The sequence below is a fragment of the Metopolophium dirhodum genome, chromosome 1 (genome assembly GCF_019925205.1).
Source record: "Metopolophium dirhodum isolate CAU chromosome 1, ASM1992520v1, whole genome shotgun sequence".
NCBI lineage: Eukaryota > Metazoa > Arthropoda > Insecta > Hemiptera > Aphididae > Metopolophium > Metopolophium dirhodum.
In genome coordinates this window covers 134,309,022-134,453,200 of record NC_083560.1, presented here as the reverse complement: position 1 = coordinate 134,453,200, position 144,179 = coordinate 134,309,022, and the positions used below count along the sequence as shown (strand labels likewise).

Sequence of the window (144,179 nt, the reverse complement as noted above, 5' to 3'; positions counted from 1 at the left end):
AATAAGTTTCGAACAAAAACTGTAGAGGACCAAATTACCTACAAGATGGTTATATATATATATTATATATATCCAATCGCACTTGCGGTATACGAATTTTAGCGTTTACCATACAAAATTACAATCTTTACAATCTTATAGTATTTACAATCTTATAAAACGAAGACCCGTGTGGCGCGGCCTGTGGCGAATTTCCGAACTGACTTAGTGAATTTTGGTGGGAAAACGGGTTCCCGGCGTTATCACTCCTTCTTATCACTTTTCGCGATTTTTTTCAACATTTTTGCAGATTTTCGAGTTTTACCCCCCCGGGACTTCCCGGGCGGCCCCGTTCGGACCTTATTCGCGTTCCCCGCTAAATTTACATACCACGCGCGGCCGTACTTTTTTCCCGGCGGGCCCGCCGCGGTGGCGATTACGTGCAAACCGTCCGCCGCCGTCGCGCGCGTTTTTTTTCCTTTGTTTTCAAGAATTCGAGTTTTAGCCCTTTTCGAGGCGTCCGCCTTTCCCGTTTGCCCCTTATTCGCGTTCCCCGTTACATTTATAGGTCGCGCGCGGCCGTACTTGAATATTTTAGAGCGCCGCGGCGTAGAGAACGATAGCGGAAAGCGCGGCGTCGTCGCCGTCTTACCGATTTTTCCGACTTTTTCGACTAAAGTCGCGTCTCACCGCTCTCTCGAAAGTCTCACCTCCCCGTCGACGCGATATTCGCGTTCCCCGCTAAATTTACAGGTTGCACGCGGCCGTACTTCGTCCGGTACGATTCCCGGGGCCGCGGTACGGCGCCGAGAGTCGAGTGCCGATATCGCCGCCGTCGAGTAGGTATTACTATATACAGGCATAAATACATGCGTCGGAGGGTTATATTTTTTTCGCGAATATCGCGTTTTCGACGTCCGAGGGTGGCGGAGCCGGTCGTCCGCTGCCCAAAGCGGTGGGATCGCTGGCTCAAAAGCCCTCTGCGGACGCTGGGACCGCGTTCGTAATTCGCCGGGACGTTGAAACGGCTTAAGAGTCATAGATTCGACGCCAGTTATCAACTCAGTAGGTAGGTAGGTAGGTAAGGCGTCGGTACGGAAGACCTGGGGTCGTGGTTTCGATGCCGGCCGCCGGGAGTTTATTTGCGGCGGCCGTGTTAAATCGGAATTTTTTTTTTCCACATTTTTTTTTTTTGTCATTTTCCTTTCGCTATCATTTTTGCCTTATCATATTATATATTCGTATTGAACGAAAATTTTACCTTTTTTTTCAAAATTCGAGTTTTACCCCTTTCGAAGACGTCGGACCTCCCCCTTGATGACTTAATCGCGTTCTCCGCTAAATGTATTGACCGCCTGCGGCTGTACTTCGTTCGCGAACAGCGAGATCGGACGGCGTCGTTATTATTATGTACAGGCATATATTATATATATATGCGTCGAAGCGTTCGATTTTATATTTTACAGACTTTTGCCTACTCGGTCTCGGTGACGCCGTCCGGAAGATAAAAATGTGATATTTAAGAACCTAACAAATGTACTTACTACATTGACTGAGCAATCATCAAAACCATAATATTAAGAAAGTGAAGACTGAAAATCATTTGAAATTACCACAAAGGATTAGGTAAAATAGGGTTTTAATTTTATTTGTTATTAATATTTAAGTATTCATCTACCAAAGATTATTATTTTATTTTATTTGTTATTAATATTTAAGTATTCATCTACCAAAGATTATTATTTTATTTTATTTTATTTGTTATTATTATTTATAATGTATTAATTTACTAAATGTTAAAAACTGAATTTAACTAGTCAGCAGATAATAAACAAGTATCACACAGTTATTTTGAATAAGAAGTATAATATATGTTATTAATAAAATTTATACATGTCTTTGAAATAAGTATGTTACAATTTTTTCCCTATGTTGTCTACCAAGAGCCAAGTCTAAATTACGATTATTGTCCGCTAATATCTCTCGGTCTTCCATCATACCCAAATTATCATACTCTGGAATGTCATGTTCATCCAAAGGAATATTATTAGTAATACACATATTATGTAGAACTATACATGCATTTATTATTGATGATGATTTTTCTGGTTTATAATGTAAAGTTCTATCTTTTAATAGGCATCTATAAAAAAAATAAATATATTTGGTGTTAAAATTATATATAATCTAGACATTAGAAACAGATTTAGGTACCTAAATCGCATTTTCAACACCCCGTTGCAACGTTCAATTAGACTTCTGGTTGACATTTGTTTTTGGTTGTAATATTTTTCAGGGTTTGTTGTAGGATTTGTAATTGGTGTCAATAGCCATTGACGTAAGGGATATCCGGAATCACCTAATAATATTTTTAAATAAATATATTATTAACTAGAAACAATTTATCATTTATATTTCAAATACAATGTTAAGAGTGTATTTTACCTAATAAATAAAAGTTATGATGATTGCGTCTGTGTAATTCCTGCATTACTGGTAAAACAGAACTATTGTTCCATATATGGGTGTCGTGGGTACTGCCAGGAAATAGTTCGTTCACATTTAAAACTCTTAATTTTGAATCACAAATCTAAAGTTGAGTTTAAATATTTATTTATTTAATTATACAATATGCATACACTTACAGTGTAACCTTAAAATATTTAATACATACTAAAAAAAATAAGGCTTAAAAGATTACTTACCAATTGGACATTTATGGAATGATATCCCTTACGGTTCACATAAATGTATTCGGGATTTTCATTTTCATTCAAATTTAAATTATTTGAAGGAGGTACAATCGCTACGTGAGTACAATCAATACATCCTATTACTCCAGGAAATCCAGTTTCTCTATAAAAACTGTAATAATATTGGACATCTTATTAAACATTTTTTAGAAATATTCGAAAGAAAATTTAAAAGTTACCCATTACGGATTTCAGTCAGCTCATTCAGGTTACTAGGAAACTTAACCCATTTGTCAAATATTTCTGGCCGGTTTAGTGCCTCTACAACTTCACTTATACACCGAGATACAGACGGTTGTGATAAGACTATAAACTTACTATTACCAGTTGGAGACTAGTATGATCCAGTAGCCAAAAAGTTCAACGTTACTAGAATCTAATATATTTACACAATAATATAATGCGAAAACTATGAAAAATAACTAGTGTCGGTCTGGCTAATGAATGGGCCCCTTTACAAAAAATTGATTATTAATTATTTCAAAAGTAATTTTTTTTGGAAAAAATTAATTTAACTTACTGTTTTACTAATGTCTAATAGTAAAATAAATTACTTTAATCACAATAGCATCAAAAATACTTATTAACAAAATAGGCTGACTTAAAAAATGAGGAAGAATCGCAAGTAAAATAACATTTTTTTTTTTTATTTCTTTCCCATTTAATTAAGGCCCCAATAAATAAAAATACATAAGGGCCCCCGGACGATCACTGAAAGAAACATCAAATAGAGTATAATTTATTCACTAACTTTTGTATTTAAATCAATAGCAGACAGGCGGCTTTTTGAAACAATATATGGCCGTAAAAGTTCAATTAAATACTTTACAAGGTCTTTAGTAAGTCTAAAATTTTTTATGAACAGTCTATCTGATGTATCAAATGGATCCGAAATTATTTCATTTTTCCGTGTTTGTCGTACATTCATTGCGCGTTCATGCTCTTCAATATTATCAATTGCAAATAACATTGCCATTTCATCAAAATTTGCCATTATAATAGAAGAAAGGAAATTAATTACGGATTAATACAAAGTAATTTACAAAACACAAATTGATGATCGATGAGAATCGGTTATAATATTTCTGTTGAAATAGTTGTATAATCAATAATGTGAAAATTGTTATCACATTTCATACATTATCATGCGACTAAAGTTTGTCACTGACTTATACCCAGTAGACAAACAGTCGAATGTTTTTCGTTCGACTAAAGTCATATATCTTTTCAAGAATACCAAATATTTATTTTCATGCGAGAAAAATTTTATCGCATGCGACAAAGTTTGTCACGATTTCAAGAATTGGCCCCCTGATCTGTAACTGAACGTTGAATTACACGTCATGATGCATGAAAAATATACGCCTGCACGTTTTTTCTTATTTCTAGTGAGACTGTCTCTTCGCTTAAAATACGCTGTACGAGTTTCACAATTAAACATTTATTACAATTTACAATATTTAAAAAACGGCCTCTCGGAAGTAGTGTATACTAATATATTGAGCTGTAAGCGCATTTTTTTGTATAATTTAAACTCAATAATCATTGGTTCGATTTTGACTGGATTTTTTCCTATGTATTCCATATGATAAATGGATATATTGTTCGAAAATAATTAGAGATCAGACATGGCGCTATGCTTCAGAGAAATGAGAACTCTTGCCGGACCCTCCGGCGTTTCTATTTGTTTATTCCGGACGAGACCGCCGAACACTATAGGGGTGTCGAATCAGCGTCGGGTTCCGTAATACGGACCGGATTCCCTCCCCGCGCCACGGGTGTTTCGAAAACGGCTTTTCCCGTAGTACGAGGTCCTCAACCCGGGCTTAGGATCGAATGACTCTTGGCCAACAGCTGTTTACGAGTTTTTTAAGCCGTGGCTGGCGCAGTTTTGAGCCGGTTTTAATGAAAGGTCTGAAAATCTAAATTCAAACTCTTACACCATTTATTCAGACATTTGAAGATTACATACCGGCGAAAAACCATACCGTTGTAATTTTTTATTTTTTTCTTTTGTTGTTCATCTTTTTAAGCCCCGCGACTAAGGTTGATATTACACACCGGTTATAAGACTGTTTCAAAATGAAATCTGCCAAATAACCTTTAAAATTAAGCACCATCTGGCTAGGCACAAAATGATTCACACGGGTGACGTTGTTTGACGACTGAGTCACGTCCAAGCCCGCCGACCCGCGGTTTCTGAACGTCGGTGTACCCGACTGGTTGTGGACTCTTAGATTTCTCTGGCTTATAAAGTCTACCTAAATTTCACCTTGACTGTCTGACCTGTTGTTATGCCATACCGTCGACCTGGCGTTCGCGTCAGCACCCACGAGTACGTCGCTGCTCAGTCCATCCAAAATGGAGTCCAGGGCGTCGACGCACCCCTGGGTGGGTTCTGAGAACTGAAAGTAGGAAGAGATCAGCGTAAGCTGAACGTCGTTCCTGGAAATCGTGGCCACGGCATTATGCGAGGTACTCAACTGTCTATGACCCAGGACGCTTATGGCTCTGTTTACTTTAACGACAGCGGACCTGGGTTCGCTGCCGCTCGCTATCACCTTGAAGGTGCGCCTGTCCAGCAGGTAGACTGATTTACCATCGGTTGCGGGTTCTTGTATCAAACAGATATCAATGGTCTTGCTGACCAATAGTTGTTCAATTTCATACATTACGGCCTTAGACCTTGCCGCGTTTATCCGAACTACTTTCATTAGCATCTCGTCTTTCTCTTGGGCTGCAAGTCTGCTAATGTCCGTGTTAATTATGCAGTCGACCGACATGGCCGTTCCTTGGGCTTCATCGCTCTCAGTTCGAGCCCCGTTATCACTTTCGAAAACCAAGTGACCTATATACCAGGGTCGAACCTCCGCCCTTTTCTCCACCACCTGTTCTTCGAACGAGATGGTGAGGTCGACACGGCGGCACCGACCGAAGTGATACCAGCGTCTCGGCCAGAAAGTGGGTTGTCTGTCGACGGACCGCTCAGCTCCGCCACTAAAGAACTAAGTCTTATACACGCTGGTGGGGGACCCCGCAATCCGAATTCCCACCTTCCGGGCCGCAACCCGGCGGCGCGTCTTTACTCTGTGCCATCGTGTCCATAAGCTTAGTGGTCTTTTTCAAACAGCACGCGACCAGTGCACCGAGTTCCCACCATATCACCTGGTTAGTCGGTTCGCAGATGCGCTGGCTTTGAGAATTGGGACGGGGGGATACCTCGTGATTCGGGATACCGGCGAACGTATCAAAATGGACTGGACGCCTTCCTTTACTTTTCCTGTAATAATAAAATTACATATTCTACTTATAAATATTTTTTAACATAATTGTGTGGTCGGAGGTCCGCGGATAAGGTGATTAGAGGTGCCCTTCCGTGGTTGCTTTGGCCCGACCCTTGAGTTATATCCATCGCTTGATATCCCATGCCGGTTTGTCGCTGTACTTTTTCACGTCGCTGATGTCTCACTAGGATGAGTTGTTCCCGTGCGGATTAGAAGGGTATCCCTCTTCCCCTTGACGCCTGGCTTTCACTGTTTACCAGGGCCCCGTGTCGGCATCTTACGTTAACGCCGAGTCATGTCTACCGGGCTCATCCTTCATCGGTGCGGTTCAGTGTTGCGCGTGCAAACTGTTTGACCGCCCGGAACAAGACATCGGATCTGGTCATGAATTCGGAACCATACAGCCAGTCCGCTCTGGCCGCTCACACCACGGTCTCAAGATTTTCTCCTTCCCTGTCGGCGACAGTCCATTCAAACAGCAGATGCTCGACGGTCTGGTTAGGTGACCCGCAGCGTCAAGCTGCATCGCCTCTTAGGTTGAAACAGTGGAGTTTGCTGTTAAAGTTCCCGTGGCCTGACATCAGTTGCGACGTGTAGTAGTCCGTGACACACCACAAGCGCTCCAGCCGAAGGCGGACGCTCGGGAACCAGGCGACAGTCCACCTTCCCTTGTCAATAGCGACCCATCGTTGCTGCCAAAGGTCAATGGTTTCATTTGTACGTTGCGTCAGATTATTGCAGGCCTCTACAGCCGTCAAAGCACCATTCCTCAACGAGACCCTGTCCCTTTCGACCATAGCCAACTCCTTAAATTTCAGGTCTACGGGGGGTACTCCAGCCAGCACTTGCAGCGCCACAGTGGACGTGGTGATGTATGCTCCTGTTATGGCTCGCAACGGTAGTCTTTGGGCCGAGTCCGCTCTGCCTCGATGATGTGCCAAGGACATACAGTCCTGGGCCCACAACGAGGCCCCATTACACATTGGCGGTATAAATACTGATTTGTAGATCTGGAGCGGTGCTCCCTGCCTTGGTCCCCAGCTAGTTTTTGCGACACCGTGCAGTCGGCCAAACAGGGCCCTTGTGCTGTTCGCTTTATCCGTCAGGTGGTCGCTGAATTTCGAGCCTTCGTCGAACGTAACACCTAGGTATTTCGCGGACTCGGTCGGTTTTATTCTAGCGGCTCCGAGACGGAGGACAAGTGGTTTAGAGAGAGACCCTTTGAACCACAACGTTTGCGACTTGGCTGCGGAAAAGGTTAGTTTACGCTGGCTCGCCCATAGCGACGCTCTCTCGAGAAGTGTGATTGCCCTCATAGTCAGTTCGGCTCTATTTTTGCCCGAGATTAGCAGCGCCAGATCATCTGCGTACGCGACGAGTTCAGTACCTATAGGCAGCACATCTGACAGGACTGGATTTTCAGCGTATTTCCAAAGGTCAGGGCCTCGCGGGCACCCCTTGGTAAGGGTTTTTCGTATGACTCGGTCGCCAATTTTCATTTCCTACTGGCGACCGTCGAGGTAACTTTTTGTGAGCTCAATGAGACCGCTGCCGCAGCCGGCGTCTTACATGTCTTTTACCAGTTGTGGCCACCAAAGGCAGTCGAACGCGCCCGAGATATCCAGGAAGACTGCATGGACGTATTTTTCCGATCTCGCCTTAGACCAGTTGAGCAGGTGTTGGATTGCGTCAATCGTCGAGAGGTTCTTTGTGAATCCGAACCGTCTTTTTGACATGTGCGCATCAGTGTCGCGTCTGATTCTCTCTACTATCACGTGTTCTAGCGCTTTGGATAGCATGAGTAGAAGGCTTATTGGACGGTATGATTTGGCCCCGGATGCGTCTTTATCCGGTGATTTCTTAGTCACGACAAGTCTGGCCGTCTTCCATGTGCCATTTGGAACTATTTCACCCGAAGGCAGTCATGTGTTAAACGCATGTGTTATGTTTTCCGCGAGCACCGGCCAACACTGCCTTAGGACTTTGGTCGTTATACCGTTCACACTTGGGGACTTTTTAGGTGCCATCCGCCATATGGCCCTTTTGACCTCCATGATGTCACAGGGTTCGATGTGTCGGGGGTCATCTGACCATTTACTGAAGGAGCCGACCATCACTCCCGTCTCTGTCCTGGCCGGAACTTGCTCGGGACTCTCGTTTTCATAACTGTCGCTGGAAACCACGGTATCCATCAGTCTTTTCCCTGTTTCCCTAAGAACGGCCGTCGGAAGGCTCTCAAAGGGTCTACTACCACCAGTTTTTAGCCATTTGAAGACTGAGTTCGCTATTCCCTGTTTCCGTTACGAAGTCTAGCCTTAAACAGTGTCTCTTATGGGCCGCTTTCAGTCTTATAAACTTGGCGCGTATAGCCTGTCGTGCGGACGTGTTGTTGGCGTTCCCGAGTTTAGCCTTCCGACGGCCGAGGGTGCTCAAGTCTCGGCCCAGCGTCTCGTTCCTCCATGGAGGAGGTCTGTGCCTACTTTCCTGCTTCTTAGGTATATTCTATATATTAATTACTCCTATAATTTTAATAACTAAATAATTAATACCGGTTTGTTTCTACATTTTAGAGTATCTGAGTGACAGCCTAGAAGCTGTGGCCCCATTTCAGGGCGGTGTGGAACGATTGCAAAAAACTTGGAATTAGCAACAGCCTGAAAATTATTTATGAAATAACAATAAGATTTGTAATGATAATATTATTTCAGTACTTTTGTTTAGTTTTTGAATGTATTCAATGACTAAGGAACACTTCAACAACCAAATTTTGTTTTTCATCATTTCATTAAATAATACACTAGAAAATAAAAAAAAATATATAAATTACAATTTGTAAATAACCAATTAATCTTTTTACTCACTTTTCATCTGAATACTTTAAATTATAATTAATAATATTAAGTAATTCGAGATCCAATTCCTCCGGTGATGATATTTTTAAGGGATGTGGCCATTGATGGATTGAGGGGGGTTTGGGTTCGAAGAAATCGAAAAATTCATCATCCAAAAATGGTGTGTCTCCCATTATTTGGTTTTTTCTTGCAAATGTTTTTTTACTGAGGAGGAAATGTGCATAATTTTGTACTGTCTTGCCATAGCATAATTTTGTGGTTGTTTTGATTTTGTCCGAAATTTTTTTTTTCCCTAATTTTGATCCAAAGGTTTTTGACACGAATTTTGTAATAATAGATTTAATGACCTTTTGATCCCCTTTAACTAATAACCCCTCCTCTTCCTCCTCTTCCATAAATTGTATTATATTATTAACGTCTTTGAATCTTTTAAGAATCTGTAAATATTATTATTATTGTATTATTATAATTAGTGTATGATTATTATTATTTTTTGTTATAATCGTTATGTACTTGTGTATTATTGTTAATTTTGTGTTGAATTGCGCCAATGTTCGATGTTATAATATTATTTAGATGGTCTATGTTTTTAAAGCGACAGTCATAGCTTAGAAGTAGGTTATATAATGCTTCCGTATTGATTACTTTGAATTGTGTTATCACGGACGCAATTTTCAAAACTATGTCCTGATATATATAAATAAAATTAATATTAAAACACCAATGCTATTAAAAAAATAAAACATTTATACTCAGTGCCGGCGCTAGGGGAGGACAAATGGGACATATGACCAGGGCCCCGCGATTTTTAATTATCATCTTGATACCGCGAAACACATTGATATTTTATATCAACAAATTATAAATCTATACATTTATTGACTTATTGTTATATACTACACATGTATAATATTAATATTATTTCTATCATTAGTTATTTGGAAAATTATATCTAAATTTAGCCATAGTACAAAGTAAATCGTTATTGATACGACGAAGGAGTAATATTTTGAGGATACTCGAGTATTGTAGGAGTAGGTATACTATAATTAATAATATAAATATTTATTATCTCTAGAGTTATTGTTTTTTTTGTTCTTTGTTTGGAAAAGCTCTCCGAAAACTTTAAATTCAGTTTTTATTTAAGAAATTATTATTACAATTTAGTTTAGGTATAGTAGGTATAGCTGTATTAAATAAAATGTACCTACTGCGTGCGTATCTAGTGTATCAGGATTAGTTTTAATGTAGTTTATTAGTAGGATAAAAAAGAGATTTCTGGAACCTCAACCTGCTGGCTCAACCCTATACCTGATGGCTCAACCCGCGAAACCCGTTTGCTCAACCCGTATACATCTATACACCTCTGCTAAACCCATATCACATACGTACACGGCATCCGTGGGTATCGGCCGTGCTATGCCCAGGTTGTGGATGGCTGGCGGCCTCTCTCTCCGAACCAAATAATATTATTTTAAGATGACTTTAGTCGGTCATTAATTGTTGCCTCCGTCTTACAAGTGGTAAGCCTATCATATCAAAATATAAACATAGGTATGAAGGTTTCTGTTTTTCATGTTGAATTTTCAAATAGAAATTAAAAGAAAACTATCTCATTGTATCTATATTTACAATATTATAATCGTAAAATTCATGTAAGTCATTGATAACACCTGAATGCTAATGAAACGTGATTACAATTATATTGTATATTTTTAATTTTAATATGAATACTGTATTTTATTGGAGAGCCCCATTCTATACTTGTAAAAAATGTATATACAATATTCAGTAGTTGGTTATTTTAAATTATCGTATATTACGCGCTTGAGTCAACAGGTAGCGCTGCGATACCGGCGACTGTTAGATGCGCCACCAGGTGAATTATTATGTTGGTGGTCATCGGCGGCGATGGCTGCGTTTTGTCGTTCATTGATACCAGAGCATAGATGTCCTATAAAATGTCAATAACATACGCATTTTCAATTATTGTTGACACATCACGTTGTTGCACACGGAGTCAGCATTAAAAATCTTTATGTCTGTCATTCGTTAAGTACGCGTTGACGGTCCGCCGAAAATGAGGAAATTATATCGAAGAAGGCGATGTAACGGTCGACGGCATTGTTTTATTGCGCACAGCGTCGGCACGTTTTTGTCGTCACTGCATAACACGATAACAGGCCGCCGATCGTTTATCGACGGCGGCGTGGGCAGTGTTAATTCAATATTTAAATAATACATAAATTACAATGATATTGTCTTGGCTGATAAATGATAATGTGTAATATGATATCGAAATGGTAGACTGTTTATAATTGTGATTTTTTGAATAGTGAAGTTAAGAAAATGTAAGAGTTGAAAAAAAAAACTAATCTCCTGTAGAATCCGGATGACTTTCAATTGCCTCCATCGCGGTCTTACTGATATAAGATACCGCATTCGAAGGTTTAACATATTGGATTGAAAGTCTGGCCTGGTCATCATTAGGTGGTGTACAATTGAGGTGCTATTTCAATAATACCATATGCACGAACGATTCCTTTCTAAAATAATTAAATATTATTTATACATACCATGTAGATACCTACGTTTTTCATATTATGACAAGTACGATCAGATCTGTAACTGAACGTTGAATTACACGTCATGATGCATGAAAAATATACGCCTGCACGTTTTTTCTTATTTCTAGTGAGACTGTCTCTTCGCTTAAAATACGCTGTACGAGTTTCACAATTAAACATTTATTACAATTTACAATATTTAAAAAACGGCCTCTCGGAAGTAGTGTATACTAATATATTGAGCTGTAAGCGCATTTTTTTGTATAATTTAAACTCAATAATCATTGGTTCGATTTTGACTGGATTTTTTCCTATGTATTCCATATGATAAATGGATATATTGTTCGAAAATAATTAGAGATCAGACATGGCGCTATGCTTCAGAGAAATGAGAACTCTTGCCGGACCCTCCGGCGTTTCTATTTGTTTATTCCGGACGAGACCGCCGAACACTATAGGGGTGTCGAATCAGCGTCGGGTTCCGTAATACGGACCGGATTCCCTCCCCGCGCCACGGGTGTTTCGAAAACGGCTTTTCCCGTAGTACGAGGTCCTCAACCCGGGCTTAGGATCGAATGACTCTTGGCCAACAGCTGTTTACGAGTTTTTTAAGCCGTGGCTGGCGCAGTTTTGAGCCGGTTTTAATGAAAGGTCTGAAAATCTAAATTCAAACTCTTACACCATTTATTCAGACATTTGAAGATTACATACCGGCGAAAAACCATACCGTTGTAATTTTTTATTTTTTTCTTTTGTTGTTCATCTTTTTAAGCCCCGCGACTAAGGTTGATATTACACACCGGTTATAAGACTGTTTCAAAATGAAATCTGCCAAATAACCTTTAAAATTAAGCACCATCTGGCTAGGCACAAAATGATTCACACGGGTGACGTTGTTTGACGACTGAGTCACGTCCAAGCCCGCCGACCCGCGGTTTCTGAACGTCGGTGTACCCGACTGGTTGTGGACTCTTAGATTTCTCTGGCTTATAAAGTCTACCTAAATTTCACCTTGACTGTCTGACCTGTTGTTATGCCATACCGTCGACCTGGCGTTCGCGTCAGCACCCACGAGTACGTCGCTGCTCAGTCCATCCAAAATGGAGTCCAGGGCGTCGACGCACCCCTGGGTGGGTTCTGAGAACTGAAAGTAGGAAGAGATCAGCGTAAGCTGAACGTCGTTCCTGGAAATCGTGGCCACGGCATTATGCGAGGTACTCAACTGTCTATGACCCAGGACGCTTATGGCTCTGTTTACTTTAACGACAGCGGACCTGGGTTCGCTGCCGCTCGCTATCACCTTGAAGGGGCGCCTGTCCAGCAGGTAGACTCATTTACCATCGGTTGCGGGTTCTTGTATCAAACAGATATCAATGGTCTTGCTGACCAATAGTTGTTAAATTTCATACATTACGGCCTTAGACCTTGCCGCGTTTATCCGAACTACTTTCATTAGCATCTCGTCTTTCTCTTGGGCTGCAAGTCTGCTAATGTCCGTGTTAATTATGCAGTCGACCGACATGGCCGTTCCTTGGGCTTCATCGCTCTCAGTTCGAGCCCCGTTATCACTTTCGAAAACCAAGTGACCTATATACCAGGGTCGAACCTCCGCCCTTTTCTCCACCACCTGTTCTTCGAACGAGATGGTGAGGTCGACACGGCGGCACCGACCGAAGTGATACCAGCGTCTCGGCCAGAAAGTGGGTTGTCTGTCGACGGACCGCTCAGCTCCGCCACTAAAGAACTAAGTCTTATACACGCTGGTGGGGGACCCCGCAATCCGAATTCCCACCTTCCGGGCCGCAACCCGGCGGCGCGTCTTTACTCTGTGCCATCGTGTCCATAAGCTTAGTGGTCTTTTTCAAACAGCACGCGACCAGTGCACCGAGTTCCCACCATATCACCTGGTTAGTCGGTTCGCAGATGCGCTGGCTTTGAGAATTGGGACGGGGGGATACCTCGTGATTCGGGATACCGGCGAACGTATCAAAATGGACTGGACGCCTTCCTTTACTTTTCCTGTAATAATAAAATTACATATTCTACTTATAAATATTTTTTAACATAATTGTGTGGTCGGAGGTCCGCGGATAAGGTGATTAGAGGTGCCCTTCCGTGGTTGCTTTGGCCCGACCCTTGAGTTATATCCATCGCTTGATATCCCATGCCGGTTTGTCGCTGTACTTTTTCACGTCGCTGATGTCTCACTAGGATGAGTTGTTCCCGTGCGGATTAGAAGGGTATCCCTCTTCCCCTTGACGCCTGGCTTTCACTGTTTACCAGGGCCCCGTGTCGGCATCTTACGTTAACGCCGAGTCATGTCTACCGGGCTCATCCTTCATCGGTGCGGTTCAGTGTTGCGCGTGCAAACTGTTTGACCGCCCGGAACAAGACATCGGATCTGGTCATGAATTCGGAACCATACAGCCAGTCCGCTCTGGCCGCTCACACCACGGTCTCAAGATTTTCTCCTTCCCTGTCGGCGACAGTCCATTCAAACAGCAGATGCTCGACGGTCTGGTTAGGTGACCCGCAGCGTCAAGCTGCATCGCCTCTTAGGTTGAAACAGTGGAGTTTGCTGTTAAAGTTCCCGTGGCCTGACATCAGTTGCGACGTGTAGTAGTCCGTGACACACCACAAGCGCTCCAGCCGAAGGCGGACGCTCGGGAACCAGGCGACAGTCCACCTTCCCTTGTCAATAGCGACCCATCGTTGCTGCCAAAGGTCAATGGTTTCATTTGTACGTTGCGTCAGATTATTGCAGGCCTCTACAGCCGTCAAAGCACCATTCCTCAACGAGACCCTGTCCCTTTCGACCATAGCCAACTCCTTAAATTTCAGGTCTACGGGGGGTACTCCAGCCAGCACTTGCAGCGCCACAGTGGACGTGGTGATGTATGCTCCTGTTATGGCTCGCAACGGTAGTCTTTGGGCCGAGTCCGCTCTGCCTCGATGATGTGCCAAGGACATACAGTCCTGGGCCCACAACGAGGCCCCATTACACATTGGCGGTATAAATACTGATTTGTAGATCTGGAGCGGTGCTCCCTGCCTTGGTCCCCAGCTAGTTTTTGCGACACCGTGCAGTCGGCCAAACAGGGCCCTTGTGCTGTTCGCTTTATCCGTCAGGTGGTCGCTGAATTTCGAGCCTTCGTCGAACGTAACACCTAGGTATTTCGCGGACTCGGTCGGTTTTATTCTAGCGGCTCCGAGACGGAGGACAAGTGGTTTAGAGAGAGACCCTTTGAACCACAACGTTTGCGACTTGGCTGCGGAAAAGGTTAGTTTACGCTGGCTCGCCCATAGCGACGCTCTCTCGAGAAGTGTGATTGCCCTCATAGTCAGTTCGGCTCTATTTTTGCCCGAGATTAGCAGCGCCAGATCATCTGCGTACGCGACGAGTTCAGTACCTATAGGCAGCACATCTGACAGGACTGGATTTTCAGCGTATTTCCAAAGGTCAGGGCCTCGCGGGCACCCCTTGGTAAGGGTTTTTCGTATGACTCGGTCGCCAATTTTCATTTCCTACTGGCGACCGTCGAGGTAACTTTTTGTGAGCTCAATGAGACCGCTGCCGCAGCCGGCGTCTTACATGTCTTTTACCAGTTGTGGCCACCAAAGGCAGTCGAACGCGCCCGAGATATCCAGGAAGACTGCATGGACGTATTTTTCCGATCTCGCCTTAGACCAGTTGAGCAGGTGTTGGATTGCGTCAATCGTCGAGAGGTTCTTTGTGAATCCGAACCGTCTTTTTGACATGTGCGCATCAGTGTCGCGTCTGATTCTCTCTACTATCACGTGTTCTAGCGCTTTGGATAGCATGAGTAGAAGGCTTATTGGACGGTATGATTTGGCCCCGGATGCGTCTTTATCCGGTGATTTCTTAGTCACGACAAGTCTGGCCGTCTTCCATGTGCCATTTGGAACTATTTCACCCGAAGGCAGTCATGTGTTAAACGCATGTGTTATGTTTTCCGCGAGCACCGGCCAACACTGCCTTAGGACTTTGGTCGTTATACCGTTCACACTTGGGGACTTTTTAGGTGCCATCCGCCATATGGCCCTTTTGACCTCCATGATGTCACAGGGTTCGATGTGTCGGGGGTCATCTGACCATTTACTGAAGGAGCCGACCATCACTCCCGTCTCTGTCCTGGCCGGAACTTGCTCGGGACTCTCGTTTTCATAACTGTCGCTGGAAACCACGGTATCCATCAGTCTTTTCCCTGTTTCCCTAAGAACGGCCGTCGGAAGGCTCTCAAAGGGTCTACTACCACCAGTTTTTAGCCATTTGAAGACTGAGTTCGCTATTCCCTGTTTCCGTTACGAAGTCTAGCCTTAAACAGTGTCTCTTATGGGCCGCTTTCAGTCTTATAAACTTGGCGCGTATAGCCTGTCGTGCGGACGTGTTGTTGGCGTTCCCGAGTTTAGCCTTCCGACGGCCGAGGGTGCTCAAGTCTCGGCCCAGCGTCTCGTTCCTCCATGGAGGAGGTCTGTGCCTACTTTCCTGCTTCTTAGGTATATTCTATATATTAATTACTCCTATAATTTTAATAACTAAATAATTAATACCGGTTTGTTTCTACATTTTAGAGTATCTGAGTGACAGCCTAGAAGCTGTGGCCCCATTTCAGGGCGGTGTGGAACGATTGCAAAAAACTTGGAATTAGCAACAGCCTGAAAATTATTTATGAAATAACAATAAGATTTGTAATGATAATATTATTTCAGTACTTTTGTTTAGTTTTTGAATGTATTCAATGACTAAGGAACACTTCAACAACCAAATTTTGTTTTTCATCATTTCATTAAATAATACACTAGAAAATAAAAAAAAATATATAAATTACAATTTGTAAATAACCAATTAATCTTTTTACTCACTTTTCATCTGAATACTTTAAATTATAATTAATAATATTAAGTAATTCGAGATCCAATTCCTCCGGTGATGATATTTTTAAGGGATGTGGCCATTGATGGATTGAGGGGGGTTTGGGTTCGAAGAAATCGAAAAATTCATCATCCAAAAATGGTGTGTCTCCCATTATTTGGTTTTTTCTTGCAAATGTTTTTTTACTGAGGAGGAAATGTGCATAATTTTGTACTGTCTTGCCATAGCATAATTTTGTGGTTGTTTTGATTTTGTCCGAAATTTTTTTTTTCCCTAATTTTGATCCAAAGGTTTTTGACACGAATTTTGTAATAATAGATTTAATGACCTTTTGATCCCCTTTAACTAATAACCCCTCCTCTTCCTCCTCTTCCATAAATTGTATTATATTATTAACGTCTTTGAATCTTTTAAGAATCTGTAAATATTATTATTATTGTATTATTATAATTAGTGTATGATTATTATTATTTTTTGTTATAATCGTTATGTACTTGTGTATTATTGTTAATTTTGTGTTGAATTGCGCCAATGTTCGATGTTATAATATTATTTAGATGGTCTATGTTTTTAAAGCGACAGTCATAGCTTAGAAGTAGGTTATATAATGCTTCCGTATTGATTACTTTGAATTGTGTTATCACGGACGCAATTTTCAAAACTATGTCCTGATATATATAAATAAAATTAATATTAAAACACCAATGCTATTAAAAAAATAAAACATTTATACTCAGTGCCGGCGCTAGGGGAGGACAAATGGGACATATGACCAGGGCCCCGCGATTTTTAATTATCATCTTGATACCGCGAAACACATTGATATTTTATATCAACAAATTATAAATCTATACATTTATTGACTTATTGTTATATACTACACATGTATAATATTAATATTATTTCTATCATTAGTTATTTGGAAAATTATATCTAAATTTAGCCATAGTACAAAGTAAATCGTTATTGATACGACGAAGGAGTAATATTTTGAGGATACTCGAGTATTGTAGGAGTAGGTATACTATAATTAATAATATAAATATTTATTATCTCTAGAGTTATTGTTTTTTTTGTTCTTTGTTTGGAAAAGCTCTCCGAAAACTTTAAATTCAGTTTTTATTTAAGAAATTATTATTACAATTTAGTTTAGGTATAGTAGGTATAGCTGTATTAAATAAAATGTACCTACTGCGTGCGTATCTAGTGTATCAGGATTAGTTTTAATGTAGTTTATTAGTAGGATAAAAAAGAGATTTCTGGAACCTCAACCTGCTGGCTCAACCCTATACCTGATGGCTCAACCCGCGAAACCCGTTTGCTCAACCCGTATACATCTATACACCTCTGCTAAACCCATATCACATACGTACACGGCATCCGTGGGTATCGGCCGTGCTATGCCCAGGTTGTGGATGGCTGGCGGCCTCTCTCTCCGAACCAAATAATATTATTTTAAGATGACTTTAGTCGGTCATTAATTGTTGCCTCCGTCTTACAAGTGGTAAGCCTATCATATCAAAATATAAACATAGGTATGAAGGTTTCTGTTTTTCATGTTGAATTTTCAAATAGAAATTAAAAGAAAACTATCTCATTGTATCTATATTTACAATATTATAATCGTAAAATTCATGTAAGTCATTGATAACACCTGAATGCTAATGAAACGTGATTACAATTATATTGTATATTTTTAATTTTAATATGAATACTGTATTTTATTGGAGAGCCCCATTCTATACTTGTAAAAAATGTATATACAATATTCAGTAGTTGGTTATTTTAAATTATCGTATATTACGCGCTTGAGTCAACAGGTAGCGCTGCGGTACCGGCGACTGTTAGATGCGCCACCAGGTGAATTATTATGTTGGTGGTCATCGGCGGCGATGGCTGCGTTTTGTCGTTCATTGATACCAGAGCATAGATGTCCTATAAAATGTCAATAACATACGCATTTTCAATTATTGTTGACACATCACGTTGTTGCACACGGAGTCAGCATTAAAAATCTTTATGTCTGTCATTCGTTAAGTACGCGTTGACGGTCCGCCGAAAATGAGGAAATTATATCGAAGAAGGCGATGTAACGGTCGACGGCATTGTTTTATTGCGCACAGCGTCGGCACGTTTTTGTCGTCACTGCATAACACGATAACAGGCCGCCGATCGTTTATCGACGGCGGCGTGGGCAGTGTTAATTCAATATTTAAATAATACATAAATTACAATGATATTGTCTTGGCTGATAAATGATAATGTGTAATATGATATCGAAATGGTAGACTGTTTATAATTGTGATTTTTTGAATAGTGAAGTTAAGAAAATGTAAGAGTTGAAAAAAAAAACTAATCTCCTGTAGAATCCGGATGACTTTCAATTGCCTCCATCGCGGTCTTACTGATATAAGATACCGCATTCGAAGGTTTAACATATTGGATTGAAGGTCTGGCCTGGTCATCATTAGGTGGTGTACAATTGAGGTGCTATTTCAATAATACCATATGCACGAACGATTCCTTTCTAAAATAATTAAATATTATTTATACATACCATGTAGATACCTACGTTTTTCATATTATGACAAGTACGATCAGATCTGTAACTGAACGTTGAATTACACGTCATGATGCATGAAAAATATACGCCTGCACGTTTTTTCTTATTTCTAGTGAGACTGTCTCTTCGCTTAAAATACGCTGTACGAGTTTCACAATTAAACATTTATTACAATTTACAATATTTAAAAAACGGCCTCTCGGAAGTAGTGTATACTAATATATTGAGCTGTAAGCGCATTTTTTTGTATAATTTAAACTCAATAATCATTGGTTCGATTTTGACTGGATTTTTTCCTATGTATTCCATATGATAAATGGATATATTGTTCGAAAATAATTAGAGATCAGACATGGCGCTATGCTTCAGAGAAATGAGAACTCTTGCCGGACCCTCCGGCGTTTCTATTTGTTTATTCCGGACGAGACCGCCGAACACTATAGGGGTGTCGAATCAGCGTCGGGTTCCGTAATACGGACCGGATTCCCTCCCCGCGCCACGGGTGTTTCGAAAACGGCTTTTCCCGTAGTACGAGGTCCTCAACCCGGGCTTAGGATCGAATGACTCTTGGCCAACAGCTGTTTACGAGTTTTTTAAGCCGTGGCTGGCGCAGTTTTGAGCCGGTTTTAATGAAAGGTCTGAAAATCTAAATTCAAACTCTTACACCATTTATTCAGACATTTGAAGATTACATACCGGCGAAAAACCATACCGTTGTAATTTTTTATTTTTTTCTTTTGTTGTTCATCTTTTTAAGCCCCGCGACTAAGGTTGATATTACACACCGGTTATAAGACTGTTTCAAAATGAAATCTGCCAAATAACCTTTAAAATTAAGCACCATCTGGCTAGGCACAAAATGATTCACACGGGTGACGTTGTTTGACGACTGAGTCACGTCCAAGCCCGCCGACCCGCGGTTTCTGAACGTCGGTGTACCCGACTGGTTGTGGACTCTTAGATTTCTCTGGCTTATAAAGTCTACCTAAATTTCACCTTGACTGTCTGACCTGTTGTTATGCCATACCGTCGACCTGGCGTTCGCGTCAGCACCCACGAGTACGTCGCTGCTCAGTCCATCCAAAATGGAGTCCAGGGCGTCGACGCACCCCTGGGTGGGTTCTGAGAACTGAAAGTAGGAAGAGATCAGCGTAAGCTGAACGTCGTTCCTGGAAATCGTGGCCACGGCATTATGCGAGGTACTCAACTGTCTATGACCCAGGACGCTTATGGCTCTGTTTACTTTAACGACAGCGGACCTGGGTTCGCTGCCGCTCGCTATCACCTTGAAGGTGCGCCTGTCCAGCAGGTAGACTGATTTACCATCGGTTGCGGGTTCTTGTATCAAACAGATATCAATGGTCTTGCTGACCAATAGTTGTTCAATTTCATACATTACGGCCTTAGACCTTGCCGCGTTTATCCGAACTATTTCATTAGCATCTCGTCTTTCTCTTGGGCTGCAAGTCTGCTAATGTCCGTGTTAATTATGCAGTCGACCGACATGGCCGTTCCTTGGGCTTCATCGCTCTCAGTTCGAGCCCCGTTATCACTTTCGAAAACCAAGTGACCTATATACCAGGGTCGAACCTCCGCCCTTTTCTCCACCACCTGTTCTTCGAACGAGATGGTGAGGTCGACACGGCGGCACCGACCGAAGTGATACCAGCGTCTCGGCCAGAAAGTGGGTTGTCTGTCGACGGACCGCTCAGCTCCGCCACTAAAGAACTAAGTCTTATACACGCTGGTGGGGGACCCCGCAATCCGAATTCCCACCTTCCGGGCCGCAACCCGGCGGCGCGTCTTTACTCTGTGCCATCGTGTACATAAGCTTAGTGGTCTTTTTCAAACAGCACGCGACCAGTGCACCGAGTTCCCACCATATCACCTGGTTAGTCAGTTCGCAGATGCGCTGGCTTTGAGAATTGGGACGGGGGGATACCTCGTGATTCGGGATACCGGCGAACGTATCAAAATGGACTGGACGCCTTCCTTTACTTTTCCTGTAATAATAAAATTACATATTCTACTTATAAATATTTTTTAACATAATTGTGTGGTCGGAGGTCCGCGGATAAGGTGATTAGAGGTGCCCTTCCGTGGTTGCTTTGGCCCGACCCTTGAGTTATATCCATCGCTTGATATCCCATGCCGGTTTGTCGCTGTACTTTTTCACGTCGCTGATGTCTCACTAGGATGAGTTGTTCCCGTGCGGATTAGAAGGGTATCCCTCTTCCCCTTGACGCCTGGCTTTCACTGTTTACCAGGGCCCCGTGTCGGCATCTTACGTTAACGCTGAGTCATGTCTACCGGGCTCATCCTTCATCGGTGCGGTTCAGTGTTGCGCGTGCAAACTGTTTGACCGCCCGGAACAAGACATCGGATCTGGTCATGAATTCGGAACCATACAGCCAGTCCGCTCTGGCCGCTCACACCACGGTCTCAAGATTTTCTCCTTCCCTGTCGGCGACAGTCCATTCAAACAGCAGATGCTCGACGGTCTGGTTAGGTGACCCGCAGCGTCAAGCTGCATCGCCTCTTAGGTTGAAACAGTGGAGTTTGCTGTTAAAGTTCCCGTGGCCTGACATCAGTTGCGACGTGTAGTAGTCCGTGACACACCACAAGCGCTCCAGCCGAAGGCGGACGCTCGGGAACCAGGCGACAGTCCACCTTCCCTTGTCAATAGCGACCCATCGTTGCTGCCAAAGGTCAATGGTTTCATTTGTACGTTGCGTCAGATTATTGCAGGCCTCTACAGCCGTCAAAGCACCATTCCTCAACGAGACCCTGTCCCTTTCGACCATAGCCAACTCCTTAAATTTCAGGTCTACGGGGGGTACTCCAGCCAGCACTTGCAGCGCCACAGTGGACGTGGTGATGTATGCTCCTGTTATGGCTCGCAACGGTAGTCTTTGGGCCGAGTCCGCTCTGCCTCGATGATGTGCCAAGGACATACAGTCCTGGGCCCACAACGAGGCCCCATTACACATTGGCGGTATAAATACTGATTTGTAGATCTGGAGCGGTGCTCCCTGCCTTGGTCCCCAGCTAGTTTTTGCGACACCGTGCAGTCGGCCAAACAGGGCCCTTGTGCTGTTCGCTTTATCCGTCAGGTGGTCGCTGAATTTCGAGCCTTCGTCGAACGTAACACCTAGGTATTTCGCGGACACGGTCGGTTTTATTCTAGCGGCTCCGAGACGGAGGACAAGTGGTTTAGAGAGAGACCCTTTGAACCACAACGTTTGCGACTTGGCTGCGGAAAAGGTTAGTTTACGCTGGCTCGCCCATAGCGACGCTCTCTCGAGAAGTGTGATTGCCCTCATAGTCAGTTCGGCTCTATTTTTGCCCGAGATTAGCAGCGCCAGATCATCTGCGTACGCGACGAGTTCAGTACCTATAGGCAGCACATCTGACAGGACTGGATTTTCAGCGTATTTCCAAAGGTCAGGGCCTCGCGGGCACCCCTTGGTAAGGGTTTTTCGTATGACTCGGTCGCCAATTTTCATTTCCTACTGGCGACCGTCGAGGTAACTTTTTGTGAGCTCAATGAGACCGCTGCCGCAGCCGGCGTCTTACATGTCTTTTACCAGTTGTGGCCACCAAAGGCAGTCGAACGCGCCCGAGATATCCAGGAAGACTGCATGGACGTATTTTTCCGATCTCGCCTTAGACCAGTTGAGCAGGTGTTGGATTGCGTCAATCGTCGAGAGGTTCTTTGTGAATCCGAACCGTCTTTTTGACATGTGCGCATCAGTGTCGCGTCTGATTCTCTCTACTATCACGTGTTCTAGCGCTTTGGATAGCATGAGTAGAAGGCTTATTGGACGGTATGATTTGGCCCCGGATGCGTCTTTATCCGGTGATTTCTTAGTCACGACAAGTCTGGCCGTCTTCCATGTGCCATTTGGAACTATTTCACCCGAAGGCAGTCATGTGTTAAACGCATGTGTTATGTTTTCCGCGAGCACCGGCCAACACTGCCTTAGGACTTTGGTCGTTAAACCGTTCACACTTGGGGACTTTTTAGGTGCCATCCGCCATATGGCCCTTTTGACCTCCATGATGTCACAGGGTTCGATGTGTCGGGGGTCATCTGACCATTTACTGAAGGAGCCGACCATCACTCCCGTCTCTGTCCTGGCCGGAACTTGCTCGGGACTCTCGTTTTCATAACTGTCGCTGGAAACCACGGTATCCATCAGTCTTTTCCCTGTTTCCCTAAGAACGGCCGTCGGAAGGCTCTCAAAGGGTCTACTACCACCAGTTTTTAGCCATTTGAAGACTGAGTTCGCTATTCCCTGTTTCCGTTACGAAGTCTAGCCTTAAACAGTGTCTCTTATGGGCCGCTTTCAGTCTTATAAACTTGGCGCGTATAGCCTGTCGTGCGGACGTGTTGTTGGCGTTCCCGAGTTTAGCCTTCCGACGGCCGAGGGTGCTCAAGTCTCGGCCCAGCGTCTCGTTCCTCCATGGAGGAGGTCTGTGCCTACTTTCCTGCTTCTTAGGTATATTCTATATATTAATTACTCCTATAATTTTAATAACTAAATAATTAATACCGGTTTGTTTCTACATTTTAGAGTATCTGAGTGACAGCCTAGAAGCTGTGGCCCCATTTCAGGGCGGTGTGGAACGATTGCAAAAAACTTGGAATTAGCAACAGCCTGAAAATTATTTATGAAATAACAATAAGATTTGTAATGATAATATTATTTCAGTACTTTTGTTTAGTTTTTGAATGTATTCAATGACTAAGGAACACTTCAACAACCAAATTTTGTTTTTCATCATTTCATTAAATAATACACTAGAAAATAAAAAAAAATATATAAATTACAATTTGTAAATAACCAATTAATCTTTTTACTCACTTTTCATCTGAATACTTTAAATTATAATTAATAATATTAAGTAATTCGAGATCCAATTCCTCCGGTGATGATATTTTTAAGGGATGTGGCCATTGATGGATTGAGGGGGGTTTGGGTTCGAAGAAATCGAAAAATTCATCATCCAAAAATGGTGTGTCTCCCATTATTTGGTTTTTTCTTGCAAATGTTTTTTTACTGAGGAGGAAATGTGCATAATTTTGTACTGTCTTGCCATAGCATAATTTTGTGGTTGTTTTGATTTTGTCCGAAATTTTTTTTTTCCCTAATTTTGATACAAAGGTTTTTGACACGAATTTTGTAATAATTTATTTAATGACCTTTTGATCCCCTTTAACTAATAACCCCTCCTCTTCCTCCTCTTCCATAAATTGTATTATATTATTAACGTCTTTGAATCTTTTAAGAATCTGTAAATATTATTATTATTGTATTATTATAATTAGTGTATGATTATTATTATTTTTTGTTATAATCGTTATGTACTTGTGTATTATTGTTAATTTTGTGTTGAATTGCGCCAATGTTCGATGTTATAATATTATTTAGATGCTCTATGTTTTTAAAGCGACAGTCATAGCTTAGAAGTAGGTTATATAATGCTTCCGTATTGATTACTTTGAATTGTGTTATCACGGACGCAATTTTCAAAACTATGTCCTGATATATATAAATAAAATTAATATTAAAACACCAATGCTATTAAAAAAATAAAACATTTATACTCAGTGCCGGCGCTAGGGGAGGACAAATGGGACATATGACCAGGGCCCCGCGATTTTTAATTATCATCTTGATACCGCGAAACACATTGATATTTTATATCAACAAATTATAAATCTATACATTTATTGACTTATTGTTATATACTACACATGTATAATATTAATATTATTTCTATCATTAGTTATTTGGAAAATTATATCTAAATTTAGCCATAGTACAAAGTAAATCGTTATTGATACGACGAAGGAGTAATATTTTGAGGATACTCGAGTATTGTAGGAGTATGTATACTATAATTAATAATATAAATATTTATTATCTCTAGAGTTATTGTTTTTTTTGTTCTTTGTTTGGAAAAGCTCTCCGAAAACTTTAAATTCAGTTTTTATTTAAGAAATTATTATTACAATTTAGTTTAGGTATAGTAGGTATAGCTGTATTAAATAAAATGTACCTACTGCGTGCGTATCTAGTGTATCAGGATTAGTTTTAATGTAGTTTATTAGTAGGATAAAAAAGAGATTTCTGGAACCTCAACCTGCTGGCTCAACCCTATACCTGATGGCTCAACCCGCGAAACCCGTTTGCTCAACCCGTATACATCTATACACCTCTGCTAAACCCATATCACATACGTACACGGCATCCGTGGGTATCGGCCGTGCTATGCCCAGGTTGTGGATGGCGGCCTCTCTCTCCGAACCAAATAATATTATTTTAAGATGACTTTAGTCGGTCATTAATTGTTGCCTCCGTCTTACAAGTGGTAAGCCTATCATATCAAAATATAAACATAGGTATGAAGGTTTCTGTTTTTCATGTTGAATTTTCAAATAGAAATTAAAAGAAAACTATCTCATTGTATCTATATTTACAATATTATAATCGTAAAATTCATGTAAGTCATTGATAACACCTGAATGCTAATGAAACGTGATTACAATTATATTGTATATTTTTAATTTTAATATGAATACTGTATTTTATTGGAGAGCCCCATTCTATACTTGTAAAAAATGTATATACAATATTCAGTAGTTGGTTATTTTAAATTATCGTATATTACGCGCTTGAGTCAACAGGTAGCGCTGCGGTACCGGCGACTGTTAGATGCGCCACCAGGTGAATTATTATGTTGGTGGTCATCGGCGGCGATGGCTGCGTTTTGTCGTTCATTGATACCAGAGCATAGATGTCCTATAAAATGTCAATAACATACGCATTTTCAATTATTGTTGACACATCACGTTGTTGCACACGGAGTCAGCATTAAAAATCTTTATGTCTGTCATTCGTTAAGTACGCGTTGACGGTCCGCCGAAAATGAGGAAATTATATCGAAGAAGGCGATGTAACGGTCGACGGCATTGTTTTATTGCGCACAGCGTCGGCACGTTTTTGTCGTCACTGCATAACACGATAACAGGCCGCCGATCGTTTATCGACGGCGGCGTGGGCAGTGTTAATTCAATATTTAAATAATACATAAATTACAATGATATTGTCTTGGCTGATAAATGATAATGTGTAATATGATATCGAAATGGTAGACTGTTTATAATTGTGATTTTTTGAATAGTGAAGTTAAGAAAATGTAAGAGTTGAAAAAAAAAACTAATCTCCTGTAGAATCCGGATGACTTTCAATTGCCTCCATCGCGGTCTTACTGATATAAGATACCGCATTCGAAGGTTTAACATATTGGATTGAAGGTCTGGCCTGGTCATCATTAGGTGGTGTACAATTGAGGTGCTATTTCAATAATACCATATGCACGAACGATTCCTTTCTAAAATAATTAAATATTATTTATACATACCATGTAGATACCTACGTTTTTCATATTATGACAAGTACGATCAGATCTGTAACTGAACGTTGAATTACACGTCATGATGCATGAAAAATATACGCCTGCACGTTTTTTCTTATTTCTAGTGAGACTGTCTCTTCGCTTAAAATACGCTGTACGAGTTTCACAATTAAACATTTATTACAATTTACAATATTTAAAAAACGGCCTCTCGGAAGTAGTGTATACTAATATATTGAGCTGTAAGCGCATTTTTTTGTATAATTTAAACTCAATAATCATTGGTTCGATTTTGACTGGATTTTTTCCTATGTATTCCATATGATAAATGGATATATTGTTCGAAAATAATTAGAGATCAGACATGGCGCTATGCTTCAGAGAAATGAGAACTCTTGCCGGACCCTCCGGCGTTTCTATTTGTTTATTCCGGACGAGACCGCCGAACACTATAGGGGTGTCGAATCAGCGTCGGGTTCCGTAATACGGACCGGATTCCCTCCCCGCGCCACGGGTGTTTCGAAAACGGCTTTTCCCGTAGTACGAGGTCCTCAACCCGGGCTTAGGATCGAATGACTCTTGGCCAACAGCTGTTTACGAGTTTTTTAAGCCGTGGCTGGCGCAGTTTTGAGCCGGTTTTAATGAAAGGTCTGAAAATCTAAATTCAAACTCTTACACCATTTATTCAGACATTTGAAGATTACATACCGGCGAAAAACCATACCGTTGTAATTTTTTATTTTTTTCTTTTGTTGTTCATCTTTTTAAGCCCCGCGACTAAGGTTGATATTACACACCGGTTATAAGACTGTTTCAAAATGAAATCTGCCAAATAACCTTTAAAATTAAGCACCATCTGGCTAGGCACAAAATGATTCACACGGGTGACGTTGTTTGACGACTGAGTCACGTCCAAGCCCGCCGACCCGCGGTTTCTGAACGTCGGTGTACCCGACTGGTTGTGGACTCTTAGATTTCTCTGGCTTATAAAGTCTACCTAAATTTCACCTTGACTGTCTGACCTGTTGTTATGCCATACCGTCGACCTGGCGTTCGCGTCAGCACCCACGAGTACGTCGCTGCTCAGTCCATCCAAAATGGAGTCCAGGGCGTCGACGCACCCCTGGGTGGGTTCTGAGAACTGAAAGTAGGAAGAGATCAGCGTAAGCTGAACGTCGTTCCTGGAAATCGTGGCCACGGCATTATGCGAGGTACTCAACTGTCTATGACCCAGGACGCTTATGGCTCTGTTTACTTTAACGACAGCGGACCTGGGTTCGCTGCCGCTCGCTATCACCTTGAAGGTGCGCCTGTCCAGCAGGTAGACTGATTTACCATCGGTTGCGGGTTCTTGTATCAAACAGATATCAATGGTCTTGCTGACCAATAGTTGTTCAATTTCATACATTACGGCCTTAGACCTTGCCGCGTTTATCCGAACTACTTTCATTAGCATCTCGTCTTTCTCTTGGGCTGCAAGTCTGCTAATGTCCGTGTTAATTATGCAGTCGACCGACATGGCCGTTCCTTGGGCTTCATCGCTCTCAGTTCGAGCCCCGTTATCACTTTCGAAAACCAAGTGACCTATATACCAGGGTCGAACCTCCGCCCTTTTCTCCACCACCTGTTCTTCGAACGAGATGGTGAGGTCGACACGGCGGCACCGACCGAAGTGATACCAGCGTCTCGGCCAGAAAGTGGGTTGTCTGTCGACGGACCGCTCAGCTCCGCCACTAAAGAACTAAGTCTTATACACGCTGGTGGGGGACCCCGCAATCCGAATTCCCACCTTCCGGGCCGCAACCCGGCGGCGCGTCTTTACTCTGTGCCATCGTGTACATAAGCTTAGTGGTCTTTTTCAAACAGCACGCGACCAGTGCACTGAGTTCCCACCATATCACCTGGTTAGTCGGTTCGCAGATGCGCTGGCTTTGAGAATTGGGACGGGGGGATACCTCGTGATTCGGGATACCGGCGAACGTATCAAAATGGACTGGACGCCTTCCTTTACTTTTCCTGTAATAATAAAATTACATATTCTACTTATAAATATTTTTTAACATAATTGTGTGGTCGGAGGTCCGCGGATAAGGTGATTAGAGGTGCCCTTCCGTGGTTGCTTTGGCCCGACCCTTGAGTTATATCCATCGCTTGATATCCCATGCCGGTTTGTCGCTGTACTTTTTCACGTCGCTGATGTCTCACTAGGATGAGTTGTTCCCGTGCGGATTAGAAGGGTATCCCTCTTCCCCTTGACGCCTGGCTTTCACTGTTTACCAGGGCCCCGTGTCGGCATCTTACGTTAACGCCGAGTCATGTCTACCGGGCTCATCCTTCATCGGTGCGGTTCAGTGTTGCGCGTGCAAACTGTTTGACCGCCCGGAACAAGACATCGGATCTGGTCATGAATTCGGAACCATACAGCCAGTCCGCTCTGGCCGCTCACACCACGGTCTCAAGATTTTCTCCTTCCCTGTCGGCGACAGTCCATTCAAACAGCAGATGCTCGACGGTCTGGTTAGGTGACCCGCAGCGTCAAGCTGCATCGCCTCTTAGGTTGAAACAGTGGAGTTTGCTGTTAAAGTTCCCGTGGCCTGACATCAGTTGCGACGTGTAGTAGTCCGTGACACACCACAAGCACTCCAGCCGAAGGCGGACGCTCGGGAACCAGGCGACAGTCCACCTTCCCTTGTCAATAGCGACCCATCGTTGCTGCCAAAGGTCAATGGTTTCATTTGTACGTTGCGTCAGATTATTGCAGGCCTCTACAGCCGTCAAAGCACCATTCCTCAACGAGACCCTGTCCCTTTCGACCATAGCCAACTCCTTAAATTTCAGGTCTACGGGGGGTACTCCAGCCAGCACTTGCAGCGCCACAGTGGACGTGGTGATGTATGCTCCTGTTATGGCTCGCAACGGTAGTCTTTGGGCCGAGTCCGCTCTGCCTCGATGATGTGCCAAGGACATACAGTCCAGGGCCCACAACGAGGCCCCATTACACATTGGCGGTATAAATACTGATTTGTAGATCTGGAGCGGTGCTCCCTGCCTTGGTCCCCAGCTAGTTTTTGCGACACCGTGCAGTCGGCCAAACAGGGCCCTTGTGCTGTTCGCTTTATCCGTCAGGTGGTCGCTGAATTTCGAGCCTTCGTCGAACGTAACACCTAGGTATTTCGCGGACTCGGTCGGTTTTATTCTAGCGGCTCCGAGACGGAGGACAAGTGGTTTAGAGAGAGACCCTTTGAACCACAACGTTTGCGACTTGGCTGCGGAAAAGGTTAGTTTACGCTGGCTCGCCCATAGCGACGCTCTCTCGAGAAGTGTGATTGCCCTCATAGTCAGTTCGGCTCTATTTTTGCCCGAGATTAGCAGCGCCAGATCATCTGCGTACGCGACGAGTTCAGTACCTATAGGCAGCACATCTGACAGGACTGGATTTTCAGCGTATTTCCAAAGGTCAGGGCCTCGCGGGCACCCCTTGGTAAGGGTTTTTCGTATGACTCGGTCGCCAATTTTCATTTCCTACTGGCGACCGTCGAGGTAACTTTTTGTGAGCTCAATGAGACCGCTGCCGCAGCCGGCGTCTTACATGTCTTTTACCAGTTGTGGCCACCAAAGGCAGTCGAACGCGCCCGAGATATCCAGGAAGACTGCATGGACGTATTTTTCCGATCTCGCCTTAGACCAGTTGAGCAGGTGTTGGATTGCGTCAATCGTCGAGAGGTTCTTTGTGAATCCGAACCGTCTTTTTGACATGTGCGCATCAGTGTCGCGTCTGATTCTCTCTACTATCACGTGTTCTAGCGCTTTGGATAGCATGAGTAGAAGGCTTATTGGACGGTATGATTTGGCCCCGGATGCGTCTTTATCCGGTGATTTCTTAGTCACGACAAGTCTGGCCGTCTTCCATGTGCCATTTGGAACTATTTCACCCGAAGGCAGTCATGTGTTAAACGCATGTGTTATGTTTTCTCCGCGAGCACCGGCCAACACTGCCTTAGGACTTTGGTCGTTATACCGTTCACACTTGGGGACTTTTTAGGTGCCATCCGCCATATGGCCCTTTTGACCTCCATGATGTCACAGGGTTCGATGTGTCGGGGGTCATCTGACCATTTACTGAAGGAGCCGACCATCACTCCCGTCTCTGTCCTGGCCGGAACTTGCTCGGGACTCTCGTTTTCATAACTGTCGCTGGAAACCACGGTATCCATCAGTCTTTTCCCTGTTTCCCTAAGAACGGCCGTCGGAAGGCTCTCAAAGGGTCTACTACCACCAGTTTTTAGCCATTTGAAGACTGAGTTCGCTATTCCCTGTTTCCGTTACGAAGTCTAGCCTTAAACAGTGTCTCTTATGGGCCGCTTTCAGTCTTATAAACTTGGCGCGTATAGCCTGTCGTGCGGACGTGTTGTTGGCGTTCCCGAGTTTAGCCTTCCGACGGCCGAGGGTGCTCAAGTCTCGGCCCAGCGTCTCGTTCCTCCATGGAGGAGGTCTGTGCCTACTTTCCTGCTTCTTAGGTATATTCTATATATTAATTACTCCTATAATTTCAATAACTAAATAATTAATACCGGTTTGTTTCTACATTTTAGAGTATCTGAGTGACAGCCTAGAAGCTGTGGCCCCATTTCAGGGCGGTGTGGAACGATTGCAAAAAACTTGGAATTAGCAACAGCCTGAAAATTATTTATGAAATAACAATAAGATTTGTAATGATAATATTATTTCAGTACTTTTGTTTAGTTTTTGAATGTATTCAATGACTAAGGAACACTTCAACAACCAAATTTTGTTTTTCATCATTTCATTAAATAATACACTAGAAAATAAAAAAAAATATATAAATTACAATTTGTAAATAACCAATTAATCTTTTTACTCACTTTTCATCTGAATACTTTAAATTATAATTAATAATATTAAGTAATTCGAGATCCAATTCCTCCGGTGATGATATTTTTAAGGGATGTGGCCATTGATGGATTGAGGGGGGTTTGGGTTCGAAGAAATCGAAAAATTCATCATCCAAAAATGGTGTGTCTCCCATTATTTGGTTTTTTCTTGCAAATGTTTTTTTACTGAGGAGGAAATGTGCATAATTTTGTACTGTCTTGCCATAGCATAATTTTGTGGTTGTTTTGATTTTGTCCGAAATTTTTTTTTTCCCTAATTTTGATCCAAAGGTTTTTGACACGAATTTTGTAATAATTTATTTAATGACCTTTTGATCCCCTTTAACTAATAACCCCTCCTCTTCCTCCTCTTCCATAAATTGTATTATATTATTAACGTCTTTGAATCTTTTAAGAATCTGTAAATATTATTATTATTGTATTATTATAATTAGTGTATGATTATTATTATTTTTTGTTATAATCGTTATGTACTTGTGTATTATTGTTAATTTTGTGTTGAATTGCGCCAATGTTCGATGTTATAATATTATTTAGATGGTCTATGTTTTTAAAGCGACAGTCATAGCTTAGAAGTAGGTTATATAATGCTTCCGTATTGATTACTTTGAATTGTGTTATCACGGACGCAATTTTCAAAACTATGTCCTGATATATATAAATAAAATTAATATTAAAACACCAATGCTATTAAAAAAATAAAACATTTATACTCAGTGCCGGCGCTAGGGGAGGACAAATGGGACATATGACCAGGGCCCCGCGATTTTTAATTATCATCTTGATACCGCGAAACACATTGATATTTTATATCAACAAATTATAAATCTATACATTTATTGACTTATTGTTATATACTACACATGTATAATATTAATATTATTTCTATCATTAGTTATTTGGAAAATTATATCTAAATTTAGCCATAGTACAAAGTAAATCGTTATTGATACGACGAAGGAGTAATATTTTGAGGATACTCGAGTATTGTAGGAGTAGGTATACTATAATTAATAATATAAATATTTATTATCTCTAGAGTTATTGTTTTTTTTGTTCTTTGTTTGGAAAAGCTCTCCGAAAACTTTAAATTCAGTTTTTATTTAAGAAATTATTATTACAATTTAGTTTAGGTATAGTAGGTATAGCTGTATTAAATAAAATGTACCTACTGCGTGCGTATCTAGTGTATCAGGATTAGTTTTAATGTAGTTTATTAGTAGGATAAAAAAGAGATTTCTGGAACCTCAACCTGCTGGCTCAACCCTATACCTGATGGCTCAACCCGCGAAACCCGTTTGCTCAACCCGTATACATCTATACACCTCTGCTAAACCCATATCACATACGTACACGGCATCCGTGGGTATCGGCCGTGCTATGCCCAGGTTGTGGATGGCTGGCGGCCTCTCTCTCCGAACCAAATAATATTATTTTAAGATGACTTTAGTCGGTCATTAATTGTTGCCTCCGTCTTACAAGTGGTAAGCCTATCATATCAAAATATAAACATAGGTATGAAGGTTTCTGTTTTTCATGTTGAATTTTCAAATAGAAATTAAAAGAAAACTATCTCATTGTATCTATATTTACAATATTATAATCGTAAAATTCATGTAAGTCATTGATAACACCTGAATGCTAATGAAACGTGATTACAATTATATTGTATATTTTTAATTTTAATATGAATACTGTATTTTATTGGAGAGCCCCATTCTATACTTGTAAAAAATGTATATACAATATTCAGTAGTTGGTTATTTTAAATTATCGTATATTACGCGCTTGAGTCAACAGGTAGCGCTGCGGTACCGGCGACTGTTAGATGCGCCACCAGGTGAATTATTATGTTGGTGGTCATCGGCGGCGATGGCTGCGTTTTGTCGTTCATTGATACCAGAGCATAGATGTCCTATAAAATGTCAATAACATACGCATTTTCAATTATTGTTGACACATCACGTTGTTGCACACGGAGTCAGCATTAAAAATCTTTATGTCTGTCATTCGTTAAGTACGCGTTGACGGTCCGCCGAAAATGAGGAAATTATATCGAAGAAGGCGATGTAACGGTCGACGGCATTGTTTTATTGCGCACAGCGTCGGCACGTTTTTGTCGTCACTGCATAACACGATAACAGGCCGCCGATCGTTTATCGACGGCGGCGTGGGCAGTGTTAATTCAATATTTAAATAATACATAAATTACAATGATATTGTCTTGGCTGATAAATGATAATGTGTAATATGATATCGAAATGGTAGACTGTTTATAATTGTGATTTTTTGAATAGTGAAGTTAAGAAAATGTAAGAGTTGAAAAAAAAAACTAATCTCCTGTAGAATCCGGATGACTTTCAATTGCCTCCATCGCGGTCTTACTGATATAAGATACCGCATTCGAAGGTTTAACATATTGGATTGAAGGTCTGGCCTGGTCATCATTAGGTGGTGTACAATTGAGGTGCTATTTCAATAATACCATATGCACGAACGATTCCTTTCTAAAATAATTAAATATTATTTATACATACCATGTAGATACCTACGTTTTTCATATTATGACAAGTACGATCAGATCTGTAACTGAACGTTGAATTACACGTCATGATGCATGAAAAATATACGCCTGCACGTTTTTTCTTATTTCTAGTGAGACTGTCTCTTCGCTTAAAATACGCTGTACGAGTTTCACAATTAAACATTTATTACAATTTACAATATTTAAAAAACGGCCTCTCGGAAGTAGTGTATACTAATATATTGAGCTGTAAGCGCATTTTTTTGTATAATTTAAACTCAATAATCATTGGTTCGATTTTGACTGGATTTTTTCCTATGTATTCCATATGATAAATGGATATATTGTTCGAAAATAATTAGAGATCAGACATGGCGCTATGCTTCAGAGAAATGAGAACTCTTGCCGGACCCTCCGGCGTTTCTATTTGTTTATTCCGGACGAGACCGCCGAACACTATAGGGGTGTCGAATCAGCGTCGGGTTCCGTAATACGGACCGGATTCCCTCCCCGCGCCACGGGTGTTTCGAAAACGGCTTTTCCCGTAGTACGAGGTCCTCAACCCGGGCTTAGGATCGAATGACTCTTGGCCAACAGCTGTTTACGAGTTTTTTAAGCCGTGGCTGGCGCAGTTTTGAGCCGGTTTTAATGAAAGGTCTGAAAATCTAAATTCAAACTCTTACACCATTTATTCAGACATTTGAAGATTACATACCGGCGAAAAACCATACCGTTGTAATTTTTTATTTTTTTCTTTTGTTGTTCATCTTTTTTAAGCCCCGCGACTAAGGTTGATATTACACACCGGTTATAAGACTGTTTCAAAATGAAATCTGCCAAATAACCTTTAAAATTAAGCACCATCTGGCTAGGCACAAAATGATTCACACGGGTGACGTTGTTTGACGACTGAGTCACGTCCAAGCCCGCCGACCCGCGGTTTCTGAACGTCGGTGTACCCGACTGGTTGTGGACTCTTAGATTTCTCTGGCTTATAAAGTCTACCTAAATTTCACCTTGACTGTCTGACCTGTTGTTATGCCATACCGTCGACCTGGCGTTCGCGTCAGCACCCACGAGTACGTCGCTGCTCAGTCCATCCAAAATGGAGTCCAGGGCGTCGACGCACCCCTGGGTGGGTTCTGAGAACTGAAAGTAGGAAGAGATCAGCGTAAGCTGAACGTCGTTCCTGGAAATCGTGGCCACGGCATTATGCGAGGTACTCAACTGTCTATGACCCAGGACGCTTATGGCTCTGTTTACTTTAACGACAGCGGACCTGGGTTCGCTGCCGCTCGCTATCACCTTGAAGGTGCGCCTGTCCAGCAGGTAGACTGATTTACCATCGGTTGCGGGTTCTTGTATCAAACAGATATCAATGGTCTTGCTGACCAATAGTTGTTCAATTTCATACATTACGGCCTTAGACCTTGCCGCGTTTATCCGAACTATTTCATTAGCATCTCGTCTTTCTCTTGGGCTGCAAGTCTGCTAATGTCCGTGTTAATTATGCAGTCGACCGACATGGCCGTTCCTTGGGCTTCATCGCTCTCAGTTCGAGCCCCGTTATCACTTTCGAAAACCAAGTGACCTATATACCAGGGTCGAACCTCCGCCCTTTTCTCCACCACCTGTTCTTCGAACGAGATGGTGAGGTCGACACGGCGGCACCGACCGAAGTGATACCAGCGTCTCGGCCAGAAAGTGGGTTGTCTGTCGACGGACCGCTCAGCTCCGCCACTAAAGAACTAAGTCTTATACACGCTGGTGGGGGACCCCGCAATCCGAATTCCCACCTTCCGGGCCGCAACCCGGCGGCGCGTCTTTACTCTGTGCCATCGTGTCCATAAGCTTAGTGGTCTTTTTCAAACAGCACGCGACCAGTGCACCGAGTTCCCACCATATCACCTGGTTAGTCGGTTCGCAGATGCGCTGGCTTTGAGAATTGGGACGGGGGGATACCTCGTGATTCGGGATACCGGCGAACGTATCAAAATGGACTGGACGCCTTCCTTTACTTTTCCTGTAATAATAAAATTACATATTCTACTTATAAATATTTTTTAACATAATTGTGTGGTCGGAGGTCCGCGGATAAGGTGATTAGAGGTGCCCTTCCGTGGTTGCTTTGGCCCGACCCTTGAGTTATATCCATCGCTTGATATCCCATGCCGGTTTGTCGCTGTACTTTTTCACGTCGCTGATGTCTCACTAGGATGAGTTGTTCCCGTGCGGATTAGAAGGGTATCCCTCTTCCCCTTGACGCCTGGCTTTCACTGTTTACCAGGGCCCCGTGTCGGCATCTTACGTTAACGCCGAGTCATGTCTACCGGGCTCATCCTTCATCGGTGCGGTTCAGTGTTGCGCGTGCAAACTGTTTGACCGCCCGGAACAAGACATCGGATCTGGTCATGAATTCGGAACCATACAGCCAGTCCGCTCTGGCCGCTCACACCACGGTCTCAAGATTTTCTCCTTCCCTGTCGGCGACAGTCCATTCAAACAGCAGATGCTCGACGGTCTGGTTAGGTGACCCGCAGCGTCAAGCTGCATCGCCTCTTAGGTTGAAACAGTGGAGTTTGCTGTTAAAGTTCCCGTGGCCTGACATCAGTTGCGACGTGCAGTACGTGACACACCACAAGCGCTCCAGCCGAAGGCGGACGCTCGGGAACCAGGCGACAGTCCACCTTCCCTTGTCAATAGCGACCCATCGTTGCTGCCAAAGGTCAATGGTTTCATTTGTACGTTGCGTCAGATTATTGCAGGCCTCTACAGCCGTCAAAGCACCATTCCTCAACGAGACCCTGTCCCTTTCGACCATAGCCAACTCCTTAAATTTCAGGTCTACGGGGGGTACTCCAGCCAGCACTTGCAGCGCCACAGTGGACGTGGTGATGTATGCTCCTGTTATGGCTCGCAACGGTAGTCTTTGGGCCGAGTCCGCTCTGCCTCGATGATGTGCCAAGGACATACAGTCCTGGGCCCACAACGAGGCCCCATTACACATTGGCGGTATAAATACTGATTTGTAGATCTGGAGCGGTGCTCCCTGCCTTGGTCCCCAGCTAGTTTTTGCGACACCGTGCAGTCGGCCAAACAGGGCCCTTGTGCTGTTCGCTTTATCCGTCAGGTGGTCGCTGAATTTCGAGCCTTCGTCGAACGTAACACCTAGGTATTTCGCGGACTCGGTCGGTTTTATTCTAGCGGCTCCGAGACGGAGGACAAGTGGTTTAGAGAGAGACCCTTTGAACCACAACGTTTGCGACTTGGCTGCGGAAAAGGTTAGTTTACGCTGGCTCGCCCATAGCGACGCTCTCTCGAGAAGTGTGATTGCCCTCATAGTCAGTTCGGCTCTATTTTTGCCCGAGATTAGCAGCGCCAGATCATCTGCGTACGCGACGAGTTCAGTACCTATAGGCAGCACATCTGACAGGACTGGATTTTCAGCGTATTTCCAAAGGTCAGGGCCTCGCGGGCACCCCTTGGTAAGGGTTTTTCGTATGACTCGGTCGCCAATTTTCATTTCCTACTGGCGACCGTCGAGGTAACTTTTTGTGAGCTCAATGAGACCGCTGCCGCAGCCGGCGTCTTACATGTCTTTTACCAGTTGTGGCCACCAAAGGCAGTCGAACGCGCCCGAGATATCCAGGAAGACTGCATGGACGTATTTTTCCGATCTCGCCTTAGACCAGTTGAGCAGGTGTTGGATTGCGTCAATCGTCGAGAGGTTCTTTGTGAATCCGAACCGTCTTTTTGACATGTGCGCATCAGTGTCGCGTCTGATTCTCTCTACTATCACGTGTTCTAGCGCTTTGGATAGCATGAGTAGAAGGCTTATTGGACGGTATGATTTGGCCCCGGATGCGTCTTTATCCGGTGATTTCTTAGTCACGACAAGTCTGGCCGTCTTCCATGTGCCATTTGGAACTATTTCACCCGAAGGCAGTCATGTGTTAAACGCATGTGTTATGTTTTCTCCGCGAGCACCGGCCAACACTGCCTTAGGACTTTGGTCGTTATACCGTTCACACTTGGGGACTTTTTAGGTGCCATCCGCCATATGGCCCTTTTGACCTCCATGATGTCACAGGGTTCGATGTGTCGGGGGTCATCTGACCATTTACTGAAGGAGCCGACCATCACTCCCGTCTCTGTCCTGGCCGGAACTTGCTCGGGACTCTCGTTTTCATAACTGTCGCTGGAAACCACGGTATCCATCAGTCTTTTCCCTGTTTCCCTAAGAACGGCCGTCGGAAGGCTCTCAAAGGGTCTACTACCACCAGTTTTTAGCCATTTGAAGACTGAGTTCGCTATTCCCTGTTTCCGTTACGAAGTCTAGCCTTAAACAGTGTCTCTTATGGGCCGCTTTCAGTCTTATAAACTTGGCGCGTATAGCCTGTCGTGCGGACGTGTTGTTGGCGTTCCCGAGTTTAGCCTTCCGACGGCCGAGGGTGCTCAAGTCTCGGCCCAGCGTCTCGTTCCTCCATGGAGGAGGTCTGTGCCTACTTTCCTGCTTCTTAGGTATATTCTATATATTAATTACTCCTATAATTTCAATAACTAAATAATTAATACCGGTTTGTTTCTACATTTTAGAGTATCTGAGTGACAGCCTAGAAGCTGTGGCCCCATTTCAGGGCGGTGTGGAACGATTGCAAAAAACTTGGAATTAGCAACAGCCTGAAAATTATTTATGAAATAACAATAAGATTTGTAATGATAATATTATTTCAGTACTTTTGTTTAGTTTTTGAATGTATTCAATGACTAAGGAACACTTCAACAACCAAATTTTGTTTTTCATCATTTCATTAAATAATACACTAGAAAATAAAAAAAAATATATAAATTACAATTTGTAAATAACCAATTAATCTTTTTACTCACTTTTCATCTGAATACTTTAAATTATAATTAATAATATTAAGTAATTCGAGATCCAATTCCTCCGGTGATGATATTTTTAAGGGATGTGGCCATTGATGGATTGAGGGGGGTTTGGGTTCGAAGAAATCGAAAAATTCATCATCCAAAAATGGTGTGTCTCCCATTATTTGGTTTTTTCTTGCAAATGTTTTTTTACTGAGGAGGAAATGTGCATAATTTTGTACTGTCTTGCCATAGCATAATTTTGTGGTTGTTTTGATTTTGTCCGAAATTTTTTTTTTCCCTAATTTTGATCCAAAGGTTTTTGACACGAATTTTGTAATAATTTATTTAATGACCTTTTGATCCCCTTTAACTAATAACCCCTCCTCTTCCTCCTCTTCCATAAATTGTATTATATTATTAACGTCTTTGAATCTTTTAAGAATCTGTAAATATTATTATTATTGTATTATTATAATTAGTGTATGATTATTATTATTTTTTGTTATAATCGTTATGTACTTGTGTATTATTGTTAATTTTGTGTTGAATTGCGCCAATGTTCGATGTTATAATATTATTTAGATGGTCTATGTTTTTAAAGCGACAGTCATAGCTTAGAAGTAGGTTATATAATGCTTCCGTATTGATTACTTTGAATTGTGTTATCACGGACGCAATTTTCAAAACTATGTCCTGATATATATAAATAAAATTAATATTAAAACACCAATGCTATTAAAAAAATAAAACATTTATACTCAGTGCCGGCGCTAGGGGAGGACAAATGGGACATATGACCAGGGCCCCGCGATTTTTAATTATCATCTTGATACCGCGAAACACATTGATATTTTATATCAACAAATTATAAATCTATACATTTATTGACTTATTGTTATATACTACACATGTATAATATTAATATTATTTCTATCATTAGTTATTTGGAAAATTATATCTAAATTTAGCCATAGTACAAAGTAAATCGTTATTGATACGACGAAGGAGTAATATTTTGAGGATACTCGAGTATTGTAGGAGTAGGTATACTATAATTAATAATATAAATATTTATTATCTCTAGAGTTATTGTTTTTTTTGTTCTTTGTTTGGAAAAGCTCTCCGAAAACTTTAAATTCAGTTTTTATTTAAGAAATTATTATTACAATTTAGTTTAGGTATAGTAGGTATAGCTGTATTAAATAAAATGTACCTACTGCGTGCGTATCTAGTGTATCAGGATTAGTTTTAATGTAGTTTATTAGTAGGATAAAAAAGAGATTTCTGGAACCTCAACCTGCTGGCTCAACCCTATACCTGATGGCTCAACCCGCGAAACCCGTTTGCTCAACCCGTATACATCTATACACCTCTGCTAAACCCATATCACATACGTACACGGCATCCGTGGGTATCGGCCGTGCTATGCCCAGGTTGTGGATGGCTGGCGGCCTCTCTCTCCGAACCAAATAATATTATTTTAAGATGACTTTAGTCGGTCATTAATTGTTGCCTCCGTCTTACAAGTGGTAAGCCTATCATATCAAAATATAAACATAGGTATGAAGGTTTCTGTTTTTCATGTTGAATTTTCAAATAGAAATTAAAAGAAAACTATCTCATTGTATCTATATTTACAATATTATAATCGTAAAATTCATGTAAGTCATTGATAACACCTGAATGCTAATGAAACGTGATTACAATTATATTGTATATTTTTAATTTTAATATGAATACTGTATTTTATTGGAGAGCCCCATTCTATACTTGTAAAAAATGTATATACAATATTCAGTAGTTGGTTATTTTAAATTATCGTATATTACGCGCTTGAGTCAACAGGTAGCGCTGCGGTACCGGCGACTGTTAGATGCGCCACCAGGTGAATTATTATGTTGGTGGTCATCGGCGGCGATGGCTGCGTTTTGTCGTTCATTGATACCAGAGCATAGATGTCCTATAAAATGTCAATAACATACGCATTTTCAATTATTGTTGACACATCACGTTGTTGCACACGGAGTCAGCATTAAAAATCTTTATGTCTGTCATTCGTTAAGTACGCGTTGACGGTCCGCCGAAAATGAGGAAATTATATCGAAGAAGGCGATGTAACGGTCGACGGCATTGTTTTATTGCGCACAGCGTCGGCACGTTTTTGTCGTCACTGCATAACACGATAACAGGCCGGGCGCATTCTACAAATGGCTCAATTATTATATAAGGTCTAAGGTCGATGATTCGTGGTTTGCTCCCGGCATTGGTGGGTGCTTTGACTCTCAAATCGCTGTATTTGAACACTGCAATTGTATAGAACTCAATCCCCCGAATACTTTTCAGTTTTCAAATTTTTGAGGAAATGAATACCGTTAGAGTCATTGGGCGGAGAAGTTTGGTTTACGGGGGGTCACAAATATTACCGCTGCCCGATGCCTAACTTACAGCCGTCCACTCGGTGCCTCCAGGGTTTTTAGTATTTTTACTAATAGCAGGTATAGTAGTCTGAAACGTCTGTAATCTAATGGTACAGGTTTCAAGTCGATCGCACAACTATTCGGTATTTAATTAATTAATTCATAATATATTTGCATCGGTGATTGCTAGGTGATTGCAAACAACCAGGTGATTGCTAGGTGATTGCTAGGCTATTGCGAGACACAGGTGATTGCTAGGTGATTGCGAGATATAGGTGATTGCTCGGTGATTGCTAGGTGATTGCAAACAACCAGGTGATTGCTAGGTGATTGCACAGGACACAGGTGATTGATCGGTGATTGCAAACAACCAGGTGATTGCGGGACACAGGTGATTGCTAGGCGATTGCTAGGTGATTGCAAACAACCAGGTGATTGCTAGGTGATTGCAATGATTGAAATTTGAACTTTCTGGGACATCGGTCACATTGGTATGCATTAACTGGAAATGAAAAAAATCCAAATGATGCTTCCATAAAAATAAAATATACAGTGAGCATTGTTATTACCTGTATTGGTATTCAAATTTCTGGAATCACTTTCATCATCATCATCATCATCATCATTACTCTCACCATCACTATTGTCACTTTTGTTTATATCCTGTAAGTCTTTACTAGTTGGCTGTGTGACTTTATCCTGCTCGATATCTATACTTACTGCTGTAATGAAAATGTAATGTATTCAAAATAATTCTACAGGTTTAGATATTGAAATGAACTTGTGCGTCATATATGTACCGGATATAATATAGTGTAGGATTAAACAATGATGTTTGTAAAACAATTAGTATTAAGAAATAAAGATGTTATTATAGTTTAGCATAAATAAGGTACAATCCCAAATCTGCAAGGAAGCACTAATTACATAGGAGGGATTGTCCTACTTAAATTTAAATATAAGGTACGATAAGATGATATGTAAGGGAGTTGGAAATGGACAGCACCAAGTGTCTATGCCTATTCGATTAATAGAACTCCGCCCTTTGGAAAACCGCAAACATTAATTATTATTTAGTATAAGTAATCAAAATATATAATAGTATACAATATCATAATAGTATAATAATAGTATAATATAATATTATTTTATATTTATTATTTATATTAATAAAAATAATTATAATAATTTTAATAAAAAGTTAATTGTATTGTTCTCCTCTCCCTCTACCACTATGAATTGGATTAAATTATGTATATCTGTGAATCTTGTAAGTATCTGTAAATATTATTATTATTATTGTCTTATTATATTATTATTACTATAATCATATACAAATACAAATAATTAATTTTATAATACATATAGTACAATAGCTGCTACGATCGCTGGGGAACAGACAACAGTAGCCACATTCACATACCGTACAAAAGGAAATTGATATCACAGATATAAAATAGTAGATAGCATGGAGGGTGGACGCTATCGAATTTGCCAGCAACTCAAATACATTAACTTAGTGCAGCACTGTGTATGACCGTAAGAGTAGTTGTAATTAATATAATATACATATTATTGTGATTTACTTAATATCAATAACATTTAATTTTTTTAAACAGCTGTTTCAAAAGAATCAAGAGTGAAATTTGAAGTGTTGCCCGGCCAATGTTTTCAAATGTTCTTGTGGTAGAATTTTTTTGGCACATACCACTTTCGCACCATACGCATTTTCGTTAGGAAATCTTGAACATGGTTCATATGTGAAATCATACTAAATCAGTATATTGTTGCATCTATTCTGACTAATGTACATGTAGAAGACCACCTACGGTGTTGTAATATTATTAACACATAGTACTAATCAATACTTTATATTCAATGAACAGATATCAGGGTTATGCAAATGGTTGTGCAATTTTGCAAAACATTATAGTCATAAGTAGAGACCGGATTTATATGCACTTAAAACCTTAGAAATAAGATGTTTCTATGCTCTATAATTTCATCAAAATATTCTTTAATATGCAAAAATATTCTTTTATGAAAAAATATTCTTTTTTGTAAAAATGTATTAAATACTGTAAAAAACAAATAAAAGTAATAGTTTATAAAATGTAAATTTATCCTAATCGTTAAAAAAATATTTAAACAGTCACATTTAACCTATAGAGTATAGACTATAGGTAATACGATGATATACTAGTGTACCTATATTGTTTAATTGTATTTTAGATGCATGAGTGTAACACATAATTACATACCTAAACTTCAGATTTATGAACTCAAAAATCAATAATTATAACATGTTTTAAATAATAAAAACAAAAACGTATTGTATATTGTTGAATAACATAATAATATTATGTATTAAAACAATGTAAACTTAAATAATTCAGCCTTATGAATTCAAATAATAAAATAATTTTGCATAAAATAGTTAAATACTTCAGTTAATGGCAAAGATTTATTTTATTAAGACCTAATTTAATTATTTTTTTTTTCATTTCAGATCAATAAGAACCGATGTACTGAATAATTTAAATTTTTTTTCCACTTTCAATTAATTAAAAATCATCACAATCAAAATTTACAAAATTATATTCAAACATCAACTTCAAAATCTCCTTCATCAACAGTAACATTTTCTGGTTCAACATTACAATTTTAAAATGAAATTTCAGCTATACAAAAATACATACAGGAACATTATCCATAAAATACTACTTTTTTTTATTTACCTATCTGTTAGCATATATTTTCCAAAATGGCAGCCTCCGTACACGTATGAATCATTCTTGCAGATGGATGTGATTGAGTCTTCATATATTGAGTACAACATATAAGTGTAATTCCACACTACCCAAGGGGTCTTACAAATAAGCGCGTTTTTTTTATTAAGGTGGTTTCGCCTGTAGCCATAATCCATCGAACTGTTTTCACAGTTCATTGATTTTTATGCTGTAAAATAAAAAATAGAAATTATAATATTTCAAGTACATCAAATTATCTAAGTTTTAATTTATTACCTTCTCTTTTTTGTGCCTTGATTAGCTCCATGGATTGCAGAATTCCGCAGGACAATGTTCACACTTAAATGCCATGACCTTTGCATGTGAATTTAAATGGTATCGTAGGGTTTATATTGCACTTGCTTACCACCATCACTTGCTTGTATAGTTTGTGATTACAACTGCCATGCAGCATAGTGTAAGAAAAACTTTTTATAGTTCACAAATTCAAATAATTTATATAATTGTTTTTTGTCTTCTGTTTCAGTTACCAACAACACTGTGGAAAAACACCACGATATTGCATTACAATCCAGCGGTTATCAGATTAATTTGATAATAAGAAATACGGGGCCACTCGTTGCAGTGTGACCGTAGAGAGGGAATATTGTGTTGATGGCTTGCCATACGTTAACGCAATTGCCTATCGTTTATACCGGAGTAATGCAAATTGCGTTCGCCCGGCACTTATAATACGAAATAAAATTACTAAAAATCCAAATTTGGTACTACCGCTTTCAAAAAGATATCCCTCGACTCTACATAACTTACTCTATACCCCCAAATAGTTTTAAGTCCCCTGGGAAGCCTATTAGACTTGTAGTGGGGTCAAAATCAGTATTTTACCCATGTAATCCCGCACCGATATACCGTTTGTACCCCCCCCCCCCCGTTGAAAACTTTTGACTTACTCCAAATCATGCGGCAACCGTATGCTAAACTATAGCTTTGCAAAGTTATTTTAAAATAACCATCCACCCTACAGCTATAAAAAATACGTCCTTTGAAAGAGGAGGTAGTCTTCTATTCTGTGAAAACGTTTTTTGGGATAACATTTGAATTGGTTGGCGATGAGGAGATGATTACCGCAGCAGGTCCGAATTCGTCACATCATGCGGCAACCGTATGCTAAACTATAGCTCTGCAAAATTATTAAAAAATAACCATCCACCCTACAGTTATAAAAAATACGTCCCTAGAAAGAGGAGGTAGTCTGCTATCCTGTGAATACGTTTTTAGGGATAACATTTGAGCTGGTTAGCGTTGAGGAGATGATTACCGCAGAGAGTCTGGATTTATGGCATCATGCGGCAACCGTACGCTAAACCATTACTTTGAAAAATTATTAAAAAATAACCATCCACCCTACAGTTATAAAAAATACGTCCCTAGAAAGAGGAGGTAGTCTGCTATCCTGTGAATACGTTTTTAGGGATAACATTTGAGCTGGTTAGCGTTGAGGAGATGATTACCGCAGAGAGTCTGGATTTATGGCATCATGCGGCAACCGTACGCTAAACCATTACTTTGAAAAATTATTAAAAAATAACCATCCACCCTACAGTTATAAAAAATACGTCCCTAGAAAGAGGAGGTAGTCTGCTATCCTGTGAATACGTTTTTAGGGATAACATTTGAGCTGGTTGGCGATGAGGAGATGATTACCGCAGTGAGTACGAATACACGTCAAATCGGTGTATAACTATACGCGGATACCTCTACACTACGATATAATGTTAACAACGTTTTATAACTTTGGCAATACACTTGCTTAAGGTGCCCGAACAACGTCGTAAGTGCTGGTCTCGATCGGGGTAGTTGTTGTTTTTTCGTCAAAAAAGTTGAGAACTTTTGACTTTTGTCGGGCGTCATGCGGCAACCGTACGCTAAACCATTACTTTGAAAAATTATTAAAAAATAACCATCCACCCTACAGCTATAAAAAATACGTCCCTAGAAAGAGGAGGTAGTCTGCTATCCTGTGAATACGTTTTTAGGGATAACATTTGAACTGGTTAGCGTTGAGGAGATGATTACCGCAGCGAGTCTGGATTTATGGCATCATGCGGCAACCATTTGCTAAACTATAGCTTTGCAAAATTATTAAAAAATAACCATCCACCCTACAGCTATAAAAAATACGTCCCTAGAAAGAGGAGGTAGTCTGCTATCCTGTGAATACGTTTTTAGGGATAACATTTAAACTGGTGAGCGATGGGGAGACGATTACCGCAGCAAGTTCGAATATTTGGCATCATGCGGCAACCGGATGATATATCGTAAGTTTGGAAACTTTGTAAACAAAAAACCGTCGTTCCTACAGCCATGAAAGATACATCCCTGGAAAGGGTAGGTAGTCTGCTATCCTGTGAATAAGTTTTTAGGGATAACATTTGAACTGGTTAGCGATGAGGAGCTGATTACCGCAGCAAGTCCGAATACATGGCATCATGCGGCAACGGTAGTATGCTAAACTGTCAGGTTAAAAAATTATAAAAAACAAATTTTTTACAGCTCTAGGGTCTAAGGTTGATTTTTAATAATTTTTTAACGTCATAGTTTAGCATACCGTTGCAGACGTATACCGTAAGCAAACGACTGGTTATATAAAAGTAATATAAAGTTATAACAAAATATACAAATTTACAAATTTAGTTTATTAGGTATAACTCGCTTAGGTCTTATATATCGTCGGCGGCAGTCGATAATCTGGCGGGCCTGATAAAAGCTTGGCAAAGCAACCCCACCGTATTCATTGTCTAAAATATTGTCTGTGAGGGGTGCCACATTTTCTTGTTCATCATCAATTAACATATTTTTCGTCAAATGTTCCGCATCATATTGTACCTCCGCTTGAGCCGGTTCATTGTATTTCCGCCTAACTCTTCTAGGCGGTTGTAATTCCTGATAATTATTAATTTCTGGTCGTATGCGACTGGTAATTTCATACAACCGTGAACTCGGAAAAACCGGATTTCCATACTCATCAAGTACTTGCTCTATGTCATTGATTGTGGCTTTATCTGGATTATAGAAATTGTCGTGCAGTAGACAATTCCAGTCTTTCTGTTTGATGTTATATTTATCAAAATCACAGTCTTCGAATTTAAAGCGTCTGTTAATAACTTTGTGTGTGCCAGGGAATATAGGCTAAAAGTGAATCAAGAATAACAAATAACAAACATAGCAAGTTAAAGAAAAGCATGTAAAATTGTAGGTTCTTTGCCAGCCCGCCCTTAAAATATATTTTAACACTTACTCCAATCAAAGTAGCTGGATTTCTAGTCCAGCATTCAACGAATTCTCTAATTTGTTTATGCCTCGGAAGGTTTTTGAATAAGATCAAAAACACGTTATTAACAATTTGAGCTCGACATGACAATGTGTTTAAATAAAGTTCAAGCTCCAATGGTGTGACATCATGAACTAATTTTGATAGCTTGTGTGCAGCGAAATCCCTAAAATCATAAGCTACCAGTTTTCGAAAATGCATTAGTTAAAATTTCTTAAGTGTAAAATCTGGTATGTTATTTTGTGTATATACTGATCGTTAACCATAGTAATAAAAGAGAGTATTCATGCCGACCACACCAGCTAGCGCCGTAATAGCCAGCACTTAAATAAACCTTACAGTCAAATTTCTACAGTGGACATAAAATTGTTTTTAAGCAGTTTGACTCAAAGAAGGCAAATTCTGCACATATTATTTGGAAAGACAGTGAAAGAGACATGAAAAAACCACTTGTTTACTCAACAAACTCAACTTGTTTTTCGTCAAAAAAGCGAGAGGTACCCCCCCGTTGAGAACTTTTGACTTTTGTCGGGCATCATGCGGCAACGTTATGATATACCATGAATTTGGAAAATACGTAAAAAAATAAAAACCATCGACCCTACAGTTATAAAAAATACATCCCTGGAAAGGGTAAGTAGTGTGCTATCCTGTGAATAAGTTTTTAGGGATAACATTTGAACTGGTGAGCGATGAGGAGACGATTACCGCAGCGAGTCTGGATTTATGGCATCATGCGGCAACCGTTTGCTAAACTATAGCTTTGCAAAATTATTAAAAAATAACCATCCACCCTACAGCTATAAAAAATACGTCCTTGGAAAGAGGAGGTAGTCTTATATTCTGTGAATAAGTCGATGAGTAAGTCGCAAAGTAGGTTAGTCCACACTTGGTGCATGGATACTTTTTTTTTGTTTTTTTTTCATCATCATCACCATCTTCATCGTCATCATCTTCATCGTCATCATCTTTCTTACAGTCATTATCGAATTCATCGCTTGATTCATCTCCAATGATTTCAGACGAATCTGAATCACTTTCGGCCTCTTTTCTGTTGAATACTAATTTCAATGGTTCTTCTGTGGAACGAACTACAGTGCAGACAATTTTTTTTTTTTTTCCTGGACAAAACATCCATAGTACTGTCAGGTTCTGAAAATAATAAAAATACAACTTAATTTAATATAATTATTCCATGCATAAAACATGCATTACTCACCCTGAGCATTGACAACCTTATTATGATTACAGTTCTCTGACGGTTGGTCCTGTAGGTTATGATCTGTTGGCGGCGGCGATTGCTCGTCTAAGCCTGTATCGCACAACATACTATCTGGTGCTACTATGACAAATAAAAAAATCAACTTAATTTAATATAATTATTCCATGTATTAAACATGCATTACTCACTCTGAGCATTGACAACCATATTGTGATTACAGTTCTCTGACGTTTGGTCCTGTAGGTTATGATCTGTTGGCAGCGGTGATTGCTCGTCTAAGCTTGTATCGCACAACATACTATCTGGTGCTTCTATGACAAATAAAAAAACAACTTAATTTAATATAATTATTCCATGTATAAAACACGCATTACTCACTCTGAGCATTGACAACATCATTGTGATAACAGTTCTCTGACGGTTGGTCCTGTAGTTTATGATCTGGTGGCAGCGGTGATTGCTCGTCTAAGCCTGTATCGCACAACATACTATCTGGTGCTTCTATGACAAATAAAAAACAACTTAATTTAATATAATTATTCCATGTATTAAACATGCATTACTCACTCTGAGCATTGACAACCATATTGTGATTACAGTTCTCTGACGGTTGGTCCTGTAGGTTATGATCTGTTGGCGGGGCGATTGCTCGTCTAAGCCTGTATCGCACAACATACTATCTGGTGCTTCTATGACAAATAAAAAAATCAACTTAATTTAATATAATTATTCCATGTATTAAACATGCATTACTCACTCTGAGCATTGACAACCATATTGTGATTACAGTTCTCTGACGGTTGCCCGAAAAACGTATTGTCTAAAACCAAAAAAAAGTTAATATTTACTGCACATTGGTCATTTTAACAAATAAATTACCAATTTCACTTTCTGGTGTTGCATACGTTATATCGGTATCAGACGCGTGAGTGCTTGATGCAACTGAAATTAAAAAAAAAAAGTAGGTATTAGAATAATTTATGTGCCTAATGCATTATACAAATATAGAATACTGACATTTAATGCCAGTACAGGCCACACAATTACACAGCTCATTATTGTTTTCGAAATAATTTTGTCCGTAGAATACCGTGATTTCTTCATTAGCTTTAATGTTTTTTACTGCTAATACACCAGTTTCTTTTTTAACAATACATTTCAAGGTACAGTTTGGATTACATGAGTGATTGCAAAATGCCGCTGGTCCAAGAAATAGCATATCACTGTTGACTCTACTACTGTAAATGAGTGAATAATCATTTTCACCTTCAATGATGTATTCAGGTTCTATTCGGTACGTTGCTCCAACCAACCCACTAATGAGTGTACCTGTTATCAAAAATTACATGGTTGTAGGTAAAAATCAATTTATCATGGGGTCTGTCTATACGCAGTCGATTAGACCACCACCTATATTATCATTTTGTTGTTATCAAAAAATTTAAAATGTTATCATAAATATAATATCTAGTATAATATTTATAATTTAAATCCAACAATCCAAGTCATTTGCTGGAAGTCATGTTACAATGATACAAATGATTTAAATAAACAATACAAAACAGTAAACAGTAATAATTAAAAAAATGTATAGGTTGTTAATTTATGGATTATAAGGTACAACAATTTAGTTATCATTTGTTTACAATATATTATAAATTAGAATAATACTTTATCATTTAATTACTTAAAAGAGGAAAATTTAATATTTATTACAAGACTGGCATTACGAATAATGTTTAAAATAAACTAGTTTTTTTAAAAATAAATCTCATCTTAATTCTATGGTAGTCTATGAATTATAAACATAAAATGTAATATATTTCAGTAATTTTTTTTCTTCATATTAAAAGTATTAATCATTATCAATAGAAAAATAAATTTAATAAAGTGAAAAAAGAAATTCATAAAATCTGATTATTTCAAGATAAAAAATTTAGGAAATAAAACAACAAACCTTTTTTTATATTTTTTTTTGCTACAACTGATAACTGATGATACTTCTGATTGTATAACCGGCGGCTTACAACAAATTTAAAGGTTGATTTTTCACTTAAAGCATACTTATAATATTTTGCCTGGGTTTCCCATATGTGAAAATCTGCCTTTGTAGATGGTTCAATCACAGTCATGCCGGTAAAATGTGGAGTTACACCTAATACTGGACCTAAAGTGTTAATTGTTTGGTCATCATCTGCGGCTGCTAACATGAACGCGTTCCAACTCTTTGATGACCGGCTTATCGCCATTATTCAGGTCAATAAGTCTACAATAAAAAATTATTAATTTAATAAAGTTTTATTTTATATTCCAAACCATGAAAATTTGGTATAAAACACACATTATGGGGGGAAAAAAATCGAAAAAAAAGCGTGGGAATCACACTGCATTTGTTCCAAAATTATTCTAAGTATTTTGATACATAAGATTTGAACTTGGGTAGTACGTAAGTAGACGTATTTTAAAATGATGTTCCTATAGTTTCGAAATTAAAATAAGGATAAACTTGCATGTTGTTTATTATTATTATTACAATAATCATTAACGTTTATCCGTATTTTAATTTCGAAACTATACGAACGTCATTTTAAAATACGTTTACCTACATCGTATAGTCCGTTTAGATTAGTAGAATGTAATACAAACCTTTTAACGAAGTATTGTGGTAAATGTATAATATTATACGCAGCTACGGTTGCTCTCTGTGACAGTTCAAAAACTAAAATGATTCAAATTGTATGGAGTAGGAACGCGCTAGTACGTAATCGATGAATGTGGTAGATCGCAAGAGGGGAACGGGGAGCGGCAGCCACACAGATAAGACGTCATTGCGGGAAAACCAAGAAAAATATTATTTATGATCACTAACCACTTGCACAACTACCCCCCGCACACATACCTTGCCCGCCCGCAAACTTCCAAGACATTCATTTCCGCGAAAATTCAAAAGCTGAATCGTAATCACACGAAACTAGCAGGGATGGTAGCTGGGTACTTGGGTAATCTAATGGTGTACGATTCGAGTCGGTCGTACTTATATTCGATTTTTAATTAATCAATTATTGTTAAAATTTGCATGACGTCCGGGTGATTGCCAGGCGATCGTCAACCACTTGCACAACTACCCCCCGCACACATACCTTGCCCGCCCGAAAACTTCCAAGACATTCATTTCCGCGAAAATTCAAAAGCTGAATCGTAATCAGCGGCGCGTGCTCTACAGAACTACGGTATAACATTGTTAAATATCGCAATATAACGTACTGTAACATTCCCAAACAATTTGCAAAAGTGCCGGGAAAGCTGAATCGTAATCAGCGGCATGAGCTCTACAGAATTACATTGTTACAGTACGTTTCGATACTAAACGATTCAAATTACGATTCAGCTTGCCCGGCACTTTTGCAAATTGATTGGGAATGTTACAGTACGTTATATTGCGATACTTAACAATGTTATAACGTAGTTCTGTAGAGCACGCGCCGCTGATTACGATTTGGCTTTTGAATTTTCGCGGAAATGAATGTCTTGGAAGTTTTCGGGCGGGAAAGTTATGTGTGCGGGGGGTCGTAAATATTACGTAAATTCGCGAGACGTCTACAATTTAGCCTCCAATGACCTATCGGTTTTGTCGACAAATCCTATGGAACGGCGACCGGGGAGTATTTTCGGTCCTTTGCATAAAGACCATTACTCAAGTGATCGCACTTAAACTTGCAAAGTCTTGGTTAACTTTGTTAATTTGGTTACCGCCATCAGCTCAGTGCATACGGGGTTTTTGATATTTTTGCACGAAACTAGCAGGGATGGTAGCTGGGTACTTGGGTAATCTAATGGTGTACGATTCGAGTCGGTCGTACTTATATTCGATTTTTAATTAATCAATTAGAGTTAAAATTTGCATGACGTCCGGGTGATTTCGGGGGCCATCGGCCAGACTCCAGCCGTCAGCTCGGTGCATACGGGGTTTTTAGTATTTTTACATGAAACTAGCAGGGATGGTAGCCAGGTACATTTGCAATGAAACAGTGAAGGTTTCAAGTCGATCGCATGAATATTCATTAATTAAAAATGAAAAGTAAACCGTTGAAATTCAAAACATCGAGGTTGTATACACACCGCGGTCTGTATCATGGAATTATCTACGTATCGTTATTCAACTCTTTTACAATACGATAACTCGATAAATACTAGTCATACGGACTTTTATGCGAGATTCAATTATGATTCTTTGAGCAATTACAATCTGATTTACAAGTCTAGGACCAATCGGTTCAATATCATGCGAATTGACTTTGGCAATTGCGAGTACGCGTGTACAATTATTATTGTGTTCATTTATTATAGTACAATTTGTTAGTCTATTATAATATTCGTGTTTATTGATTTAAATATCGGAGGAGTCTTGTTTCATATTCCAGAATAGTTTTTCGCTGAGTTGCCATTGGTTTTGTGCCTTTTTTAATGATATTCAATTTTCCGTTGACGAATTGTGAGGTAAAAGGTAGTATTTGACTTTTGTCGTATTTGTATTCATAGTTGTGGTATCTACCATAAGGGAATTTCACGTATATATCTTCGCCTTCAATTTTTGTAATTACACCAGCTAGATATGGTTCACCACCAGTTTTCGCATTAACCCCTTCTCCGACAACAAATAATTGTTTGTTGTTATCTTGACATTGCTCATAATTTGTGAGTCCTCCAGCGTCATTTTCGCAAAATTTGGACTGACGTCTTGGATTCAAATCAGTCGAACAGTTATCATGCTCTGGTTCCCTTCGTTTTTGACATACTGTTTCACATTGCTCATCATCTGTGGGCCCAACATTTTGTGTACTATAATTCTGCATAGTAGCGTACCTTCTCTAGGGTCAATCCGGCAAGGCGTACATCCTGCATAGTCAATTTGGCAAACTCTTTTTTTACGTGTAGCGGGTGGTAACATGCAAGGGATAATCGGTTTCCTTATTCTTGGAATTGCACTTGTCACAGGATAAATGGGGTCGTTATATTCTTTTAATATATTATGCATTTCTTCAATCGTTGTGACTTGGGGCTGAAACAGTGAACCATGACTTCTTGTTTTCCAATCAGCACACTTTATATTATATTTATCAAAATCTTCTTCGGTAAACTGATGTTTCTTATTTTGGCATGCACTACCATCATACAATACATTAATCAATGGGGCTCCACGTCTTATCCAACCACCAACCAAGTCTAGTACTTTTTCAGATTTAGGTTTGTTTCTAAATAATATTTGAAATATACATATCACTGTGTCTTTCAAACCTCCACGTTCATGTTCTTTTTGTATCCTATGAGTGTACCACAATATATCTTCAGCCATGATTTCATTGATATTCCTGTCAAGTGTGTATGCAACAAACTCTTTTAAAACGGTTGCAGTTAGTTTCCTAAAATGCATTTAAAATTGTGTTGATGTGAATTTTTGTAACACTTTTTTTTAAAATGTTCGTATATGATTGTTTATGTTTAATAAAATGAATTTACAGCCTTGGTAACCAACTAACAATCCAAATTTCGTTTTAAAGTTTTGAATGTCAACGGTTTACTTTTCATTTTTAAATAATGAATATTCTTGCGATCGACTCAAAACCTTCACTGATAGTTTGCAAATATTCCTGGCTATCATCCCTGCTAGTTTCGTGTAAAAATATCAAAAACCCTGGAGTCCAGGAATGGATGGCTGGATATTGCCGGAGATTGTACACGCGTACTAGCAATTAGCAACCTAACCGAGATATCGACCAATGAACAATGCACAATGAGCTAAATTTTTCAAAAAAGTCCAATCACCCTGCAGTTGTTTGGTTGTTTGCAATTACCCTGCAAATTATTAAAAATCAACCTTAGAAGCTATAAAAAATACGTCCCTGGAAAGGGTAGGTAGTGTGCTACCTTGTGAATACGTTATCAGGGATAACTTTTTAATAAGTAAATGACGAGGGCGTGATTTCCACAGGAATATATAGACTCACCCGGCACATTATTTAGACTCACCCGGCACACTATAGACTCATACGGTTAAAAATATAGACTCATACGGTTAAAATATATAGACTCACCCGGCACATTATTTAGACTCACCCGGCACACTATAGACTCATACGGTTAAATATATAGACTCACCCGGCACACTATAGACTCATCCGGCACATTATATAGACTCATCCGGCTAAAATAAATAGACTCACCCGGCACACTATAGACTCATACGGTTAAATATATAGACTCATCCGGTTAAAATATATAGACTCACCCGGCACATTATTTAGACTCATCCGGCACACTATAGACTCACCCGGCACACTACAAGTTTAATGTCTTTTGCAGATCTTATGTAGGTCTCCTGTAAATGTTTTTAATTTTCCTTTTATATACATAATATTTAATTAATATATTTATATTATATTTTAGTTGGTTTAGTTCCCGTGGAATTTAATTATGGCGACCTTGGCGATCCGCCAGTATATAAAATTAAAAATATTAAAATTATTAATGTAAAAAACCAGGCAGAAAAGGTTTATCATAATGAAGTAAGTTTATTTCTTTTACAAATTGGAATAAAAACTAAATAATTAATAAATTATTATAATATCTTTAGAAAATAATACAATATATATGCCGAGCATAACAGATTTGTTTGAGGGCGGGCATCAATATGTTGATGTGGAACTGATTGATTTGTCTGATTTGATTGATCAAAATATATGAATAAAAGTTTGTCATACATGCAAGATGTATTATGTACTGAGACTAAAATATTATTACCTGTAAATTGCAAAATTCAAGATGAAATTTTTAATATTATAAAGCAAAATAATTTTTTTAATGATTATATTACTAAAAAAGAAATTATTATTTCGAAAATGTTGTATAACAACAAACATTTAAAGAAAGCTAACAAAAAAAAAATTAATAATTTTAAAAAACAATGTCTAGATGCTATAGAAAGCAAGCGATTGTTATATTCAATTTCATTTGAAAATAAGTAAGTTTATTATACATTGATAGATACATTTTTTTCATATTTTAAAAATCTATTATTTACAGGAAGCAAATACCAAATATTATATCTGAAGATGCACAAATTATACATTTTAATGTGCAAATTTTTATTGTCTTGTTAATAGAGATCAAACATAGTTAAAATTATACAAATTAATATAATATGTAAATATTTTTTTATACGGAATTACAAGATAAAATATTACATTAATATAATACATATAATTGAAGTAGTACAATCAGCGATTGTCATTTTGTGTTTTTTAAAGATGGGTGAATTTTTTTGAAGTGTTTTGATAAGTATGGAGGGCTACTAAAAGCCAATTCACATAATCTACACTTATATGGTGTAATGCCGTTATGCATATTCATGTGATACCTTAGGTTTCTTGAACAACCAAATGCTTGTCCACATCTATCGCACTTATATTCTGGAGGCTCTGGGTTGTGTTTTAAATTAATGTGTTTCAACAAATTTGATTTGTCATTGTAACTTGCAACACATTCAATGCATTTAAATTTTTTTGGTCCACTATGATTTTGGGTGTGGTGTTGTAGTAAAAATTTTTTTTTAAAAGTCTTTGGACAATAGCTGCATAAAAAAATAGTTTTTTTGTGAAACGCCATATGTCTGTTGAACCAGCTTTTGTATTTGAAAGTTTTGGGACATTGATTACAAGCATACATTTGAATTCCATTTGGGTTAATTTTGTCATCTTCATCATCATCATCATCATCATCATCATCATCATCATCATCATCATCATTATTATTGTCGTTACCATCTACTGCATCATTGTTGGGATCTTCATCAAACTCGTCACTTGATTCATCACCGATGCTGCTATCTGTGGGCCACTCATCTTCACTTTCTTGCTGACGAAGTATTGATTCTGGTTTTGATGGTTGTGTAGTACGAGCATTGGTTATACCCAATTTTATTTTTTTTTTCCTTTGCCCAGAAGTAGATGCACTGTTGGTTGCTTTACGGTTTGTAGTGACTAAACAAATTAAAAATTGACTTTAATATTTTAACTATTATATAGAAAATCAAAGTTACTTACTCTGTTCGGTAGTTTTCTCACTAGCAGTTGCATCATTAGAACCATCCCACTCATTGTGTGAACTCATGACTGCATGTGTCGTCAATGAATGTTCGACCGCTGAAATTATTTCAAAATTTAACTTAATAAAATTAATCATATTGCACAGAGAAATTATAAACTCCTTACGTTGGTCATCAAAAACCTCATTGCTTTCTCCACGGGGGGGACTGGTATTAGACGATGATGGTGACTTATCAACAACAGTTACTAAAACAAATTAAAAATTGACTTTAATATTTTAATTATTATATAGAAAATCAAAGTTACTTACTCTGTTCGGTAGTTTTCTCACTAGCAGTTGCATCATTAGAACCATCCCACTCATTGTGTGAACTCATGACTGCATGTGTCGTCAATGAATGTTCGACCGCTGAAATTATTTCAAAATTTAACTCAATAAAATTAATCATATTGCACAGAGAAATTATAAACTCCTTACGTTGGTCATCAAAAACCTCATTGCTTTCTCCACGGGGGGGACTGGTATTAGACGATGATGGTGACTTATCAACAACAGTTACTAAAACAAATTAAAAATTGACTTTAATATTTTAATTATTATATAGAAAATCAAAGTTACTTGCTCTGTTTGGTAGTTTTCTCACTAGCAGTTGCATCATTAGAACCATCCCACTCATTGTGTGAACTCATGACTGCATGTGTCGTCAATGAATGTTCGACCGCTGAAATTATTTCAAAATTTAACTTAATAAAATTAATCATATTGCACAGAGAAATTATAAACTCCTTACGTTGGTCATCAAAAACCTCATTGCTTTCTCCACGGGGGGGGGCCGGTATTAGACGATGATGGTGACTTATCAACAACAGTTACTAAAACAAATTAAAAATTGACTTTAATATTTTAATTATTATATAATTGTTAATCATTGTAAACGGCTGCAATTCAGAATCTACTCTGACCGATGAATGTTCAAACACACACCAACGCTACCAGTGCAGTACATGCAAAAAGAAGTTCTCGTTCGACTCATTGTATCAGCGGCACATGTCCACTCATATGCCAGGAAAGTATTTATGCAATTATTGTTCAAAAGTATTTAAAAGAAATGACAACTTGGTAAGACACACAAAATATATTCATTTAGGCAATCTAACAGTGAACAAATGCAATACATGTTTCTTTGTTTCACACAATTTCTAATGATCCATACTTGTAAATATTAATGTTTATAATTATTACTATACGGTACTGGTAACCTAACCTGGTCCCTGTTACATCTTATAAATTTCAATCGTATAAAAAACGTACAAGTTTTTTGCAATCGTTCCACACCGCCCTAGGTGGGGCCATTGCACACGGTGCGTTTTTTTTATAGTGGTATCGCCATGAGCCCTAATCCACTGTTTTACCCTACCTAGATAAAGTTTTTTAGTTTAAACCAATAAATTTTTTTTCGTTTGGTTATACTACTTAAAAATGTAATACAACGTTCTTCATAAGTGATTTTAATAACAGTTAAATAATACTAAAGTTACATACACATGATTGTTTTTATAATCAATTATATTTATATGAAGAAAAAATTAGTCAAATTTTTCAGAGATTGTCTAGAAATTAAGTACGAATTTATGGTGGAGTTGTTGTTAGACACCACATGCCTCAATTTAGTAAGTTGTAAGGAACCTATGTGCAGAGGTTATATTATTTTAATGTGCGAAAAGTGCCACAAACATGGTATAGTACCTTATATATTAACCTAACCTATTGCCAATACACAATTATTAAAAACAACTGTAAATTTAGTTTTTGAAAACGAACCCTGGTCGACTCTGCCGCAGACAGTATTCATACTAAACTCAGCGTTTCATGACATTGCCAATAGATAATATGGAACTATTAAAAACAACTGCCGCCGGGTACCGGTTATATTCCATGAAAAAAAGGTTAAGGTACTTTACTCCTTTATACTTATTTATTGCCTGGTACCCTGACTGAACACCACCTCTAGCATATTATATTCTATTTTTTTTTTTTTTAGGTCTGGTATTTTGTTTCCCTGTGACTTCATTAAACTCAGTGTTTCAAGACATTATATACATAATTAGAAACCGTTTTAGAAACCAGGAAAAAGCGATAATAGTATCACAATGGCCAACTAGACTAAGTCGTGATCGTCTAGTGGAGAAACCACACAACATTAATGCACTGATGCAGATCAAAATAAACCATAAGACAGTAGTCATAGTTGTAAAATGTGCTAAAAATTGTGGAGAAAATCAAATAAATGTCCCATATATAAAACAAATACATACCTGTATAATTTGTCATGCATCACAGTACTTATAATTCATCATTACATTAAATAAAATATTAAACAAAAAAACGCAATCAGAATTCAGCACAAAGCCGAAAACACGTCAGTCATAGAAAAAAATTAAGGTTAGCAAATAATACGAGCGTCTCTAACCAACCGATTAGTTTTTGGAAATGTCACACTAAAATAGCCCGTATTGTCACTATTATTATTAACGTAATATTATATGCTCACGGCCATATCCTCGATGGAGCGTACCGTCTACTGAGATAGTCGTTATCAGTTATATGTCTTATACCGTGTTTATCTCGTTTTTGATGATAAGGTGGTGCATGTGCGTAACATGAACATACGTCGCCGAACTACAACAGGAGAACATATTATTTCACATTTAAGTTGAATTTCGTGAGACGATCGTGGTAGTATTTATTATAAATGTCAATCAAAAGGAAATTTGGTGAAATTACTTGTAATGGTATGTAAATATTGGGTACTGGTTTGTTATAGCCCCGCCACGGCGAGTGAAAACTTTATAGGCCCGCCACTCAGGTTTGTTATCCCCCCGCCATTCATATATAATAATAATATCTTTAAAAATGGTGAATTGAAATTATGGAAAATGGGAATTATCCCCCGACTTGCTGTGCAACACCTCCCCAAGTGGGTCACAAGGTTAAGAAAATTGCATTTTTGTTGCAGTTATGTTGTATAGTATGGGCAGTGATATAGTGGAATTTATATTATTATTATTATTATATATGAATGGCGGGGGTTAACAAACCTGAGTGGCGGGGCTATAAAGTTTTCACTCGCCGTGGCGGGGCTATAACAAACCAGTACCAAATATTGTTTTAATTATTGGGTTGTATAACTGTGACTTTTTTTTTATGATTCTGAGAATAGATTTGGAAGACGAAAAAGATGTGTCTTGGGGAGGCAAACGAACTAGGTACATTTACAACTATACTTTTGAGTCTTCTGATTCAGATGCCACCGAGAGTGTACATAGTGATCAATCAAAAACTACAAGTAGTTATTACTTTTCATTTTACATTTTTTAGGGAGCTGGGTGGTTAATTATGACATACAAAACAAATAAATATTGCGCAATTTAATTTTGTAATTATTATATAAAACTAATTCTTTAATTCTTTTTTAGAAAATATTTAGTTTCATATATATGTACATATTTTAATAACATTTCCTTGTTGATTCCTCAAAAACGATTATTCAATATTACTCATTTCTTAGTGGAAGCAGCTAGTGAAGCAGATCTTTCATCAGACAGAAGTTTTGGAAGCAACTGTGACAGTAATGGCCAAACAAATCATACCGAATTCGATGTGGTCAGCACATCATCGTCTTGCCATGATATTCAATCTAGTTCTTCAGATTCCTCAACATTAATAGATTTTAAGGTAAAATGGGCGGCCAGGTACCGGTTATATTCCATAAAAAAAGGTTAAGGTACTTCACTCCTTTATACTTATTTATTGCCTAGTACCCTGACTGAACACCTCTAGCATATTATATTCTATTTTTTTTTTTTAGGTTACCAATAATATTATTAAATATGATGATACGTCTTCACTAGATAACGGATACATTCCTGATGAGACTGACGTAATATTAACAACTACAAAAACAGATTTGCCACCACCAGCTCATTTTATAATATGTCTTCAGTGCAGAAAGAAAAATCCAAATCCACACTTTCAATACTGTTATGTTTGTTTTCGAGTAAGTATTTGCAAACCGATATGATTTTGTCATTACTTGTTATTTATAGGTAATACTACATACCATGATTTTTTTTCTAAAATTTTAATACAAGTAATGGGTTTTGGTACACGAAAAAAATATAATTAGTTTGATGAATGGAGACTATCATCAGGGACGGTCTGGGAGAAAAATTCAGGTCGAGAAAACGTATTACCCAGGCGACATTTATATGTCTACGTCATAGGCCCTATCACCTCCCGAAAACCCCATTTCAATACAATGTCACCCATCTGAGATATTCAGTGGTACCTCTTAGCGTGAACACACTGTATAGTTAACATATATGTTTATGTGTAATACTAATGATAAGGATATATTATTTAATTATTAATATATTTTTTTTCTATTTTATTTCAGTATAGGATGGAATATTTTGGGAGTTTGACTAATTCCAATAGAAAAAATGTCAAACATTTAAACTTGTCCATGCCAAAAAAAGAATTCAACATACTTGAAGATTCTCAGAAAGCCTCTAAACAGGGTGTTACAACACAAATAACAATTAAAGAAGACACCATCACTAAAATGAATGAAGATATAAAACATATTTATAACAGTATCTCTCTAATAAAAGAATATAACACTAACATGTGTAACATATGTTTAAATATGCCTAAAAATGGGGTTTTTAATCACCAAAAAATAAGCCATGTGTATAGTTGTTATGGATGCGCTAAAAAAATATGGAGAAATTCAAATAGATGTCCTGTCTGCAATGTTAAAATTAAAAGTGTAACGAAAATTATTGTTGCCGAGTAATTAAAAAAAGTTATCAAATAAATTGTAAAATATTAAAAAACTAAGTTGATCTTTATTTTTTTCTATGTTATTATTTAACAGTTTTAAACACAATATTTAAGTGAGTTATGGGTATGTAAAGTATTCATATAACGTCGTATTGACGATCAATAAAATTTTATTTGTTGGGTAAAAAAGCGTGAAAATGTAATATAAGGCTCCTGATATATCGTTCTAATAGCAGTTGAAAAATATTAAAAATACATAGGCACAATTTTTTTTTATAAGCATTTTAAGTTCAAATTTTGACAAAATTTATCAAATTTAAAATTTAATAATTATTTTGTAGTTAAAAATTTATAAAATTTGTGAGTCGCTTCAATATTCTGATAACTACTGGTCGTCATTATTTTATTATGATCATTATGGTCGTTAGTATATCCGTTTTTTTAAGAATTTCCTGCCCTTTTGGGCCCCGTTTCCAGTTTTAAATAGTCTTTTGGGTGTTTACACAGGTTCATCTGCTGCGATCGCACGTGAGATAATATATTTCGCGTCGGCTAAATGCGCATTGTTTGAGAGTACGTAATATTACCGCCCCCCGCACCGCAGATCACTTCCCCGCCCTAAAACACCTTAAATAATGGTTTGCAATGAACAGACAAAACGCTAAAATGATCACAGCAACTAGCTCTATACGATGATAAGTTTGAAATGTATGAAAGCTTTGGAGAAATTAGGTGCCAAAATAATTGTTTGGCCACCGGTGCCGGGGTAACTCACAGGGAACTATCCCGAAGAATTTTTTCTGCTCATTGCAAACCATTATTTAAGGTGGTTTAGGGCGGGGACGGTGCGGGGGGACGGAATATTACGTAATCGGTACGACTCGCGCTAACGATATAATACGTATAATACGTAAATGCGCAACACCGAACACGTCAAAAAATATCTGTGAACCAACGAACGTTATTTGAATTTTTTCGCGTTCAATCTGTTTAAGATCGTTGTGAGTGTAAAAAAACAAAACTTAGAGGATATTTCGAAAGAAAAACGTAAGACCGTTACGCCGGGCATTCGGATTTCGGACAGCAACGCGAAATATATTGCACGTGCGATCGCAGCAGAGGAATCTTTGTAAACACCTGAAGTACGATTTAAAACTTGAAAGGGGACCCGAAAAGGCTGGAAAACTGTAAAAAACGGATGAAATAATGAAAATAATAATGACAATATAATCATAATAAATTATTGATGGTCGTTGGCCGTGATAAGGAGGTTCTCGTGTTATCATATTATAATCATAATGTAATCATATTACAATATGATAACCGACCCGACTCGACTCGACCGGACCCGACCCGACGGACATAACTTACGAACTGGTAATTAACTGTGCAAATAATTACCTGCACAATCAACGTTACCATACAAGGGTTAAGTTGTTTTAGGATTTGCTTGGAAGCTATAATAAGATTGGAGCTGAAACTGGTAATGCAAATATCTATATAACTAATAAAGTTTATTTGTTTAGTATTAAATATTATAACTATTTTATTTTGGATAGTATAAATCCTTAAATTTTTTTAGGTTTGAACATTCAGAATAATATTTTAGTTTGGACTCAGAGAATTTTGTTATTACTATTGGCGTCTGTGGAGGCCTGTAATGTATCGATTCTATTATTTGGTTGTTTTTGATTAATTCTAGGATTTCTTCTGTCGTATGAGATGTTGTATTTTTTTTTTTCGGCAAAACCTGCAGCAGATTTTTTAAATTGTTTTTATAATGTTTTACTTCCTTGACATAATTCTCTTCTACATTGTTTTTTGTGATTTGTGTGAAATGTGTGGTTAATATGCTGTCGATGAATTGTTGTATGAATATAATTTTTTTTTGAAAGCTGTTAAATATATTATTTTTATTAATTTGATTTTGGATATTTATTTTTGGTTTGGGATTGAAAGTGGATGGCAGCTGCAACAAATACACAATGAAGAAGATAATTTGAAGTTATGAATTATTGCTGGTATAAGAATAAAAGAAATAAAGTTACATTGTAGAATACGGCTGTTGTGTAGTATGTATCTCGTCGTATTGCCAATATTTCATTGACATATTTATTTGTGTGTATATTTTTATTAATTGCATTCCAGATATGTTCATTATTCAAATTGTAAATTTTGTGTGTATTATCAAATAAAATTGTAAGATAATTTTTTATGACCAGTTCTTTTAGTTTTTTTTTCAATGACTTTTTGTCAATAAAATTAAATTTCAGTACACACATTAATATAGTGATGTGATCAAAAATATTTGACAACTGTAAAAAAAAATTAAATGCTATTAATAAATTTTAAATAATTATATGTAATGAATTTTCAAAAACATTAATCCATTTCAAGATAATGACTGTTGTACGCTTAGTGAATCACCCTGTATATAATTTAAGTGTTTAACATTAAAAAAAAAAAACGCTGTATCGGACGGATGGATTACTATTTTAAACGTCCCCCCGCCATCGATCCCATTGTTATACGACCACATAACCATCATCACTATTACCCACTCCATTCTCTAACATGACAAAATTATTTTTTAATTATTTTCTCTCATTCAATCTTGTTGTTTGTCGTTCGTCGTCATGTTGAGCAAACGCACAAATTTGATGTGTAGCTTGGCTCACGGCCAAAATGTACTCGAATATCGTAAAGGCGTCAAAATTATAAATGGCAAGACTCCAGTCAGAAGTGGTTCCAGAAGTTCTTGTCCGAAATTTGATGGTTGTAAGTATTTAACCCATTGATTTTTTCTAATAATCCTATGGAACAGGGGGAAAAAGACAATAAGACGGTAACTCTCGAGATAATTCCCTGTGAGTTACCCCGGCACCGGTGGCCAAACAATTATTTTGGCACCTATGGAACAGCAGTTAGGGGAGAGCGGAGTTAGCTGTTACAATTTCACAGATATAATTTAAATATTTTTCTTTAATTAGTAGTTAGGTGTTGGGGTGGGTTGTAAAAATTATATTTTTAAATATTTTTTATCCTTATAATTTTTTAAGTTTTTTATCCTTATAAGTTTTTAAGTTTTTTATAAACATAAAAAAAAATATTATGTTTTAATAAAAATTAATCAATTATAGTTAAAATTTGCATGCCGTCCGGGTGATTGCCGGGCGATCGTCAACACTCCAGCCGTCCGCTACTGGACAACGAGATTTTGAAGTGTTATACACGAAACTAGCAGGGATGATAGCCAGGAATATTTGCAAACTATCAGTGAAGGTTTCAAGTCGATCGCACAATTATTCGATTTTTAATTAATCAATTATAGTTAAAATTTGCATGCCGTCCGGGTGATTGCCGGGCGATCGTCAACACTCCAGCCGTCCGCTACTGGACAACGAGATTTTGAAGTGTTATACACGAAACTAGCAGGGATGATAGCCAGGAATATTTGCAAACTATCAGTGAAGGTTTTAAGTCGATCGCACAATTATTCGATTTTTAATTAATCAATTATAGTTAAAATTTGCATGCCGTCCGGGTGATTCCTGGGCGATCGTCAACACTCCAGCCGTCCGCTACTGGACAACGAGATTTTGAAGTGTTATACACGAAACTAGCAGGGATGATAGCCAGGAATATTTGCAATGAAACAGTGAAGGTTTCAAGTCGGTTGTCCTATTATTCGATTTTTAATTAATTTTTTTCATATAAATTTGCACAGTTTCCGGGTGATTCCACGGTGCACGGCCAACTTACAGCCGTCAGCTCACTGTGTATAGAGTTTTTATTTTTTTTTACATGCAAATGACGGGGAGGGTAGCTGGAGACGTGTGTTATGTAATGCAGAAGGTGTGGAATCGGTCGTTATATTTTTCGATTTTTAATTAAGGTTTTAACGTACTATTTGCATGTGTACTGGGTGATTGCAGCTAGATCGGCCAGACTTCAGCCGTCAGCTCACTGTGTACAGGGTTTTTAGTATTTTTACACGAAACTAGCAGGGATGGTAGCCAGGAACATTTGCAATAAAACAGTGAAGGTTTCAAGTCGGTAGTCCTATTATTCGGTATTTAATTAATTTCTGAATTCGAAATTTGCATTACTGCCGGGTGATTGCACGTTAAACTGTCAAACTACAGCCGTCAGCTCAGTGTACACAGGGGGACTGCAGCTAGATCGGCAAGACTTCAGCCGTCAGCTCACTGTGTACAGAGTTTTTAGTATTTTTACACAAAACTAGCAGGGATGGTAGCCAGGAACATTTGCAATGAAACAGTGAAGGTTTCAAATCGGTAGTCCTATTATTCGGTATTAAATTAATTTCTGAATTCGAAATTTGCATAACTGCCGGGTGATTCCGTGCGATCGGCCAAACTTCAGCCGTCAGCTCACTGTGTACAGGGTTTTTATTTTTTTTTACATGCAAATGACGGGGAGGGTAGCTGGAGACGTGTGTTATCTAATGCAGAAGGTGTGGAATCGGTCATTATATTATTCGATTCTCAATTAGTTAATTCAGAATATATTTGCACGGCGTACGTGTGATTGCACGGCGATCGGCCACACACCAGCCGTCTGGTACTGGACAACGAGATTTCAGAGTGTTGTACATGAAAATAGAAGGTATGGTATTCTCAGTGTGAACTATAAATAACCCGGAGTAACTGCGGGATTTTCGCATACCGATAACAACTATGTGACCGCCGCCCACCATCACCACCCGACGTACACACATCGTGCATTTTAAATATTGTCCAGACCTCAAGAGTATGGCTTATCTATTAATGTAATTATTCTATGGTTGTTTTGCTGAATAACAACCGGATTACCTTATACCCATAATATCTATGACACCACCACCGCCGCCGCCGCAGATGCCGCCGCGCCACAACCCCCGCAACCACCGCGACCGCAGGCAACCGACCCCACCAAGCGAGTCGTTTATTAGCAGTACATTACCCATTAGTCATAACATGAATATCCATCATTTCATTTTTCTCTACCTCGTCGGACACAACTTACTGCTGTTACTCCAATATTGTTCCATTGCAGATTACAGGTATTATATTTATGTTATTACTTATTAGTTATTATAAGGGCCCAGGTTTATATGCAAATGCATATGCTTCTATAATTCACCTAGAATAATTTTGATTATAAATGTGTATGTTTCGTAATGTGTACTTAAATTTAAAAATCCGCTTATTCAATTCACGTGTAATTATTTAGTAAATCATGGATATTTATTTCACGTGTGCTTAAAACATAATATTTACTGAATTCGTTAATTTATTTTAATTAATTCGCCCAGGTTTATATGCAAATGCATATTCTTATATAATTCACCTAGAATACAACAGGCGCGGATCCAGCCTACCTTAACGGGGGGGGGCGGATTATAAATAAGTATACATATTTAGATACCTACTGCTAAATACGAGTATATTATATTATTATTATATATATATATATAAATAGTTATAAATGCAATAGTACAGAATGCAATTCCTGATTATTTATAAATTTATAATGAATACATAAACTGCATTAAATTTCTTTATTTCTTTATTTAATTATTTAAATTACATTTTTAAATCTATCTTTTTCTTTTAAAATACCTTTTAAAATTCATAATAAAATATAATATAACAATTTTGAAGTTAAAACATTTTAATTATGAATCAAATTACAAAGTCCAATCTTCTGTTAGATTGAGCAAATATATCTATAACTTCATCGTGGTTTATAATGACATCTCGATGAGCGTGTAATAATGCCAGTCCATTTAATCGTTCCTCTGATATTCTCGACCTCATCCATGTTTTGACTCGTCGTAGTGATGAAAAATTACGTTCAGCTGTTGCACCTGTAGCCGGTAACGTGATAAGTATTTTTAACAATACATTTATTCCAGAAAAAAGGTCCGGGTCACATTGTTTGATAGCTTCTAAAGGTGACGAAGGTAATTGTTCCTCTTGCAACCAATAATTGTGCCAAAGTTCAAATTCACCAATTATTGAAGATTCAAAAATATCTCTAGGTATATTTATTTCATGAGCTACTAAGTCACCAAATTGATTAATCACGTTTTTTATTTTATTTTCTAATTTAAATTTGTCATCAAAAATGGATTTTGTTTTAACTATGTTGGGCAACACTACGTCTAGATCAAAAACTGACATTAAATCTTCATCGAATCTAGATTCTAAATCATATAGTAAATTATCGAGAAAGGGAATAAAAAGAGTTATTCTAAAATATTCTTCAACAGATTGAGTTTGAGGATTTTCTCTGTTTTTCATTACTTCAGATAATCTTGGCTTGTTAATTCCGATTGAAATCCCCAAGTTGGCCATCTGATTTTCAGCGGTTTTAAATATTTTGTTAAAACAGTTGGAACTATTTTCTCGTTTTTTTTTCAAAATAGAAATTACATTTTTAATTATAGTAGTAGCTGAAAATTTGTCCTGGCTTTTGGACTGCAATAATTTACTTACTGGAGATGTTAAAGTAAAAATTTCTGAAACAGTTGTTAATGTCAAAATAAATTCTCCAGTCGATGCTGATTTAGATAAGTAAGATGCTTTACTTGCGGTATTTATATCATCCCAATCTGATATTTTGTCTAATGCCTCGATTATGGAACTTAGGCCAGTGAAAAATTGTAAAATACAGTCATGTTTTTCCACCCATCTTGTCTCACATAATGAATGTAATGATGATTTTAAAGTATTTTTCAAAATATAGTTTTTTTTTGCTGATGAATTAAAAAAATTAATTATTTCTTTCATTATTCCGAAAGCATTTCTTACAAATTTAATTTTGCACCCTTTCATAATAGACAAATTTAAGGCATGACTAAAACAAGTGCATTTGATTGCATTTTTCATTTTTTCTTTAAGTGTTTTAACTGCTCCACATTTTTCGGATAGCATAACACTACATCCATCTGTTGTAATTCCGACGCAATTTTCAAATGGTAAATCAAGTTTTTTTAAAATGCTCAAAACTGAATTTCCTATAATTTCACCAGTCATTTTAGGTTCTACTTCCCCTCCAGTATTTTTATAATTGTCTTTATGACAGTCTAAGAATCCGATAAAATCTTCATACACTTCATTTTTATGGACATATCGAATAACAGTGACTAACTGGGAAATATTTGATACATCGGTGGTTTCATCAAAAATAACACTATAAAATTTTGATTGTTTTACTCTTTCCAACACATTTTTTAGTATCAAATTTCCTATAATACAAATAAGTTCGTTCTGTGTCGTTTTACTAATGTAAGTGGCTCTAGACTCGGAACTTAATAAATGATTTTTTTAAATCTCATCACCAGATGAAATTCTGAAATTTAATAATTCCCTGAAATTTCCATTATTTTCTGTAGGCTTTTGAGAATCGTCAAATATACTGCCATCATCGCGATGTCCTCGAATAGCAATATTTTGTTTACCAAGAAATATTAACGAGTCAATTATTGGTTTCAACCGAGATCTGTTTTCTTTAACTTGTTCATAATGAGCTGTATTTAGTTTATTGGTAATTTTATTTTGTGGATTATTATAAATATGTAAAAATGATTTTCCATCCTGAACGGCGTTTTTATGGTAAATATTTCTACTATGAGTTTCTAGGTAACCATCCTTTCCAAGAAGTTTAGCAAATTTGGTTAAAGGTTCGGTTACTAGACACTTAAGAGGCATTGTATTTTTTGATCCTGTGCCAGTATTAGAGTGATTAAAAACTGAACAATAAACACAGAATAAACCATTCATAGATTTTGATATCACTAGCCAAAAATATTTTTCCAAATGCTCTAATTTTACGTATCTTTTTTCTATACTACCACATTTTTTGTGAGTAGAAAAGGGAAAATTATTTTTATTTAGGGGTCTCCAATGATCTTCAAGAAGTTGTTTTTTAAAAATATTATTAATGTGTAAATTTGAATTTAAAAAATCTCCAATATCTAGTTTTTTATTTAAATTAATTTCAGTGTTTAGTGGTTGACAAATATTTAATTCAATTTTTTCTTTGGATGATAAAGACGACTCACTTGAATCCACTGCAATTCGATTTTTATTTTCCTCAGTTGTTCGATCATCATTTTCCACAGTACTTGCACTAGTTGCACTTTTCTTTTTAAAAAAATGTGTAATATCGACATTTTTCCTCTTAGACATTATGTTTTTGTTCAATAAACGAATAAAATGAAATAATTACAGTATAACAACTTACAACTATAATACAAACGTCACCAATTAAATTAAAAGAATAAATCGCGGTCACTTTTAACGGCGTATTACGAGAAATATAATTTCGATTATTAAGGAAATTATACGTAATACGAGTACGCGTGTATATCTGCGGTTGTCAAACTAAAGACTAAAGAGTGTCTAATCTAATGTCAACAGTCAACACAACAATTATTACTATTATAGGTACTGCTAGAAATAAATTGATATCTGTATTATAAATATGTATATTTCAGGCAGTCGAGAATAAGGAAGATTTAATATCTGTAAACAAAATAAACATGTAATCTCATACTATTTTTAGGACAAAACTCTACGATTCGGCTGGGCTGGCCGGCTGGTGGTTGTCGTCGCTCATACGGTCGCAATAATATTGTTGTCATATGTTTATGTTATAAAAATAAAAGACAAACATTTGTGACAATAACAATTAACAATACGTTAGAATGGTATAACACAAAATAATGTAATTTAATAGTACAACAAATTCGATACAACACATTTTGATACGGCTGACGGGGGGGGGGGGCGGCCGCCCCTACCGCCCCCCACTGGATCCGCGCCTGGAATACAAACACCTTAAACACAAAATAATATATAATAATTAAGGCTCGGGACTTCTAGGAGTTTGCATGTTTTTAAATAATCATTAACAACATAGCTAAGTTATATAGAAATTTGTTTCATAGCAATACGAGCTTAAATTTAAAATTTATAGTTGCATATTTTGCATATTTGACCATTTTTCATTTATAAGTGCATATTTGACCATTTTTCGTTTTATAAGTCCATATTTGACAATTTTTCATTTTAGAAGTGCATATTTGACAATTATTTATATGATTTTATAATACATAGATTTCCTGGACCTGAGATATAATAAATATTTTAAAATATTAGTATTTGTGTTTTTTCTTGTCGATCACTATTGCTACTTATCGGTACACCGACCGCGTGATTCCCGATAAGGCTGATAGCATTTTTTAAGTTTGCACCAATAAGTTCCGTAGACGTGGAACGTTCCTTTTCTAAATATAAAAATATTTTGGCTGACAACAGGAGGTCGTTCAAAATACCCAACTTAAGGAAATATATAATAGTTCAATGTAATGCTCAAGGTAATAAGAAAACAAAATCAATCATCAAAATAATCAAATTAATCTATATAATAAAATGTATCTATTTATATGTCATATCTACATATTATATTATTATTACCTATTTATTAATTATTATTAGTTATTAGTTTATTACAAATATATATATTTTTTAAATGTATATTTTAATAGCATATTTAGTGACTCTTTAGGGCATTTATGCATGCATATTATAAGGTTTTATAGGGCATGAAGTCCCTAGCCCTAATAATAATTAATATATTCTGTGGACTGTGGTGTACTGGTGTAACCAAGTTTATATTAATATACTATATAAAAAAAGATTCAGATTTAAGTGATTAACAAATTTTCAATGAGTTGGACTAACCCACCTGCAATAGCATACCTAAATATTTTTCAACATTTGAGTGGCATAACCCTCATTAAAACTTAACCAACATTAATTGGGTTAATGTTTTATAGCTTATATGACCATAATTTATACATACAAAATGAGCTTATTACTTAACTGCTGCAGTTCTTAAAAATACAATATACCATATAGAAATGTTGTATAAAATATAAACATCATGATCTATCTAATTCAGTTAACTTCATAAAGATTTATAATTATATATATTTTTTAGATTTTTGTTGCATATAAATCTGTGCCCTAGTTATTATTATTAACGTGTTATTAAAATGTCAATATTATGTTTTGGAATTTCAAATTAACACTATTAAAGTAATATGTTATATTGTAGCCTTCAATGGCACTTGCCAATACATCCAAGAGCTGGAATGCCCATGTGCTGGCCGCAGCTGATGACTACTGTACATCAAGAATGTTGGGTTCTGCGTTAGGCGTCCGACCACATAACACTGGTATGACCGCATTAGTTCCGATCACAAAATCAGATTATGCCATCTGGAATGATCAAAGAGAGCTGTATCAATTTGCATTAAGTCAACTATCAACATTTAAATTTGTAAAGAATACCAGGTTCAAAAATAAGACTCGTGATGAACTGTCAGTGGTAGCTGCGGTTCAAATAAAAAAAGGTATGTTGTTTTATTTCTATGCTAGGATAAGGGCTAATATTTTAAAATTAATAAAGTCATACATAAGTAATCTACTAATTTAAGAAATAATATTTGAAAGAAGTTATAACGCTCCACATTTATATATGCAAAAAAATATTGATATTTTAAGAAATTCTAAAAAATAAACTAATTTCTTTAGATGAATATTTTTTTTAATATTGTACATGTAGCACAAGGGTCTCTTAGTAATAAACAAAAAAATATAAATTGGACCAATAGCTATTTTAAAAGTCAGTTCTGTTAAAACCTGTAACCATGTATAATGTGATCTTGGAAAAATAAACTTATTAAAATTATTATCACATTGACAACAGTGCAAACATCCATTAATTTCCACCATCTTGTAATTTTTGATTATAGGCACTATCATACAGGGACTGGAAGGTGCAACATACCTTATAGAAAAAGAATTCATCTATCCAGGAGAAAATGACTTTTCACTAATATACAGCGGTAGGTTAAAAAAGGATATGCTTTTCCTCGGGCCAGCTGCATTTTGTAACCATGCATGCCATTCAAATGCCGTGTTAAAATGCATAAACAAAAAGAGGACAGGAGTTGTTACTACAAGACAGATCAATGTGGGAGAAGAAATAACAGTATTTTATGGTCGAAACTACTTTGAAAACCACAACACTCTATGTAATTGTAAAACTTGTGTTGACGAAAGTAGTGAGTTTTTTGAATTTTGTATATTATAGAGTCATGGGCACTTGATTTTTTTTAATTTTCTTTTTTTATATTTTAATTTCAGAGGCAAATTGCACATACTCAGACAACACACAAATTATTGCAGCATCACCTGAAAGTGAACCTGGTAACTTATTAGTTACCATGACTAATAAATGCAGTATATAAAAATGTTTATTTTTTTTTTTTTAGATTGCAGCTTCTTAGGCAACCCCGCTTGTGGTATGTTGCCCGAGAGTACTGCTGAAGTAGTGCAGGATGCGTCAGACAACCACCAACCACCTGTACAACCAATTGTTGAAAGTACTAATGATGTGGGAGATGTCAATGGTCAGTGTAAGTAATGCATGTTTTATAAATGGAATAATTTAATTATTTAAATCTCATTTTATTTTTTAGTGTCACATGTCTGTTTGTCGGCCGAAAGTACTGCTGAAGTGTAGTGCAGGATGCGTCAGACAACCACCAACCACCTGTACAACCAATTGTTGAAAGTACTAATGATGTGGGAGATGTCAATGGTCAGTGTAAGTAATGCATGTTTTATAAATGGAATAATTAAATTATTTAAATCTCATTTTATTTTTTAGTGTCACATGTCTGTTTGTCGGCCGAAAGTACTGCTGAAGTAGTGCAGGATGCGTCAGACAACCACCAACCACCTGTACAACCAATTGTTGAAAGTACTAATGATGTGGGAGATGTCAATGGTCAGTGTAAGTAATGCATGTTTTATAAATGGAATAATTAAATTATTTAAACCTCATTTTATTTTTTAGTGTCACATGTCTTTTTGTCGGCTGAGAGTACTGCTGAAATATTGCAAGAAGCGTCAGACGACCACCAACCACCTGTACAACCGATTGTTGAAAGTACTAATGATGTGGGAGATGTCAATGGTCAGTGTAAGTAATGCATGTTTTATAAATGGAATAATTAAATTATTTAAACCTCATTTTATTTTTTAGTGACACATGTCTGTTTGTCGGCCGAGAGTACTGCTGAAATATTGCAAGACGCGTCAGACGACCACCAACCACCTCTACATCCGATCGTCAATGTTTGCACATCAACAACCAATCATTCAAATGAACCGGACACCACAAATGTTTCACCTAAAAGAAAAAAACCGAAATACCATGATACCGTAAATATGTGTGATGAATTTGAGAATAATCCCATTAATGCAGAAGAAGGAGATGATGATGATGACGGTGAAGAGAATGATGCTGACAATTTGTTTCAGTGCCCTGAGTGTCCCAAAAATTTCAAGTTCAAAAGTTGGCTAAGTAGACATGCAATCATGCATGAACGATATTACCCATGCACATATTGCACTAAAACATACAAAAAAAAGTCCGAGTTGCAGTTTCACATACTGGCACATACAGGCCAGAAACGATTTAAATGCCCCGACTGCTACGCTTCATACAATGACTTGTCAAATCAAATAAAACACTGGAACCTTAAACACAACCCAGAGACTAAACAATATGAATGCGATAGATGTGGAGAAACATTTACTTGTGCGAGATACCTTAGGTATCATAATTATGCACACGATGGTGTCCATCCATATAAGTGTGACATTTGTGGAATGGAATTTAGTAGCCCGTCATTCTTGTCGAAGCACAGAAAAAAAAAAGCACATAACGTGACTATGGCAAACTTTGAAGTAAGAAATGCATTATTTATACTATATTATTTTTATTTAAATTATTTAAATTATTATTTATATTTTATAGCAATACCTGTTAGTATGGTCCTCGGAGACAAACGTTTTGAGAGAAAAAAAACACCAAAAGTGGTCGGTACGTGTTCTATTCCAAATCTCAAGTTTCATCAAACTATGCAAGGCATTTGACAATGTAATTAAAATAATATTTTCTTTATAAACTATGTTATAATAATAAAATTAATATATAATATGTTATAATAATTAAATAAATAAATAATTTATATTAAATATTAATACTAAATGAATATTGTTCCAGATTTGTCGATGAAGCGATGTTCTTTTGGATTTTCAGTTTGAATGGGCTGTTTTCAGATTTGTATACTTTGATGCTATTTATTTATACTGGGTTCTTTATTTATACTTAATTATAAAAACTATTTATGCTTCACCTCTTGTACACATTTTATAATGTTTCCCACATTCTTGTATTTTGAAATAACCTGTTTCTTGTTTGATTGTAGATAAATTCTAATAACTGTTACATACATTAAGTTGTTTATTGAATAAATGCTGAATTTTATTACAATTTTTTATCAATAAAACATTTTTTAATGAATAAGCGCATTCCATTCTACAACCAAAAGTTCTAATATAATAATATAATCTTGTTGATGTAATAACGTCGTTGGGGAATTGCAGTATTGACGAACAAATCATCTTTAATGCATTCTATTAAAAATAAATAAATACCATTTTGCAATGACAATGTTACAAAAAAATTTGTAAGGTAAAATTAAAGTCTTTAATTATCTAAAAAAGTATAGTATATTATATTTGCATGACATCCGGCCTATGTTACTGGACAACGAGATTTTAGAGTGTTATGTTTCCTGCTAGTTTCGTGTAAAAATACTGAATACCATGGAGGCACCGAGTGGACGGCTGTAAGTTAGGCTACGGGCAGCGGTAAAATTTGAAAACTGAAAAGTATACGTGGGATTGAGTTCTATACAATTGTAGTGTTCAAATACAGCGATTCGAAAGTCAAAGCACCCACTCATGTACAACTAATATATTTTTCATATAGCAGGATAGTAAGGTAAAAAAAAAATAACTAAAAACATTTAAACTGTATATTTTAATTTTTTTATTTGTTGATCACCATTCCTTCTAAAATTCAAATAATTATACAAAAATTACAAAATATTTTTTTTTTAAGTATTATATTTACCTTTTGTAAAATTGATGTGTTGACAAGAAATTTTTTCTTTTTCTATATTTTTCAGATTTTGCAGGTGTCAACATTATTGTAGAACAGCAGTTGTGGTTGGGGATTTTACTAAATTTGTGAAACTTAACATAATTTGTCAACGAATACAGGCTTTTTCGATATTTAGCTAATTCGGTATTAAAATTTAGATGGAACTTATTTGGGTCAATATTTAAATTTTTAACAATCAAGGAGTATGTGTAGTTTTTAATTTTTTGCATTTTTAATGTAATTTGTTCGGTATCCAAACTGTTATTGTATTTACACGATGTATTAAAATACGGTGATTTATTGCCTAAAAGAGTAGTTTCTAAATTAAAAATGCTCGAATAATTTGTTATTTCTATGTTAGTTATATTAAGTACCATTGTTATTAATTGGCTGCTGGACAGTAATTTATTTATATTAGGATTTTGGTAATTTATATAATATTCATAACCTTTTTTTTTGTTATCACGTTCCCTAAAAATAATATCTTTTGTAATCAATTTCATTAAAGTTTTTTTAAAATTTAATTTATTAATATCTGTATTTAATTGGAAATGGAGTATGGATGTTATTAAAATGAAGGCATTGAAATGGTGATAGACCTAAAATTATATGAATCAATACATTAGTTTAATAACTTAAAATAAGTAGGTAAAACATGTATATTATTATGCATACCGTTGAACGTTTAGGGTTTGATGTGTTTTGCCTAAGTACACATGCCACAGTTAAGACTTCATTGAATTCCAAGTATTCATTCTCAAACCCAGTATACACCATTAAGTACTTATGATTCATATCAATCAATAATTCGTTTTCATTGATAAATGGTCTCCTGTGTATAAAAGGTATTATTATTGGCATGCATGTATAATTTGTTTCACAATACTTACGGAATCTTGTATAGATCAAACATTAAATTGTCGCTAAATTCATCCATTTCTTTCATCATCTGCTGAAATTTAATTAGCACATAGCACTCGTAAATATAAATTCCAGCACGTGTGAGCACTGCATATTCATATTGGGAATAAATATTTAAGAATTTGTTGATGATGTTATATTTACTGCACAATACAAGATTCTTAAATATTTCGTGTAAAATTGCACCTACTTCTGGATTCTGGTTCCTATAAGAAAGAAATTTCAAAACAAAACAGATTTATTTATGGATGATTTTTTAAAATATACACACTATTAAACAAATACTTACAGTGATTCGTAATCAGTTTTGTACAATGTAGTTTTCATACCAAACGTTAAATAGGTATGTATAGCTTTAGATTTTTGGTTTATAAAAAGATAATCCTCTGATATTTTGGCAAATAATTCCCATAAACAATTAGTAATTATATTCATTGACAATAAATTACTAATTGGATTTAAATCTTTCTCATTGAAATATAATGTAAAATTAATATCCAAATAATCTTTGTCGTTGATCGGTACTGTAGATAAGCTGTAAAAAATTGTATACATGGATTTATTAATTGATTTATTAATTTTATGTCATGTTATTTGTTATTATAATTTCTTTTACTTACAGAGACTGTTCAAATTTTACTAGACAGTTGAATGTGTCACCATTAATAATTTTCATAATTTTATTTTTTTCTATGTTAATTGTTTTTTTATTTTTTTTCTTTAGGTTCCCATTTAAATTTATAACCTTATCAACTAAACTGGTTTTGTTAATGTCAATTTCATCTTTGACAATGTTAAAGATTGTTGATATTTTGGTGTCCACTTTTAATTTGTTTTTAAAACAACATGTGTTTACTAGACACAAAGATTGATTTAACACATCTTCAACCTTCATGTTGAAATTACCAGTTGATTGAATAAATAATTTTAATGACTCAACGTTCATTATTTTATCTTTAAACATCCCGATGACAGTTGATAGGCCAGCAGCAACAATTCTCACTGTATTCTGGAAGTAGTAAAATACACGTGTTATCAATTTAAATTATTTGAGTATTTGGGTGTATGAAACAGATACAAGTAATGCATTATTTGTTTCATTATACTTACATTACTAAAATAGTACTTATTTTTCATAACTTTAGTTTTTCTTTTTTTTACAATAATCGTACTCTGCACATTTCTTATTATTTCCTCTGTATAAATATAATCTCTAACTAGTGGTATGTTAGGTAAGACTAAAATATAAAACATACCTAATGTTATCCTTATAAAAGTACATGGAGAAAATTAACACTTACATGTATCAAAGGTTACTAGGTTAAATACTTACAGTCCGAAAAAAACAATTTGTCGAACACATTCTTATAGTTTCGGTACTCATTAAAGATGTGTTTTGGTAAATGGGATCTCAGGAAAATTTTTTTTGACCGTGTTGAAATGCATTTCAAAGCTAAAATCAGCAAAAAACATCTAATAATGTTCAAAACAACTACAATATATAAAATTAAATTTACATTTTAAAGTACGTTTGGCGTAATTATCTTTAACTATTGGTGGGTCATCATGAATGGTTGTTGATGTGCAAACATTGACGATCGGTTGTACGGGAGATTGGTGGTCGTCTGACGCGTCTTGCAATATTTCAGCAGTACTCTCGGCCGACAAACAGATATGTGACACTAAAAAATAAAATGAGGTTTACAATGTACTTTAATAACTTAATTAAAATCGAATAATATAATGACTGATTCCACACCTTATGCATTAGAAAACACACGTCTCCAGCTACCCCCTCCCCGTCATTTGCATGTAAAAAAAAATAAAAACCCTGTACACAGTGAGCTGACGGCTGAAGTCTGGCCGTTCTAGGTGCAATCACCCGGTAGACATGCAAATAGTACTTTAATAACTTAATTAAAAATCGAATAATATAATGAACGATTCCACACCTTATGCATTTGAATACACACGTCTCCAGCTACCCTCCCCTTCATTTTCATGTACAAAAAAATAAAAACCCTGTACACAGTGAGCTGACGGCTGAAGTCTGGCCGATCTAGCTGCAATCACCCGGTGGCCATGCAAATAGTACTTTAATAATTTAATTAAAAATCGAATAATATAATGACCGATACCATACCTTATGCATTAGATAACACACGTCTCCAGGTATCATCCCTGCTATTAACATGTAAAAATTTCAAAAACCCCGTATGCACTGAGCTGACGGCTGGAGTCTGGCCGATATCCCTGCAATCACCCGGTGGCCATGCAAATAGTACTTTAATAACTTAATTAAAAATCGATACCTTATGCATTAGAAAACACACGTCTCCAGCTACCCCCTCCCCGTCATTTGCATGTAAAAAAAAATAAAAACCCTGTACACAGTGAGCTGACGGCTGAAGTCTGGCCGTTCTAGCTGCAACCACCCGGTAGACATGCAAATAAAACATGCAATTTCTTACACTGACCATTGACATCTCCCACATCATGAGTACTTTCGACTGACGGTTGTACAGGTGGTTGGTGGTCGTCTGACGCGTCTTGCAACATTTCAGCAGTACTCTCGGCCGACATACTGGCATATATCACAGAAACAGTACTTTAATAAGGAGCGGATGGTTGCCGGCGGCGGCGGCGGCGTTCACATAGATGTTATCGGTATGCGGGAATCCCGCTGTTATTATAGAATAATTATATTTAGAGATAAGTCATAAACTTGAGGTGTGGGCAATCGCGGCAATCACCCGGACGTCATGCAAATATATTATGAATTAATTAATTAAATACCGAATAGTTGTGCGATCGACTTGAAACCTGTACCATTAGATTACAGACGTTTCAGACTACTATACCTGCTATTGGTAAAAATACTAAAAACCCTGGAGGCACCGAGTGGACGGCTGTAAGTTAGGCAATCGGCGATCGACCATACTCCAGGCGTCCGATACTGGACAACGAGATTTTAGCAATCACCGTGCAATCACCTGTGTCTCGCAATCACCTAGCAATCACCTGTGTCCTGTGCAATCACCTAGCAATCACCTAGCAATCACCTGTGTCCTGTGCAATCACTAAAATATAAAACATAATGTTATCCTTATAAAAGTACATGGAGAAAATTAACACTTACATGTATCAAAGGTTACTAGGTTAAATACTTACAGTCCGAAAAAAACAATTTGTCGAACACATTCTTATAGTTTCGGTACTCATTAAAGATGTGTTTTGGTAAATGGGATCTCAGGAAAATTTTTTTTGACCGTGTTGAAATGCATTTCAAAGCTAAAATCAGCAAAAAACATCTAATAATGTTCAAAACAACTACAATATATAAAATTAAATTTACATTTTAAAATACGTTTGGCGTAATTATCTTTAACTATTGGTGGGTCATCATGAATGGTTGTTGATGTGCAAACATTGACGATCGGTTGTACGGGAGATTGGTGGTCGTCTGACGCGTCTTGCAATATTTCAGCAGTACTCTCGGCCGACAAACAGATATGTGACACTAAAAAATAAAATGAGGTTTAAATAATTTAATTATTCCATTTATAAAACATGCATTACTTACACTGACTACATAGAGTGTTGTGGTTTTCAAAGTAGTTTCGACCATAAAATACTGTTATTTCTTCTCCCACATTGATCTGTCTTGTAGTAACAACTCCTGTCCTCTTTTTGTTTATGCATTTTAACACGGCATTTGAACGGCATGCATGGTTACAAAATGCAGCTGGCACATATTTACATAACAACCAGGTGATTGCTAGGTGATTGCACAGGACACAGGTGATTGCTAGGCGATTGCTAGGTGATTGCACAGGACACAGGTGATTGATCGGTGATTGCAAACAACCAGGTGATTGCGGGACACAGGTGATTGCTAGGTGATTGCTAGGTGATTGCAAACAACCAGGTGATTGCTAGGTGATTGCATACAACCAGGTGATTGCTAGGTGATTGCACAGGACACAGGTGATTGCTAGGCGATTGCGAGACACAGGTGATTGATCGGTGATTGCTAGGTGATTGCACAGGACACAGGTGATTGATCGGTGATTGCTAGGTGATTGCAAACAACCAGGTGATTGCAAACAACCAGGTGATTGCTAGGTGATTGCACAGGACACAGGTGATTGATCGGTGATTGCGGGACACAGCAGAAATTAATTAAAAATCTAATAATATGACTACCGACTTGAAACCTTCACTGTTTTATTGCAAATGTTCCTGGCTACCATCCCTGCTAGTTTCGTGTAAAAATACTAAAAACTCTGTACACAGTGAGCTGACGGCTGTAAGTTGGCCGTGCACCGTGGAATCACCCGGCAACTGTGCAAATTTCTATGATAAAAATTAATTAAATACCGAATAATAGGACTACCGACTTGAAACCTTCACTGTTTTATTGCAAATGTTCCTGGCTACCATCCCTGCTAGTTTCGTGTAAAAATACTGAATACCATGGAGGCACCGAGTGGACGGCTGTAAGTTAGGCATCGGGCAGCGGTAATATTTGTGACCCCCCGTACACCAAACTTCTCCGCCCAATGACTCTAACAGTATTCATTTCCGCAAAAATTTGAAAACTGAAAAGTATTCGGGGGATTGAGTTCTATACAATTGTAGTGTTCAAATACAGCAATTCGAAAGTCAAAGCACCCACTCATGCCGGGCGCATTCTACAAATGGCTCAATTATTATATAAGGTCTAAGGTCGATGATTCGTGGTTTGCTCCCGGCATTGGTGGGTGCTTTGACTCTCAAATCGCTGTATTTGAACACTGCAATTGTATAGAACTCAATCCCCCGAATACTTTTCAGTTTTCAAATTTTTGCGGAAATGAATACCGTTAGAGTCATTGGGCGGAGAAGTTTGGTTTACGGGGGGTCACAAATATTACCGCTGCCCGATGCCTAACTTACAGCCGTCCACTTGGTGCCTCCAGGGTTTTTAGTATTTTTACTAATAGCAGGTATAGTAGTCTGAAACGTCTGTAATCTAATGGTACAGGTTTCAAGTCGATCGCACAACTATTCGGTATTTAATTAATTAATTCATAATATATTTGCATCGGTGATTGCTAGGTGATTGCAAACAACCAGGTGATTGCTAGGTGATTGCTAGGCTATTGCGAGACACAGGTGATTGCTAGGTGATTGCGAGATATAGGTGATTGCTCGGTGATTGCTAGGTGATTGCAAACAACCAGGTGATTGCTAGGTGATTGCACAGGACACAGGTGATTGATCGGTGATTGCGGGACACAGGTGATTGCTAGGCGATTGCTAGGTGATTGCAAACAACCAGGTGATTGCTAGGTGATTGCAAACAACCAGGTGATTGCTAGGTGATTGCAATGATTGAAATTTGAACTTTCTGGGACATCGGTCACATTGGTATGCATTAACTGGAAATGAAAAAAATCCAAATGATGCTTCCATAAAAATAAAATATACAGTGAGCATTGTTATTACCTGTATTGGTATTCAAATTTCTGGAATCACTTTCATCATCATCATCATCATCATCAATACTCTCACCATCACTATTGTCACTTTTGTTTATATCCTGTAAGTCTTTACTAGTTGGCTGTGTGACTTTATCCTGCTCGATATCCATACTTACTGCTGTAATGAAAATGTAATGTATTCAAAATAATTCTACAGGTTTAGATATTGAAATGAACTTGTGCGTCATATATGTACCGGATATAATATAGTGTAGGATTAAACAATGATGTTTGTAAAACAATTAGTATTAAGAAATAAAGATGTTATTATAGTTTAGCATAAATAAGGTACAATCCCAAATCTGCAAGGAAGCACTAATTACATAGGAGGGATTGTCCTACTTAAATTTAAATATAAGGTACGATAAGATGATATGTAAGGGAGTTGGAAATGGACAGCACCAAGTGTCTATGCCTATTCGATTAATAGAACTCCGCCCTTTGGAAAACCGCAAACATTAATTATTATTTAGTATAAGTAATCAAAATATATAATAGTATACAATATCATAATAGTATAATAATAGTATAATATAATATTATTTTATATTTATTATTTATATTAATAAAAATAATTATAATAATTTTAATAAAAAGTTAATTGTATTGTTCTCCTCTCCCTCTACCACTATGAATTGGATTAAATTATGTATATCTGTGAATCTTGTAAGTATCTGTAAATATTATTATTATTATTGTCTTATTATATTATTATTACTATAATCATATACAAATACAAATAATTAATTTTATAATACATATAGTACAATAGCTGCTACGATCGCTGGGGAACAGACAACAGTAGCCACATTCACATACCGTACAAAAGGAAATTGATATCACAGATATAAAATAGTAGATAGCATGGAGGGTGGACGCTATCGAATTTGCCAGCAACTCAAATACATTAACTTAGTGCAGCACTGTGTATGACCGTAAGAGTAGTTGTAATTAATATAATATACATATTATTGTGATTTACTTAATATCAATAACATTTAATTTTTTTAAACAGCTGTTTCAAAAGAATCAAGAGTGAAATTTGAAGTGTTGCCCGGCCAATGTTTTCAAATGTTCTTGTGGTAGAATTTTTTTGGCACATACCACTTTCGCACCATACGCATTTTCGTTAGGAAATCTTGAACATGGTTCATATGTGAAATCATACTAAATCAGTATATTGTTGCATCTATTCTGACTAATGTACATGTAGAAGACCACCTACGGTGTTGTAATATTATTAACACATAGTACTAATCAATACTTTATATTCAATGAACAGATATCAGGGTTATGCAAATGGTTGTGCAATTTTGCAAAACATTATAGTCATAAGTAGAGACCGGATTTATATGCACTTAAAACCTTAGAAATAAGATGTTTCTATGCTCTATAATTTCATCAAAATATTCTTTAATATGCAAAAATATTCTTTTATGAAAAAATATTCTTTTTTGTAAAAATGTATTAAATACTGTAAAAAACAAATAAAAGTAATAGTTTATAAAATGTAAATTTATCCTAATCGTTAAAAAAATATTTAAACAGTCACATTTAACCTATAGAGTATAGACTATAGGTAATACGATGATATACTAGTGTACCTATATTGTTTAATTGTATTTTAGATGCATGAGTGTAACACATAATTACATACCTAAACTTCAGATTTATGAACTCAAAAATCAATAATTATAACATGTTTTAAATAATAAAAACAAAAACGTATTGTATATTGTTGAATAACATAATAATATTATGTATTAAAACAATGTAAACTTAAATAATTCAGCCTTATGAATTCAAATAATAAAATAATTTTGCATAAAATAGTTAAATACTTCAGTTAATGGCAAAGATTTATTTTATTAAGACCTAATTTAATTATTTTTTTTTTCATTTCAGATCAATAAGAACCGATGTACTGAATAATTTAAATTTTTTTTCCACTTTCAATTAATTAAAAATCATCACAATCAAAATTTACAAAATTATATTCAAACATCAACTTCAAAATCTCCTTCATCAACAGTAACATTTTCTGGTTCAACATTACAATTTTAAAATGAAATTTCAGCTATAAAAAAATACATACAGGAACATTATCCATAAAATACTACTTTTTTTTATTTACCTATCTGTTAGCATATATTTTCCAAAATGGCAGCCTCCGTACACGTATGAATCATTCTTGCAGATGGATGTGATTGAGTCTTCATATATTGAGTACAACATATAAGTGTAATTCCACACTACCCAAGGGGTCTTACAAATAAGCGCGTTTTTTTTATTAAGGTGGTTTCGCCTGTAGCCATAATCCATCGAACTGTTTTCACAGTTCATTGATTTTTATGCTGTAAAATAAAAAATAGAAATTATAATATTTCAAGTACATCAAATTATCTAAGTTTTAATTTATTACCTTCTCTTTTTTGTGCCTTGATTAGCTCCATGGATTGCAGAATTCCGCAGGACAATGTTCACACTTAAATGCCATGACCTTTGCATGTGAATTTAAATGGTATCGTAGGGTTTATATTGCACTTGCTTACCACCATCACTTGCTTGTATAGTTTGTGATTACAACTGCCATGCAGCATAGTGTAAGAAAAACTTTTTATAGTTCACAAATTCAAATAATTTATATAATTGTTTTTTGTCTTCTGTTTCAGTTACCAACAACACTGTGGAAAAACACCACGATATTGCATTACAATCCAGCGGTTATCAGATTAATTTGATAATAAGAAATACGGGGCCACTCGTTGCAGTGTGACCGTAGAGAGGGAATATTGTGTTGATGGCTTGCCATACGTTAACGCAATTGCCTATCGTTTATACCGGAGTAATGCAAATTGCGTTCGCCCGGCACTTATAATACGAAATAAAATTACTAAAAATCCAAATTTGGTACTACCGCTTTCAAAAAGATATCCCTCGACTCTACATAACTTACTCTATACCCCCAAATAGTTTTAAGTCCCCTGGGAAGCCTATTAGACTTGTAGTGGGGTCAAAATCAGTATTTTACCCATGTAATCCCGCACCGATATACCGTTTGTACCCCCCCCCTCCCCCCCCCCCGTTGAAAACTTTTGACTTACTCCAAATCATGCGGCAACCATATGCTAAACTATAGCTTTGCAAAGTTATTTTAAAATAACCATCCACCCTACAGCTATAAAAAATACGTCCTTTGAAAGAGGAGGTAGTCTTCTATTCTGTGAAAACGTTTTGTGGGATAACATTTGAATTGGTTGGCGATGAGGAGATGATTACCGCAGCAGGTCCGAATTCGTCACATCATGCGGCAACCGTATGCTAAACTATAGCTTTGCAAAATTATTTAAAAATAACCATCCACCCTACAGCTATAAAAATTACGTCCTTGGAAAGAGGAGGTAGTCTTCTATTCTGTGAATGTACTTAGGAGGTTAACAATCGTGATGGATGGCGATGAGGAGATGATTACCGCAGAAAGTCCGAATTCATGACATCATGCGGTTACCGTATGCTAAACTATAGCTTTGCAAAATTATTTAAAAATAACCATCCACCCTACAGCTATAAAAAATACGTCCTTGGAAAGAGGAGGTTGTCTTCTATTCTGTGAATGTTCTTAGGAGGTTAACAATCATGATGGATGGCGACATTAATGTACTTACTAACAAATTATACCTAAATGTTTTTTTTTTGCTATTTTGTAGAGTCCATCGCTACATTTCCATCATTGTAAAAAGGTGTGATGCAGGTATATACTTACAGGATATAAACAAAAGTGACATCGAGCAGCATAAAGTCACACAGCTAACTGGGATAGACTCAATTAATATAAACAAAAGTGATGATCAGAATAGTGACGTCGACGATGATGATGATGATAGCAGTGATTGTACAAATGATAATGGTAATAACAATGCTTACTGTATATTTTATTTTTATGGAAGCATCATTTGGATTTTTTTCATTTTGTCATGATTGTAAAAAATCAAATATAATATTCGTTAATATATGTACGTAGCGGGCTGATTTTAGTTGGTGTGTGTGTGTTATGTGTGTTATGTGTTGGTATTTCGTGTTGATCGTTTGTTGTTATTTTAAGTAGTTCCTCAAAGGTTAATGTTGTGTCTTGTAGTGGATGTGTTGTTAGAAGTATGTCTAAATGTTGTTTGTAAGTTTTTAAATTTTGTTTGTATGCTGTGTGTATGTCTGTTGTCGTGTTGTTCAGTGTCAATGTCAATGAGTTTAAAAAAGATGAGATAAATTTAGTTTTTCTGAGTAATTTGTTGAACGTGTATTCTTTGTTGATATATGATGGTTTATGAGGTGTGTTTTTCCACAGTGTTGTTGGTAACTGAAACAGAAGACAAAAAACAATTATATAAATTATTTGAATTTGTGAACTATAAAAAGTTTTTCTTACACTATGCTGCATGGCAGTTGTTATATACTCTTCTTGTGTTATGTTGATGATTCTATTGATGGTAGTGTCATAGTGTTTCGAAAAAAGTGATTTAATTTTTGGTAGATTTTCAATATGATATGTGGTTTTTTTATGAATTTGATGGGTGGATATATATTTTTGATTTATTAAACTATTGATGGTGAATTTGAAATTTGTCTTAGTGGTGAATGGATGATTGCACATGGTCATGACAATTTTTACATGGTTGAAAAGTGTATTAAGCTGAAATTAATAGTTAGATATGTGAATAATGTATTTAAATGTGTAAAATAAAAACAAAAAAAAATGTTTTAATAGGAATATAAATACTTACAGTGTGATTGGAAGGGCTTTTAGAATATGAAAAGTACAAGTAGGTGCATGCTAATATTAATGTTTCATTATAATTATCGACAGGAGGTAGGCGAAACATAGCCATACACTCCTTGTCGATAATTATATTGTGTGCCGAATGATTTTCTCCTGGACATCTATAATGTTAAAATATTATGTTAAAAGTATACGAGGTGTGTCAGATATAACTGGCTTTTGGAATACATTTTCTTGTAATAATTCATAATTTTTATTTTTGATTCTAAGAGTGAATTACAAATGTCTTAGATTTAATCGGAATACTGGTCTCAACACTTACCCCATTTGCAAATTCACATCATCCACAGTATGGTAAAATTTCCACCAGGTGTCCAGGCTAGAAATAAAGCATTGGAAGTCCAAATCCAACATACACAACATACGGTGGTGAATGGTCTCCGTCGCATTCACCACCATATGAGACCATTTCACTATGCCTTCAATTGATGACTGAAATCTGGCGATGTACCTCACCACCAGTTCAGTCTTCACCAGCCAGATCTTTTGATCGAGAAGCGTACAAATTGCATCACTGAAAAATAAAAAAAATAGTAAATAAGAAGTTTGTAAATAACCTATGAACCATTTCACTCACTTTTTTGGATGTACATTCAAATTGTACATTAAATGTTGATTGAGGCTGTGGTTTAATGCCAGAGCCGTACTCATATCCAATTTAGACGAGTGATTACATAGGGGAGGAGGCTGAGGTTGAAAAAAGTCTTTAAAAAATGGGTCTAAATATGAGGTTTCCGGATTAATTGGTAACGATTTTTGTAAAGAAATAAATTTTGAGTGACATTGTACCGAACCATTTTGGAATAATTTAACTGTAGATTTAATTTGATTTGAAATAAATTTTTTCCCCAATTTTTTGCTGAAAGTTTTATTGACGAATTTTGAAGCTAAAGATTTTAATTTTATGTATTCCCCCCCTAAAATTGTTTCTTCCTCATTCTCCTCCCCTATGTAATCGATTGCCTTTCTAATATTTGTATACCTTGATGGCGCCTGTAAAAAATGTATTATTGTATATAATATATTGTATATATAAATTTTTTTTTACCTACTTCAGTGTTAGCGTATACGTGGAATTGAATGTCACCAAGGTTGTTCTTGATAAAAGAATTAAGATTTTCAACACTATCGACCCTGCAGTCAAAACTTTTCACGAACCACAATAGTGATTCGCTACTCTGTGTTACCCCGCCATTCGGTATTGCCGCTGCGAGCAGCTTAACCATGTTCTATAAGATTTATTTACTGGTAAGATTTACGTCAAAAAAATAACAAAACACCAATGCTGTTAAAAAAATAAAACATTTATACCTCATTTGTCAAATGTTTTCTTTTATTTAATGACACTGTTGATGTTTGGCAATGCGTTTTCATATGCAATATAAGCGATGACTCGTAAATAAACGACTTTTTGCAAAATGGGCAGTCTATCATTAGGAAATTGTATTTTTTTTCCGTAACCGCATAGTTCCTTTCTATCGGAGTGTTTTTAAAAACTATAAAAAAAAAATTAAAAAAAAATAGTTATTCTTGGTTTAAATATGTAATTTTGCCAAATTTGAATTTAAAATGACGTTCGTATTAAGTCGACTCTTAGACTTAGAGGTCTGCAAGTGGTATGGTTGCAGTTTGGGGTATTGAGCACATTTATGCCGGTACAGTATTCAGTGGCATAGCTAGACACTTTTTTCTGGGTAGGCCCGATATTTTGATGTAAGGATAACTAATGAATAGTTTTATAAAATAAAAAAGTATCATGGTTATTAAACCATAACACTCAAAATAAAAGACGTGTCATTATTTAACTGATTTTAAGAACCGATTAAAAACTATCAGGATTTAATTTCGTTAATTAAAACCGTATTTACGATATATTAATTCTATTATTTTAATTTTTAAATACATATTATAGTCATATATACTACATATTTAATAGGATAAAAATTTTTTTTTTGGAAAAAAGTGGGTAGGCCCGGGCCTACCAGGCCTACCCGCTGGCTACGCCACTGACAGTATTTCCACTTTGAACAGTCACCAAAAATACAATTCTTGTACCAACTTTTATAAGTAGCATATCTATCGATTGGTATACACGTCGGCTACTCGGTGTAACAGTCACATAATTAACAACTAAGAATTACGATGTCCATGAAATATTACTTTCCACCACTAGCCTACCTATGCTAAACTATAACTTTGAAAAATTATTAAAAAAAAACCGACGTAGGTAAAGAAACCCTTTGTATATTACAAAACTCCACCGATAATAGCATAATATTGATACAAAAAAAAAAAAAAAAACAAGTGGCACTCAAGGACTGCCGCTATAAAGCTATTGCATATTAAATAAATAAGAAGTTAATATAATTTGTAATTTTTTTATTTTAATTATTCTAAGTTATGCTTGGTCAAAAATACGGTTCACCGCGCGGAGCAGAGAAAAAAAAAAAAAAAAAATAAAAAAAAAACATACACCATTGTAAAACCAATATACTAATAAAATAATAAACTAATTAAATACTTACAGTTGTTGACTTGCATGTCGTCCTGACGGTAAGGTGGCAGAGATGAGAAAAATGCCGACGTCGTGACAGTAATCTCGTAGAGAAGCGAATGAATTGCGTGGAGTTCTTGTTATTGCACCGTCTCTCTGTCTATTTCCACGGATGCGTGTCTCCATATATTACCACGAATATATTAGATGTCAGACGATTTAACACATAGATTAGTGAGAATTATTACGTCGGATTATTAGTCCCGTGCGTTCCCCTTAAAAATAAAAGGAGAGGTACGCTAAAGTTTCTGAAAAATTAGTTGGTGTACTCCGTCCCCCTGCGTCCCCCCCAAGTCGAGCACTGGTTTCGCTCACCTATTAAAATACACGTGTGAGCATACAAATTAATATACCGAGGTACTGCTAAAGCATAATACACTATTATACACTCACATTATTATATTAATATAAATAAAATGCCGGGCGAACGTAATTTGCACTATGCCGGTAGATATCTATAGGTTTATAAGTCATTAAAAATCTAAATATTGTACTACGCCTTACCAAAGCACATCACTGGCTTCGTTAAGATGTCCCCTTTTTGGGAAATGCATTTTGGATACTTACAATTTGCATAAAGTGGTGGTGAGGTCGAGTTGTTAACCTCCTAAGTACATTCACAGAATAGAAGACAACCTCCTCTTTCCAAGGACGTATTTTTTATAGCTGTAGGGTGGATGGTTATTTTTAAATAATTTTGCAAAGCTATAGTTTAGCATACGGTTACCGCATGATGTTATAAATTCGGACTTTCTGCGGTAATCATCTCCTCATCGCCATCCATCACGATTGTTAACCTCCTAAGTACATTCACAGAATAGAAGACTACCTCCTCTTTCCAAGGACGTATTTTTTATAGCTGTAGGGTGGATGGTTATTTTTAAATAATTTTGCAAAGCTATAGTTTAGCATATGGTTGCCGCATGATGTGACGAATTCGGACCTGCTGCGGTAATCATCTCCTCATCGCCAACCAATTCAATTGTTATCCCTAAAAACGTTTTCACAGAATAGAAGACAACCTCCTCTTTCCAAGGACGTATTTTTTATAGCTGTAGGGTGGATGGTTATTTTTAAATAATTTTGCAAAGCTATAGTTTAGCATATGGTTGCCGCATGATGTCATAAATTCGGACTTGCTGCGGTAATCATCTCCTCATCGCCAACCTGTGCAACATTGGCCTCACGGTCACTACTCTATAGAGTGAGTTAGAAATAATTGTATATTTTAATTTATTGTACTTTAAATATTTCTGAATTGTATAGGGACACCAGAACATTAGAGCAAGCAGAAGCCGAATTAATACAACTTCCGGAAGCCGAGCTAGACAGATAGTTTTTTTTTTTTTTTATTTATTATAGATGATTTGTTTTTATATTGTAAAATATCACTGTAGATATTATTATTATTTTTTTTTTTTATTTTGTAAAATATCTCTGTAGATATTATGTGGATATTATATTTATTATTATTATCGAATTGATTCTAGTTAGGATAGGATAGGATAGGATAGGATAGTATAAAGAAATAACTCATTGATATAAAAAAATAAATAAATATGATATTTATTTTTACAAATTATTTACAAACCATTTTCTTAGGCTAAATACTTTATAAAATGAACATTGTTTAGGATTGAAATCCATATGAAAAATACAGCATGGTAAAGTTTCTTCATCACATATTTGGTCTAGTGGAGGGCACCCCATGTCGTCAATATTGATGATCCCGATGTGAGGAATATACTCTAAAATAAGTTGTTTTTTCTGATCGCCTTTAACGTATATGAAACTGAACTTTAGCGAATTCAGTACTCTACCTAGTTCTTCATACTCAACATCCCCATATTCCAAAGATAGTTTGTGATAATTACGCTCCAACCACTTGTTAGTTTTCCGACTCTTGTTATCTTGTATTGATTTTGAATTTTTAAAAATCCAATGTTGAGTGGCCCATGTTTCTACATCTACTATAGAAATTTCTTTTATCATGTATTTATTATCCCTCCCGAGAATGCAATGGAAATCAATGATGGCAGTAGACATAATTATTATTTGGATGACAGTACTTCAGGAATTTGTTTCAACTTGTCTGTATATTCTTTGATATTTTGTAACAATGCTTTGATTTTTATAAGGTGCTCTTGTATATCATCACACGTTAATTGAAGTGTTTCAACTTGTTCTTCTTGTATTTGAATAGACTTATGATTTTCCTCGAGTAAATTTCCAAATTTATCTAGTCTTATACAATATGATTTGATGGTTTGTTCGAGATTTGTTACAAATTTTCTCGTTTCACCAGCCTGTGAACATCCGAACACGTTCATACCTAGAGCTCGACTGATGCTATTTTCTAATGTCACTCGTATTTATCCAACTATTGTGCGTATTATCAAACCCTAGCCATTTTACGAACATCTGTTTTCCCTTCCTACGGATAATTTTCTCGACTAAATAATCGTTTGGGAGATTGGTCTTTTGAATTTCTTCAGAGTAGAAGCAACCTAAAATCGGGTTTCCTGTATAATCTTGTAGTTGATAAGTAGTGGGGGATGTCTTGTTTATTTTGGTTATTTTAAATATTTCTGTGGACCAGCTCGGCAGATAACCTTTTGTAAATACCCCTTTATATATACTGATACGGACGTTATCACCAATGTTAAATTTAATTTTTCCATTAAGAATCGGACGTTGCTTTAATTTTACCGAAGAAGGATTGTTATCAGCCTGTCTGGGTGTCATAGATATTGTTCTGTGTTTTGAATTATTATATTCATTAATCATAGATTGTAAAATAGAAACCCATTCATGTGTTCCTCGTGCAGTGAACTCCCTATACATTTTTTCTTTAATTGATCTGTTAAGGCGTTCAACGATACAGGCCTTCGTTGTACTATACGTAGAATATTTATGTATATTGTGTTTCTTCATCAACGCATCGAATGTCGCATTGTAAAATTCTTTACCGTTATCGACCTGTAATAGTTTTGGCGAGCGCTTGAGTAGTATTTTTGACATTGCATTTGAAACTTCTTTAGCCGTTTTCGACTTTAAAGGTATAGGTAGCGAAAGAGTATTACGTGTAACAATCTATGATAGTTAGAAAATATTTATAGCTTTTATTCTTTTTAGAATAAGGTATCATTTCCACCAAGTCTGCCTGCCATAGATCGTTTTTACCATAGACATTAACTCTTCGCCTTGTATAATTTTTTCTTGCTGGTTTGTGTAGTTCGTTTGCTATATCGCGTTTAGACATTTGGAATTCGTTTTATTAAACCCGTTTCATACAATTCTTCGTAAATTGAAAGTATTTCGTTGGAAAGCCCTGTATTACCGGCAGCTTGTGAGGCTAAAAGAAGTCGTAACCTATCAACCAACTCGTTTGGATCATTCCAATATACTAAATTATGCGCTTGTAATTTCACACCCGAACCCGAGGTGAATAGCTTGCTAATAATTTGCTCATACTTTGTACCACCCTTCCTAATTTTTGTCCCGTCCTGTGTTAAATGTGCTGAAGTATGAATCAGTATTTCTTTATACGTATTTAAGTCATTAGCGGAGTATTGCATTGGATATCTGGAACACAATAACTCGCTAAGCCCCTGTGTCAGTGGATAAGAGTTTTCTCTCACAACTATTGCACCGTTTTTAAATTGTATTACTTCTGTACCTAATTTGATAATGCCATTAGAATATTTTTTTGGGCCATATACTTTATCTTTTTCTTGGTCTTCTAATTTACGAAAGTTTGTAAACCGGTTGTCGGATGCGTTGGAAACCATATCATTATCGACTTTGGAAGTCTGTAATTTGTTCAGAGGTTCGATTATTGGCTGAAGTGTTTGTGATACAAAAGATTGAATATCGGCTTTTCCATGTTTTAATGCAATATACTTGCGTTTAATATTTTCTTTAGCTTTAATCAATTCTCCGAGTACCTCGCCTTTAGACGACATATTTGTGAATGAAGTGTCTTATAAAAAAACAATAGTTTATATAACAACGAACGTATCGAATCCGTGACGATAGCGACCATTGTCACGTTCACTGTCTTTGTTTATGACAATAAATTCAAATCCTCCTTTACACCAACATAAAGTACAAAAGTTTTTAAACTCGGGATATGACACATCACCAGAGCAATGTTCGTTGTAAACATGCTTTAGGTTTGTCTCGTCTTGTTTAAATAAAACAATAAAATTTGCGTTATCACGTAAAAGTTGTTTAGGTACTTTTGAATAACTCTGAGCTAAATAGAAAACATCTACTAAATTATGGCGGACTCTGGAAAAGTAAGTCCTTGCAATCTTCTGGTTTTCAGTAATAATATCATCGAAAATAAACACAGAGTTTGGTAAAGCTTTTTCAGGTTCGATAACTTGTTCGTTTTCGTAGAACGTGAATAATTGTATTCCATTAATACCTGATAAAATATCACTCAATAATTTATACTTTGATTGATCCAATGTTTTTGAATATATGTATACGTTGTGAAATCGTATACCATTTATATGTGTTAATAATGTGAATATTAAATTAGTTTTCCCACAGCCTGAAGGACCCATGATAAGCGCTCTAATCGTATTAGGTAGATATACACCATGTCTTTGTTTTTTATACGAAGTAGGTGGGTCCACGTTTTCAACTGTGAGTTGTATATCTTGTTTAATGAATTTCATTTTTTAAATAAATATCCCTGTAACACTAAGAGCGTAATCAGTACACGATGTCACTCGCTCGAAGAAAGACCAAGAATAAAGGTGCTGGTCTTATAAACACGCTTATAAATAAATTACCATTAGAGCTTCACGTACCTGGTGAGAGTAAATACACGTATACTAACGTGGTAATAGTAATAAAAAAATAATATTTCATTATAGGTTATCAATATTGTGGACCTGGCACAAATTTGAAAAAACGATTAGCTCGCGGAGATAAAGGGGTAAATCCATTAGACACTGCGTGTAGAGAACACGATATTGCATACGATCTTAGTAACTCTATCGCAGATCGCAACGAGGCCGATTATATATTAGAACAACGAGCCTGGGATAGGTTCAAGTCTAAAGATTCGAGTTTAAAAGAAAAAGCTGTAGCTTGGGGCGTGACTACCGCCATGAAAGTGAAACGTAAAATCGGGGCTGGATGTGGGTTTAAAGCAGCCATCAAAGCAGCTAAAAACGTAATAAAGAAAAATATCGGTGAAAAAAACCTGATGAAATTAAGTAAAAAGTGTATAACCGTCGCACGAAAAACATTTAAAAATAAAAAGACTAAAGTTCCAAGGGTTATATCAATACCAAAAAAGGGTGGAGTGTTGCCGTTAATCCCGATTTTCGCCGGTTTATCAGCACTAGGAGCACTGAGTGGCGGTGTTGCCAACGTTGTCAAGGTTGCGAATGAATTTAAAAGAAATACGCAATCTCATTTGGGCGGCGGATTATACATCGCGCCGTATAAAGGTAACTCGTATAAAATCGGATCAAGTCTATATCTTGCACCATATAAAAGTGGAGGGGATTTGAAAACGAAAAAAACTAGAAAAACTAAAAAAAATAAAAAAAACTAGTAACTACGTTACCCAGAAGAGCGCTGTACGATTTCGAACTTATAAAATTTGCACGTTTGAATAAAATACCTCATTTCATCGGTGTGTTTACTCGAGATAGGTTACCCGTACGTCGTAAACGAGTAGAATCAGCGATTGTTAACTTGGATACGGAAAACGGTACAGGTACTCACTGGGTAGCGTATAGAAAAATCGGAAATCAAGTTGAATATTATGACAGTTTTGGAAATTTACCACCTCCATTAGAAGTACAACGATATTTTCACGGATGTGACATAAATTTCAATTACAGCAGAGAGCAGAAATATAATACTACAAACTGTGGACACTTGTGTTTAAAATTTTTATCATGTATACGATAACGTTAAACGGGAACTCGAGTGAATTGTCATGCGACATTTTTCCACCGCTAGAAGTAGAAAGCACAGCACAAATATGTCTTTTGAGTCTACAGACAAATAATTCGATACCGAACATTGAACCCGGTTGCAATACTATCGGTTTCCGTAATATGATTAGACAAAGAGAGGAAGTTATTATACCCACAGGCTCGTATGAGTTTGAAAATTTAGAGACTGTTATAAAAAAAAATATGCCCGATTATATCGACTGGTTTGAATTAAAAGCAAACAATACCACATTAAAGTGTATAGTCTCGTGTAGTCATGACGTAGACTTATCAGTTGAGAATAGTATAGCGAAGTTATTGGGTTTTAGAAATTATTTATACACTTCTGGTATTAATCATGAATCTGAAAGTACAGTTAAGATAATGAAAATCAATAGTATAAAAGTAGAGTGCAACTTGATTACTGGTTCATTCTGTGATGGAGCACCGAGCCAGATCATACATGAACTTTATCCAACTGTCCCACCAGGTTATAAAATCATCGAAGTACCTAGACATCTAGTTTTTTATGCTCTCAATACGACTTCAATATCTAGAGTATACATCGTGTTAAAAGATCAGAACGATTGTCTAATAAATCTGCGCGGTGAACCAATTACGATTCGATTACAAATAACGAGTGGAAATGGCATTAAAGTTTAATATAAAAAGATCTACAATCAAAAAACCAGTTAGTTTACCGACTGTCGTGAAGAAGTCAACATCTAGACCGAAAAAAGGCGAGATCAAGCTCACGAAAAATAATTTAAATTTTCTACGTTCGTTGCAAGTATAAAAAATAATTATGGACGACTCGTATTTAGACGTTGGGGTCGATTATGTCGATGAGTGTAAAATAACACAAAAGCATTATCATTCGTTCACTCCATACTCAAACATGTCTTTATCGAATAACGATGAAATTAGGATAAGTGTTTTAAATATGGATGCATACACTCTACCATGTGAAAGCTATATTTATATAGAGGGGAGAGTAAATAAACCGCCCGATGCAGTGGGAGATGTACGTTTTTCAAATAATGGATTGGCATTTTTATTCTCTGAAATGCGTTATGAAATAAACGGAATAGAAATTCAAAAATTAAAAACACCTGGAGTTGCATCTTGCTTGAATTGTTCGTATACTCCAAACGATTTGAATACGTTGGAGAACGCTGCTTGGGACTCGGCGATGGATGGTGAAGATAATAAAAACTTTATGAGCAACAATGTATTTACCGGGTGTATCCCTCTAAAACATTTATTCGGATTTTGTGAAGACTATAAAAAAATTTTACTTAATTGTAATCAACAGCTGATTTTAAATCGCGCATCTACCGACCTGGATGCGATACACGTTGTTGGCGCGGGCGCAACCGAAGCAGTCTCAAAAAATAGAAAAATTACAATTGAACTTACTAGGGTGGTGTGGAAAATGCCTATTATCAGAGTTAGTGATAAAGAAAAATTAAGGTTGATAAAAGTGGTAGATTCATGTAAAACACTATCATGTGCGTTCAGAACCTGGGATCTCTGCGAATATCCTATTCTCCCTAGAAATACCTCACATTCGTGGACGGTAAAGTCCAGCAACTTGTTAGAAAAACCGAGGTTTGTGTTATTCGGATTACAAACAGATCGAAAAAAAAATATTGAAATAGACGCTGGACGCTTTGATCACTGTCAACTAAAAAATCTTAAGGTTCACTTAAATTCTGAAGTGTATCCATATGAAGACTTTCGTGCTGATTTTAAAAATAATATAACTAGTATACTGTATAAGGCCTATGCAGACTTTCAAAAATCATATTATGAGAAAGAGTATAGTGAACCTTTATTGTCAAAACATATTTTTCAAAACTATTCACCAATCATCGTTGTTGATTTATCGTGTCATAACGACAATGTGAAGTCGTCAACCGTAGACCTACGTATTGAATTTGAAACTGATACAGTTATTCCGGAAAAAACTACAGCGTATTGCTTAATATTACATGACCAGATTATAAATTATAGCCCGTTTAGTGGCGAAGTTAGAAAATTGTAAAAATGTATATAATTTTTTTTTTTCCTTTTATGTAAAATATTGTAACCTTATGCTAAATATATATATATATATATATATATATATATTGTAACCTTATTATTATTAATAAATAAAAAAAACTTGTTTTTAAATATCACGCTTGTTTTTATTTTACACAATAAGAAAAATAATAATACAGAAAAATTAATTATATTGTGGTCCAAATGGCCCATCGTTTTCCGAACGTCCTTCCTGAATGTTTTCGAGGTGGCTCTCTTGTGCTGGATTTCCCTGTAATTTTTTTTAAAATTAAAATATGTTATGTCGGATTTAAAAAAATGATTATTACCTGCGGATATGAACTGAAGTACGATTGTGGTGAAAAAGCTATGGAACACTCGTCATTGTATCCCTGTAAATAAAAAATATTTTATTAACATAACATAATATAAGCTAAAAGGAAAATTGCTAGTACCTCATATTTTTTTACTTTCTCCATCCATTTTTGAACGATAGAATCAGTTGCATATAATTTTAGTTGATTTGTGAAAATGTAGTCGTTCTCGCCAATAACATGTATTGAAAGATAATTATTATCGATGTTCCTCACATGAGTTCTCATATCGGTCTTAGAATTTTCTAACGCTACGTTTGATTTTAAGAATGAAGCGATTAGATCAATTTGGTGTATTACAATCGGTTTAATTATAATAGATTTTCTATTGATAATCTCAAAAATGGTGTATTCTAAATCTTGTAAGGTCAAAAGATCCGTGCGATTTAACAGAACTCGACATCCGTCTTGAATTTTTGATTCTAAAACAAGTGTGTTCTCCGAGTGATATGTCATACTAGACATTGAAATTACGTCGTTATCCAAAAATAAATTTCGTTTGTATTTTTCTGGACGATCGAGTATGAATGATAGAATGTTCCCCATAAGTCTGAATATACTTTGTAGAAAATCGATAGGAATATTTACATACCGCGAAGATGTTATAATATGAATCACGGTTTTGAATTCATCGGTAGGAACTATCCCAATGTTTAAAAATTTACGAGCTGTGAAGTCGATGGTTAGATTACTGCAATCGATGAGGTTGGGTGGTGGTGACGGTGGAGTATATTTAAAAGTTTTCTTGTAAATATCAGCCATATTTTCGATTGGACCAGCCATTTTAATTTTAAACACTGAAAAATAATTATGATTTAAACGTTGAATACGAGACGAGCACACGGGCGGAGTAGACACTCGGAGCGATGTAGACACTTGGAATGATGAAGAGCGACTGATTTTATGAAGTGTAACTGTGTTCTTAGACGATTATATTAAATATTAATTGGTGGGGGGACATCGAATAGTCCCTACAGAGTTATCGTGGTAATGCATGCAGCTACAAGTCTGTTAACGCTGATGATGTTTACAAAGGAATGTGCGTTTATGTGTGTGTGTGTGTGTATTATATTTCTGTATGCTATGCAGGAAGCTACATGTTCGTTAAAGTTGTTTACGTTTACAAACGGAAAACATTTTTGTAATAATTCTCGAATGCCATGCGTGCGAAAACATTTAAAGATTATGCTAACGTCAATGTGATAACTGATAACATAGATATGATAACGCGGTGGCGGGCTCGCGCGCGTTCGCGGTGACCCTTTGTAAGGTGTAGCGTTGGTGGTGGTGGTGGGGGGAAATTATAGAATGTTTATTGTTAGAAATATCAGTGGAATATTATATGTAGACTATATTATAATATATGTATGTATGTGTGTTTGTACGTAAGTGCGTATGTAGGTATTTATAGATGTGATAACTGATAACATAGATATGATAACGCGGTGGCGGGCTCGCGCGCGTTCGCGGCGGCCCTTTGTAAGGTATAGTGGTTGTGGTGGTGGTGGGGGAAATTATACATCTCGTACGTATGTGAACGATTGTCGTAAACACCAGTTAAATGAGATAGAATATACCTTGTAATCATAAGCGACCAAGTTGCGCAGCGGTGTGGTTGTCGTTTGGGAAGCGACCGGTTCGAGATCAAATCCCGGTTTGGCAAAAAAAATTTTTAAATTATTTTCCGCGGCTAATCGATAAGGAAGAGTGGCGGGGGGAATATTGTACAAGTGCGTGATTGATGGTTGGGGGTATATGAAGAGCGGGGTAGCGGGAGGAATGTCGTGTACGTATGTGATATGGGTTGAGCAGAGGTGTATAGATGTATGTGGGATGTGCAACGGGCTTCGCGGGATGTGCCATCAGGTATAGGGATGTGCTAGCAGGATGCGGTTCCAGAACTCTCTTTTTTATCCTACTTATATGCATAGACAATTAAACATGTTAATGCACATAAAATAAAAAGTAAATATATAATGTAAATACTTATACATTAATATTATGGTTGATTTAGGCATTGGTCACACTACGCCCGATATTGGCCGATTCGAGACCGTCAAATTCGTCCGATTTTTCGGGTTCATTTATCGGCCGAATTTTCTGGTCTCACTACACCCGTCATCGGTCGAATATACACATCCGTTTGAATATATTGTAATATGCCTCATTCGTTGTTCAGTAGTTGTATGAAATGGAAGTAATCAACCAACTTTATTTTTTGGAAACCAGTCCTGTTCTAAAGTATTTACTGTTCAGTGAAAAAGTACAAAGGCAATGGTGGGTCAACAGAATATTTGAAGAAAGGGAAAAATATGGTGAATTTCACACGCTTTTCCCACAACTTTTAAAACAGCCAATCAAATTTTTTGAATATATGAGGGTATCACCTGAAACCTTTTTTTATATTTTGGAAAAAATTCGTCCATACATAGAAAAGTATTGCAGTTTCAGAAAATGCATAATTCCAGAAGAAAGACTTGTAGTAACTTTAAGGTAAATATTATTATTTATATTAGTATTAGTATTATTGTTAATAGGTAATCATTACTTAATATTTTTCAATTAATATATAAAATAACTAATATGAAATGAGATAATTATAATTTTCCGAGGCTATAATTACGTTTTTTTTTTTTACACAAATTTAATATAACATGAATAAAGTTATTGAACAAATAGATCAGTATAAAATAGTAAAAAAGTTTTATTGAACAAATTGATAAGAATAAAATAATGAAAACAACTTTTATTGAACAACTTAATAAAAAAACAACGTTTCGTACTTTCAGTTTAAAAAAAAATAATACATACCTTTTTAATATTATAGTAAAAAATTAACTTGCTTATAAAATATACATTTTTTTTTATTCGTTATTAATGTTTTGCCAAGAAGATAAACATGTATTATTTACAGCTGTAGGATTTAAGTTTGTTTGACCACAAGGAATAGTGTTCTTAATATTAGACTGGCAATTTGATGAAGAATATTCGGGCTGATTCATATAGTATGAGGGAATCGATGAATTGACAAAGAATGTTGAAGGAGTAAAAGTATTACTTGATCCAGTGGTATTTTCAGTTTGTTCTGCCATTACAACATTTTGAAGTTTAAGCCTTACAGCTAACTTTCTGTGTTTTGGTATTTCTCTTAAACGAGGCAACAAACTCATAAGGAAATAAAAATCTTCATCTTCATCATTTTTTTTTTTTTGTGAATTTGCCTGTATCGTATTGAACTGTAGAAGTTTTTGTTTTTCGATTGCTAGTAAATCTTGCATCACATCATTTCTTCCCTTCTTTTTTTTTTGATGATGGTCCTTCTTCAAAAGATAAAATACTAGACGATGGATTTTCAGTATGTTTTTCAGAAAAACTTGTTTCATCAAAATCATTCACGACATCAATGGACGAATTACATGGTGAATTTGGAAAGCTCTCTTGTTCATCAATATGAGTTTTTGATTGTTCTACTATGTTTCCCACCATTTTTCTAGGAGTTATATTATCCTTTAAAAAATATAACGACTCAAAATATTTCCACTGAGATTCAACAGCTTCTTCTTCTAATCCTGATCCTGTGGGACGTTTTAATTTTTTAAATTCTTTCCTAAATGTATCTCTCAAACTTGCCCATTTAGTCTTTAAAATGTCACCTATGTAAAAAAAAAAAAAATTAGCCTACTAAATGTTTATACATATTATAATTATATTATATTATATTTGTATTTTTATTACTTCTTAGTTGTTTTTATTTACGGCATCCGTGCGGTAAGTTGAATTAATATTATAAAATTTTAGAAAATAAGTAAAATCATTATTCTTGGTTATTTAATACATAATTTCGTTCAAAATTAAACTTCAAATAACTAAAAAAAAAACTGTGTTCGTGTATATTTTTAGATTTTTTGATTATGGAAATAACTACTTATACCTACGGAGAACTTTGTTTTAAATGTTCAATCCTTAACTACAAAATTTGAACATCTTATAAATTTTTAATTACAAAATAATTATTAAATTTTAAATTTGATAAATATTGTCAATATTTTGAACTTCAAATTCTTATAAAAAAAATAATGTCTATGTATTTTTAATATTTTCAACTATACTATTGTAGCAATATATCAGGAGTCTTGAAGGCTTTTTGGCCCAACACATAAAATTGTATTGATATTTATAAAAAAAAACTAATAAAATTGGAAACTGAAAATGTCCCTAAACAGTTCAAAACAAATGATAATATTTTGATCGAATTTTATCATGTATAGATAATGCCAATTAAACAACCAGTAAAAATTTCTTTTATTTGAAACATTTACCTCCACACCACCAATCAAAAAAAAAATAAATAATTTGGTTTATATCATAAAAACTTTTCAGTCTAACCATTGTGATCTGCAATTAGTATAATGTAAGTATATTACATGTATAAATGCATGCACACATGAAAATAAATAATTACGTAATATTTAATAAAGATTTAATCATTTAAATGTACTTTTTTGAGTAGATTCGTGGAATAATCTGCATAGACATAAAATACTCAAAATTGCAATTTTTAAAAGGTCCCATCGAACAAGATACTGAAGTTGAAACCGAAACATTATTTCGACTATACTTATCGTATACACACACAAAAATTTTTTTAAAAAAATTAAATAAATAACACACATCATCATTGTTAAATCAATAAATTCATTGCTCCGCTCAGAATCTAAAACTACAAAAAAAATTTATTAAAAATGTAATACAAGGTTTCTCACACAAATTTTTAAGTACAATAGCAGTTTAAACATTAAAAATACATAATATTATATATGCATGTACATGCATAATGTATATCATTATTTTTTATTTTTTCAAGTTCAAATTTAGTATTGCCATAAACATATTATTCCTGGGTACTTGAAACTTTTAGAAGTTCTTTAATTTGTTTTGCCAATAATTGCTTATTTTTTTTCAAGGAAATGTATGTTTATTTATTTGTATTTTTTAGGTATCTATCTACAGGCACATCTTATCGAGCGTTGTCATTTTCATTCCGTATGGCCCATAATACAATTGGTAAAATTATCTACGAGACTTGTAATGCTATTTGGGAGGTTTTTTCTAGCATTCATATGCCGTTCCCAAGCACTGAATTATTTGAACAAATTGCCTATGATTTTGAGAAACTATGGAAATTCCCGAACTGTATTGGATGTATTGACTCAAAACATATTCGTATAAAATGCCCAAATAACTCTGGTTCGATGTTTTATAATTACAAAGGTTACTTTTCTGTCCACTTACAAGGAGTCTGTGATGCCAAATATAAATTTATATCGGTTGATATAGGAGCATACGGACGACAGAGCGATAGTGGAATATTTACCGAATCAAATATTTTTAAAAATTTGGAAGCTAAATCCTTTAATGTACCTAATTACAGACCATTACCGAACACAACTACTCCAATGCCATTTGTTCTATTGGGTGATCAAGGATATCCACTGAAAGAGTATCTATTAAGACCCTATCCATTCGATAAAAATTTGGATTCGGCAAAAGAAACATTTAATTACCGTTTGAGCAAAGCTCGGCGTATGATTGAATGCACTTTTGGAATTTTGGTATCGAAATGGAGATGTTTAAAAACCGAACTTCAAATGAACCCGGAACATGTTGATATAGTTATTAAGACTATATGTTTGTTGCATAATATTATCATCGATAAAGAAGGTATAGATGAAACACTACTGGAGCAGGTTCGTCGTGACCCAACTATAAACTCAGAAACACATTCAGTATCTAGACGCAATAACAGATCAAGAACGGAAGCATACATAATACGTGATACTTTTAAAGATTATTTCACAACTGTTGGAGCTATAAAATAAAAGTAACAATTGTTAAATTGTACCTATAATAATATTATATAATTATTCATAACCTAAATTTGTATTTTATTTATTATCTATTTATCAAATTTAATTCAGATTTACCACCATCACAATATTAATAATAATAATAATAAACAATAATCTCAATTACAATATTTTATTAATTTTCAAATTAAATTTATGTATTTACATTTTTATATTTACTTACCTTTGACCTGCATTTCTTTTTCAATTTCCTGCCACAATTTCCTGGTTATATCTCTATTATGGTGTTTTTTGCTTGTAGAATCCCATATAGGTTCTCTTTCAAAAACTAAACTAATTAGTCGTTCGCAATCAACCATTATTTCAAAATTCAAAGATACGTATTTTAAATAAAACACAGGCAATGAAACACAAAACTATCGACGTACGACGTACCGTCTTCTTACTAGTGTTTGATGTAAATGAATAATAATACTAATAATAATAATTGTTCAACTATATTGGTATTATTTCGGATTGGTAGACGATGCGCAGGAAATATCCATTTTCGGATTCAAACGGCCGATAAAAACAAATAATATTGTTTTTGCCCGTTAACGGTCGTATACGGCCGAATTATTCTGAACTAGTGTGACCATTATAAATAGATTCAATTGAATTAATATATTCGGCCGAACGTTTTTCGGCCGATATCGGGTGTAGTGTGACCAATACCTTAGATACATGTAATAGGAAAAATATGTAGGATTATAACAATATAATATAAAAATTGTTGTTTTATTTATTTATTATTTAAAAAAAATACAAAAATACAAAAAATACAAAACACTATGTAATATAATATAATAAACCATTCGGGTGAATATGATAACTAGTTGGTTTTTTATATGGTAACTCGGTTATTTTAATTTTTACAATTTCTTTGGTATTATTTACAACATATGACTGATAATGGTCGTCAAAACCATTTGTACAAAATAAAGAGCAAATAGCTACAGGAATCATATCTGGTAAAATATAAATATGCTTTATTAATCCATACACTGGTAAACTAGTTACTTTATTTATAGATATAACAACACACATATTGTTAGCGGAATAATGAGTACCATTTACATTAACCCATGAAATAAATGTATAACCACTAACATCATTCAAGACACTAGAAATATTTTTTAGTTCCTCCTCAGAAATAAAAATTGTTTTACCAATCTTAAATAGGGCAGATAGATTAAAATTAATACTGTTGGCTACTCGATGAGCTACTTTGAGTTGGTTTTTCAAAAATAAAGTGTAGCAGATATTTTTTCTGCTGGTTATAGCTTGTGCAGCCACTTTTGACTCCTTGTGTTTAGCCTCAAAACGCATTGACCAAATATTTATCAATGGACCTACTCTTTCCATTATAGAGGGATAGTGCAATAGATGATGGTGCTTAGGCTTTAAATTGGTTGTGAACAATTTTGTATATAATTGATGATGTTCATCAATTAAGTTTTTTAATATAAATGGACACTCAGGTCCAACACTGTGTGATGTTGCTATATCTTATATTTTATTTAATACAATATATAATTGCCAGATTTCTGAATTTCTAGGAACCATATCTCCTATTAACAGACCTAGATATCTAGTTAAGCACCACATTTCACTAACAGTAGTCTTTAACATTAAAGGCTTGTTATTTTTTAAATTATTTTCTGAAATTGCTTGAGGTCTATTTCTAATGTCGGTAGGACCATATCCAAAATACTGTATCCTTTGATTTAGTGTCTCTAAACTAAAATATTTAAAATCAATTATAAAGAGCCTTAAAATACCTGTTAAATCATAATTACAAACACCCTCTAGTAAGTCATGCATGAGGTCGACAGAATAATTATGAACAACATGAAAAGAGGTAACATCATTCCAAATACAAGATTCGACAACACCAGTTGTGGATAAGTTTTTAATGTTAACATCAATTGAATAATTTTCCACTGTTCTAAGTTTAGAAGTATCTTGGAGTGTTAAAGAATTACATTCAGCTTTGGAACATTTGCAAAATCTACAAGGATAGTTTGCATTAAAACTTTCCGAAAACCCTAAAATGCTGTGTAAGCCTAAATTATCACCTAATATTAGAGCTAATGATAAATATATTTGAATATTTTGATTGTCAACACATATCTGAATACCCCTGGACTCCAAATCATTAATTTCTAAAATTATGTGTTTGAAGAGTTCCCGATTCCCTACCAGTTTCTTGTCAGTAGTGTTAAACAATAAAACCATAAAAATGTTTTCTAACTTAGAAGCAAATTCAGGAGGGCAACCAGGCAAACTTACATAAATTGCTCCTAACTTCTGTATTCCAGCATGACTTCCAAGGGAGTTATTTGTTTCAAAATCATCAAAATACAGAAAAAAAGGAATTAATATTTTATCAGAGAGTAAAATTTTATCTCTCCACATTTGACTTTGTATAAAATTATGGATCAAATTATCATTGGCTTCTATTATAGTTTCTGAATATTTCAAAAAGGTATTATATACATTTGGTACTTCAAAAAATTGTCTAAATAATTTCTCTAGTTGTACGCTATAGATTTTGACAGGAATTGATTTAATAATCACATCTCCTCTTTGGAGAGAATCATTTGGTCTATAACCTACAATAGATCCAAGTGGTTTTATCAATGTACCCAAGCTGTGAAATGCTTTAAATCTTTTATGTTCAGTATTTAAATTTTTGAAAGGATCACACAAAATATTAAACTTAACATTTAGGCGTATTATGGAATCACTAGCAAAATTTGATTCTACTTCAGTTTTCAAAGGAGGAACTATATCATTTAAAAATGTTGTTATATCATTCATAATACTTTGAACTTTATTTCTTGGTAACCCTGACTCGTTATACCATTTTGACAATAATTCTACTGCTTTATTATTAACAAATGATTCATAGTTGTCACCATTGTCAGTTACAATGGTGATGGACTCATCCAATACATTATTATTTATAATATTAATACTAGATGCATCAGGTAAGTCAAAATGATCATTATTAGAAATGTTATTCAAATCATGTGAAATTGGAGAACTGTTAATATGACATTTTACATGTTTTTTAAATGAATTTAGGCTACTAAAAGACCTTAAACAGTTATCTTCAAGGCACTTATAAAATGTTATATTGTTTGCATGATAAACTTTGAAATGTAAAAATAATAAATTAAAATTTGCAAGATTTGATAAACATTTAAAACATTTAGGCATTTTTAATGTAAGAATGATACAAACATATAACATATAATTAGATATAAACAGTACAATGTAATTTATATAAGCAACAGTTTAAATGTAGGTAGGTAGATACCTAATACAGAATAGGTAATTTTATTATAACAATTAAAAAATGAACATATTTTGTTATAGAAAAATTAAAGTTCAATAGTATAGCACTAGATATTAATAATTTATAATTTAAATGTTATAGATAATATAACAGTATATAAGATTATCAAAAGAGTATAGTAAGTTACTTTGAAAAATATGATAATATGTAATAAATAGTATTTTATATAGACAAAAAAAAATAATATGACTATCAAAATTGTTTTAGATCATTTAAGATTATATTTGTGGATGTGAATCGTTTGTCGTGATCGGTGGTAATATTATAAAAATATTTTTGGATAAATTCCCATAAATGTTCAGATTCTTTCGGATAATTGAGGTTTAACGAAAAAAAACTTTTAAACGCCAGATCAACTGCTTTCATAGGTGTTTCTACTTTAAATTGGTACTTATTAATTATCACATAAGATGCAGTTACCTTAAGAGGATTTTCGATGTCTAGACATAAAAATGTAATATATGGTTGTACTGTAGTGTTTGATCTTTTAGCCTTGTTTTCTTTTTGGCAATATATGTCATTCATTTGTGTTGCAGACTGTAAACATAATAGTAAAATTATTTTTGTTAAGTAGGTATTTAGTTATGTATAGTATATTGTAGCTACATAGATATTGAGGGTATATATTTAGGTATATGTAAATTAGAAAACAATTACTTTAGCAAAACAAACAAATCCATCAGCAATTTCTTCAGTTGAAGGTCTCCACTTTTCAACTTTTCTTTTCTTTGAACCATTTGACGTAGATGAGCAAATTGTTTTCGATTGAAATATTCTTGGAAGAATATATAATGCAGCTATATTAATGTCTACAATTAGAAACATAAAAATATTAATTATCAAATAAAGAAATCTATATAGGTACATAGTATATCTGAAGGTTAAGTTAGGTTAGGTTAGGATAGATGTATCCTCAGTTCTCGATTTGTAGGCTTAGCCATCAAACCAAAAAAAAAATGTTAGATTTAGGTACCCTGCATAAAAAAATATTATATCTTTGTAGATATAATTACCTGGATTTTCTGGTTTGCTAAGCACTTCTAAATAGCTAAAATATTGTACTTCCTTTACAATTTTAGTTTGACACTTTTCTAAATACTTATAAAAAATGTTGGAAACTGTTATAAAATGCAACTTCTTTATTTGGAAAAAGTAGATCAAAATCCAAATCAATCTAAAATAATATTACGAACATTATAATTAAATTAAATTATTAAAATAGTAGCCAGTAGGTATATTAATACTTTAAACAGTTATAACTGCAGTCTGCAACTGCTACATATTATACAATATAGGTTTCAGGTATACTATAAAAAATTATCATTTTACTTTTCCCCTCTAACTGATCTTTCATCATATTATAAAAGGTAAATATAATAATACATAAGTATATGTTTGTACATATACCTACTTAGGTATGCTTTTACATTTTTACGTATATACTAGGTATTGTTTTTAAGAGGATAACAAAAATAATTTTTAATTATAATTTTTATTAGTTTATTATAAAAGAGTGTAAATTAAATTAAAGATTGTACCTAATGAAAAATGATGACAATTAAAAGTACCTGTCATAGAAAGTCTTTAATTTAGTCTATTATTCAAATCATATTGTTTTAATTTACCTATTGGCTATTTTAAATAAAAATCTATCCACATTATGTAAGTAGTAGGTACAAAACTTTAAAAACTTCAGAATTTGTTTAATTTACCTATTGTAATTTATACTAACCAACTGACACGCATTAACACCTCTCATGGCTGGATAACTAATAAAATATTCTAGCTCTAGGTCACTCTCTAATAATTTCTTGTACCTATAATCACTTGTTTTGGCCCATTTGTCTAGTACAACAGTCATCGGCTCATCATTACTTCTTAGCCAAATTATCATATCATCCAAAACTATTTTTAAAACAATTCTAAAATGTTAATATTTAAATAAAAAGAAACAATGTGTTTTAATAAAATAATGCAAAGGAAAAATTAGAACCTTCATTTGCTTCGATGGTTTCGTATAATGTATTTGGTTTTACTTTAGAGCTGTTTTGTAACTTCCGAATGTCTTTTCGTACATTGCAGTAACGGTCCCATAATTTACCTCGTGCTAATTTAATATTTTTATTTATTTTTTGAAATGGTGTATAATAAATGAATTCCGATTCTGTTTCAAAACATTCAACAATCTCCTTTGCTAACTGTTGAATTTGGACTGAAGATAATGTCTCATTTAAACTTTTTTTTAGTTCATGATCAATAATTAACTTCACCATTTTACTTCTCATACTCATATTGCATATATTATTTTGTTCATAAAGTCTTATTATCATATTTCCCTCTTGGGACTTTTGTAGTATATTTTTTATATTACCATTATTACTTCCAGTAGTTCTAGGATGTATATACACCTATATGATATATATATATATATATTAAAAATCTAATTATTTAAGTATATATATTACCTACAGTAACATTAAAGAATTACAATAATTTATTACTTTGGGAGATTGTGATGTTGGGAGAACAGGATCTTGGTTAATTGTGGAATCATTTCTTATACCCTCAAGAGGTTCAAATTCAATAACATTCATATCAGCAATGTTTATTTCATTTTGACTGGATAGTTCTAACACCTTTAATACAAGATAGGGTTGATATAGATAGGTTTATACAGAAAAATGTGTACATACAATTTGGATGTTTAAAGAAAAATGGAGTAAAAAGCATAACTTATTTACTTACTGGAACAGTAATACTATTTTTAAACAAGTTAAATTTGTTTAAAAATGTTGATAGGTAACCGACTTTTGGGATCAATGTTTTGATCATATCTTCATCCAGATTTATCAATGCTTCTCTGTCTACCCCTTCATCTATACAACTTTGAATGGAGTATTGCTGCGAGTATACGGTTAAAAGATATTTTCATCAAACCCAAAATTATAAAACAAATGAACGAATATTCCGAGAATTTGATCGGGAAAATTCTTCAAGTGGATTCACCGCCTAATAATGTACGAGAAATGCAAATTTTCATTAACAACCAAGAAGTTAAGCAAACCAGTGAAAACCAATTCCTCAACCAAATCAAAATGTTTGCACCTACACAATTAACTGAACTTTGTATGAATCGTCTGGTGACACCAAACACCCCAGAGGTAATTCAGAAATGTATTATCACATTATATAAAATATTTAATACTTTTTATATTATTTTAGCCATATGACAAGAATTTTAGAAGCCCGTCATTAATGATACCAAGCTATTCACCTGTCAACGCTGGTAACTACAAATCGTACGAAGACTCCATTAGAAGTAATGGATTTAATCTGACGGATGAGGATTATGATTTATCTAAGGTAATTTATTAAATAATTTTTAGTAAAAACAATTTAATGATTTTTATATTTATTTTTCCAGCTGATAGATCATTTTGATGGTCCAACGTCACCCGATGATAACTGTAGCCAACAACTGTCGTTCGACGAAAATGATGGGCCTGATTTTTTCAATCTAAACCAATGCATCGTCTCAATTCAAGACACCACGGACATCTCGATCAACTAGTGGTGAACCCCAAACACCGTTGCGTAAAGTAAAACGTAGACTTTTCTAATAATTTATGTAAAATAAATAATTTATGTAAAATAAAAAAAAAAAAAAGACGTGATACATAAGAAAAAAGTTTTTTTATTTAATAATATTAAGGTTTACAATAAATATTAAGATTTACAATAAAATATTAAGGTTTACAAAAAGTATTTACAATAAATATTTACAAGGTTCTTACTTCTCCGTTAAATGGATTATAAGTAATAATTTGGTCATGTAATATTAAACAATATGCGGAAGTGGAAGCTGGAAACGCCTCATCAGCTTCTAGTTCAATTCTGAGGTCAACAGTTGACATTTTCACGTTGTCGTTCTGTCGGCTCATGTCAACAACTATGATTGGAGAGTGATTTTTGAATTCTGATCGGTTCAATAGAGGTGTTACATCGTCGTGACCGTAGTAAGATTTTTGGAACTCTGCATACGCGCGGTATAATTTCGCCATCTTATTCTTGTTAAAGTCACTTTGAAAATCTTCATATAGAAATAATTCGGAGTTTAAATAGACTTTCAAGTTTTTAATTTTACAATGATCGAAGTATGACATTGCTTTACTTGTGCTATTTTTCCTATCAGTTTGAAATCCGATTATAACATATCGAGGTTTTTCCAACTTGTTGGATGTCTTTACTTTCCACGAATGTGAAGTGTTTTGAGGTAAAAATGGGTACTCACACAGTTCCCACGATCTGAACGTACATGTCAGGGGTTTTTGACTGTTGACTACTTTCAACAGTCGAATTTTTTCTCTATCGCTAACTCTCACTATAGGCATCCGCCACAATATTTTTGTTATATTTATTTTAGCGTCTTTTAGTTTAGGAGCGTCTACGACAGCTTCATTATTTTTATACTTTTTGATGGCATTCATATCAATCGAAGCTCTATTTAATATGAGTTGCTGGCTACAGTTTATTAAAATGCGTTTATAATCTTCACAAAAACCAAACAAATGTTTAAGATTAATACATCCGTTAAAATTACCACTATCAATAAAATCTTTATTAACATTTTTAAAATCACTATCCCAGGCAGCGTTTTGGTGTGAGGAAATATTTGTTTTATTGTACGAACAATATCCTTTTAATGTGGTCGATATACCCGGATTGACGAGTTTCTGAATTTGATTTCCGTTTATTTCATATTTCATTTCGGAGAAAAAAAATGCCAGTCCGTTGTTTATAAATCTAATCTCGTCAGTTATTTCTGCAGGTTTGGTTATTGTTCCCTCGATGTAAATATAACTCTCGCACGGTAAAGTATAAGACTCTGTGTTATGTAAAGCAATACGCACCTCATCATTATTAGAAAGAGCCGATGTTGAATACGGTAAAAAAGAATGATAATCAATTTGTGTTATTTTACAATCGTCGATGTAACCAGCCGTCACGTCTAAATATGTGTCGTCCATATTAAATGACGTTAATCGAGCGTAGAAAAGCCAAATTATCAGGTGTTAGACTATGTTTAGTCTGTTTTCGTCTCGAATATTTTTTCTTCTTCGGAGTTGTTACCTTGTTAGTGTTTTTAACACGACTAACGGGTTTTTCATATACAGCCCTATTTATATTGTAAAATTGAAGCCCCATCACGAGTCTTGAATTAATAATCGTATTGATAGCGGTTCGCCCCGTAGATCGATCAACTCGTCGTCCTGATTTTTTAAAATTATACTTGCGTGTGTTATAGATGTAGAATTAATGGAGTAAAAAACCAAATGTGTTGGTACCTCTATTATTTTATAGCCTGGAGGAACATTCGGATAGAACTCGTGGATTGTATGGCACTGCTTACCGTTGACGAATGAACCCATAACTAGATTTGAATCGATATATATACAGTTTGTTTTGGTAATATTGACCAACGTATCTGATTCGTGTTTGACATTAGCAGCATATTTACGATTTTTGAACCCCAACAACTGTCCTATACTATCCGTCATACGAAAATCTACAGTTTCACTACAAAACATTGCACATTTTAGTGTATTATTATCTGCTCTCAACTCGAATAGGTTATCGGTATCTGTATTATGCAATACACGTTTTATAGCTGCTTCAATTTCATTCAACTCATAAGAGCCGGTAGGTATTACATAGCTGTCGCTATTCATATTGTTATCATTACTGTATGTGAAGCATATTTTATTACACTTTTCGTTTACGTTAGGAATAGAATTATTCGTTTGAAAACCTAACAGACAGATTTTTGCATTTTTACTGACTTCTATCGGTGAAAAAAGTCACATGACAATTCGCTAGAGTTACCGATTAACGTTATAGTGTACATGATAAAAATTTTAAGCACAGACGACCACAGTTTGTTGTGTTATATTTCTGATGTCTCTCGTAGTTATATTCGATATTGCAACCGTTGAAATATTTCTGTAATTCTAGCGGTGGCGTTAAATTTCCATAACTATCATAATATTTAATTTTTTTTCCGATTTTCTTATAGGTACGCTACCCAATGAGTACCTGTACCGTTTTCGATGTCTAAATTAACTACAGCCGACTCTTGATGTTTTGCTCGTCGAGGTAACTTGTCTCTAGCAAATACACCGATGAAATGAGGAATTTTCAACATGTCAGCGTATTTTATAATCTCATAATCGTACAACGCTCTATCGGGTAACGTAGAAATTAGTTTTTTGACCTTGATTTTTTAACCGAGCCGCCCTTGTGTGGTGCTAGGTATAAACCTTTACCTTTTACGATTTTATAAGAACTACCCTTGTGAGGAGTAAGATATAATCCTTTGCCTAAATGAATAGGTGTGCTTTTTCCAGAATTTAATTCTTTCACGACTTTTACTATATTACCTACTCCACCGGTAAGCGCGCCTAATGCTGATAAACCAGCAAAAATAGGAATTAAAGGTAGAACACCACCTTTTTTCGGTATTGGTATTATTCTTTAAATATATATAGAATGAAAATGTGAACAAAAATGACAAAGTTACAACTCCGCCTAATAATATTTGTTTGTTTGTAAATCGTTCTTTAACTGATAAAGAGAAAATTAAGGTAAGAAATAATGTAGTTTTTTTCTTATTTTTTTAAGCGTAATAATGGTACAAACTACAAGTACAGCATTCTCACGCTTCTAGTATTTGACTTAATTAACTACTAAGTACTTACAAAGAATTGTAATAAACTATAAAGTAGGTTCTAGGCATAACACAATATTATTTTATTTATTTTTAGGTTTTAAAAAATGTATGGATTCCTAAAAAAGATTTTATTTTTCCTATACTGGATACGTATACAAAAAAGAATTTGCGATTTCAATATACTTGGTTAGAAAGATTTCCGTGGCTAGTATATTCGAAAAAAGAAGATGGAGCTTACTGCCGATATTGTGTAGTTTTTGCAAAATATGGAGGAGTTGGAAACCAATCTTTAGGACAGCTTGTACAAACTGTATTTCGCAATTTTAAAAAAGCTCTTAAAGTAATAATCGCTTTTATGATAATATTTTGTATAACATAAAACCATTATAAGCATTTCAAGATCACACAAAGTCTGCTTATCACGAAATGAGTGTTTTAAAGTCTCAACAATTTCTAAGTATTTTATTTGATCATAAACAGCCATCAATAGTAGAACGCATTGACACTGATAGGTGATTTAACTATTTTAACAAAAGTGCCTATATATAATATTAAATTGTCAATAATGTCATCATTATAGATTGGCTAAAGTCAAAGAAAATAGAAAAAGACTTGTTCCTATTATTCAGTGTATTTTGTTGTGTGGTAGAGAAGAAATTCCTTTACGGGGACATCTGGATTTTGGTAAAATAGTGATAGATGGTAATTGAAATTATAATAACTCAATTTGTATATATAATTTGAATTAAATATATTTATTTCAATAATCAACAGATATAAATTCAATAGAAGGTAAATTTCGTGCCATTTTAAAATATCGAGCAATAGGCGATGAACATTTAAAAAATATGTTGGAAGGTTGTGGTAAAAGGAACAAATATACAAGTCCTATAATTCAAAACCAAATTATTGAGGCGTGCAATAAAATTATTCTCAAACAGATTGTTGATAAAGTAAATTCTTCAAAATGCTTCTCAATCTTAGCTGACGAAACGACTGATGTAGCTACGAAGGAACAATTATCAATAAGCGTGCGTTATGTGGATAATGATGATATATTACATGAAGATTTTCTTCAATTTTTTGAAATAAACAGTTTGATTGGTTCAAGTTTAGCTTCATCTATATTAGATGGTAATTATTGGTAGTATAAATTATTATAAATCATTGTTGACTATTTAAAGTTATGATATGTTTTAATTTTTATTTCAGGTTTAAATGCTTGCGGTATTGATTGTGAACACTTGTATGGCAGGGAAATTCAATGGTGTCCAAGCTGTAATTAGAGATAGCTATCCAAAGGCACTATACATTCATTGCTCTGCACATTCTTTCAATTTAGCAGTATGTACATCCAGTGATATAAAATCTGTTAGAAATTGTTTGGGAATCGTTGAACGGCTTTATGTATTTTTCAACACACCAAAAAGAAAAAATGAATTAATCAACGAAATTGAAAATAGTGACTCCATACCTTGTTCTAACGCTAGGACACTGAAAAGGCAATGTGCAACAAGATGGGTACAGAAATACGAATCATTGAATGATTTTGTTGAATTATTACCATTTGTGATTAAGGGCGGTGAAAGCACAGGTGAAGCACAGGACGACGACATCGTCGTGCCCAAGATACCGCTCACGTCCAGCGGTGAGGACGACCTGCCCATCTTACTGCGGCGCCTTCAATTCCCGGTGAGATTGTCGTTCGCCATGACTATCAACAAGTCGCAGGGTCAGACGTTCGACAGGGTAGGTTTGCTACTGACGTCGCCTGTGTTCACGCACGGGCAGCTGTACGTAGCGTTTTCGAGGGTGAGAAACGCACAGTCCGTGAGAGTTGGCATGTACGCCGATGATAGCGGGCGATTTGTCACCAAGAACATTGTGTACAGGGAAGTTCTGTAATGCAATATGTGTTGACAATGGTAAGTGTAAGTCTAGCGGACGCTCGATAATCAAGGTTGGGTGACGCTCAATGATCAAGTCTAGGTGACGCTCAATGATAAAGTCTAGGTGACACTCGATGTTCAAGTCTAGGTGACACTCGATGATCAAGTCTAGGTGACGCTCAATGATCCAAGTCTAGGTGACACTTGATGTTCAAGTCTAAGTGATGATAGATTATCAAGTCTAGGTGACGCTAGATTATCAAGTCTAGGTGACGCTCGATGATCAAGTCTAGGTGACGCTCGATGATCAAGTCTAGGTGAGGCTCGATGATCAAGTCTAGGTGACGCTCGATGATCAAGTCTAGGTGACGCTCAATGATCAAGTCTAGCGTCACACCAGATGTTCAAGTCTAGGTGATGTGGAAAGAAAGTTTGACAACCTCCAAGTAATCTCTCTGGATGCGAATACTCAAAGGTGTATTCGTAACTAATGTCAAACGGTTTGTTAGGATTTTATAATATTGTACAGTCACACATACATTTGTCAATAATTAATTTACGCTATATTAATAATTATTTATTTATACCTACTTCAAAATACATGGTCAATGTAATGAAATGTAAAAAAACATTTAAATAATATTATGTAACTTTCTAACGTTAGTTTAAATTATTTGACCTTTTTATATGTTTTGTTAATATTAATATCATACAATGGATTTGATATTGATGTCTGTATGAGTAACTTTTTAAATTTGTTTTTACTTTTACTTATATAATTTTTACTTTTACTTATATAATATTAAATTTTAAACACAATTTGCAATAATTTTTTATATTAATCTAAATATCTGGTCATATAATATTATTATAGTTGAAATTGCATTCACAATCCTATACTGTGATTGTATTTATATTTGTTATACTATGCTATTATGAAACTTTTTACATTTGTTTTTTACTTTGTACCATATAAGATAATTTGGTATTCAACCACTAATTGTTATTATAGTACTCTAGCTTTATATTTAGCTCTCTATAACATTGCTATTCATGTCTGTATGAATAACTTTTAATAACAATCTAAATATCTGTTATTGATTTGTTGTACATATATTAATATATTAAGTAACTTTTTACATATGTTTTTACTTTGTAATGTATAGTTAATTATATTCAATATTTTATTGGTATTTGACCACCAATTGTCATTACAATGTTTGTATAATATAATACCTTTAAACGCCTATGTCAAGAACTTTGTGATTTATATCAGTATGAATTATTTTGGTGTTCTTTGTATTACACTGCCTATTTTTGTGATACACATCTACCAATGGCACAAACTATTCAAATACATAATTACATAAGTAAACATATCACATCAGACCCCTAGAAATTGTACATCTAACACATAGGCTACTCATATTATTATACTCTAATATTACTACTATTAACTAATGTGTTAACCATGATTATTATATTAAGGTAAGAAATAAAAACAAGACATGTGAAAAAAAAAAGTTTTTATTCATCAGATCTGAAAAATATTAGAGGAAAAAATATTGTTAGGATAATGGCATTACAAAAAAATTATCCAATTGACAACTTACGGTGTTGATATGATCAGTTGTTCCAACTGTCGCAACGCCGATTCACAAGTGCCACCAGCCATCGATTCATACAACGTCTACAATTTATATAAACAAATTAAACATGGCATTAAAAGGTATTCTCAAATTCACAACTAACTGTGGTCTCTCTAATACCTCATGTGTGCATTCATATCTTACAATTTTGTATTTATTTAGCACTATTAGGATTAAAAATATTACTTACGGTTGATGCCATCGGGGTTGATGTTCCGATAGGTTGGGGACCGGGAGTCTGAGTGCGTGTCGACCTTGCACTCAGACTCCGCGGCGGCCTTATCCTAACGGAACTCAACCCCCCACCACGTTGTGTGGCTGGTGCTCTCCTAGGTGTTTGGGGGGCTATAAATATAACAAACATTATTAATTTTATTTTTATTTTATTATGAAAATGCGATATACACTCACCGAGGCATTGCCGGGCATTGTGCCCGTAGTTATTACATCTATAACATCCTGAAACACGATGTAGGCGTTAATTAATAGTAAACTTTTAAATGTTCCTATCACCTATGTACTTACGGCGTTTGGGGGGTGCCTTTCGCGGCGGTGGATGGCGATGGCGTGCGGCGACGGCGGTCTCGGCCGGCGGGTGGCGTGCGACGACGGCGGTCTCAGCCGGCGGTGCAGGGGCGGTGCTCAGGTATATGGTTTGCACCGCCGCATTAAAGTTTATCTTTATATTATTCATTCTAAAAAGAAAAAAGATGCAACATTTACAGTATGTCAGCGCAATATATTTGTTTTTTCTCCCCGACCTGTGCAACGTAGACACAGTATAGGTATTTAACAACTTTGCCGGAAAGCGTGGACAGGTGCTTACAAATAATCTAAGTTTAAACATTAAATATTTTAATTTTCTGACGGAAAGTATGTGTTACATTATACTGATTGATAAATACCTGCGATCTGCGGTGAACGTTTTAAAAAAAAACAAATTAAATTAATAATACAAAATATACTCACGTGTTGTCCGTCGGACGGCAGTCGGATGTTTAAGAACGGTTTGTGGGACGAAGGCGCATCAAAGTCGAATAGCTTACCCTTATTACTACGGCGAACGTCATTCGAGGTGACTGACCTGCTAGACACCCATAAAAAGACGGCGGCTATATGATTTTCATGGACCCCCGAAATGTTTTACAATTTTTTTCACGTTTCACGTTTTGAACGTTGCATACCTGTTGCCGAGACATATAAGTCCAACGTCGAGGTAGGTGACTGACCCGCTAGACCCCAAATAAATCGAGGTTACTTGATTTGGCGTTTTTGAAGGTAGTAAAAAACTTACAGCTCTCCGGTTAACTAATCCACTATCCTTATCACAAATCCACCATTCTTATCATTAATCCAACATCCTTATCAGCAATCCATAATCCTTATCACTTATCCACTTTTCTCATCAATACCCACCGTTCTTATCATAACACTCATAACCGACATCGGTTGACGACCAGACCGCACAAGACCACTGTGGCATCCGACATCGACAACACTCCTCACCAACCACGGGGGGTTTGGGGGTCTCCCCCAGCGACGCTCGGAGAGCTAGTCTTGTAGTATAAAACGAAGACCCGTGTGTCGATTTTTCGTACTGACTTGGTGAATTGTGGAGGGAAAACGGGTCTCACGGCGTTATCACTCCTTCTTATCACTTTTCGCGATTTTTTTCAAAATTTTTGCAAATTTTCGAGTTTTACCCCCCCGGGGGTCCCCGGGCGGCCCCGTTCGGACCTTATTCGCGTTCCCCGCTAAATTTACGTACCGCGCGCGGCCGTACTATTTTCCCAGCGGGCCCTCCGCCGCCGAGAAGACGCGCTTTACGTCCGCCGCCGTCGCCCGCGTTTTTTGCCTTTGTTTTCAAGAATTCAAGTTTTAGCCCTTTTCGAGGCGTCCGCCTTTATCGTTCGCACCCTATTCGCGTTCCCCGCTAAATTTATAGGCCGCGCGCCACCGTACTTTCTCCGGTACGAGTCCCGGGGCCGAGTGCCGATATCGCCGCCGTCGAGTAGGTATTACTATATACCAGTGTTTGGAAAGAACGTCGTTCATGAACGCACGTTCACGCGTTCACGTTCATATATAGTGAACGATACGTGAACGTCACTCGTTTTTTGCAAATAGAACGTGAACGTGAACGACGTTTATATTTTTAATGAATTTGATGAATTTTTAAGACGTTCAATTTATTTACCATTTAATAAATATTATATGTTTAAAATATATTAATTAATTATATTATAATAATAATATTTTCATTTTTCCCATTATAATTCCTATAATATTCGTTTGATTGCAAAATATATAAATTAAATACGGGCAATTCCAGTGTCCCCGGGTAGACATACATAATATTATGATTTCCACGAATTCGTAATAAACCCATAGATATTAAACATATGGATACGGCATCTAGTGGTTAATAATAGTATGAATTATGTTAGCTTACAGATTTTTGTGTTATGCCGTATCCATAATATCGATGGTCAAAAGGCCAATTGTCGTAACCCTCACTTTGGTCGAAAATGGGATTATCATGAAATATTAAATTTCATATAATTTTCTTGTGTTTAACCAATTGTCGTAACCCATCGTACTATTTAACTACTATAATTTTAATATTTATCATTTATTTTAACGTCATAACCCATAATGATAAATAGTGACAAATGCTGTAAGCCACATAAAACTGTTATAATAAGAAAACGTAAGCCTCGAGACTTTTTTCTTCATTATGCCACATTGTTGTAACCCACATGCTGAAACCTAAAATGTTAATCAATTAATATTATTCAAAATTTGTTCGTATATGAAATAGGTACACCAATAACATAGGTAGGTATTGTTAATATGAAACGATTATGTTGGTAAATATCTTGTTTAAAGTGTCTCCTGTAAAATTATGTTTTTGCGGGTTACGACACTTGGCCTTTTAACCATCGATATGTTTAATATCTATGAATAAACCTAATCCGTTTATCGTAATAAAAATGAATATGTAAAGTGTGCATCATGGACTAAAATATATATCTATTATGAACGGGGTATCGTGTATAAACATGGGCTTTATCGTTTATCATCTGCATCGTCGAATTTAAATTTAATTACTGGAAATCACAAAACGACGGTGACGCTCAGTCGCGCAGAACACGCACGGAATTTATTTATAGATGTGATTGTTGTGAAATGTGTACAGTGTAGTAGTGTACCGTACCTACTACACAGTAACTGTGGTCAGTGACTTATCAGTTATCATACATTTGAAATTGTTCAGTTTTCACTGTTTCAGTATCTTTAATTAATTAGTTTTTAATTGTCGTGCGTCGTTTTCTATACCGTGAGTCCGTGACCGTCTACTGTCTAGTTAGTGAGTACCTATTTAATATTTATAATGAATTCAAACAAAAAACGTTTAAATATTGACGCAAATGAAACTAGTTCAAAAAACAATACGTGTATCCCATGGTATGGGTTTGATAAATATTTCAAATATGTTGAAGAAAGTGATGAAAATATTAAAGTATTATGCTTATTATGTTTGCCATCCAGAAAAACTAAAAGCACTTCCAAAAAATCATCCACGAATTTAAAACGACATATGAAGGTATGTATTATATTAATTATTATTAATGTTTAATAGGTATGTTTTATTTATCATAAGTCATAACTAACTGATTTACTTCCAGTTTTAATAATATATTTTTTGATTTCCATCCACTATCATAATATGGTGTTATTCAAAGTAAAGTGGGACGTGGGTATATTAGTATATTAATTGTACTATGCTAAATGCTAATCACTAATGTATTTTAATATTATAAAGTACCTATATTAAATATTAATATATAGATAACATATTTTCCCTTTTTTCTGAAAAAATTAGTAGGAAGTGTTATAAAAAAAAAAAGTTAATATTCTGTTAATTTATTTTTTAGTTTTTAAATACCTTATTTAAATTTCTGATTTTCGAGGACTATCATAGGTAGATAACAATTAGTATGTACACTAATTTCCAAAACTGTAGAAAGTTAACTACCTAGGTACCTACTTTATTTGTGTAATTTAATTATTTACTCTTTCAGGTAAAAAATAAATATTTTAGGTACCTACATATAAAATACCTACTTATTTCTTTTCTTTTTTTTCAGAAAGTTCATACATATAAGTATGCAGAGTTCTTTGCTTATACAGATGTAGAAAAAAAACCGAATTGTGTACAAAATGATGAGGATACAGTTACAAAAAATCTACTGATAAATGATAAATCGAGCAATCCCATACAGACTACATTAAACAGAATAGGTACTGGAAATGAAATAATTACACAAAAACAACTGGACTCAGCAATAATTAAATTTGTAGTTCAAGATACACAGCCAATTAATATTGTTGACAAGCCAGTATTTTTGAATTTAATTAGATTGCGACTTCCAAAAACATTAACTGTTATGTGTTCAAAAACATTAAAAACTCGATTAAACTCTGCAGCTAATGCAATGGTAGATAATATTACTAAAACACTGTCAAATATTGAATATATATCAGAAACTGCAGACTGTTGGACCCAAGGTAAAAAATCTTACCTTGGCATAACAGCCCATTGGATTAATATAACAACGTTAGTTAGAGAAGGAGCATCATTAGCTTGCACAGTGATAAAAGGTCGACATACTTTTGATGTAATAGCACAAGAAATATATAATATAAACAAAAAGTACAAAATTCAAAATAAAGTAACCAGTACTACAACTGATAATGGTAGCAATTTTGTAAAAGCATTTAGGGTTTTTGGAATTGATAAAAATTATGAGGAAAACTTATTCGATGAAGATCAGAATAGAGATGAAGAATTAGAGCTAATTGATTTAAATGGTATATTTGAAAATGCTGAAATTGATACAGAAATTGAATATGTAAATGAAGTTAGTTTGTCCGCTCACAGACGATGTGTGAACTGATGATTTGAACTTGGTCGCAACTAATGATGTTGAAAAATGGTTTAATGAAAATGAAAGAAAGGCTGATGTTCTTCAACTCAAAAAGCTCTACAGAAAACTCTTTGCAAAGCTAACAAAACTTTGGTCAAAACAAAATCAGTCGACGATTGTGGCAGAAAACATTCATGAAGTACTTAATGTGTATTTGAGAGTACCTAATAAAACAAGATGGAATTCTACATATGATGCATTAATTCAATTAAAAGGGATTATAAATGGACCTGGTGGCTTAGAAAAATTGAACCAAGTCATGGATTTTAATACATTACCGAGAATATTAAACGAAGAAGCTGTATTCATAAATGAATTTTGTGATATATTTGGACCAATCGCAGAGTCCTTAGATTTCTTACAAGGTGAAAAAGCCATGTATATGGGATATCTGCTACCGACTTTACATGCTTTGGAGAAAAAAATTTAAAATAGACAATGTAAGCCTATGACACATTGTACACTTCTATTAGAAGCTGTTTTAAGATCATTAAAAAAAAGGTTTGTAAAATTAAATTAGAAAATTAAATAAATTATTATTTAATATATTAATCTTAATTAATATTACTATTTAATAATTACTATGTTACTGGTGTTATAGATTTGATCACATATGGATGGAAAAAGAATTAGTAATTGCTGCATGTCTTATTCCAAGATTTAAACTAAATTGGCTAGAACGTGACGAAAAATTGAATGCTGAATTATTTTTAAAAACTGAGTTTTTATGTTCTGAAAATCAAGTATCTGATGGTAATTCAGTTAGTGATTCTGATTCTGATTCAAATAAAGATTTTTTTTGTTTACCAACAAAAAGCTATTCCAATAAAAATAATACAATAACCTCAGATCAAGAACTTTTAAATTTCTTAAATAACAAAAATATTGATTTAAAAAGTTTATTTGCATTTCCTAAAGTACTATTAAAATTTGTTCAGTTTAATACAGGTTTACCCTCTAGTGCACCAGTAGAAAGGTTATTTAGTACTGGAGGGAATGTAATGACATCAAAACGTCATAGACTGGGTGATGATATGTTTGAAAACTTAATTTTATTAAAACAAAATAAGATGTTTTGAAGTTCAATAAAATTTACAAATAGTTTTCTTTTTTATTTAGATAAATAGATATTTACCTACAGTTTTTTAAAATTTTTATTTATGTTATAATACCTAACAAGGATACAAGTTGTTTTTTTTTATTCCATAAAGTTTTAAAAATGAATCGAATTAAAATATGAATTATTTATTTATCATGTACCTATTGTACCTATTTACTGTTTTTGTTTCAATATTTGAATTGTCTGAGTTGAATATATTAGGAATTACAATTATAATTTTCAATTCGACCTAAATTTAAGTCTTCAATCGAAAAGATTTTTTCAACTCTTAAATAAACTATGGAGGTAGCTGATTTTTCTAAGGCGACCTTGTCCAATCTCTTGGTTGTGTGTATAGTGCCCTAGTATTTGCTTAATTTGATCACTATGAAATTCTTATTAAAATGTAACTCAAATAACGTGTCAAACTTTATGAATTGCTGGGGAAGGTGGGGCAGAACGGGGGTCATAAGGTATCAAAAGCTATAATTCACTCAAAAATTGTGTTTTTGATTTGAAACTTGAACTGTGTTATCTTTAGGAAATGGTTATTAATATGTTAGCATGTTTTAAACATTCATTTAAGTCTCATAGTGTTAAAGGTCAAAATAGGTGTAAGTATAATTTTTCCCGTTTTGCCCCATACCTGGGGTTAAATGGGGACGTCCCTCAAATATTATTTATTTCACAAATATTATTTCATTTTACATAAATACAATTACATTAATCAACTTAAACCTTTTATCATTTAAACAACTTGTATAACTTGCATATACATAATGTAATATACTAATATATTATATTATATTTATGGGAATATATTTTAATATACTAATTGTACAATAACAAAAAATAATAATTGCTTGTAAATTTTAACTTTTACATTTATTAAATAGGTACATTTTAATTAAATACTTATTATAGATGTAATGCCTACACTAGTTGGTAAACTTAAAAATTAAAAAAGAACTAATGTTGTAAGGTACCCCATTATGCCCCAATGATTACACTTAACTTCAGCCGTTGTTAGTAAACACAACAATTATTTTTTTTAATAATTAATATTATTAAAATAATCTTAAGAACATTTAAACAATTATTTTTTTTAATAATTAATATTATTAAGATAATCTTAAAAATATTTGCTATAGAAACAGCAAAAACAAATTTAAGATAGGTACAAAATACAAATGTACAATAAGTAAACCATAAAAATATTTTGAAATAAAATAACAGTTTATTATATCAATCTATTGATAAGAGACATGTGTAATGATTTAAATTTATAACTGATAAGATAATTGATATGTGAACATGAAATTTTTATTATATGATATTGTTGGCCCTAGAAATTTATATATTAAGTTTTTAAATCAGTATGATCATTATAAGACATAAATATTGAAATGTCCCCGTTTTGCCACATGGCCCCCCGTTCTGCCCCACTTTCCCCTATATGCTCTAAATTGTATTTTTATTTATTGTTTGAGTCGTATATGTTTATGGGATTTTAATTTTTATATTCACGGCAGGCTAACGATTCATAAAAAAAAAATTAAATGAACGCGACCCAACGAACGCGTTCGTTTTTTAAAAGAACGTGAACGTGAAGGCGTTCGTTTGAAAAAAACACGAACGTGAACGTAAACGAGCTCCTTTTTGAAGGACTGAACGTGAACGTGAACGAGTTCATTTTTTTCGTGAACGTTCCGAACACTGAAAGTAAACACGTTTAAGTTAATATCTATGACAGTATGACCACAATTAAAATAATTGGTAGCACTATTTCAATTTTCAATTCTCACCACGGCTACGTCGTCCTCTCCTACAACTTACTACGATCCATTGATATCACTGACGTACAATATGTCATAACTGATAAGGTTTGTTATCAAAATTATTTAGTTGGTTAACAAAATTTATTATACTTACAATATATTATTATATTCCCAAATTAATTAAAAAATGTTCCATTTTATAAATAAAGGGGGGGGGGTCTGGACCCGGGGACCCCCCCTTTGGTTGCGCCACTGGTTCCAATAACAAATTTGTTGGATGATGAACAAATAGCTGTTTTGCTCAATGAAGATATTGAATGTATTGATAAAGAATATGAAGAAACAGAACATGTATTAAATAGAATTGAGTTAGCAAACCTTGGCGATTGTTCTATTTTTAATGGTAAATTAACTAAATTATATTTTTACAAATGTAAACTAAGAAACTGATATAAATACAATTTAATAGTAACTTACCTACTTAACATAATATGAATAATTCAAGTGTTGAAACCAAAACTTTGTTTATTTTTGTTATAGGTATTCGCTGTGTGGCTCACACTTTACAATTAGTTTTTATTGATACCTTGAAGCACAACAGTATAGATAAATTATTAAACAAAGTTCGCTTACTAGTTAGAAAGCTGCGAAACCAAACTTATATTTATTTGATCAAAAAGGATAAATTAAAATTGCCAATTTTGGATTGCTTAACACGTTGGCACTCTACATTTGACATGCTAGAGAGATTACAACATCTAAAAGCATTTATCCAAAATATGGCACCAAATGACTCCAAACTGAGAAGAGTTGAGTTGAGTCATTTTGAGTGGCAACAAGTAGACATATTATTTAAAACTCTTTTACCTGCAAAAATGTGTACTAAAAAATTACAATATGAGCAATTGACTCTTACTGATTTTTATGGGGCTTGGATTGCTTGTAGAATCGAAACAGAATCCTTGAACAATGTATTTTCTAATAAGTTAGTACAGTGTTTGAGATCTAGGGAACAAAATATTATGAACAACCAAGTTCTTCTAGCTGCTATTTTCTTAGACCCCAGATTTAACATAACACTGACAGAAGATCAATGTAATATTGCTATTACACATTTAATAAATATATGGTTTCATAGAAAAGAACTTGAAACGAGTCAAGTTGATTCTAACAATGCAAATATAGAAATTGAAAATAATATTGATGAAAGTTTGACTAATAATTATGATACAGATATACTTGAAGATTTTCTGAAACAGAAGGAAAGTGATAACCAGTGCAGTTCAATTTCAAGTTTAACTTCAAGCCAACCAAATACCCAAAATTCAATTTCAACAAAAATGGAAACTTTATTAAAAACATATTAATTAAATGAAAAGAGATTAAACCACAAAACAAATATATTAGAGTTTATTTAGTTGGAAGACAATGAAGAAAAAATATCCGGAAATTTATCAGCTGTCACAAATTGTGTTTTCTGTTCCCGCAACTCAAGTTAGCGTCGAGCGCCTTTTTTCATGCTTAAAATTTATATTATCACCTTATAGATGCAACATAACACCTATACACCTGGAAGACCAATTATTAGTTAGAACAAATAGATTATTTGAAAAAAATTATAAAAAAAAAAATTTTCAAGAGTAAATTATTAGTTTACTAATATAATAATATATTTTAGATAATATATCTATATTATGACTGATATTATAATGTAATAAACTAATAACTAATAATATTATTTTAAGCATTTTTTATAATATTATTTATTCATTTTGTACCTATCCCTCCCCTTAATTATAATTGATAATATACTATAATAAAGTAATTTATTTATAATAAGGTTGATTATCTTACCAGTATATTATAATTATAATATTTATGTTTTGTATGTTTGTCTATTACTTTATAGTTTAAAATTTAAATATTATTTACTATTAACTAACAAAATAGGTACGTACCTAGTGGATATCTAGTTGTTTTTTAAATATATTATTATTATATTTTTTTAATATATTATTATTATCTAGGTTTTGCTAGTCATCTACAATATTGGTACCTTATACATATTGTATGCTAATAATGTTATTTTGAATTCTTACAATGTTTAGAATTTAGTGGTATAATGAAACTTCCATTAACAGCCAGTAAATTATTGAATTAAATAGTATATTTTTTAGTTTTAATGTTAATATTATATTGTAATGATATTTTATTACCTAAATTCTTAAATAGGTACACTTAATTACAAATACCTATCAATAAATTTAAGTTCTTAATATGTTCATTTTGTATACAGTACTTGATTAATAAAAATAAAATAAAAAGCAAAAGTAAAATAATTATGGTTAAAACCGGTATTAACCAAAACCGAAACCGAAACCGAAATTTGATATTTTTGGAAACCCGAACCAAAACCGAAACCGAAATTTTAGATTTTTGAGAACCGAAACCGATAAAATCATAAAGGTTCCAGTCCCTGGTCGTTTCATTATGACTGATGCTAAGGTCAATAATGGCCACCTCTCAGACGAAGCTCAGAATAGCCTGACTAAACTTTTAATTAATTACTTGTTTCAAGATAAGAGCAGGTAATAAATCAAATCAGTGTAGGTACCTAGTTTCAAAAATTTAGTGTAGATCAATGTTAGGTTTTTTTTACAGAGTTTAATTTAATTTATTATTTATTATTTATTTAGCTGTATTTTTATTTTAACACCAATACTTGATGTAAGTAATATTTATATAGATACATTCAAAAATATAATGTGTTTTTCATTGCCTAGGTTTAAAATAACAGAAATCTACCAATTGAGAATTGATTTTAATATAATTAGTAATTACTGAGTAGTAGAGTAATAGCCAATTAAATATTATGTAATTAATGTGTAGTATTATTTATTTGGTAATATTTTGATAATTTTCAGGGGTACTGACTTTTACTTTCGGAAAATCGCATCTTTAATCATTGAAATATTTCCTAAAGAACAAGAGGTTGGTTATCAAATTAATTTCAGCATATTTATGAAAAATAAAACTATTATACTATGCATCTTATATAGAAACTATATTTCATACCATCGAGTAGTGGAAATAATTCTCATGCCAAAGGGAAATTAGTTGAAAGGTGGAAGAATGTCTCGCGTCGTTTGAGAAGTATAGGTGCTATTGAAGGTGAAAGAAAAGCTAAATGTGCTAATGATATATCACCTGCAGTTATAACATTTTCTGGTAATACAATTATAAAATATGTCTAATTTGTAGACATTTTTATTTATTAATAACATTGATTATAATAGATGAAATTGAAGCTGCTAAAGTCTGGTTGAGTAAGTCAGGTTCATCTTCTGACTTTGAAGAAGTTATTAAACACTGGAAACTTACTTACGATATAAGGAAAACAGAAATCCATGGTTCTGACATTTCAAAACATCATTTGTCTGGAATTTTTAAATCCTGGCCTATTTTATGTGGCCCAAAAGGATATGTTCTGGTAATTTTTCAAATAAATATAATAAATCATGGCACAAAATTAGTTAGTAACTTTATTCAAGATTTATGTTTTTATGGTATTTGAAGATTTTAATTTGGAGTACCCCATCATTAAGAATCTTTTACACGACTGGCCAACATTTATAAAAAAGTGGACTTATTTTTCAAATAATTTACTGAGTCTACGTAGAAATTCAGTGAAGGATAACTACGGTAAAGACATATTGAAACAACTCGATGCTGTACAACTCAGCGGAAGTGAGTATAAATATAAATCCATCAATTAAAATAATATTTTTACATAACATGTACTTGACTGTTTCAATTTAAACTATTTATTACTCTTATATAAGATACCAGGACGTGCAATATTCTCAAACTTCTCCTAATTCCATATCTTGTGCCCACTAAAACACAAATCAAAAATAACAAAAAATCATGGAAACCGTCACTTGTTGAGTTAGCTGTAGCTTTTGTTGTTCATGTTACTGTAAGTTATATTTATTAATTACATTTTAATTGAACAAATTCATTATATATTGTAAGTGTGTGTAAAAAAGACAACATAGTATTTATAATATAAATATAAATCTGAATCCAGATATAATACCAGGAATAAAATTATACCAATTTAAATACCTTCAAAAACATTAAAATCACAGTTGGACAACAGAGTCCAGTTAATAAAGGCACACCATTATATAAAAAACTAATAATTAATTTAGATAGTTTTAATTCATTTAAGTTGTTTAAAAGTTTTGTTTGTAAATTAAACCTCAGTCATATATCTATCTAATATAATTCTAGTCTGTCTTCATTCTGTACTATAGATCCTACTTTGTTATTAATATAAATTGTAATTAGAATTTAGATCTCACCCTCTTCGGCACAAGATTTTATCTTTTGAAGGTGTATACAAATACTTTTTCATTTTATATTGTCTTTTTAGTACTAAGTATTTAAAAATAATAAAAATAATAATTATAATAAAAATTACAAATCTCTAATCATCATAAGTTTGTTTAAACTAGTTTGAAATTTTTCATTCAAATTGTAACAATAGAATTTTTGAACCTTAGGTCATAATATTTCTTTTGATTTTCAGAATTTGACAGGACTTGAAGCTGAATTAGATAAGAGAATTCAAAAATATATACAGTATGGCACAACTATTCAGCCTTTTATAGTATTGGTTGGCAAAGATATATTTTCCATTAAATACTGTTATATCAGAGTCGATGATCAATTTTGGACATTTGGCTGTCCACTGGAAGCCGTAGATGCTTGTTTCAAAACATATATAGCATTACACTGCTGCTATCCAAAATAATGCTATGAGTCGTGGATCATTCTACAACTACAGCTGTACAATTTAGAAACAATTTATGATCGTCAATCTTCAGTTATTGTCTCTTTAAATAGTAAAATGAATACCATGAACGAAACTGTTAGTATTTAAATTTGGTATGTTCAATTTTTAATATTATTTATGAAATACTATTTTATTCAATTTATTAAACTTGTCAAAGGTAATTACAATTTGTAACAAAATGTACAACTGCTTTTTATGCTTTAAAGGCATAACTATATTTCTAAACTTATATGGCACATGGAAATTTACCATAACTTGGGAACTCGGTCGTTTTATATGTGCAAACAGCAATCATGTTGTAGAGACTTTCGAGGTTTAAAAAGCTTTAGGCAACATTTAAACAGAAGTCATCCATTAGTAAAATCAAATTCTGATAATGCATTACACAATAATTTAGGTAGTGAAGCTATTGGTAATAACTATAATGATACTGAACCTTCTTCATTTACATCTACTCTTTTTAATTTGTCAGAAACTATTACTACCTCTGATCACCATATTGACACATATGAAGTTCTAGAAGATATTCATATTGTTGATGAACTTATAAGGACTAAAAACACTGATGACTTATTTTTGTTGCCTTTAACACAAATATAATATACAAATATTATTAAGAAGTGTGCCTTAAATTTTATTAGTAAACTTATGATGAAACCGTCTGTAACAAGTATGCTTTTGCAAGAAATAATAGATGGGGTCATAGAATTATTTTCTAGTGATATAGTACTTGAATTGAAGTCAAAGATTATGCCACTTTTAAACTTAAGTAGTTTCTCAACAAAATTTGAAATTGAAGAAATGTTTAATGCTCTTCAACATCCGTTTTTAGATCTTACAACTGAGCACCTTCGCATGAAATACTTAGTTTCAAATGATCTTTTCATCATACCAAAAACTATAGTTGTAGGTTACACAAAAGAAAAAAAACTGTTCTTGGGGAAGATAGACTTTTAATGGTACCAGTACAAGGACATTTTCTTTCGTTAAAAAGAAATCTGAAAGCTTTCTTTGAACTTCCTGATATTTATAAAACTGCAACTAAATTTATGAATGAATCCTTGTCCAATAATGAAACCATGATTTCATTTTGGATGGTTCCACTTAGAAAAAAATGAAACGTAATTTTTCAGACAAAATTGTATTCCCTATTTACTTATACTATGATGATGTTGTTCAATTAGGTAACCCATTGGGTTCACATTCTGGAATACATAAAATGGGATGTATTTATTTTTCAGTAGTAGCATTTCCTCCCGAATATTTGTCTGCCTTGGAAAAAATTTTTGTTGCATTTTTATTTCACTCTACTGATCGAGGATTTAATAAAGTGACAAATGAAATAATGTTTTCATCCCTAATCAATGAGTTGAAAGATCTTCAAACCAATGGCATTACAATACAAGTTGACTCGGTCGAAATTACAATATTCTTTGCTCTTGGTTTGGTATTAGGAGACAATTTAGGTCTAAATTCAATTCTGGGTTTTGTTGAAAGTTTTAATGCTAATTACTGTTGCCGAATTTGTCGTTGTTCTAAACATGATCTTCATAAAATGGTACGCGAAGTTGACACTTTAATACGGAATGAAAATAATTATGAAACCGATATTATTTAAAACTGTGTGTCTAATTCTGGATTAAATGAAAGATGTATATTTAACAAAGTGCCCAATTTTCATGTTGTACAAAATATGGTTTGTGATTTTATGCACGATATTCCTGAAGGAGTGGCACGTTATGACATGGCACTAGTAATTAAAAATCTTATTGATAAAAAATATTTTACTTTGAACCAACTAAATTCTAGAATAACTCTTTTTGACTACGGTGTTACTGAACGCAAAAACTGTCCTCCAAAAATAAATCAGAACAACTTAAATAATGGGGTAGTTATTATGTCAGCATCGGAGATGTTATGCCTAGTAAGAAATTTTGGTTTAATTGTAGGTGAGTTAGTCCCAAAACATTCTCAAAATTGGAAACTATATATTTTATTACGACAGATAGTTGATTTATGCTGTGCGCGTAGAATACAAAGTGATTGTGCTTTATTACTAGATTCTATTGTAACTCAACATAATAGACTGTATCTCATATTGTCAAAAAGCAATTTTAAACCGAAATTTCATATTTTAACCCATTATGGTCGTATGTTATTGAAAAATGGTCCAATAAAGTTAACATCATGTATACGGTTTGAAGCAAAGCATAAGATTTTGAAAGGTGTGGCAAATGCAATATCTTGTCGCATAAATCTTGGTCATACATTAGCCTATAAATTACAACTTCAAATGGTTAGTCGCCTTCTTTCAAAAACTGGTTTTCAACATGAATTGAAATTAGGAACTGGAAAAGAGATTATTGTCAATTCTGAGTTTCCAGCACCATTGTACAAGTTTCCTCAATAATTAGTCCCAGTTTGTTTTAATGCTTCTTGGCTTAAATTTAAAGGAGTTTATTATAAAAAAAGCTTACTTATGGTTATTGATGTAAATCTTGATGGCTGTATTTTTGGGGAAATAATAAGGAACCTTTATTTTATACTCAGTCCAATTTCAAGCATTGGTTTTCATCCACATCACCATGCATATGAAATTGAAAATACTAAAGAAATAAATATTTCAAATCATATTGGCTGTTATATTAATGAATTACCTGATTCAACACCAACTGTGGCTAGAGTTCTAGAGAATGGTAAAATGTATGCTACTTTAAAATATGCATTGTAAATTGTAAACTTTATTTTTATAATTAGAATTTATTAATAAAACTATATATTAATATACTTATCAGTTATCGTTCTAAATTTGTAAAAAAATATTGAATTTTAATAAATGTTATTCTAATTAAACTTGTGTTTGTTTATTACATAGATATAAAAAAATTATAATAAGCATGGTCATAATTCAGTATTCACCACAATAGTGTTAAAAGTTCAAATTTCTTAAATTTATTTTTCAAACAAATATTTTTTATACAAAATTAAAAATTATTTTGACTATAACCTAACCTGATTTAAACGAATTTAAGGTTAGATTCACTATACACAAAATCTAATTTAACATTTGATGAAGTGTAATTTTAAAACTTGCTGTTGTCAAAACAACACCAATATATGTCAGCTCACTCCTGTAATAAATTAATTTGACGTTAGTGATGACACTGATAACTACTGATAATGTTATTACAATGTGTCGGATGTAGTAAAATCACAGAATTCAGAGGTTAAATCAACACCAAATAATAGTTAACTCGCTATTAAGCGAGCTTAGGATGATGATAATTACGACAATTATTTTAACTAAAACGACGCTCAAGGATTATAAATTTACTCAGCTTTTATACGGCTACTGTAACACGTCTTAATGTTAAATTAACCACAAAAATGGTTAATAATTACTCCAATTTGTCGTATATTTCACACACAAATTTAACCCCAACGTTGATGTCAATTCAACTGCAAGACAGCCTTAGCTCAAAATCAACGTTCAAATGCGTGTAACATTGACTATCATTGTAGTTAAAATAACTCCAAATTTCTATGTGTGCACGTAAAACAGCACGGGGTCCGCAATCTACTGCAGGTAGATGCCTAACTGATAAAATACTGCTGCGAATCAGAATTTTTATTCCGGGCATCAGAAAAGTTAAAGATAAATTTTGAAAACCATACACCAAATATTAAATAACGAATTAAACAAATTTTGAGTCATATAGAGTTGGTACATTTAACGGGCAACGAAATGCACGGGGTCAGCTAGTTGATTTATATATAAAGATTTTCCATACTCATTAATGTCAGTGCAAATACTCCCTACCTAGTCCCTCTTGATTTCTGAGCGAGTATACATAAGAAAGTGTTGTAGTCCTATAGCCCTATACCACTCTCCATTGGTCACAGGGGGAAGGATGATACGCATTAATTTTAAATTTTTTTAAATTTTATTGAATAAATTACTAAATTAAAAATGTTTTTACTTAACATAATATATATGTTACCGGCAAAGTGTTGAATATAGGCATTCTATAAATTTCCTAGGCATTCTATATAATTCCTTGAACTATTTGGCAATGTATTAAATTTGAATGTTAATTTATATTATGCCTAGGAAATCTATAGATTTACCAGGAATTTTATAGAATGCCAAAATAACTATGTTAGGCAATGTATTAAATCAAAATATGTTTATTATTATTTATTGGTTATTATTCATTTATTACAGCATACAGATGATGAATGGCATTTCGAACTGCATAAAATATTATTCTTTACGCACAAACATTTTTTGGATTGACACTTTGTCTTGCATGTGCATTTTATAAAACCTTGTCCAGTTCCTGTAGATTGTTGAGTTGCAATTGTGCGCAAAGCAAATGTATTTTCTCTTGGAACTTGGTCAATTGTTATCATGAACTAAGATAGTATGGACTGGCGACGGTGTTAATATTTGCGGTCAAGTTATTCAACGGTATTTCTGTAGTGGGAGAAATTTAGCGACTGAAACGCTATCTATTTGAAAGAGTTGACACTATTTCAAATTATATAAATAAATACAACATATTAAAATGGTTTGAAATTGTAAGCCACAGATTCTCGATTTCTTATTGAAACTTTGTTATTTTATTTACCTGTGAAATGCAAGTATCCATGGATCTAAAACCGTTATAATTCAATATATTATGTACTTTTCAAATAAATATATTTACATATCGTCGGTTAAAAGGCTATTTGCTGTAAGCGACACTTTTGTTGTAAGCGACACTAGGTACCCAGCGTTGTATACGACGTTCTATCGGATCCATAGATAGTTTTCATGCAGTGATATCATTATTTTATAACGTGTTATCAATGATCAAACTTTATGCTGTAAGCGACAGGTATGAAAAAAATGCTGTGTAAGCGACAACATTTGATTTAGGTGACATTCTTATTTATTGAATGAGCAGTAAACGACATAATAATTATGTGTTAAACGCCCAATTTTTTTTTAGTAATGATGTATACGCCATATTGTCGCTTATAACAGTTTAATTTGTCGCTTACAGCATTGTTGTTGTATAAACAAATGCGTGGTATGTAATAGATAAGAAAAAAAATGCGGTAAGGGATATCGATTTTTAGGTTAGTTCAATTTGATCATAATAATTACAGATAATGTAAGACAGCTGTATAATATTTTGGAGGTAGTATATTATTATAACGATTAAAACCGCCAAATAATTTATGATAATAAATAATAATTATTATATTATTGTTTATATTGATGATAATAATAAAGTAATCGTCAAATTTGTTGAATAGAACGTGGATAGTGGATCACATAAGATAATATTTTATTATTACCTATTAGTGTTTGTGTCATTTAATTCGCTTTAAACACACGAAGGGTTTCAACTATTTTTCGGTAAGTACCTACACCATAAAATACCTATTGTTTTCAATGCATACTTATAAATATAGTACGGTATTTGAAGCTGAAAACTTGATGTAGGTACCAAATGAAACCACGTATAAATAAACTTATTGAGATCGAATATTTATCTACTTTTTTAAAATGTATAAACATAATAATATAATAACAACTTAAGTTATATTATTATTATGCATTTTATTATTCATTACATTAGTACCTACATTAACAGTGTTTGTGTTTCTATTCACTATTATACATAATATTGTGACTTACATTCTTTTAAGAAACAACTGCATAAATCAAAACTACCTGTTTATTATTTTCATGACATTTGTACTAATGGCGTAGTTGTCGATGTATATTTTAGATCAATGACATTTTAATTCTTGTTAGAGCATAAAGTTTATTCTATAATTTTTAGACCAACTAAATAAAAGGTGGTGATAAAAATATTGCACGGGACCCGGGTATTTACTATGTGAGCGTGATGCTCACTTTATATGTATGTCGACGTTGTCTAATAATAGTTATTCGGAAATAAGGAACAGCTTTATCATTTATTCTTATAAATATTTATAGACACGTTATTTAAATATAGTTATTAATATTATAGTTAATTGAATCAGTATATCAGATTCATATTCGAAAATATTTATATGAATAACGTGGATCGTACGTCAAAGTATATACTATCAATGGATTAAATGTTAATTTAATTAAACATGGTATAATAATATTATTATTTAATTGTATTTAAAATCTTGACTTCAAAATGTTATGATGTTTAAATTTTACATAGGTAATTTAGATTTTAATTTAGATTCTGAGCGGAGCGTTAAATGACATTGTAATGATTGTAATGATATATTGTAATGATTTTACAATGATGGTAGTTTTTTAAATTTAAATTTTAAATTTTATTTGTGTCTGTGTACACGAAAAGTAGTCGAAACAATGCTTCGATTTTCAACTTCAATATCTTTTCCGGCACTCGGCATTAAAGTGAATCTAGTTGACGCATTGAGGAGGTCAAAATATAAAATTCCCAGTAGTTTTCAAAAGTGACTGTAAAAACCAAAAAAAAAATTAAGGAAAAACTGTAATTTTTACACAATATCGGTTTTTGAAAAAATAGATTTTGATTTTTGGTGAAATTGGTAAAACAAGCCAATGGTCCCATTGTCGATACTTTTTTTTCCTTAATAAAAAAATAAATATTATTCGTGGATGCTTGAAACTTCTAAAGTATATTATTATATTATACAAATAATATTAATTAAACTTAATAGCTACCGTATTAATAATAATAATATTATAAATATTATAAGTAATTTAAAATATTATCCTTGGCTGACAAACTGTCTCCGCTTAGAATTGTTTTTCGTATACAATTATAATTTATAACATTATATCACTAAATTCAAATTTAATATCATATATTACAGTGACCCACGTGTAACCTACTGCACAGCAGAGAAACACTTACTTACCCACTTTTCGACTATAAAAATAATAATAAGTTTTTAACTCTAAAAAAAATTTTATTGTGTAGCTTTCTGAACATCATCATGCAGTCAAGGACAAAAATGATTTTTAAGATGATTAATCATAAAGGAGAACCAAACCAAAATATAAAATATAAAAAACGAAAGATGTCAATTGAAGCACGTGATATCGATCAAATAACAAATAATTTATTTAATGAAATAATGCAAAATAAATCTAACTTTGGGGAGACTCCTATGTCAGTTCATGAGTAAAAAAAAACAAGTATAATATCTGAAACGACCTGTAGTAGAGACACAAATGATTGGGTTCCACCTAATAATACCATTTTAAGTACCGATTCACCTAGTCATAATAATGATAAAGGTTGCTCTCGCCAGTTATTTGGAACTAATATAGATAGTTCTAATTCTACGTTATCATCTAAAAGTGTATCAGGTGACATTGTGGGTATTGAAGGTAGGAAAAAGAAAAGAAAAGGTAACAAAAAGATAAATAAGAAAAATGAAAAACAAAGTGGTAAAGGAAAAAGTGTTCAGCCTAACCCATGTTCAAAAACAAAATGCCAGAACAATTGTAAAAATAAATTTACTGAAGACGAAAGGGAAATAATTTTTGAGGAATACTGGAATATAAGTGATCGAAATGGAAGACGTGACTATTTGATAAGTTGCATGGAAGAATCAGAAATAAAAAGGAAACGTGTACAAATGTCAAATTTGCGTAAAATAACAAGGTTTTATTATTTTACTCTAAATGAAAGAAAAGAAAAGATATGCCAGCAGTATCTTTTAAAAACATTAAATATTACTCAAAGATTTTTAAGTTACACGTTTGAAAAATTGTCACCCTTGGGAAAGTCAAATCCCGATAGTCGTGGTAAAGGCCGTCCCAAAAATAAAACGGATGAACCAGTTTTATCAAATGTTTATAAATTCATAGAAAGTCTTCCAGCTGTTCAGTCTCATTATTGTAGATCTTCAACAACAAAAAAATATCTACCTAAAGAATTTGAAAGTATTGAACGCGTTTTTCGATTATACAAAAGTAACTGTGAATCAAATGGGTTAAAAAATGTGTCAAGTGCTGTATTTAGAAGAATTTTTCGTGAAAAGTTTAATTTGGGTTTTCATTTACCTAAAAAGGACAAGTGTAATAAATGTACTAAATTCAAAAATATAAAAGAAACAGGAGATTTAAATGAAAATGAACTTCAACAAGAAAAAGAACACGCAATTGATAAAGAACAGAGCAAAGAGGCATTTATTTTTGACCAAGAGCTATCAAAATGCGATGGAAATTTTCTCTGTGTAAGTTTTGACTTACAAAAAGTGCTCAGTACACCATATTCAGACAACATGAACTTATATTATAGCAGGAAATATAGTACTTATAATTGTACTGTATACGAATCAGGAAGTAGAAATTCTTACTGTTACTTATGGGGAGAAATAGATGGTTTACGTGGCTCTAATGAAATAGTAACATGTATCTTTAAATACCTAACTGCATTTAATGAACAGAATAAATTTGAATCAGTTGCATTATATTGTGATTCTTGCGCGGGACAAAATAAAAACCGAGCGATGATGACTATGATAGAATATGGTTTAATGAATGTATGGACTAAAATTAAGGAAATAAAAATAACATATTTATTGCCAGGACACACGTATATGCCTGTAGATTCAGTACACTCAGTGATTGAACGCTGTATTAAAAAAAAAACCATATGGGGTCCATCCGAATGGCCGACCATAATTAGAAATGCTAGAATATATCCAAAACCTTATATAGTTATTGATCTTAAGTATATAGATTTTTTGGACTGGAAAATGCTTGCTGCACAGTGGTATAGTCCTCAATTAAAATGTAACGAAGGGAAACAAAAAATTCAAATATCCAAAGTGAAGTCATTTGTATTCACAAAAATTATGAACGAATTGTCAGAAGAGCAAATTACCATACATGTTTACTTTTCGTATAATGCAGAAGAGGTACCTCTTACGCTAGCAAAAAAGAAAAAGAATAACCATGAAAAATTAGAAGTTTCTAAATGTTATCAACGTACACTAACCATTGCAACTAAAAAATATGATGATCTGTATAAATTGTGCAGGGATGGCATTATTCCTAACTCATACCATTTAGAGTATTTTAGTATGAATACTAGTGAAGAAAAAGCTGACTGCTTAGATGAAACGGATACAGAAGAATCATCTACAAGTAGTGATGACGAATAATTTGATTTTAATTTTTAAAAAAATAATAATTTTTTATTGCATTTCTATGTTATTTATTTTTTTATTTTATTGTACGAGTTGTATTTTGTTTATTTTTACCTAACGAGTTGTTTTTGTTTATTATTATTTAAAAATATAAAAAATGTATTCATAAATTAATAAGAAAGCAATATTCAAATTTATTAAAAAAGAAGAATCATCTACAAGTAGTGATGACGAATAATTTGATTTTAATTTTTTATTGCATTTCTATGTTATTTATTTTTTTATTTTATTGTACGAGTTGTATTTTGTTTATTTTTACCTAACGAGTTGTTTTTGTTTATTATTATTTATAAAATATAAAAATGTATTCATAAATTAATAAGAAAGCAATATTCAAATTTATTAAAAAAAACTTGTTAAAATTGACTTGTTATTAATTGTAATGACGTGTGTATATTGTGTCGTTTAATACATTTTTCGATGGCGCTTGAAGCATTTTATTAGTAAATAACGTAAGCGACAAAAGTACAAGTAAGCAAATTAAAATGTGGTAAACGCCAAAAATGAAATGTAGGTATTTACTAAAAAATCAAAAAGTTATATTACTCTATGGAATTAGATTTATCTTAAAGATAAATATAATACGTATATGTGAAAAAAAAATTGAAGGATTAACTATAAAACAAAAAAAGTTATACCATTTTGAAAATAAAAAAAAAGATAAAATCGTTTTTGGGTTCTCCTTAACAGTGTGAAATGTGTCGCTTACAGCAAATAGCCTTTTAACCGACGATATTATACATATTACATTGTGATTTTATTTTTTATAACTATACCACAATTTCTTTCCTTGAATTTTTATTTTATCCTTTTTAAAAATGTCTAGGAAGTGTAGTATAAAAAATTGTAAAAGTTTTGATGGTGAATGTTCTTTCTTTGGTGTCCCAAAAGATTCTTTAAATTCTTGGACAAATATTATAGAAAAAATAAATGGACGTGTAAGCAAAATAAAATTTGTGTGTGAAAAACATTTTTTACCTAAAGATATTATACAAACGTATGCAGAAGATAATACATTTTTAGATGTGAAGTTTCCTAAGCCAGTCCGATTGAGACTAGTAAAAGATGCTGTTCCTAAAATTTTTGATGATGATCAAACTGAATTAGCAAAGGTTGGTTGGTTGGTTGTAGACATCTTGTAGTATAACCTTTTGGTAAGCTTAATAATTAAAAGGTGGGTAAGTATATGTCACTCTGCTGTACAGTAGGTTTCAAGTGGGACACTGTATAATGGATGGTATTAAATTTGAATTCAATGATATAATATTGTATAAGAAAAACAATCCCGAGTGAAATGGTTATTCAGCCTATGATAAAATAAATCACATTACATTATTTTATACAATCCTTAGGCATCTAGTAAGAGGATTCTTGATGACAGCCCTAATAGTAATGGAAAGGTTATTAAATGTAGGAGACAATTGTCATGGTCGACTAATAAGGACGACAAATACTCGACTATTATGAATAACTCATTTGGTGTAAGTAACCAATAATTTATTTTACAGTTAGCACTTGATTACGTTTTGATTAGTATTATTTGTTATAAAATGTAGATTATATTAAATGCATTATTTATAGAATATTCATATATCTTGTTGAATAGGTTTTAAATACATCAATTGAAAGTTCATTTAGTTTAAAAAATATTCAAAATAATGTAACATTACCAAATAGTTGGCACTCCCATGGTGATTGTGACGACTTGACATTTTTTAATGCTGTACATGATAAAACTAATGATATTGTTAAAATTATCATTGAGAAACGAATTGTTGTGACTAATGACCAACAAGTGAGATGTTACTTATTTGATAGAATGTTTAGTGAAGAAGAGTTAACATTGCCTAAAATTACAACTTATTCAACCCTGGAAATTGAAAAATTAATTAAATTATTCAATACTAAAAATATATGTGCAGGTGGTCCAAATGCGTTGAATTATCCAGGTACATAGGCTCATCATATTTATGTTTAAATAAAATTATTTGATTGGCGTATGATTATAAATATGATCAGGCTCTTTCCTTCTTTAGGTATTTCAGTTAAATATGGTACTAAAAACACCAATAATATTTGGAGACACGAGAAATGCTCTTTTATTCTACACAACTCAAATATAAAAAGGTGTAATTGGTGTGATAGAATTTGTACAGCATTTCGCAGTAAAAAACATGACAGTTTAACAAAAAATAGAACAAAAAGATTAGGCGGCACATTAACTCCAAATCGTGCAAAAACATTGTTTATATTAAAGAAAAAAAAACATAATATACAAAAATTGAATTTAAGGTTGGATATTTTTTTTTTTAAATACTATTATAAAATTCTGTATAAATAATCTATGTTTAAACATTAATCATCAGGTACAAAAATGAAGTAGCAAAAATTCAAAATAAATTAGTTGGTTTGCAAAATGAAATGGAAAAGTTTTCAGAAAATTCTGTTGTTGACATTTTAAAAAACAATAATGTTAATGAATCACAACAAATTTTAATTAGAGAAATTTTTAACAGTAGGAAGGTAAAACCAAATAATAGAAGGTACTCAGAGAACTGGATATTACTTTGTATTTTATTTCACATCAGGTACCTAACCTAACCTTTTATTCTCAATTATATTAAATTAAATCACTCATCAATCATGAATTATGCATTTAACAGGTCTTCGTCCACATACAAATTTCTAAGAGAACAAGGTATTTTGCCTTTACCTTGCTCTCGAACAATTCGTGAATATTTAACTATGGTTAAATCAGATTGTGGCTTTGATGACAAATTTTTTAAATTGTTTAAGACCAAAATAAGTTTTTTAAAAGATACCGAAAAACACGGAGTACTGCTTTTTGATGAGATTTTTTTACGTGAGAGTATTAATGTTGACACTAAAACATTGTCTTATACTGGTTTGGAAGATTATGGTAAAGATAATTCTTCCTTAAATTCTGGTCAAAAAGCTGATCACGGACTAGTACTGATGTTCCAAAGTTTGGGTTCTAATATTACTCAGCCAATTGCAGTATTTGCATCAAAAGGATCAGTCAAAGGTGACTAAAATAAAATAAACCTGTAAAAATTCACAGTAATAAAAATCATTAAAATATTTTAGGAGTTGTACTCACTCAGTTGGTTGTTAAAGCAATAGCCCTTCTTGAAAATGCTGGAGCAAAGATAGATGGTGTAGTGAGTGATGCGAGTTCAACCAACAGGAGGCTATGGAATGAATTTGGAATATGTGGTAAACTTGGCAGTTTGAACAATTATATAACACATCCAATGGACAAAAATCGTAAAATTTATTTTTCTCTGACGCACCACATTTAGTTAAGACTGTTAGAAACAGATTGTACAATAGTAAAACATTAAGGGTAAATAGTAATTTCTAATTAATTTTTAGTTCTACTATTGAAACTATAAAATAGAACAAAATAATCAGTATTAAGTATTACGTAATATTTATTTAACAATAATTAGGTGTCTAATGAAAAAAATTACATAAAGTGGGAACATTATGTACAACTGCACCAAGAAGACTTAAAACAAATGTCCAAAAGAGTTTGTCCAAAAATTACAAACAGACATTTAGTTTTGGACAGTTTTTCAAAAATGAATGTTAAGTTAGCCACCCAGGTATAAATAAACATCAATGTAGGTATGCAATTATTAACTACTTTTATTGAAAACTTTTTTTAATATTTCAGATGTTAAGTAATTCTGTATCAATAGGATTAAAATATTACAGAGATTATGTAAAAGTTCCAGAATTAAAAGACTCCCAAGAAACTGAAAATTTTTCAAAAATGTTTAATGATATTTTTGATTCGTTGAACAGAAAATTTCCAGCAGAGGGCATAAGAAAAAATTCAAAAGATTTTAAGGTAATGAAGAGTAGTTTTTAAATACCTACACATTGGTAAAATAAAATATAAACTACTTATACCTATATTAGGTTTTAGAAGACGCTCTAAAATTTATTGATGAATGGGAATTAAATGTAGTAAATAAAAAAATTCATGAGTACAATTTTTTAACAAAACCAACTGCTGAAGGTCTTAGGGTTACAATAAAGTCTACAATGGAACTATCAAAATACTTGTTAGAAGAAATTGGATTTAAATATGTACTGACTTATAAGATGAATCAGGATAAATTAGAAGTAAGTAACTTCTATAATTCACATTTAGTTATATCTTAAATGGCTAAATGTTATGCAGGAGGCTTGATAACATTCATGGTCTGCAGGTTCTATGGTAGTACTTCCTATTTCATCTTAACTTACTTGCTTCCATTAGCCTATTAAAATAAAAATATTTTGTTGTAATATTTTCTTACCTATTTGTTTTGTTTTAACATTATAGCAATTTTTTGGTGTAGTTCGTCAAGCTACTGGTCCAAATGACCACCCAAGTACACCAACCTTCTTGCAGGTCTACAAAATATTATCCGCTTATTCAATTTTAAAACCTCCAAGAACAGGAAACTGCACAATTTTGGAAACTACAGCTCCTAAAATTAATTTGCACGACATTAAAGAAGTTTTTAATACTGAAGAATCTGTGAGATCAATAAAAATTCAAAATCTAGCTCGTAGATTAGATGAGATTTTAGATACTGATGTGTGGGAAGCTGATGATATTTTTGATCATAGTTATTATAAATCAACAGTAAAAGATTGTATTACTTATTATATATGTGGATATGTCAGTAGAAAATTATTAAATCATGTAAAATGCATTACTTGTAAAATGGCTATTCAAACAAGTTAGTACCTACTAATTAATTTAATAAAAATTTACTTAATTAAATTAACTGTACTATATTTAGCTGGAAACTCTTCTAATATTCCTGAGGCAACATTAACCAACATGAAATCCAGGGGAGGTTTACAACATCCAAATCAAGGATTTTTAAAAATCATCTCAGCAATTGAGGATTCTTTTGAAATACATTGCAATAGTGAAAATATTTTTCAAAACTGTGTTGACGAGCTTCTGTCCAAAAGTGGACACTTGACAGTATTCCCGTGTTCTGAACATAAAACTGATATAATGACATATATTATCAGTTATTATATTACAATGCGGATGGGGCA

General features: G+C 34.5%; 11 protein-coding genes and 2 pseudogenes across 11 annotated transcripts; 5 read left to right on the top strand and 8 right to left on the bottom strand.

Moving 5' to 3' along the window:
* Positions 1 to 1,866: 1,866 nt before the first annotated feature.
* LOC132932529 (putative nuclease HARBI1) lies at positions 1,867 to 2,695 on the bottom strand. Its single transcript, XM_060998915.1, has 5 exons — positions 2,685 to 2,695; positions 2,608 to 2,619; positions 2,425 to 2,549; positions 2,194 to 2,338; positions 1,867 to 2,122 (listed from the first exon to the last, which is right to left on the bottom strand). The coding sequence occupies exons 1-5, from the start codon at positions 2,693 to 2,695 to the stop codon at positions 1,867 to 1,869; spliced, it is 549 nt and encodes a 182-aa protein (XP_060854898.1).
* Positions 2,696 to 48,069: 45,374 nt separating this feature from the next.
* LOC132932527 (uncharacterized) lies at positions 48,070 to 50,595 on the bottom strand. The gene is made up of 9 exons (XM_060998913.1): positions 50,400 to 50,595; positions 49,394 to 49,675; positions 49,226 to 49,288; positions 49,104 to 49,166; positions 48,910 to 49,035; positions 48,725 to 48,847; positions 48,535 to 48,657; positions 48,344 to 48,466; positions 48,070 to 48,276 (listed from the first exon to the last, which is right to left on the bottom strand). Exons 1-9 carry the CDS (start codon positions 50,593 to 50,595, stop codon positions 48,158 to 48,160), a joined length of 1,218 nt encoding a protein of 405 aa, XP_060854896.1. The 3' UTR covers positions 48,070 to 48,157.
* Positions 50,596 to 59,108: 8,513 nt separating this feature from the next.
* Positions 59,109 to 61,292, top strand: LOC132933399 (E3 ubiquitin-protein ligase Mdm2-like; the record flags this gene model as incomplete). The annotated part of the gene is made up of 5 exons (XM_060999692.1): positions 59,109 to 59,241; positions 59,670 to 59,795; positions 60,018 to 60,184; positions 60,318 to 60,506; positions 60,906 to 61,292. Coding segments are annotated over exons 1-5 (909 nt in total), but the record flags the coding sequence as incomplete, so codon positions are not given.
* A 1,548-nt stretch (positions 61,293 to 62,840) lies between these two features.
* LOC132932525 (uncharacterized) lies at positions 62,841 to 63,870 on the bottom strand. The gene is made up of 3 exons (XM_060998912.1): positions 63,826 to 63,870; positions 63,343 to 63,609; positions 62,841 to 63,263 (listed from the first exon to the last, which is right to left on the bottom strand). The coding sequence occupies exons 1-3, from the start codon at positions 63,868 to 63,870 to the stop codon at positions 62,841 to 62,843; spliced, it is 735 nt and encodes a 244-aa protein (XP_060854895.1).
* Positions 63,871 to 66,849: 2,979 nt separating this feature from the next.
* On the bottom strand, positions 66,850 to 68,600 carry LOC132935894 (uncharacterized). Its single transcript, XM_061002530.1, has 2 exons — positions 67,890 to 68,600; positions 66,850 to 67,820 (listed from the first exon to the last, which is right to left on the bottom strand). The coding sequence occupies exons 1-2, from the start codon at positions 68,335 to 68,337 to the stop codon at positions 66,982 to 66,984; spliced, it is 1,287 nt and encodes a 428-aa protein (XP_060858513.1). The 5' UTR covers positions 68,338 to 68,600; the 3' UTR covers positions 66,850 to 66,981.
* Positions 68,601 to 72,904: 4,304 nt separating this feature from the next.
* LOC132932524 (zinc finger protein 70-like) lies at positions 72,905 to 74,587 on the top strand. Its single transcript, XM_060998911.1, has 6 exons — positions 72,905 to 72,986; positions 73,046 to 73,171; positions 73,235 to 73,360; positions 73,424 to 74,130; positions 74,201 to 74,323; positions 74,450 to 74,587. Exons 1-6 carry the CDS (start codon positions 72,905 to 72,907, stop codon positions 74,459 to 74,461), a joined length of 1,176 nt encoding a protein of 391 aa, XP_060854894.1. The 3' UTR covers positions 74,462 to 74,587.
* Positions 74,588 to 75,291: 704 nt separating this feature from the next.
* LOC132932523 (uncharacterized) lies at positions 75,292 to 77,210 on the bottom strand. Its single transcript, XM_060998910.1, has 5 exons — positions 76,936 to 77,210; positions 76,605 to 76,850; positions 76,285 to 76,521; positions 76,070 to 76,226; positions 75,292 to 75,303 (listed from the first exon to the last, which is right to left on the bottom strand). The coding sequence occupies exons 1-5, from the start codon at positions 77,208 to 77,210 to the stop codon at positions 75,292 to 75,294; spliced, it is 927 nt and encodes a 308-aa protein (XP_060854893.1).
* Positions 77,211 to 95,999: 18,789 nt separating this feature from the next.
* LOC132932522 (uncharacterized) lies at positions 96,000 to 97,241 on the top strand. The gene has a single exon (XM_060998909.1). The coding sequence runs from the start codon at positions 96,000 to 96,002 to the stop codon at positions 97,239 to 97,241; it is 1,242 nt and encodes a 413-aa protein (XP_060854892.1).
* Positions 97,242 to 100,478: 3,237 nt separating this feature from the next.
* LOC132933884 (uncharacterized) lies at positions 100,479 to 103,813 on the bottom strand (annotated as a pseudogene).
* Positions 103,814 to 105,029: 1,216 nt separating this feature from the next.
* LOC132932521 (uncharacterized) lies at positions 105,030 to 106,343 on the bottom strand. The gene has a single exon (XM_060998908.1). The coding sequence runs from the start codon at positions 106,341 to 106,343 to the stop codon at positions 105,030 to 105,032; it is 1,314 nt and encodes a 437-aa protein (XP_060854891.1).
* A 4,108-nt stretch (positions 106,344 to 110,451) lies between these two features.
* LOC132932520 (uncharacterized) lies at positions 110,452 to 111,911 on the bottom strand. Its single transcript, XM_060998907.1, has 2 exons — positions 110,755 to 111,911; positions 110,452 to 110,500 (listed from the first exon to the last, which is right to left on the bottom strand). The coding sequence occupies exons 1-2, from the start codon at positions 111,909 to 111,911 to the stop codon at positions 110,452 to 110,454; spliced, it is 1,206 nt and encodes a 401-aa protein (XP_060854890.1).
* Positions 111,912 to 114,037: 2,126 nt separating this feature from the next.
* On the top strand, positions 114,038 to 115,516 carry LOC132932519 (52 kDa repressor of the inhibitor of the protein kinase-like). Its single transcript, XM_060998906.1, has 5 exons — positions 114,038 to 114,123; positions 114,192 to 114,313; positions 114,386 to 114,745; positions 114,824 to 114,889; positions 114,954 to 115,516. Exons 1-5 carry the CDS (start codon positions 114,038 to 114,040, stop codon positions 115,514 to 115,516), a joined length of 1,197 nt encoding a protein of 398 aa, XP_060854889.1.
* Positions 115,517 to 126,445: 10,929 nt separating this feature from the next.
* Positions 126,446 to 129,965, top strand: LOC132932518 (uncharacterized; annotated as a pseudogene).
* The last annotated feature ends 14,214 nt before the right edge of the window (positions 129,966 to 144,179 follow it).

Coding starts and splice junctions, on each gene's coding strand:
- LOC132932529 (XM_060998915.1), bottom strand. Junction 2,339..2,424: donor TCATAACTTTTATTTATTAG/GTAAAATACACT, acceptor AAATATTATTAG/GTGATTCCGGATATCCCTTA. Junction 2,123..2,193: donor GTGTTGAAAATGCGATTTAG/GTACCTAAATCT, acceptor TTTTTTTTATAG/ATGCCTATTAAAAGATAGAA.
- LOC132932527 (XM_060998913.1), bottom strand. CDS start 50,595: ATGGCGATAAGCCGGTCATCAAAGAGTTGGAACGCGTTCATGTTAGCA. Junction 49,289..49,393: donor CGAAAACAATAATGAGCTGT/GTAATTGTGTGG, acceptor TTTTAATTTCAG/TTGCATCAAGCACTCACGCG. Junction 48,467..48,534: donor TATGGTTGTCAATGCTCAGA/GTGAGTAATGCA, acceptor TATTTGTCATAG/TAGCACCAGATAGTATGTTG.
- LOC132932525 (XM_060998912.1), bottom strand. CDS start 63,870: ATGTTAGAGAATGGAGTGGGTAATAGTGATGATGGTTATGTGGTC. Junction 63,610..63,825: donor GTGATGATGGTTATGTGGTC/GTATAACAATGG, acceptor TTTTTTTTACAG/TTGTCAAATATTTTTGATCA. Junction 63,264..63,342: donor CAACAGCCGTATTCTACAAT/GTAACTTTATTT, acceptor TATTTGTTGCAG/CTGCCATCCACTTTCAATCC.
- LOC132935894 (XM_061002530.1), bottom strand. CDS start 68,337: ATGACTGGTGAAATTATAGGAAATTCAGTTTTGAGCATTTTAAAAAAA. Junction 67,821..67,889: donor GGATGATATAAATACCGCAA/GTAAAGCATCTT, acceptor CAACTGTTTCAG/AAATTTTTACTTTAACATCT.
- LOC132932524 (XM_060998911.1), top strand. CDS start 72,905: ATGCGTCAGACAACCACCAACCACCTGTACAACCAATTGTTGAAAGTA. Junction 73,172..73,234: donor GGGAGATGTCAATGGTCAGT/GTAAGTAATGCA, acceptor TTTATTTTTTAG/TGTCACATGTCTTTTTGTCG. Junction 73,361..73,423: donor GGGAGATGTCAATGGTCAGT/GTAAGTAATGCA, acceptor TTTATTTTTTAG/TGACACATGTCTGTTTGTCG.
- LOC132932523 (XM_060998910.1), bottom strand. CDS start 77,210: ATGAAGGTTGAAGATGTGTTAAATCAATCTTTGTGTCTAGTAAACACA. Junction 76,851..76,935: donor GTAAAATTTGAACAGTCTCT/GTAAGTAAAAGA, acceptor AATTTTTTACAG/CTTATCTACAGTACCGATCA. Junction 76,227..76,284: donor TTTGATCTATACAAGATTCC/GTAAGTATTGTG, acceptor TTTTATACACAG/GAGACCATTTATCAATGAAA.
- LOC132932522 (XM_060998909.1), top strand. CDS start 96,000: ATGGACGACTCGTATTTAGACGTTGGGGTCGATTATGTCGATGAGTGT.
- LOC132932521 (XM_060998908.1), bottom strand. CDS start 106,343: ATGAATGATATAACAACATTTTTAAATGATATAGTTCCTCCTTTGAAA.
- LOC132932520 (XM_060998907.1), bottom strand. CDS start 111,911: ATGGACGACACATATTTAGACGTGACGGCTGGTTACATCGACGATTGT. Junction 110,501..110,754: donor GAACTAGAAGCTGATGAGGC/GTTTCCAGCTTC, acceptor ATAAATTATTAG/AAAAGTCTACGTTTTACTTT.
- LOC132932519 (XM_060998906.1), top strand. CDS start 114,038: ATGAGTGTTTTAAAGTCTCAACAATTTCTAAGTATTTTATTTGATCAT. Junction 114,124..114,191: donor GAACGCATTGACACTGATAG/GTGATTTAACTA, acceptor TCATCATTATAG/ATTGGCTAAAGTCAAAGAAA. Junction 114,314..114,385: donor TGGTAAAATAGTGATAGATG/GTAATTGAAATT, acceptor AATAATCAACAG/ATATAAATTCAATAGAAGGT.